The sequence below is a fragment of the Miscanthus floridulus genome, chromosome 9 (genome assembly GCF_019320115.1).
Source record: "Miscanthus floridulus cultivar M001 chromosome 9, ASM1932011v1, whole genome shotgun sequence".
Classification (NCBI taxonomy): domain Eukaryota; kingdom Viridiplantae; phylum Streptophyta; class Magnoliopsida; order Poales; family Poaceae; genus Miscanthus; species Miscanthus floridulus.
In genome coordinates, this window is record NC_089588.1 from 72,102,475 (window position 1) to 72,246,653 (window position 144,179).

At 43.7% G+C, this 144,179-nt stretch overlaps 4 protein-coding genes and 1 pseudogene across 5 annotated transcripts; 2 read left to right on the plus strand and 3 right to left on the minus strand.

The window, feature by feature from the left end:
• Positions 1 to 236: 236 nt before the first annotated feature.
• LOC136482130 (disease resistance protein RGA5-like) lies at positions 237 to 4,256 on the plus strand. Its single transcript, XM_066479373.1, has 4 exons — positions 237 to 1,188; positions 1,584 to 3,572; positions 3,658 to 3,723; positions 3,805 to 4,256. Exons 1-4 carry the CDS (start codon positions 371 to 373, stop codon positions 3,806 to 3,808), a joined length of 2,877 nt encoding a protein of 958 aa, XP_066335470.1. The 5' UTR covers positions 237 to 370; the 3' UTR covers positions 3,809 to 4,256.
• A 35,589-nt stretch (positions 4,257 to 39,845) lies between these two features.
• Positions 39,846 to 42,337, minus strand: LOC136480067 (carotenoid cleavage dioxygenase 8 homolog A, chloroplastic-like). The gene is given in 6 exon segments (XM_066477733.1): positions 39,846 to 40,228; positions 40,302 to 40,594; positions 40,672 to 40,850; positions 40,954 to 41,528; positions 41,531 to 41,644; positions 42,334 to 42,337. Coding segments are annotated over 6 exon segments (1,314 nt in total). The 3' UTR covers positions 39,846 to 40,079.
• A 16,771-nt stretch (positions 42,338 to 59,108) lies between these two features.
• LOC136480068 (disease resistance protein RGA5-like) lies at positions 59,109 to 63,505 on the plus strand. The gene is made up of 4 exons (XM_066477735.1): positions 59,109 to 59,303; positions 59,378 to 59,913; positions 61,521 to 61,614; positions 61,709 to 63,505. The coding sequence occupies exons 1-4, from the start codon at positions 59,109 to 59,111 to the stop codon at positions 63,503 to 63,505; spliced, it is 2,622 nt and encodes an 873-aa protein (XP_066333832.1).
• A 12,177-nt stretch (positions 63,506 to 75,682) lies between these two features.
• LOC136483787 (uncharacterized) lies at positions 75,683 to 82,600 on the minus strand. Of its 2 annotated transcripts, none has more exons than XM_066480951.1 (9): positions 82,188 to 82,600; positions 79,428 to 79,490; positions 79,237 to 79,332; positions 78,836 to 78,883; positions 78,223 to 78,294; positions 77,551 to 77,609; positions 76,609 to 76,699; positions 76,328 to 76,497; positions 75,683 to 75,923 (listed from the first exon to the last, which is right to left on the minus strand). In XM_066480951.1, exons 1-8 carry the CDS (start codon positions 82,518 to 82,520, stop codon positions 76,354 to 76,356), a joined length of 906 nt encoding a protein of 301 aa, XP_066337048.1. In that variant the 5' UTR covers positions 82,521 to 82,600; the 3' UTR covers positions 75,683 to 75,923; positions 76,328 to 76,353. The 2 variants fall into 2 exon arrangements, with proteins under 2 accessions (XP_066337048.1, XP_066337046.1); XM_066480949.1 differs by having other exon boundaries at positions 76,324 to 76,497; positions 82,188 to 82,599.
• A 40,132-nt stretch (positions 82,601 to 122,732) lies between these two features.
• LOC136482131 (uncharacterized) lies at positions 122,733 to 127,451 on the minus strand (annotated as a pseudogene).
• Between the last annotated feature and the right edge of the window lie 16,728 nt (positions 127,452 to 144,179).

Consider the following 144,179-nt stretch of genomic DNA (forward strand, 5'->3'; position numbering starts at 1 on the left):
AAAATACACTGGAACGCCGAAAATAGCGCTAGTTCACATGCTCTGAACTTCTCATATTGGTTTCAGGGCCTGTTTAGTTCGTCTAGTAGCTACTAAATTTAGTAGTTTTTAATTATTTTAGGAATTTTTTAACCAAATACTATGACTAAAATCTAAAAAAAAGTTTTAGTCCTAGCTTCGGAATCGCTAAAAGTGACTAAACCATTTAGTAGCTTCTAGAGCCTTTTAGAAAAGAAGGCCCTCCGATTACCGTAGCCCCATCTCTTCTCCACAACCCACAGGCCACAGCACAGCTGTATGCCATTCTCCAGTCTCCACACAACATCACCATCCACCAATCTAGCTGCTTGCCAAAGAGAGCAAGGCATGCATGGAGCTCGCCGTGGCGGCCCTGGGCAGCCTCCTCCCCAAGCTTGCCACACTCCTCACAGATGAGTACAAGCTGCAGAAGGGAGTCAGGGGGGAGATCAGGTTCCTGAAAGCTGAAATGGAGAGCATGCAGGCTGCTCTCGACAGGGTGTCCAAGCTGCCGCCTCAACAGATCGATGATCTTCACAACATTTGGGTGAGGGACTTGAAGGAGCTGTCCTATGACATTGAGGACAGTGTTGACTCTTTCATGCTCCGAGTCGATGCCCCTAGTTGTGCCAAGCCAAAGAGCTTCAGAAGGTTCTTTGACAGGACCATCGGCCTATTGACAAAAGCCAAGGCTCGGCATCATATCGCCGATGACATCCAAGACATCAGGAGCCGCATCCAAGAGGTTACTGGTAGGCGAGAAAGGTACAGATTTCCAGAAGTTGCAGTGCAGCCAGAGAATACAGAAATGGATCCTCGGTTGCCTGCTCTCTACGAAGATGTAAAGAACCTGGTTGGTATTGAAGGCCCTTCAGAGAAGCTCACTGCTTTGCTAATGCAAGGGGAGGGTGCACAAAAACAGCAGCTAATGGCTGTCTCTATTGTCGGAGTTGGAGGCCTTGGGAAAACAACTCTTGCAAATTCGGTGTATCAAAGAATCAGAGGAGAATTTCAGTCTCAAGCTTTTGTTTCAGTCTCCCTTAAGCCAGATATAAAGAAGATCTTCAGCAGCATACTACGGCAGGTTAGTGGAGGAGAGTACCCCAATGCTGAAGCATGGACTCATACTGAGCTTATAGATACAATCAGACAAATACTTGAGAAAAAGAGGTATGTAGTAATGATTATCAAATTTTCCTTTTCAAACTAGTCACAAATCTGTGTACTATCTCCGTTCCAAATTATAAGTCGCTTTGACTTTTTTTTTTGATACATCTATTTTTCTATGTATCTAGATATAATGTATGTCTAGATGTATAGCAAATTCTATGTATCAAAAAAGTCAAAGTGATTTATAATTTGGAACGGAGGGAGTACTTGAACAGAGTTCCTAAATCATAATCGCCATCCATTCATTTATTGGCTAGCCTGCATAGTTTCTATATTCCCATGGTGTCTAGTCATAAATTCGTGAACTTTAGCAGAGCTTGAAATAAAGAAAAACACTGTAATTAACAAATTCCAATGACACACAATTAATTGTTCTTTTCCTTTAAAAAATGCAGGTACATTATTGTAATTGATGATGTATGGGGAGAGTCTGCATGGACACAGATAAAATGTTCTCTAACTGAAAACAGTCTTGGTAGCAGAGTCATTGTAACAACCCGGAAAACTGATGTGGTAAAATTTTCTTGCTCGTCCATTGATGGTACACTGTGTGAACTAGATCCCCTCTCTTATGAGGACTCAAAAAAGCTGCTGTGTAAAAGGGTACTCAATGAAAATGAGGAAATGCATTCCGAATTAGAGGATGTATCACGGAAAATTTTGGAGAAATGTGGTGGTATACCATTAGCTATCATTACTACAGCTAGTTTGTTGGCTAGTAGGCCAAACAAAACAAAGTATGAATGGTATACTGTATACAATTCAATGGGTTCTGGACTTCAGAAGGACAAGAGCCTTGAGAACATGAGAGGGATTTTGTATCTTAGTTATTCTGATCTGCCCTCCTATCTAAAGCCGTGTTTACTGTATCTAAGCATGTTCCCTGAGGATTTTGAGATTCGAAGTGATGATTTGGTTAGGCTTTGGATAGCAGAAGGTTTCATCGATGAAAAACAGGGGAGTAATTTGTATGATCTTGGAGAGAGGTACTTCATTGAGCTCGTCAACAGAAGCATGATTCAACCACTATATAAAAAGGATGGTAGTCCAAGAGCTTGTCGAGTACATGATATGATACTTGATCTCATTATTTCCCTCTCATCTCAAGAAAATTTTGTCACCATACTAGAAGGTCCGTGCCACATATCTTCAGCATGCAATATTCGACGATTATCTCTGCGAGGCAGCAAGAGCAATAGCAAGGAAGAACAAATGATTTTCCCAGCAACAGTGAACATATCCCATGTCAGGTCAGTCGTTGCTTTTGGTGATGCCGTTGAGTGGGTGCCACCTATGTCAAGGTTTCCAGTTCTCCGTGTTTTGGCTTTCAAAAGTCGGTCCAGAAACAATATCCACCCTAAGGATCTAGGAAGTATGCAGCACTTGAGATACCTTGAACTAGGAGGTGATCTCAAAACAGAGCTTCTAGAAGGAATTGGGAACCTAAAGCTTCTCAGGACATTGGATCTTTGGGGCCCATTCAAAGGAGAATTGCCAGCTAGCATTAGTCAGCTACGACAACTTGAAAATCTGTTAACTGCTAATATGGTGAAATTTCCAGATGGAACTGGGAATCTAATATCCTTACACGAGCTGTTATGTCTATCTCTGGACGAATCACCAAATACTTTGGCTGAACTTGGTAACCTTACTAAACTCCGAGTGCTGACAGTAGGTGGCTTAGATAAAAACCAGAGTTACGTGAAGACATTTCTACAGGCCTTATCCAATCTAGTCAACCTTCGCAGACTAGTTTTTTTTGGAGACGGAACATGCTCCCTAGATTACATGCCAGACCAATGGAGGGGCCCTGCACGTCTCCAAAGCTTTCATGGGGATTTGGTAACCTTTTCCCAGGTGCCCTGGTGGTTTTCCTCCCTCTCTGAACTCTCCAGCTTGTCCATGCGGGTCAATCTACTAAGACAGGAGGATCTCAAACTGCTTGGAGCTTTGCCGGTGCTACGTTTTCTTGATCTAGTAATAGATGCCCATGGCACCACCACCGAAGAACAGTTGGTGGTTGGTGCTGATCACCCCTTCCGCTCTCTAGCAGAGTTTAAGTTTATGCACTACACAAGATGTTGGCTGGAGTTTGCTCGAGGAGTGATGCCAAAGCTTCAAAGGCTTGAGTTAGTCTTGGAAGCACGGAGCAGGGAAGGTGGTGGTTTTGATATTGGCTTGGAGAACCTTGCTTCACTTACACACGTCACCGTCAAGGTTGACTGTGATGGTGCCCGGATGAAGGAGGTGGAGGATGTCGAGTACAAGGTCAGGGATGCACTCGACATGCATCCGAACCATCCAACGCTCAAGCTTTCAAGACATTATGAAGGGCGAATGATAAAGGATGAGGACAAAGATGGTCACGAGGTGTTAGAGGAAAGGTAATAGATAGAATCACTGGGAAATTAATGCTCACCTATAGTTGGTTGTTCCTTTCATCTGACGTATCTGCTTTGCCTTTTGCAGTGATGAAGACTGGGAGTATATGATGAAGGACGAGAACAAAGATGGTCAGGAGGAGTCCGAGGAAAGGTAATAGAATTATTGAGAAATTAATACTCACCTATAGTTGTTTGCTCCTTTCATCTGACGTAGCTACTTTGTCTTTTGCAGTTAAGATTGGGAGTCATCCTTCCACCGCCATCCCCAGTCCCCTATTTCCTTTGCCTGAGCTGAGAATCCACTTCTGCTTGCATGATTCGTCAGCTGGTTGTTCATTTCGACTTCTCCACAACCGTCCATCGCTCATGTTCTGCTTCTAGTCTACACATTTCTTCACTTCTCCTATTTTCTTTCCTAAGTGCTCTGTTTTGTGTCCCCTTGTGCCACCCAATTAATTAATTATTCCTTAGAGCAACTCCAAGAGAGTTGCTATTCCTAGTATGGAATCAGATTTAGACGTTTTGTGCTACAAAATAGACTCCAACAGATGTTGTATCTAGAGTTGTAAAATACCCAGCCGTCTATTCCGTGAATCTAGGTGGCCGAAGAAAGCTAGCGAGCGCCGCTTGCTATCTTGCTTTCCCGTGTGGCTTCGCACACATGCGGCCGGTTGCCGCGCTGTCCTGGCCGTTCCCCGTCGTGAGTCGCCGACTCGCCGGCTGCCCTTTCCGGCACTCCACACGCATGTTCCTCATCACGCTGCCCCACCCCTTCGAGCTCCTCAAAAAATCACTCCGTGGCACTACGCAAGCTTGTCGCATCCACCATCTGCAGGAGCTCTGCCTAGCGTTGTACGTACTCGTTCCCCATCCTTCCTAGTCAGAACGGCGCCAATCCCTTTTCCAACCGGCTACATTCGATTTTTGATAGATTGGGCGACTCCTCCAAGTGCTAGCCAAGGCCGGATGCACGGGCGTCAAATACATAGCATGGCCACTGCTGTAGCTTTTGTGCAATTAGCCAACGAGCCGAGCTACCACCGTGATGGTTGTGTCTAGGTGGCCGGTCACGGAGGAAGCAAAGGCCCGGTGATGTTCCGGCGGCGGACTACTGCACCATGGAGCCTCAAAAAAGATTGATGTGGTGAGCTATTTAGAAAGGCTGTTGCAGTTCACTTTCTTTTTGAGAGGTTTTATATTTTACATAATGGCTAAATCAAAGAATTTGACATCTATTTTTAGCAGATCTCTTGGAGATGCTCTTAGCAAAGAAGCACCCACCTTTGTCGCACTTGGCAAATTGTTCTTCACTTTGTTTCCCGTGAAAAATACACAGAAAATGAATCTGCATTATTATTGCCAAAATATCATATGTTGTTGTTTTTGGAAAATGAATGCCCAAACTCCTTCGCCATCGTTGACAATTTGAGCCCGCCCTTGTTGTCCTTAAATAAAATATTTTTTAAAAAAATATATCTGTCATTCTGCTCCAACATATTCAGCTGATTGCTAAACCCAACTGGGCCATCATGTTGGATGCATTTTCTACCCACTTGACAAGCCTCGGTAGGTTTGCCTCACAATCGAAATTGTTTCAAAAGTTGGTTGCTACCTTTATGAATTATGACCTTTTCCAACATCTGTTGTAAGGCTTGTGTATTGGATGCAGTAGGCAATAGATACTAGAATTTTACAGATTTTCTGTTGCTCAAGTTCTAAATTTAATACTTGTAATTCATCCCTTTTTTGAGAAAGGTGTCTATCCCTTTCCCATTTATATGTTTGCGATTTGTCATGACTATTGGGTTATACTATTACTTTAGGCCTTAGTTAAACCATGTATCACATGCCTTAGGTTAATTAGCACTATATTACTGTATTAACTACCTCCTTATGCTGTTGTTGGAACGAAATTTCATATAAATGTGCATGGATCCTATGTCTACAGGAAAGTATGCTCTCAATAGAGAAAATGCAACCCTTGTATCCTAGTTGTGTAATCAAGTTAAGCTCACAGTAAAACTACATTTTCAGTACCTAGTGCTTGATGTTTTCTTCTATTTAGCACTGAATTTCTTTTATTGAGATTGCAAAACATCTATATTGACAGTTTTCAATAAGAAGTTGCGATTTGGCTCACTAGGTGAAATTTTCCTAGATTTGTCTATGCTTGCATAGTACATGCTAACAAGAATATAAAAAGCACTTTTGGATACAACATGCTAACAATAGAGAAAAAGCTCGAGGCTACCCGGCAAATCTATTACATTTATTTTATAGTACTGGATATATGGTCATGGTGCTACTTAGGCAACAATATTATTATATTGCAATTAATTGATAGTTGATGCTGTTCATAGCTGTCGTGGGTTCATAACCGCGGCAAGCATTGTGGTTGTTAGTCAGAAGTCAGAACTGTGGGTCTCCGGTGGCTTAGGTACTCAAAAACATAAGTGACACAGCGGTTTATCCTAGTTCGGGCTATCGATGCCCTATGTCCAGCAGTGAAGTATTATTCGTGCTCATCAGGAGCACCCAAATCGGGGGTTACAATGGAGGAGAATGAGAGTTTGACAAGGGATCGCTCGGTGCTATCCTATGGTTCGGCAGCGGTGAGGTTCTTCCGAGCAAGAAAGGGACCAGCCCTCTCTCTTGCCAAGTTGTCGGGGGAGGAACTCGCTTGCGTTTCTCTCGCTTGCTCTGTCTAGCCGATGCTTCTACTGTCTAATCGGCCTCTAATGTCTCGGCTCTCCCCTATAGTCTATGGCCTACGTGCGCCGAGTGCAAGAGAGTACTGCCGCGGCGTGGATGGACCTCAACTTCGTCGTGTAGGGGAGTTGTAGGAGCTACTGGTGCCGCCTGATGTCGCTGCTGCCTGACACTTGACCATCAGGGGCTGTCTGCTGCGGTCTGGCCTCCTCGGGGTAAGCCTTCTCGAGGCTTCCTCGGTTGAGCGGCTGACAAGTGGGCCCTAGAGCCCGCTGTCCTTAGAGTTGGTGAAGTTGTTTGTCCCGTTGCGAAACGCTGATTGCGTGACCCTGTCGAGGGAGTGGTGGACAGCGCCTCGCGCCCGTTTAAAGGGTTGCTTGTTGCCCGAGACGTCGGTTCTAGATGCTTAGTTTTTATGTTGAATGCAGAAAAAAAATGGTTTGCCACAGCATTGTCAACACCATAGAGTAATCAACAGCATTGTATGATTGGTGTATTGTGAGATGTGTTGCATGCTAATGCAGTGATGATTTAGCACTAATCTGTGATGTTCTTTTTCGTCACTATAGTTTGCATCTGGGCTTGAATATGGATTGGGTCTAGTGAATGGACAACTAATCCATGACGAACACAAATGTCAATCTATGATGGCCCAATTTGTTCCAGCAAATGTATGATACGAGATACATGACGGTTTTTTCGATCGTCAAGGTAGGTTAACCGTGACGCGTTTTCGACTGTCTGTGACCAAAGTAATCCATCATGTAAAGCCACATTCCTTATAGTGCGAGCACTCGCTCGGGTCAGTGATGGGATGGAGTCAGGCTCTAGCCACCGTCGCTCGACAGCCCAGGGCCCTAGCGAGTCCTGACCAGTGGCCACAGGCATCCTTGGGCTCTACCTAACTCTGTTCAGACGGTGCGTGCAAGCGTACCTGATGGGTATAGCCCCCGAGCCCCGAGCGATCTCATGAAATCGGTCGGGGGTCCGTCGGTCTCCAACCTCTTTCCTGGGGACTTAACATACACCTATGTTTGACTTTCATCAATAGCCTTTTCGTCTACTAATGCAGCAATAGTACACATTATGACCAAGCACTTAGGATTGCAACCTCACAATCCTATTTCTTTTGCCCTAAGTCAGTCTCCCCTCACCGTCTCTATCTCTCTCATGAAGGTGTGGTGGTGGCAGACCGAATGTAGAGTGTGACCGAGTGCGCGTGTCTTAGAGGCGTGGCTGAGGGCGTGGTTGGGGGCACGACCCCATCTTCATAAGGCAGGCACAGGTGAGGATCTCTCGCCCTCCTCCATACAATCTCCATAATCTCAATGGTGGATCCTCACTCACTCTCTCCCTCTCTCTTCCTCAGATTTTGCAGCGCCAGATCTAGATGGTGCCGAGCCCAAGGTAGCACTGGCAAGGGGACTGCCACGACACAAATGGAGCATCAGTGGGCTCCACAGCGAGTAGTGGTGGCCCCCCACTATAGGCAATGGGCAGCGTGGGCTCCGCAACGAGCTTGCACCTTTCTTTGTTTTTCATTAATTTGCACATGCGGGCGTCTTGACCGCCTCACTAAAGATTGATTAACAGTGACCCTCTATTAGAGGTTGTGGCTCCACTCGTCATTGTAAATTCTTTGTGGCCATCTCTAAAAACGTTTTATGTAGTTGTGGTTGTAGCTATCCGTATTCATATCTATAGATGGCCAACGGGCTGGCCCGGCCTGGCACAGCACGGGCCCATGAAAGCACGGCCTGATAGGGGTCGGGCCGACACGGCACGCCGGGACCCCCGGGCCATGCCTCTTAGGGCCATGGGCTTGGCCTGCCGGGACGTTTCTCATGTCGGGCTGGCCCAAAAAGCACGCCACGGCTAACGGGCCGTGCCAGCCCAAGGCCCACTGAGAGAGAGAGGTGTGGAAGGGCAGGCAGGGGCAGCTGCGCCTGCGCGAGCCGCGCGGTGGCGGCCGATGGCGCGCTCGCACCCGACAGGCCGCAACAGGATGAGGTCGCGCGGGGGTTGGGGGCGTGGAGGAGGCGCTCGACGCTGTTGAACTCGAAGCCGGCCGCCGTTGCACTCGAAGCCGGCCGTCGCTGCTTGACGCCGCCATGGAGGATCTGCGGAGGTTCACAACTTTAAGAGCGCGACCGCGAGATCCGAGAGGGAGGAGCTAAGTGCGGCCGCACTGGGGGATAGAGCAGGGCCAGCGGTGCTGGGGCGTGGAGGAGGAGGACAGGAGGCGATGGAGCTGGAGCGGATCGGGAGCCAGCGCCGCGTGGTGTAGCCCCGGTCGATGGAGCTGGAGGAGGGGCAGTAGGGGGCGAGGGGCAGCACGGGAGCGCGGTGGCGCCGTAGAGGAGTGAGTGCGGCGCGGCCACGTGGGGAGGGGACTGCGTGGGGCGGCGGGGAGGGGGAGGGGAAGGGAGTTAGGGTTCGGGGCCGCATGGGGCTGCGTGGGGAGGGGGAGGGGAATCAGGGGTGGCCGGGTGGGAACTGGGAGCGTGGGGCTGCGCGGGGGAGGCGGCTGTGGCCTGCCGGCCTGCGGCAGACGAGCAGGCCGGGCCACCAGCGGGCCTTCGATCTGTAGCGGGCCGTGCCATGCCGGCCCACGTGCCTGGGGTAAGGCCTAGGCACGGCCTGCTCCTCCGGGCCGTGCCAGCTCGGGCCCACTAGCCGCCGGGCCGAGCCGTGCTTGGGCTGGGCCAAAAAACGGGCCTTGGGCTAGGGCTAGGGCATGGCCAACTATGTTAATATCCATATATATCCGAATATATTCGATCCATTTATGCCAATGCTAGCTATCCTCTCAAATGTCGACTCACATCATGTTTTTGTGGCACTCACGGAGTTTGAAACTATAAGGGTTTCTATGGTACTCACTACTTGAATCACAATATTGCATTGAGTTCTCAAACACAAACCTTATCCTCGGTTTCAAACCGGTGTTAAAATCCAATTTTTTTTTTTGAAATGTGCCAGTCACGTCCGTCCCTGCCCAACCGTGCCCTCGCTCAACCCCATGACGTCGTGTCATTGCCTGCCCCACTGCCACGCATATCCACCACTTGCCCAACCATAGATCGACACCCTACGGCCTCCTTTACCAAGCCCCGCCTGCCACTTCAGGTAGTGGGGCCACCATGCGCCGAGGGGTGTGGTAGGCCACGCCCGGAGCCAATGACGGGGAGCAGCAATAGGCACGTGCCTGGGGCTGGCGACCCTACATAGGGGCCGCCTTGCCAAGCAGGGCCCTTATTCAACGAGGGAGGATCCAGGGAGGCGGGAAGGTGGAGAGGCCGGCCGTGCGTCATGGCAGCTTTGTACGCGTCTGACTCGACTTGACGATGTGCGCCGGTGGCGCGTCCTCGCCGGAAAGAGATGCGTACCAGTGTGGCGTACCCGTCGAATATGTGGTGGGAGGAGTGGCCGCCGACGTCCCACAGACCTGGCGCGTTCCTTAGGTACGTGCCGTTCTGTAGAATCACAGTGTCATAATTCAGCTGATCATGACTATAAAAATAGTTATCTTATACTATTATATTACTGACTAATTAACAAAGTATATGGCCCGCACGCATTTACACGGCCGCTATGCCGTTTTGCAGTTATGCAATTTATTGTGCATTGCCTCATCCATTTATACTTCCGGTCTCAAATCATGTCATGAACATTATCATAATTGGCCTTGAGAATTGGCAATGAAGATTTTTCTGTTTGGCAAAAGCAAGTATAACATTGCATATAAATTCATATAGTCACAAAAAATAGATGCAACAAGAGTTTATATATTTTTAGATTAGGTTTCAACTTAAATACATACTGTGCAAGAAAAAGATAAATGCTATAAATTCTAACTAGATGCCTAATGGAGCTTCCATGTTAATCCTCACAAGACTCGATAGAAAAACTATAGATAGATCCTAGAAAATCTTTTTAAAAAATCAGAAACATTTGACCATCAATTTGACATAACCTAATCACCATTGCTAATAATAGCTATTAGATATACTCTATTTTCTAAATAATTACTCATCTATGCTATTATGTAAAATAACATAAAGTAACCAATAACTCTATGTTCAAATTACCCACCCATAACATTAAAAAATATGATCTAAAGTAGACCTAATTTTACATCTAATTACCCATGTCCTCATATTACGATAAATAGCTTGTGTAACCTCATTTTCATCATATTATTAGAACGCAACATCTCAGCCCATTAGTAACCTGTAGTAGTTTTGAAGTTGGCCAATATTGCACGTGGGAGTCTATTGGTAGCTATATTTTCCCAGCCATTTAAGATTACTTCATTATAAGGCTTGAGTATTAAAGTTGCATTGAGGTTAGCACCTACCCTCATCTAAGATCACACTTCAAGCTCTATCACTTATGTTAAGCGACATGGTGCAGGATTCAAATATTTTCGTGTGGTATTGTATAGTATTTAAGAACATACTCTACAAGCTAAAATCCTTATTTTAAAAAGTGTAAAAAAATGAGTTAATTAAATATACAATAAGCACAAAAGCTTTAATGTAGTAGTCAACAAGAATAAAATTTATAAAAAATTAAATTTAGATTCATTGCTTCATATGATATATGGTGGAATAAGAGCCATCATAGTTAATGGCATATTTAAAATATACAAAGGTGGCATGCAAAAGAAATATATATAAATATAAAGAAAATGTATAGATCCGCCACATGCAAAAAAGACTATTAATAAGTTTATGATAAGTAAATATAGACAGCGAGTATTTATTATGTTAAAAAATAAATAAAGAGAAAAACCATATAACTTAATATAAGTAATTCTTTATTAGCTATATGTATTAAACAATAACTAATACTCAATTATATCTCTTAAAGTTGTAGCCTATGTGAGAGCACGGGTCGATGGACGGACTAAAACTAAAGTGAACTGACATTTGAAATGGAGGTGGCATGTACCAGCCAAATTGGCAGGTGTCCTTCCACGGCCAGGTTGCCTTCCCATCTTTCTTGCAAAGAATATACAGCGTGTTTGGTTGTGGAGTGGCATCTGTCATCCGGCATGGAATCACTCCAGCTAGGCTCGGAAGGCGCTTGGCGGACGACGAATTTCGAGGAGTGAGGTGGTGGTGCTTTTACGCCTTGCGGCAGGTGCGACATGATGACGGACGACTCCCGTCCGCTTGGCAAACCAAACGCAACATTCAGATTCAGGCTCGGATACAGGTCCGTATGATTCCGCACCGTATCATGACGCTAACCAAAGACGCTGATAGTGTTTGAACCACCGTAGAGTCAGTCCATCGTTGCACTTGTATTGCGTCCCTCTCCAATAACCCTTCATATGTGTAAAACTACCCCCTCGAGCTTCAAGCGCAGATCGATGGCCTAATCGACTTGGAGCTAGCTTGCTGGTTTCAGTGCCGTATGATTCCGCACCGTATCATGACGCTGACCAAAGACGCTGACAAAATCGATGGACTGGATTTGCCGCCTCGACCAGGCAGCACTAGTACAGAACGACATTTGATCCAGCTCGAAATTTGGCTTTAGTCCCGGTATTTTTCGTGCCCAGAACTAGAGAGACCTTTAGTCCCGGTTTATAGCTCCAACCGGGACTAAAGATCCCTGCCCAACGGCTACTGCGGCAGGCTTTTGCTGTAGGGGACCTTTATCCCGGTTGGAGCTACCAACCGGGACTAAAGGTTAACTTTTACTCCCGGTTGATCCTTCCAACCGGGAGTAAAAGTCTACTCCCGGCTAAGGCTCCGTCCGAGACTAGAAAGGGGCCTTTAGTCCTGGTTTCTGTCTCCAACCAGGACTAAAGGTCCCCTCCTATATAGCCCTTGTTCCTCCTCGAGCCCGAGCCACTTCGAGCTTAGTGTTCTTGCTTCATCGTCGGCCTCTCTTCTTCCTCATCACCGGTGTATCACAAGATTTCTTCCATTCCTCCATCGATTCTTCGGTTCTAAAGGTTATCAACTTTATACTCTCATGTTTCATCAGTACCTTATTTCATTTTATGTACTAGATATATGTGGGTTTTTTATGGTAGATTTTTTTTATTTGTAAGCCATTTAAACTCAAAATCACTTTAAAGTTTGCGTATTTGGATGAAGGAAGGTCAAAGTAGTTAATCAAAACTAGTATTGAATTTTCATTTCTAGCATGCTTAGCACACTTTATGGTTTAGAGATATAGAGAATTTTAGAGTTTTTTTAATTTTATTTGTTTATAAAATGAGAAATTTATATTATATTAAAAATGAGTATAGAGAGTAGATGGCAACTGCTTCCGGGTCCTCGGCCTCTCATCGGGTTTCGAAGCGACTGAGGCCGGACCTTCCTCTCATTGCATGCGGCAAGTGTGAGGAGAAAATTGTGATGGAGTACCGGGTGAGGAAGGAGTGTCCCAACAAGGGCTGTATCTTTTACAAGTGTCCGGATCGCAATGTGAGTTATTTTGTCGCATTTGATGATTATGGTTAATTTATACTTATTTTCATGATGATTGTGATTACAGTTCTAATTTTTTGTTTTAATTTCAGTGGGATGGCACTGGATGTTACCAACCGGGACTAAAGGGTCCTTTAGTCCGGGTTGGTGTTATCAACCGGGACTAAAGGGTCTACCTTTAGTCTGGGTTGGTATTACCAACCGGGACTAAAGGTTGAAGGACTTTTAGTCCCGGTTTAGCCGTTGGGCAGGAACCTTTAGTCTCGGTTGGAGACACCAACCGAGACTAAAGGCCTTTTAGTCACAGGGGCAAAAAAAATGCCGAAGCTAATGTCAAATTGGGACATCGTTCTAAAGTCTGTTCTCTAGTAGTATTATGTCTATTATGTTAAAAAAATAAATAAAAAGAAAAATCATATAACTTAATATAAGTAATTCTTTATTAGCTATATGTATTAAACAATAACTAATACTCAATTATATCTCTTAAAGTTGTAGCCTATGTGAGAGCACGGGTCGATGGACGGACTAAAACCAAAGTGAACTGACATTTGAAATGGAGGTGTCCTTCCACGGTCAGGTTGCCTTCCCATCTTTCTTGCAAAGAATATACAGCGTGTTTGGTTGTGGAGTGGCATCTGTCATCCGGCATGGAATCACTCCAGCTAGGCTCGGAAGGCGCTTGGCGGACGACGAATTTCGAGGAGTGAGGTGGTGGTGCTTTTACGCCTTGCGGCAGGTGCGACATGATGACGGGCGACTCCCGTCCGCTTGGCAAACCAAACGCAACATTCAGATTCAGGCTCGGATACAGGTCCGTATGATTCCGCACCGTATCATGACGCTAACCAAAGACGCTGATAGTGTTTGAACCACCGTAGAGTCAGTCCATCGTTGCACTTGTATTGCGTCCCTCTCCAATAACCCTTCATATGTGTAAAACTACCCCCTCGAGCTTCAAGCGCAGATCGATGGCCTAATCGACTTGGAGCTAGCTTGCTGGTTTCAGTGCCGTATGATTCCGCACCGTATCATGACGCTGACCAAAGACGCTGACAAAATCGATGGACTGGATTTGCCGCCTCGACCAGGCAGCACTAGTACAGAACGACATTTGATCCAGCTCGAAATTTGGCTTTAGTCCCGGTATTTTTCGTACCCAGAACTAGAGAGACCTTTAGTCCCGGTTTATAGCTCCAACCGGGACTAAAGATCCCTGCCCAACGGCTACTGCGGCAGGCTTTTGCTGTAGGGGACCTTTATCCCGGTTGGAGCTACCAACCGGGACTAAAGGTTAACTTTTACTCCCGGTTGATCCTTCCAACCGGGAGTAAAAGTCTACTCCCGGCTAAAGCTCCGTCCGAGACTAGAAAGGGGCCTTTAGTCCTGGTTTCTGTCTCCAACCAGGACTAAAGGTCCCCTCCTATATAGCCCTTGTTCCTCCTCGAGCCCGAGCCACTTCGAGCTTAGTGTTCTTGCTTCATCGTCGGCCTCTCTTCTTCCTCATCACCGGTGTATCACAAGATTTCTTCCATTCCTCCATCGATTCTTCGGTTCTAAAGGTTATCAACTTTATACTCTCATGTTTCATCAGTACCTTATTTCATTTTATGTACTAGATATATGTGGGTTTTTTATGGTAGATTTTTTTTATTTGTAAGCCATTTAAACTCAAAATCACTTTAAAGTTTGCGTATTTGGATGAAGGAAGGTCAAAGTAGTTAATCAAAACTAGTATTGAATTTTCATTTCTAGCATGCTTAGCACACTTTATGGTTTAGAGATATAGAGAATTTTAGAGTTTTTTTAATTTTATTTGTTTATAAAATGAGAAATTTATATTATATTAAAAATGAGTATAGAGAGTAGATGGCAACTGCTTCCGGGTCCTCGGCCTCTCATCGGGTTTCGAAGCGACTGAGGCCGGACCTTCCTCTCATTGCATGCGGCAAGTGTGAGGAGAAAATTGTGATGGAGTACCGGGTGAGGAAGGAGTGTCCCAACAAGGGCTGTATCTTTTACAAGTGTCCGGATCGCAATGTGAGTTATTTTGTCGCATTTGATGATTATGGTTAATTTATACTTATTTTCATGATGATTGTGATTACAGTTCTAATTTTTTGTTTTAATTTCAGTGGGATGGCACTGGATGTTACCAACCGGGACTAAAGGGTCCTTTAGTCCGGGTTGGTGTTATCAACCGGGACTAAAGGGTCTACCTTTAGTCTGGGTTGGTATTACCAACCGGGACTAAAGGTTGAAGGACTTTTAGTCCCGGTTTAGCCGTTGGGCAGGAACCTTTAGTCTCGGTTGGAGACACCAACCGAGACTAAAGGCCTTTTAGTCACAGGGGCAAAAAAAATGCCGAAGCTAATGTCAAATTGGGACATCGTTCTAAAGTCTGTTCTCTAGTAGTATTATGTCTATTATGTTAAAAAAATAAATAAAAAGAAAAATCATATAACTTAATATAAGTAATTCTTTATTAGCTATATGTATTAAACAATAACTAATACTCAATTATATCTCTTAAAGTTGTAGCCTATGTGAGAGCACGGGTCGATGGACGGACTAAAACCAAAGTGAACTGACATTTGAAATGGAGGTGTCCTTCCACGGTCAGGTTGCCTTCCCATCTTTCTTGCAAAGAATATACAGCGTGTTTGGTTGTGGAGTGGCATCTGTCATCCGGCATGGAATCACTCCAGCTAGGCTCGGAAGGCGCTTGGCGGACGACGAATTTCGAGGAGTGAGGTGGTGGTGCTTTTACGCCTTGCGGCAGGTGCGACATGATGACGGGCGACTCCCGTCCGCTTGGCAAACCAAACGCAACATTCAGATTCAGGCTCGGATACAGGTCCGTATGATTCCGCACCGTATCATGACGCTAACCAAAGACGCTGATAGTGTTTGAACCACCGTAGAGTCAGTCCATCGTTGCACTTGTATTGCGTCCCTCTCCAATAACCCTTCATATGTGTAAAACTACCCCCTCGAGCTTCAAGCGCAGATCGATGGCCTAATCGACTTGGAGCTAGCTTGCTGGTTTCAGTGCCGTATGATTCCGCACCGTATCATGACGCTGACCAAAGACGCTGACAAAATCGATGGACTGGATTTGCCGCCTCGACCAGGCAGCACTAGTACAGAACGACATTTGATCCAGCTCGAAATTTGGCTTTAGTCCCGGTATTTTTCGTACCCAGAACTAGAGAGACCTTTAGTCCCGGTTTATAGCTCCAACCGGGACTAAAGATCCCTGCCCAACGGCTACTGCGGCAGGCTTTTGCTGTAGGGGACCTTTATCCCGGTTGGAGCTACCAACCGGGACTAAAGGTTAACTTTTACTCCCGGTTGATCCTTCCAACCGGGAGTAAAAGTCTACTCCCGGCTAAAGCTCCGTCCGAGACTAGAAAGGGGCCTTTAGTCCTGGTTTCTGTCTCCAACCAGGACTAAAGGTCCCCTCCTATATAGCCCTTGTTCCTCCTCGAGCCCGAGCCACTTCGAGCTTAGTGTTCTTGCTTCATCGTCGGCCTCTCTTCTTCCTCATCACCGGTGTATCACAAGATTTCTTCCATTCCTCCATCGATTCTTCGGTTCTAAAGGTTACCAACTTTATACTCTCATGTTTCATCAGTACCTTATTTCATTTTATGTACTAGATATATGTGGGGTTTTTATGGTAGATTTTTTTTATTTGTAAGCCATTTAAACTCAAAATCACTTTAAAGTTTGCGTATTTGGATGAAGTAAGGTTAAAGTAGTTAATCAAAACTAGTATTGAATTTTCATTTCTAGCATGCTTAGCACACTTTATGGTTTAGAGATATAGAGAATTTTAGAGTTTTTTTAATTTTATTTGTTTATAAAATGAGAAATTTATATTATATTAAAAATGAGTATAGAGAGTAGATGGCAACTGCTTCCGGGTCCTCGGCCTCTCATCGGGTTTCGAAGCGACTGAGGCCGGACCTTCCTCTCATTGCATGCGGCAAGTGTGAGGAGAAAATTGTGACGGAGTACCGGGTGAGGAAGGAGTGTCCCAACAAGGGCTGTATCTTTTACAAGTGTCCGGATCGCAATGTGAGTTATTTTGTCGCATTTGATGATTATGGTTAATTTATACTTATTTTCATGATAATTGTGATTACAGTTCTAATTTTTTGTTTTAATTTCAGTGGGATGGCACTGGATGTTACCAACCGGGACTAAAGGGTCCTTTAGTCCGGGTTGGTGTTATCAACCGGGACTAAAGGGTCTACCTTTAGTCTGGGTTGGTATTACCAACCGGGACTAAAGGTTGAAGGACTTTTAGTCCTGGTTTAGCCGTTGGGCAGGAACCTTTAGTCTCGGTTGGAGACACCAACCGAGACTAAAGGCCTTTTAGTCACAGGGGCAAAAAAAATGCCGAAGCTAATGTCAAATTGGGACATCGTTCTAAAGTCTGTTCTCTAGTAGTATTATGTCTATTATGTTAAAAAAATAAATAAAAAGAAAAATCATATAACTTAATATAAGTAATTCTTTATTAGCTATATGTATTAAACAATAACTAATACTCAATTATATCTCTTAAAGTTGTAGCCTATGTGAGAGCACGGGTCGATGGACGGACTAAAACCAAAGTGAACTGACATTTGAAATGGAGGTGTCCTTCCACGGCCAGGTTGCCTTCCCATCTTTCTTGCAAAGAATATACAGCGTGTTTGGTTGTGGAGTGGCATCTGTCATCCGGCATGGAATCACTCCAGCTAGGCTCGGAAGGCGCTTGGCGGACGACGAATTTCGAGGAGTGAGGTGGTGGTGCTTTTACGCCTTGCGGCAGGTGCGACATGATGACAGAGGACTCCCGTCCGCTTGGGCTTGGCAAACCAAACGCAACATTCAGGCTCGGATACAGGTCCGTATGATTCCGCACCGTATCATGACGCTAACCAAAGACGCTGATAGTGTTTGAACCGCCGTAGAGTCAGTCCATCCTATCTCCGTTGCACTTGCATTGCGTCCCTCTCCAATAAGCCTTCATCTACCCCCTCGAGCTTTAAGCGCAGATGGCCTAATCGACTTGGACGACAAATGCCCTGTTCGTTTAGCTGATAAGCCATGGCTAAAAGTATTGTTGATTTATTTTATTGTGAAAAAAAATACTATTCATTAGCTAAAAAAGTACGGCTTATATGCCAGACGAACAGGACGAAAGAGACAGGGTTGTCTATCTTAGGCCGGACTCGTTGAAAAGCATAAACGGGACTGTGTGGTACACCAGTTGTGTCCACATGGCCACTTGCCTCTTGCAGCTTGCTGGTTTCAGTGCTGTTGTTATACTGATTTCGTCACTGTAGCCTCATTTAGTTTTAAAAAGTTTTCCCAAAAAGTGCTACAGTAGCCATCACATCGAGTCTTGCGATACATGCATGGAGCATTAAATGTAGACAAAAAAAAACTAATTGCACAGTTTGGTTAGAAATCACGAGACGAACGTTTTGAGCCTAATTAGTCCATGATTGAATATTAATTGCCAAATAAAAATAAAAGTACTACAGTAGCCAAATTCTCAAATTTCGCCCAACTAAACAAGGCCTGTGCTGTGGAGACTTTAAGGAGGTCGCAATTCTGCACGTTGCAGTCTTTTTTTGTTTTGTTAAGGGGTCATGTACGTTGCAGTTGCGTGCTCCTCTACCAGGCTACCACATATTCTGCCCTTGTTTGAGGGGCAGCTCCAGCTCCGCTAGCGTTTTGTCCTCCTTGGCGTCAGATGTGTGGTCCCCCGTAGTCCACGAGGATCTGTCACTGCGCCGCTGTTACTCAGGGCGTATGTGGTGGCTTGAGCCAGGGAGCCATCTGGACCCCACGCAGACAAAATCGATGGCATGGATTTGCCGCCTCGACCAGGCAGCATTGCCAGAGTCTCAAGCAAACAAGCCCTCAGCCCACTCTCGTCGCCGTTCGCACGTCATTGCTACCCTCAACCGGCCGCATGGCCGCTTCCTTATGTCCTGCCACTGTACTACGGAACATGCCTTCACAACCCGTCTTCTCAACTGGTACACGCATTGGTAGTTACCGTGATGGTACTACCATCACAACTAATCTCCTCGGTCCATGGAGTATTATTACAACAAATATATATTGGTGACAGTAAAAAAAAGTCACTTTGGCTTGGCACATTCAGATTGGTTGCGTGAGTGCATAACCTTATTCGGGTTGGTTAAGCCGTGTTTGGATTCATTATCTGATAATAGTTAGCTGGCTAATACATTATTATTTGATTTGGTCTAGCTAGTGGGATAGTTGTTATTTAAGGATCCAGCTAACAATTAGTTAGTCTATTATCTATATCTGTTTGGATCCTAAAAGCTAATTATTAGTTGATAACTACTATCTGTAGAGATCCAAACAAGGTCTTGGTCGAGTGCATTGTTTATTATTCCGTTTGGTTGGCAAGTTCATTGGCTCACCCTAACTAGCAGGTGGCCAAGTGTGTAGGTCTAATCTCGGGCTAGGCGGCCAAGTGCACAGGCCAACTCAGTTTAGATGGCGGAATGCATTCGGATTAGTTAGTGCTACATCAGACTAGTGCAATGATTGATGATACATCGGTCCACGATACATTTAGCAGCTGCGTCAGTGATGTGAGGCGGTCGACAACAAGCTGATCAGCGTTTAGATCAAGCATGAAGGGACCATGACGCCTAAGATATGGGTAAATTAGATAACTTAAAACTTTTACTATAACTATGGTTTCTAGTCAACCTTAGCAAAATCTATACAAGAAAGTGAGCTATCTTGATATGCACTACAGTTTGCTGAGTGTAAAACTATCTCTATTGCAAAAGAGTATACAACTTAGGTACAGAATGTAAATGTGGAAGCTAATTTGAGGCAGAGATGAAAACTCCTGTCAATTACTCCGGTGTTTTTACCGAGGTACCAATAATCTCATGCTTTTCACTAATCCTTGTCGGAGCCCCTCGCAAGGGCCAAGCTCCTGATCAGGTGACTCCTGAGGTAGCCCCTATCCTTCTCCATGCACATGTGGGTCTCTAAGATGGCCTTTCCTAGATCGTTTCCCGCCGTCTTCACTGTCGAGCTTGCAGCCAAATCACCGAACGGGCCTGGTTCTCTTTGGTACATCATGGCGGCCGCAACACAAATGCGGTTGGTGTGGCCAGCAAGACTACAAGGCCCTTTAATATACAACAATGGTGCACGCAAGCACTATGTGAGCAAGAGGTGTGCAAACTTTACTAAACACTATGCCTAAGCCTATGCAAGCGCCAATATGGTTTATAAGTAGACTAAATACTTTGCAAAGTACTATTGCTAATCAACTAATGAAATCTTTAAGCACTTTATGGTTAGAAGAACTAGAGATGAGCTCACCTAAACCTTCTTTACGCTCCAACTCCTTCCAGATGGCTAGACGGGGTATATATAGCCCAAACACTTGAAACTAGTCATTGGAATAGTACACAACTTTCTGTGTACTCACCGAATACTCCAATGGGGTCATTGTAGATTTTCCGATTAAAAGGTCCTAATGGCTAGAGGGGGGTAAATAGCCTAATAAAAATTTTTACAACAACACTTAATAAAATGGTTAGACAATTATGAGGCGATGCAAGAGTTGCGCTAGCCTACTCAAAATGCAAGCCACCTACCATAATTCTAGTTTAGATAGTATCTATTCACACAAAAGCTATGACACTACCCTATGTTAGTGTGTTCTCAAAGGCTAACTAAAGAGCCACACCAACCAACCAAGCAAGCTCTCACAACTAGCTACACTAAAGAGCTTGACAACTAGTTTGCGGTAATGTAAAGAGAGTGATCAAGAAAGTTATACCGCCGTGTAGATGAAGGAACCAATCAATCACAAGAGCGAATAACAATGAAGACCAATCACCTCGGAATCAAAGGATGAACACAATGATTTTTTACCAAGGTTCACTTCCTTGCCGGCAAGCTACTCCTCGTTGTGGCGATTTACTCACTTGGAGGTTCACGCGCTAATTGGCATCACACGCCAAACCCTCAATAGGGTGCCGCACAACCAACACAAGATGAGGATCACATAAGCCATGAGCAATCCACTAGAGTACCTTTTGGCGCTCCGCCGGGAAAAGGTCAAGAACCCCTCACAATCACCACGATCGGAGCTGGAGACAATCACCACCCTCCGCTCGACGATCCTCGCTGCTCTAAGACATCTAGGTGGTGGCAACCACCAAGAGTAACAAGCGAATCCCGCAGCGAAACACGAACACCAAGTGCCTCTAGATGCAAACACTCAAGCAATGCACTTGGATTCTCTTCCAATCTCACAAAGATGATGAATCAATGATGGAGATGAGCAGGAGGGCTTTGGCTAAGCTCACAAGGTTGCTATGTCAATGAAAATGGCCAAGAGAGTGAGCTTGAGCCGGCCATGGGGCTTAAATAGAAGTCCCCATGAAATAAAGCCGTTGTACCCCTTCACTGGCATAGTGCGGGGTGACCAGACGCTCTGGTCCGATCGATCGGACGCAGGCCCTCAGCGTCCGGTCATGTGATACACTCCACGTATCCCCAGCTTCAAATACTGTTCGTTAGATTTCAATGGTCGTCTATTGACCGGACACAGCGCACAAACTGACCGGACGCTCAGCCTCCAGCGTCCGGTCGTTTCCAGTAAGGTTCCAGAAACGAATTTCTTTGACCGGACGCGTCCGGTCATCCTTGACCGGACACAGCCAGTGTCCGATCACTCGTTGACTTCATTTTGCGCTATTGGTCAACACGACCGGACACTAGACCTCAGCGTCCGGTCAGTCCAAGACCCAGCGTCCGGTCGATGACCGACGCTGGCATCTACGCTGTCACACTTGACCGGACGCACCAGTCCCTCTGAGACCAGCGTCCAGTCACTCAGCGACCAGCAAGACTAACTCCTCTTCACCTCTAACTTCTTCACCCTTGCTCAAATGTACCAACTACCAAGTGTATCACCTTGTGCACAGGTGTTAGCATATTTTCACAAACATTTTCAAGGGTGTTAGCACTCCACTAGATCCTAAATGCATATGCAATGAGTTAGAGCATCTAGTGGCACTTTGATAACCGCATTCCGATATGAGTTACACCCCTCTTAATAGTACGGCTATCAAACCTAAATGTGATCACACTCACTAAGTGTCTTGATCACCAAAACAAAATAGCTCCTACAAAATATACCTTTGCCTTGAGCTTTTTATTTTTCTCTTTCTTCTTTCCAAGTCGAAGCACTTGATCATCACCATCATGCTATGATCTTCATTTGCTTCACCACTTGGAATGTGCTACCTATCTCATGATCACTTGATAAACTAGGTTAGCACATAGGGTTTCATCAATTCACCAAAACCAAACTAGAGCTTTCAATCTCTCCCGTTTTGGTAATTGATGACAACCCTTTCACAAAGATATGAATTGAGATTCTATTGAATCCATGTTGCTTGCCCAAGCATATTTACCATGTGTAAAAGGATATGGACAAGTTTCATGAATCCCATATTGTAGCGATTGCTCCCCCTACATATGTGCTAAGAGTTTGGATTGTAGCTTGCACATATGCTTAGATAGGAAATATAGGAGTCAATGTCTACCAAATGATGCTAAGGTATAAAAGATGGACCTTTGAAGCGTGATACCAATCGGAGTGCACCATTATACCATCCTTAGCACCATGGTTAGCTTGATACCACTTGAAAAATACTTTGAAAAGATACCACTTGAAAACACTTGAAAATGAAATCATTAGATATCCTATGCATGCTAGTTTTTCATTTCATCATTCAAACCTACAACTAGCATACACCAGACAAGCATGGATATTGAAATTTAAAACTTGTGCCATGCAAGCAAACATATGAAATGCACATTCAAATGCACCATACAAGCTCATGAGCTTGCTCCCCCTACTTGTATGCTCAAAATTTTAATTGATTCCTTTCCTTTGTCATATCTCTCCACCTATGTCAAGTTCTCCCTTTATTGTCTTTTCACCATCTTAGTACACTAATATATCTTTATTATTTCTTCCCCTATCACTTATATCTTTGTTTCTCTCCCCCTTTGTTATCAATGACCACAAAGACTTAAATTATAGATAGGTTAGGATTATCAATGTCAATCAATGGGGTGAGGATCATTTTCTCAAATTTGGTCCAATCTAGATCATTTGCCAAAAGATATTTAACTCAGTTTGATCCAAGGACAAGCTTCTTCACACCTCTAAATAAGGGTTATCTTGTACTATGTTGAGTTAAACACTTAGAGCTCATTTTCTAGATTAAACACTAGGTTTACAAGCCGACAAACATGTCATATGCTACCACTAGATCAAAATAAGCATAGAAGCAATAGTGGTACCATACAATCATCAAATTTATTTGTTTTTCATGAATGAGCCTAATAAAATGGAGAGATGACTAGATGCACTAAACATGTCCTTAGCAAGGATGTATGCCATGCCAATCAACTTTTACCTTGGATTGCTCGAAGGAGAGGCATGTCATATAAGTGGGGGGTGCATCAACACATATTTGAGAAATCCAATATGTTCAACTCATTCCTTAGCTTGCAAAACCTTTTCTCATCCAATGGCTTGGTGAATATATCGGCAAGTTGATCTTCGGTGCCTACACTCTCAATGCAAATGTCCCCTTTTTGTTGGTGATCTCTTATGAAATGGTGGCGGACATTAATGTGCTTTGTTCTTGCATGTTGAGCCGGATTGTTGGTGTAACACCCAAACTTTTTCATTCTTTTAAATAAGTAAATTTGATTTATTAAGTTATTAAGTGTGCATTCAATTATAGGAAATTAATAATTTTTGGCGAATTAAAATCAATTATAAGATTTGAAACTTTTGAATGCATACATGCTGCTGCATTATTTACTTATGTGATGATTGTTCTTAAATTAGTGTTCAAATGAGTTCAAAAATAATTTGAAAATGCTTTTGGGAAAATTTGTTGGAAAATAAAAAGGAAAATGAATATCTCCTCCCTTCCTCGGTTTCGGCCTGCATGGTTTTTTTTCCCGCGCGGCCCGTTCACCTTTTTCCCTCCCTTCCCCGCTCAGCCCAGCCCAGCCGCCGCTCTCGGCCCAGCAGCCGCGCGCCTCAGCGTCGCCAGCCCAGCAGCCGCGCCCAGCCCAGTAGCTACGCCTGTGCCCGCACCAGGCAACCGCCGGCCCAGCACCGCGCGCCTGCTTCCCGCGCCCAGCCGCTGACAGCCCGACCCCACCCGTCAGCGCGCCCCCCACCTCTGCCCCGCGCCCTCGGAACCGCCCGGCCATGTCGCGAGGCCGCAACCGCCGCCCCTGGCGTCGTGGGAGCGCCCCCTCGCGCGCCTCGGCCTCTTTTTAAGCGAAGCCGAGCCCCTTCCTCGCGGCTCTCTCTCGCTCCCCGCTCCATTTCTGCCTCGTTCCCGGCCACAACTGTCGCACGGAGGAGCTCCGAGGACTGCCGTCCGCCGTCCGCGTCGCCGTCTTCCCCGAGCCACCGTCGACTCCATCCTTCCCCGCTGTGAGCTTCGCCTTGTTCCCCTCTCTCTCCCCGTGCTGTCTATTTCTTATTTCTTGGCTGCTTGTGGCTGTTTTCCATGCACCCGTGGAGTTTTCGCCGCCGGCCATGGCGCCCGCGCCCCGGCCTTCCCCTCCGGCCGTCTTCTCGACCTGTGCGTGACCCCCTTCTCCCCCCGAGCTCTCGGGTGCCCTCGGTTTCCCGTTTGGCGAACCCTAGCCCCCTAACCAAGCTCGTCGGCGTGTTCTTTGCCGCCGGCCATGGCTAGCCTCGCCGGAGTCACTGTTCCGGCCGGCCATCTCTTCTTCTCTCTCCCCGAATCGATTTCTGGCCGTCCATTTCAAATCCGACGGCTCACGTTAGAAGATACCCCTTCGCGGGTAGATTTGCTAAAGAGCCCTCCTAGTTTCACCAAATTGAACCCGCCGTCCCTAGCGCAATTTACAGAGTACGCTTTCTCGTTTTGAAAACGTAAAGTGCACTGTTTTTGTTCAAAATACGTTTTCAGTAATTACAGAAATGCCATTCGAACTGTTTCGCTTATAGAATTGTCGTTTTAGCTCCGAATTGATCCATTCAAATCGCGTTAGCTTCGTAATTTCACAAGCTACATGTTGGAGCTACTGTTAGTCAAGTTTGGAACTTTTTAATTTCATGATTTGATTTAATTAAATATAGGGCTATAGGAAAACCCGTTTTAATCATAACGTTCGTATTTTAGCTCCGTTTTTCGTGAACTTCGCGTTGACGTGATCGTAGCGAAAAGTAGATTAGTTTTACAAACATTTTATCTTGATTTCAATACTGTTGGTGTACTATTCTAATGATAGGAATGTTTGCTTTGCATGAATGCTTTTGGAATGTTGTATGTTGCCGTGTTGGTCGCGTTCAGACGGTGAGGAAAACGTTGGAGACCAAGAACTCTTCGACAACCAGCAGGACCAGCACGAGTTTGTGAACCAAGGCAAGTATAACATGGGCCTTCCTTGATGTCCTATTTCACTTTAATCAATTACTCATTTGCATGTCTCTAATTTTGATACCCTTAAGGACATCCTAGTGATTGTTATCCTGTTCCTTGTCTCCTATGGGTTAAATGCATATGGGTAGATTGCTAGTGCTCTAACTGAACTTGATATACATATTGATGAATGATACTATGGAACAAAGAGAATAACCTGAATTATAACAACTGTTCCATAGGGCGAAAGTGCAAATGACCTTTGTTCATGTTGCTCCCGGCCCTCCATAAGGACTTATCTGTCGGCAAAAGCTGGGACTGACAGTGCAACCGGGAGAGTCATATGGCTCTGACTTTAGCTCAGTAATAGGACCTTTCCTAGCTGGTTAGAGGTTACCTTTTAGGCACAAATGGGGCTTGCCACTTTGGGTATAGGGCTGCTTCTGTTCCTATGAGTATAGCCGCGATGGATTTGTGCCATAGGAAAGGGGGTCCCTACATCTGCCTGCCAAGGAAACCAAGCGGCCCTAACTTGTTAGGGAAACCTATGAAATAGCTTCATAGTGTACCCTGCCCACTCACCTTGGTAGTGACATGGGAGTAATTAACCCGGGCATATGGGGATCACGACTCACGGTGAATGTGCACCACCTCTGCAGAGGGTAACAAACTGTTATAACAGCCGTGCTCGCGGTTACGAGCGGCCCGAAAAACTCACAGAATAACTGGTTAATTGTTGATGATCATTTAAAGTTGTTCAATGATGATATATGGTACACTTGACCCCGATATATGTTCTTATGGGGATTAAATGGGAGCTTAAGCATAACTTGATAATACTTGAGAATAAAAGTTTGACCTATTAAAAATGCTAACTGTAGTAAAACAGAGTCTATCCTTTCTGAGCTTCATAACCCCATGTTAGCTTGCTAAGTACGGAATGTACTTACACTTGTTTATTTTCTTTACTTGGATAAAAATCCCGGATGGGTAACAGATGACAACGGGTATGAGGATTTCCCGGAGGATTATTAGGCTTGTGGTCAACCAGTTGACCTTCCCTGTGATGACGGCCATGAGAGTTTATTATCTTTTTATTATTCCGCTGTGATGTATAAGACTAAGTTTTATTATAACTCTGATGTATGAGACACTGTGATGATACTATTTGAAATTTGTCAGCTTATGTGTGTGATTGATTCCTGGGCACACACGAGTTTTGTGCATTCAATTTTATCCTTAAAATTGGGTGTGACAAATTGGTATCAAAGCCGTGTTGACTGTAGGACGTAAGCCTAGTTAGAAAACGGTCGTTTTAGCAGCTTTGCTCCTCTGGTTCTTGCTTACTGACTTATCCTTGTTATTTTATTAAAACGTTTATGCTTTTCATACCTTAATCTATTATTTAAAATTGTTGATTCTAATTTCATCTCACTTTAAATCTTTAGATGTCTCATAATCCGAAGACTGCTCGACTCAGCACCGCCGGCTATCGTGCCATGTTCACCCCGCGTGCCCCACCGGCGGAGAGGGAGATTGTGATCATCTCCGACGACGTGGAGATGGCTACACCGACGCCTACACCTACTCCTACACCAGTCGCCGTGCCCGTCTACCCTGTGGTCGCTACACCTGAGGAGTCGACAGCTACTTCCCCTACACCTGCACCCTCCCCAGCTGCCCCCGTGGAGGACAATGAGATTGGCTAGAAGTGCAAGTACTACTTCAAGCCAGCTCCAGAGACAGCCTACTACCACACTCTCCTCACCCACGTGCTGGACGACTACTTCCCCGACTTGCACGCCTCCATCAGCTACCACTGCGCCGAGTACAAGCACCCACTGGAGGCTACCTTCTGGAAGGTAGAGCTGGTGGTCACCGCATGGAATGATATCATCAATGGACATGAGGTGGAGACTGTCCACAGTGCTCCTGCCAGGAGAGCCCATGCTTTGGATGGCATGGAGGATGCAGCACAGAATGCCTACATCCACTACCATGGTCGTCGCTTCGAGGCCATGAGGGAGGATTGCTTCAGGTTCCTTCCTCGAAATGATTATGAGGGTGTTTGGCAGGTATTGGCTCCACCAGAGAATGACCCAACTCTGGAGGCAATGGTGCAGCATGTCCACACTATGCAGGATGATGAGGTCAAAGGAGAACTACGTGCATCTCAGAGGGCGCAGAGACGTCTTCAGAAACAAGTGGATGAACTTCGTGCACAGTTGGGACAGCCTTCCATCTACAAGAAGAAGCGCCGTTCCTTCACCATGATTGACACCACTCCATAGGTGTTAGGTGCCTTGATCTAGATTATCATGTCGTTAGTTCGAGTCCTTATTTAGTCTTGTTGGTCTTGTGAACTTGGTTGATTAGATGTTTGATTTGTGAACTTGGTTGATTTGGTATTTTGCTTGGTTGCTGGAAGTTTGTGGGCATGTCCACAACTTCCTTAGTTTGCAACTTTAAATTTAGAATGAAATTTTAATGCAGAAGTATCATTTTATCTTATCTCTGCTGTGCTGATTTCTGGAGCAGCCTGTGTTCTTTATCTGGTAACTCAAAATCTGGGATGATAAAAATTCTGAAATTTTTGTGGAGATAACTAGACCTCTGTATCTTTCAAGTGTCTTTGGAATCACATCAATAGCTATTCAGGTTTGGGAGATCTAGCTGGTACAAGTTGATGTTCCTGTGCTGTCTGGAACCCTGAACAGTTTCGGTTTAGCTCTATTTTTGACTATGTGCGAGTTCGAATCTGTAAAAGTGGTCTAAATGAAAGTTGTAGCTGATGTCCTAAGCTTTCTAACGAATCTTGGAGCACCTCTGTTGGATCTCTGAAACTCGAGTTATAACAGTTTTACTGAACTACTGAATTTGAATCTTGCCCAGAAAATTTTCAGCATTGTTTCTTATCTCTTGTAAGTTCTCTATAATTGGAAAAATCTCTAAAATTTTGCACATTTGTTGGAAAATAGATGGCCGTAAGAGGAGGAAGAGGCAGAGGCCGTGGTCGTGGGCGTGATGCTCTTATGAATCCACCACCGCCACCTGTGACCATGGAGCAGATATTGGGAATGCAAGCGCAGCTGATGCAAGCTATGATGCAGCGCTTGGACAATGAACCTGCAAGAGGTCCACCGCCTGTCCAGGTTAGAGATAAGCATGGAGAGTTTATGAAATGTCGTCCACCGGTGTTCACACATGCCACAGACCCTATGGAGGCCGATGATTGGTTGCGTGCTGTGGAGAAACAACTGAACATAGCACAATGCAATGACCTGGAGAAGGTGTTGTACGCTTTCGGGCAACTCCAAGGAGCTGCTCAGGATTGGTGGGAATCCTTTCAGTTTGGACGTCCCAACAATGCCCCTGATATCACTTGGCAGGAATTTAAGGACAGTTTCCGATCATACCATATTCCTGATGGACTAGTGGAACTGAAGCAAGAAGAATTCAGATCTCTCAAGCAAGGATCAATGACTATGGCGGAATATCGGGACAAGTTCGCACAACTATCTCGCTACGCTCCTAATGATGTGGCAGATGACAAGGATAAGCAACACCGTTTCCTCAAGGGACTCTATGATGGACTGCAGCTCCAGCTGATGTCTAACACTTATCCTAATTTCCAGTCTTTGGTGAATCGCGCAATCATGATTGATGATAAGCGCAAGGAGATGGAAGCTAAGAAGAGAAGGCTCCAAGGGCAAGCTTCTGGAAGCAACACTCGCCCACGTGCTTATCCCCAGCAAGGTTTCCAGCAGAGGAATCAAGGACCAAATCATCAGGGAAACCGTGGTCAGTGTCCTCAGAGGAACCAGTTCCAACAACGCCCTCAGTATCAGCAACAGTTTGGAAATCAGCGTCCCCCGCAACAGACTAGCAATCCTACAACACACCAGGGAGTGCCTAACAATGCTCCTATGAAGAGTGGTGCACCCAACAATCCCAATGCATGTTACCGGTGTGGAGAAGTAGGTCACTATGCTCATCAGTGTCCTAAGAAGCAGAACCAGCAAGCACCTCAGAACCAGACCAACAATCAGAAGTTCAATGCCCGACCACCTCTCACAGCGAAGGTGAACTATGTGTCATCTGATGCAGCTCAGGAGATGCCTGAGGTCATGTTGGGTATGTTCAGCGTCAACTCTATTTCTGCTACCGTACTTTTTGATTCTGGTGCTTCGCATTCTTTTATCTCCCAAGCTTTTGTTAGAATGCATAGCATACCTTTGTGTGCCATGAAAAATCCTATACTAGTGAATTCCCCGGGAGGTAGTATGCCCGCTTCTTATTGGAGCCCCTCAACTAGCATTTCCTTAAGGGGGGTAGACTTCAAGGTGAAGCCTATTGTGTTGAGAACAGCGGGAATTGACCTTATCCTGGGAATGGATTGGATGAAACAACATCGGACAGTGATTCAGTGTCAGGAGAAATCTGTGGTTGTGACATCACTCAATGGGGATAGAATCTGTGTAGAAGTAGTAGTGCAAGCTTAGCCTACAGCCACAGTGAATCAGCTAGATGGTGAAGTCAATGAACAAGATCGTGTCGTGGAGGAATTCCCAGATGTCTTCCCCGATGACTTGCCAGGTATGCCACCTGACCGAGACATTGAATTCATTATTGAATTATTACCTGGAACTGCACCAATAGCTAAACGTCCATATAGAATGGGAGTTAATGAATTAGAAGAGCTTAAGAAACAACTAAAAGAGTTGCAAGAAAAAGGTTTCATACGCCCCAGTTCTTCCCCATGGGGGGCACCTATGATCTTTGTGGATAGGAAGGATGGTAGTCAACGGATGTGTGTGGATTACCGCTCACTTAATGAGGTTACCATAAAAAATAAATACCCTTTGCCTAGGATAGATGATTTGTTTGATTAGTTGAGAGGAGCTCATGTGTTCTCCAAGATTGATCTCCGATCTGGTTATCATCAGCTTAAGATTCGGAACTCGGATATACCCAAGACAGCATTCACTATGCGGTATGGATTGTATGAGTACACCGTTATGTCTTTTGGATTGACCAATGCACCTGCATACTTCATATATTTGATGAATAAGGTGTTCATGGAGTTTCTGGATAAATTTGTAGTAGTATTCATAGATGACATACTAATATTCTCCAAGACTGAAGAAGAACATGCGGAACACATAAGGATGGTCTTGCAAAAGCTTAGAGAGCATAAGTTGTACGCTAAGTGGAGCAAGTGTGAGTTTTGGTTAAAGGAAGTCTCTTTTCTGGGTCATGTTGTCTCCAATGGTGGGATAGCAGTGGATCCAGGCAAAGTGCAAGATGTACTGAATTGGAAACCACCAACTACTGTAAGTGAGATTCGTAGCTTTTTGGGATTGGCTGGTTATTACCGAAGGTTCATTGAAGGCTTTTCCAAGCTAGCCAAGCCTATGACAGCTTTGCTGGAAAATAATGCTAAGTATGTATGGTCGGATAAATGCCAGGCAAACTTTGAAGAGCTAAAGAAGAGATTGACTACAGCTCCAGTATTAATTTTGCCCGATTTAAACAAGAACTTCTCTATATATTGTGATGCATCCCGTTTGGGTCTTGGATGTGTGCTTATGCAAGAAGGAAGAGTGGTTGCATATGCATCTAGACAACTAAGGAAGCATGAGTTGAATTATCCTACTCATGACTTGGAATTGGCAGTTGTGGTTCATGCTTTGAAGATCTGGAGACATTATCTGATTGGACATAAGAGTGATATCTATACTGATCATAAGAGTTTGAAGTATATCTTCACCCAATCAAATCTGAATCTAAGACAACGTCGTTGGTTGGAATTGATTAAAGACTATGATTTGGAAGTGCATTATCACCCGGGAAAGGCAAATGTTGTAGCTGATGCACTTAGCAGAAAGAGCTATGCCAATGTAATTTAGACAACATCTATGTCAGCAGAGTTGTGTGCTGAAATGGAGTATCTCAACTTGAGCCTGGTCACTAATGCCATGGAATTGGTGATAGAGCCTACATTGGAACAGGAGATACGCAAAGGACAATTGGAGGATGAAAAACTTAAAGAGATAGCAGGGAATGTAGTGTTTGGAAAGGCACCCGGATTCCGAATGGATGAGAATGGAACTCTTTGGTTCGGGAAAAGGATATGTGTACCGGAAGTGAAAGCTATCCGAGATGCAATTCTGCAAGAGGCCCATGAGTCTGCTTATTCTATACATCCCGGAAGTACCAAGATGTACTTAGATCTCAAAGAAAAGTACTGGTGGTATGGTTTGAAGAGAGATGTGGCAGAATATGTGGCTTTGTGTGACACTTGTCAAAGAGTGAAAGCTGAGCATCAAAGACCTGCAGGGTTACTACAACCAATGAAGATCCCTGAATGGAAATGGGAAGAAGTTGGCATGAATTTTATTGTAGGATTACCCCACACTCAAAGAGATTATGATTCAATATGGGTAATAGTGGATCGACTCACCAAGGTCGCTCACTTTTTACCAGTCAAGACTACTTATAATGGTGCAAGATTAGCAGAGTTATACATGGAACGAATAGTGTGCTTACATGGTGTTCCCAAGAAAATTGTGTCGGATAGAGGCACCCAATTTACATCGCAATTCTGGCATAAAGTACATAGATCTTTGGGAACAAAGTTGAATTTCAGTTCTGCTTACCACCCGCAAACTGATGGACAGACTAAAAGGATCAACCAGATTTTGGAAGATATGTTGAGAGCCTGTGCACTTTAGTATGGTGATAGTTGGGATAAGAGTCTGCCTTACGCAGAGTTCTCATACAACAACAGTTATCAAAAGAGCCTCAAGATGGCACCTTTTGAGGCGTTGTATGGACGTAAGTGTAGAACGCCTTTGTTCTGGAATCAGACTGGAGAAACCCAAGTGTTTGGCCCCAATGTCCTTAGAGACGCGGAAGAACAAGTGAGAATGATTAGAGACAATTTGAGAGTAGCTCAGTCTCGACAGAAGAGTTACGCTGATACTCGCAGAAGAGAGCTGACTTTCGAGATTGGTGATTATGTGTACCTGAAAGTGTCACCAATAAGAAGTGTGAGAAGATTCAATATGAAGGGAAAATTGGCACCAAGGTATATAGGACCTTTTAAGATCCTAGAGAGGCGTGGAGAAGTAGCTTATCAGTTGGAATTGCCTGAGAGCTTGTCCGATGTGCACGACGTGTTCCATGTCTCCCAGTTGAAAAAGTGTCTGAAGGTACCAGAAGAACAAATCCCTTTGGAAGAACTTGTTGTCAAGGAAGATCTTACTTATGAAGAGTACCCGATAAAGATCTTGGAAACCGCCGAAAGAGTTACGAGAAGCCGAACAGTAAAGATGTGCAAGGTATAGTGGAATCGTTATACAGAGGATGAGGCTACTTGGGAAAGAGAAGAGGATCTGAGAAAGACTTATCCCCAACTGTTTGAGTAAGCAATCACCCGAATCTCGAGGACAAGATTCATCTTAAGGGGGGTAGAATTGTAACACCCAAACTTTTTCATTCTTTTAAATAAGTAAATTTGATTTATTAAGTTATTAAGTGTCCATTCAATTATAGGAAATTAATAATTTTTGGCGAATTAAAATCAATTATAAGATTTGAAACTTTTGAATGCATACATGCTGCTGCATTATTTACTTATGTGATGATTGTTCTTAAATTAGTGTTCAAACGAGTTCAAAAATAATTTGAAAATGCTTTTGGGAAAATTTGTTGGAAAATAAAAAGGAAAATGAATATCTCCTCCCTTCCTCGGTTTTGGCCTGCATGGTTTTTTTTCCCGCGCGGCCCGTTCACCTTTTTCCCTCCCTTCCCCGCTCAGCCCAGCCCAGCCGCCGCTCTCGGCCCAGCAGCCGCGCGCCTCAGCGTCGCCAGCCCAGCAGCCGCGCCCAGCCCAGCAGCTGCGCCTGTGCCCGCACCAGGCAACCGCCGGCCCAGCACCGCGCGCCTGCTTCCCGCGCCCAGCCGCTGACAGCCCGACCCCGCCCGTCAGCGCGCCCCCCACCTCTGTCCCGCGCCCTCGGAACCGCCCGGCCATGTCGCGAGGCCGCAACCGCCGCCCCTGGCGTCGTGGGAGCGCCCCCTCGCGCGCCTCGGCCTCTTTTTAAGCGAAGCCGAGCCCCTTCCTCGCGGCTCTCTCTCGCTCCCCGCTCCATTTTCGCCTCGTTCCCGGCCGCAACTGCCGCACGGAGGAGCTCCGAGGACTGCCGTCCACCATCCGCGTCGCCGTCTTCCCCGAGCCACCGTCGACTCCATCCTTCCCCGCTGTGAGCTTCGCCTTGTTCCCCTCTCTCTCCCCGTGCTGTCTATTTCTTATTTCTTGGCTGCTTGTGGCTGTTTTCCGTGCACCCGTGGAGTTTTCGCCGCCGGCCATGGCGCCCGCGCCCCGGCCTTCCCCTCCGGCCGTCTTCTCGACCTATGTGCGACCCCCTTCTCCCCCCGAGCTCTCGGGTGCCCTCGGTTTCCCGTTTGGCGAACCCTAGCCCCCTAACCGAGCTCGCCGGCGTGTTCTTTGCCGCCGGCCATGGCTAGCCTCACCGGAGTCACTGTTCCGGCCGGCCATCTCTTCTTCTCTCTCCCCGGATCGATTTCTGGCCGTCCATTTCAAATCCGACGGCTCACGTTAGAAGATACCCCTTCGCGGGTAGATTTGCTAAAGAGCCCTCCTAGTTTCACCAAATTGAACCCGCCGTCCCTAGCGTAATTTACAGAGTACGCTTTCTCGTTTTGAAAACGTAAAGTGCACTGTTTTTGTTCAAAATGCGTTTTCAGTAATTACAGAAATGCCATTCGAACTGTTTTGCTTATAGAATTGTCGTTTTAGCTCCGAATTGATCCATTCAAATCGCGTTAGCTTCGTAATTTCACAAGCTACATGTTGGAGCTACTGTTAGTCAAGTTTGGAACTTTTTAATTTCGTGATTTGATTTAATTAAATATAGGGCTATAGGAAAACCCGTTTTAATCATAACGTTCGTATTTTAGCTCCGTTTTTCGTGAACTTCGCGTTGACGTGATCGTAGCAAAAAGTAGATTAGTTTTACAAACATTTTATCTTGATTTCAATACTGTTGGTGTACTGTTCTAATGATAGAAATATTTGCTTTGCATGAATGCTTTTGGAATGTTGTATGTTGTCGTGTTGGTCGTGTTCAGATGGTGAGGAAAACGTTGGAGACCAAGAACTCTTCGACGACCAGCAGGACCAGCACGAGTTTGTGAACCAAGGCAAGTATAACATGGGCGTTCCTTGATGTCCTATTTCACTTTAATCAATTACTCATTTGCATGTGTCTAATTTTGATACCCTTAAGGACATCCTAGTGATTATTATCCTGTTCCTTGTCTCCTATGGGTTAAATGCATATGGGTAGATTGCTAGTGCTCTAACTGAACTTGATATACATATTGATGAATGATACTATGGAACAAAGAGAATAACCTGAATTATAACAACTGTTCCATAGGGCGAAAGTGCAAATGACCTTTGTTCATGTTGCTCCCGGCCCTCCATAAGGACTTATCTGTCGGCAAAAGCTAGGACTGACAGTGCAACCGGGAGAGTCATATGGCTCTGACTTTAGCTCAATAATAGGACCTTTCCTAGCTGGTTAGAGGTTACCTTTTAGGCGCAAATGGGGCTTGCCACTTTGGGTATAGGGCTGCTTCTGTTCCTATGAGTATAGCCACGATGGATTTGTGCCATAGGAAAGGGGGGTCCCTACATCTGCCTGCCAAGGAAACCAAGCGGCCCTAACTTGTTAGGGAAACCTATGAAATAGCTTCATAGTGTACCCTACCCGCTCACCTTGGTAGTGACATGGGAGTAATTAACCCGGGCATATGGGGATCACGACTCGCGGTGAATGTGCACCACCTCTGCAGAGGATAACAAACTATTATAACAGCCGTGCTCGCGGTTACGAGCGGCCCGGAAAACTCACAGAATAACTGGTTAATTGTTGATGATCATTTAAAGTTGTTCAATGATGATATATGGTACACTTGACCCCGATATATGTTCTTATGGGGATTAAATGGGAGCTTAAGCATAACTTGAGAATACTTGAGAATAAAAGTTTGACCTATTAAAAATGCTAACTGCAGTAAAACAGAGTCTATCCTTTCTGAGCTTCATAACCCCATGTTAGCTTGCTAAGTACGGAATGTACTTACACTTGTTTATTTTCTTTACTTGGATAAAAATCCCGGATGGGTAATAGATGACAATGGGTATGAGGATTTCCCGGAGGATTATTAGGCTTGTGGTCAACTAGTTGACCTTCCCTGTGATGACGGCCATGAGAGTTTATTATCTTTTTATTATTCCGCTGTGATGTATAAGACTAAGTTTTATTATAACTCTGATGTATGAGACACTGTGATGATACTATTTGAGATTTGTCAGTATGTGTGTGTGATTGATTCCTGGGCACACACGAGTTTTGTGCATTCAATTTTATCCTTAAAATTGGGTGTGACAGTTGGTTAACTTGATTGCACTCTCATTGTCACATAGCAATGACACTTTCTTGAACTTGATTCCAAAGTCACTCAAAGTGGCCTTCATCCAAAGTATTTGTGCACAACAACTACCGGCGGATATGTATTTGGCTTCGGCGGTTGATAATGCAACATTATTTTGCTTCTTTGATGACCATGTGTTGGGTTCATAAACCCGGGGTCCCTCGGGGACCGGCTTCCACGCCAGGGCTCAGCCCAAGAAAACAGCATGTAGTTCATGGGACGGCCCAAGAGTCTAAAACGCAACGGGCCAGAAGGACAGTCCGGTCGCCGACTAGAAGGTCTACCCAAAGGAACAAACACCCGCTCGTCGACTTCTTCGGCCCACCTCTCCGACCGGAGCACTCGCTTCGGACGCCAGCCGCCTCCGGGCGGTCTCTCCGATCAAAAGGCCTGGCCCAAAACGCTACTTCCTACTCCGACCCCACGTCTCCGACTGGGGACCCCGTAGGAAGCCTACTTACCGCTCTTCTCCGACTGGCGCGGCCAGGGCCAACTAGGGCCATCCGACCGGGGACGCCCGCTCGGAAGGGACCAGGGGCGAACGGAGAAGGCAGTGCACAAGTCAAACCACAATACCAGGACCATACCCTGTACGCCTGCGGGAACAGTGCTCCACAACCGCCCTGACACACACGCCGACATTTGTGTCTACAGTATTGTAGGCGTCGTTGGACTCCCGTACGGCAAAAAGCCCCCATGCCTCTGGGCATCGATAGTACTATGGGCGCCAGGATACACCATACCTGGTACACGTGGTAGGGCTCCTCACATACCAACAGTATTTTTGCAGGTACCGACATCTACCTTTCCTGAAGAAGACAGCGCAACCTCCCATGTGCACCTGACATTCTACAGTGACATCAACAGTATTGTAGGCGTCTACCATCATCATTGTCCTCATCGGCGTGGGAAACAAGGCTTAGTAACATCCGTACTCTCTCCCTCCCACCTGTAAAGCCATCCCCTTCATCTATAAAAGGGGATGCGCATGCTCCAACGAAAAGGTCGACTTCTTCACTCACAACCCTTCAAGCACACGCTTAAACACCTAGCTCATAGCGGAGTTCCGGTCGCTCTCGGCGCTTCCGATCGGACCCGACCGGGCCTCTCGTACACCCCACCTTTCTCCTTCTTGTTTGTAACCCCACTACAGACTTCGAGCACCTAGGCTCAGGAATAAAGTCACCGACCGACCCAAACTGGACGTAGGGCACGTTGCCTGAACCAGTATAAATCCTATGTCATTGAGTGCTAGGCCACCTCCGATCACAACGTACAACAAAACTACAAATATTCACTAGTTAGTCACTTTTTATACCGACACCATGAAACAAGTGATCTTCCCAACAATTGACATGTGCCCGAGGTGCTCTTCCTTTCAACTTTGCATCCCGCATAATCCGAGTCGGAGTAACCAACTAGCTCAAACTTTGCTCCTTTGGGATACCACAAACCAACATTTGGTGTATGCTTCAAGTACCTCAATATTCTCTTTGTAGCCTTCAAATGACTTTCTCTTGGTGAGGCTTGAAATCTTGCACACATGCATACACTAAACATGTCATCCGGTCTTGATGCGGTCACATAGAGTAGGCTTCCAATCATAGACTGATATAATTTTTGATCCACCATATTTCCACTTGCATCACTATCCAAGTTGCCATTTGTTCCCATTGGTGTGCTAATGGTTTTACTATCATTCATGCCAAACTTCTTGATCATGCCCTTGATATACTTGCCTTGACTCACAAATGTACCATTCTTCAATTGCTTGATTTGAAGACCAAGGAAGTAACTTAACTCTCCAATCATGGACATTTCAAACTCATTAGCCATCATCTTTCCAAATTTATCACAAAAATCTTGATTGGTTGATCCAAATATGATATCATCAACATAGATTTGCAACACAAATAGATTTTTTCCAATCTTCTTGATGAAAAGAGTGGTATCAACCTTGCCCATTGTGAACCCTTTAGAGGGGAGGAAGTCCCTCAATCTCTCATACCATGCTCTAGGTGCTTGTTTTAAACCATACAATGCCTTCTTCAACTTATATACATGGTTGGGCTTCTTATCATCTTCAAAACCGGGAGGCAACATACAACATTCCAAAGGCATTCATGCAAAGCAAACAATCCTATAATTAGAATAGTACACCAACAGTATAGAAAACAAAATAAAAATGTTTATGAAAAGAATCTACGTCTCGCTACGATCACGTCAACGCGAAGTTCACGAAAAACGGAGCCAAAACGCGAAAGTTATGATTTAAACGGGATTTCCTATAGCAATATATTTAATTAAATCTAACCATGAAATTTAAAAGTTGCAAACATGATTAACAGTGGTACTAAGACGTAGATTATGAAATTACGAAACTAACGCAATTTGAACGGGTCGATTCGGAGCTAAAACGACGATTTTATAAGCAAAACAGTGCAATGGCATTTCTGTAAATACTGAAAATGTAATCTGGACTAAAACAGTTTACTTTACGTTTTCAAAAGGAGAAAGCGTACTCAGGAAATGTGCTATGGACGGTGGGTTCTATTTGTCCGAACTCGAGGGACTCTTTAGCAATTATGCCAGGGCGAAAGGGTATCGGCCATCGGTGGCCGTTGATCAAGCAACGGACGGCTTGGATTAGATCTGGGAGAGGAGAGAGAAGGAAGGCCGGTGGGGAACAGTGCAGCCACGGCGGCGCAGCCATGGCCGGCAGCAAGGACTCACCGGCGCGATCGGTACGGCGGCTACGGTCCACGGTTCGATGAACCGAGAGCACCGGGAGAGAGAGGGGAAGCAGGCGATCTCGGCCAGGCCGATACGGCGGCCGGAGGACGCGGCCGAGGCGGTGGTCGCCATGGCCGGCGGCCGGGAGCTATCGGGCGCACGCGAATAGAGCCCTAGAGGCTGTGAAACAAAGAATTAAGGGCATGGGGAGAAAGAGGGGAGCACGGCGAAGCTCACAGCGGGGAAAATCGAAGTCGATGGCGGCTCATGGACGGCGGACCACGTGGAGGGCGGACGGCGGTTCACGGCGCTCCTCCGTGCGGCAGTTGCTGCTTCCTCGTGCACGAGCAAACGCGAAAGGAAGCGGGGGAAGGCAGCAGGGGGAGCGGGGAAGGGCTCGGCTCCCTTTTTGTAGAGGCAGGGGCGCAGGGAACGCTCCCACGACGGCGCGAGACGTGGGCGCGGAGGCGGTTGCGCCTTGACCGAAAGTGGGGCGCGCGGGAGGAGGGGGACGGCGTTGACGTGTGGGCCCGGGCAATCAGCGGCTGGGCTGGCGCGGATGAGAGAAGGAGGAGGGCGCGACAACGGTTGCCTGGCCGAGCTAGGCCGGCCTAGGAAGGGAAGAGGGGAGGGCGAGCGGGCCACGGGGAAGGAAAAAGGCCAACAGGCCGAAACTGAAGAAGGGAGGGGAGAGAAAATGAATTTCCTTTTCTTTTTCGAAATAAATTTTCCAAGCTCCTTTTCAAGTTGAATTTGAATTCAATTCAAATTTTAGTCAAAGCTAATCATTACAAAACAAATGTGCAGCAGCATGAATGCATCAACATGTTTCTATCCTTATATTTACTTTTAATTTCATAAAAAATATTATTTCCTAAATTTGAAATGCACATATAATTGCATAAATAAATCAAATTTAACTATTTTGAAAGAATGCAAATTTTTTGGTGTTACAAAGCGTATGAGAGAGAGGGGGTAGGAGTGGAAGATGGCCCTTGAGGCCAGGCAAGTTAATTGCCTCAATCACAGTTTAGAGGTATATATCCTCTCCTAACAAATCAATCCAGCTCTTGCTTTTATGGAAATAAGGGGAAACAAATAAATGAGATAAAATCCTAGGCATTGCGCCCCCTACTGCGATCGTGGGGCCCCGGCGCTGGTAAGTCACGCCGGTCATAACAGTTTGTTTAGATAATGAAAAGATTTTGGCTTCGAACATCTTCAAGAAACAGGCATTAGTTCATATAATATATTACAATCGTGACTATGCTATGCAAGAAAAATTGTGTTCAACACGAAAGACCAATATATATGAAACCTAAAACACCGCGCACATATCCATCGGAAGCAAAAAAGAAACTGCATAGCTCTTATTTCTATGAGCTGGCATGCCGAATCAACCAATCCTTGTGTAGTATTTCAGCATTTGTATGCGAACACATATCGATATACTGAAGTAATCGATATATATCGAACCAATCCTTGTGTGAGGTTTCAGCATTTGTGTGCGAAACATATCTATGTACTAAAGTAATTCATAGGTCATGCTTCAATTTGAACAGAGGGGCAATACGACATTCTCATATCTTCTCTGGAATCCAGCAGCCGTGGAAGCCGAATGGTAGGCCATATGGGAACCTTACTCGAGCAATTTCTTTGAAAGTCGTCGCATCCAGCAGCAGCGCATACCCGTCACCATCCATGGTGCTTACAATAGATATCACAACCCCTACATACATTCCTATGGTTCAACGAAGCACAAATCATCATCTTAAACACACTTTTTCAGCAATTAAACTTACCGTCATCTTCAGCCGTTCCAACTGGCCTCGCCACAAAGAAGGGCTCTGATGGCACAGAGCCCACCTCGTGCCAGTTCTTGGCACCTTTCTCCAGTAGGTCGATCTTGGTGAGCGAGTTGAAGAAATTGCATGGCCGTTGGGCGCCACATGCGTAAACATAACGATGCTCCTTGCCCTGGTAGGCCGGATTGATGGAAGACAACTCCACTCCCCGACCGTGCACCTCAGGGTCCAGCACAGTTTCCAGCTGGCCTGAGGTGGTTCCATCCAGTGGTATCCTGAACCGGGCCACCCTGCACACAAGACGCATACGGTGGATTAGTACAGTACTTGTCAAAATAATTCCTGTAGCTAGCGGTATATCAAGTACCTAGCATCAGGGAATGCATCCTTGTTAATCCCAGACGATCTTAGTCTATGTAGTGCAAGTGCCTTGATGACAGATGGATCAGCATAGTACTCGCAGCAGTTAGCGATGATCGCATCTCTCTGTTGGTATGCGTTAATGAAGTGTAATGCCATGAAAGGAGGAACCTCCACGCTCGCCACCTACAAGAAGGTACATGTAAATAACATCAAGAAAACATCCACGGAAAGATCAACGTAAATACACCGTACGTAATTAATAATGATGTTAGTTAAGAGTTCTTACGGTCCTTCCGGAGAACTTGCATATGACGTGCATGTAGCTCCCAGACTCCGGTAGCCAGTCGAAGATATACCAAGGTGTCAGCTGAGACTTGAGAACGACAATGTACTTCTCAGTGACGGCGAACGAATGCACCCATCCCGGTGTGTGCCCTCCCCGGCAGTGCACTCTCCCAATCACTTTCCTCTCGTTGCTCCCGGCTGCCATCCTGACGACACGATGGCCACGCCGGAAGTTGTCCGGGAGCAGCGTCAACAACTCGGTCCCTGTCACAACCGGGTGCGTGGTCTGTAACCAGCTCCATAGCCTGTCCGTGTAATGGAACTTGCCGATGGTGTCGAGAGCCTCCGGGTCTATCAGAACGGAGCTCTTGATGGTCTCCGTGAGGCACATTACCCGGCCGTCACCGAGCGGCAGCACGGAGATGTTGGCGTTGTCGGACAGCAAAGTGCCACTTCCGAGGCCGACGACGTTGCGCACGCGGTCGAGGCGGCTCCCGGGCTCGGAGGGACACAGTTGAGAGAACTCCCGGTGGAGAGGCCGGCCGTGTGCCATGGCAGCTTTGTACGCGTCCGACTCACTTGACGATGTGCGCCGGTGGCGCGTCCTCGCCGGAAAGAGATGCGTACCAGTGTGGCGTACCCGTCGAATATGTGGTGGGAGGAGTGGCCGCCGACGTCCCACAGACCCGTTCCTTAGGTACGTGCCGTTCTGTAGAATCACAGTGTCATAATTCAGCTGATCCTGACTGTAAAAATAGTTATCTTATACTATTATATTACTGACTAATTAACAAAGTATATGGCCCGCACGCATTTACACGGCCGCTATGCCGTTTTGCAGTTATGCAATTTATTGTGCATTGCCTCATCGATTTATACTTCCGGTCTCAAATCATGTCATGAACATTATCATAATTGGCCTTGAGAATTGGCAATGAAGATATTTCTGTTTGGCAAAAGCAAGTATAACATTGCATATAAATTCATATAGTCACAAAAAATAGATGCAACAAGAGTTTGTATATTTTTAGATTAGGTTTCAACTTAAATACATACCGTGCAAGAAAAAGGAAAATACTATAAATTCTAACTAGATGCCTAATAGAGCTTCCACGTTAATCCTCACAAGACTCGATAGAAAAACTATAGATAGATCCTAGAAAATCTTTTTAAAAAATCAGAAACATTTGACCATCAATTTGACATAACCTAATCACCATTGCTAATAATAGCTATTGGATATACTCTATTTTCTAAATAATTACTCATATATGCTATTATGTAAAATAACATGAAGTAACCAATAACTCTATGTTCAAATTACCCACCTATGACATTAAAAAATATGATCTAAAGTAGGCCTAATTTTACATCTAATTACCCATGTCCTTGTATTACGATAAATAGCTTGTGTAACCTCATTTTTATCATATTATTAGAACGCAACATCTCGACCCGTTAGTAGCCTGTAGTAGTTGTGAAGTTGGTCAATGTTGCACGTGGGAGTCTATTGGTAGCTATATTTTCCCGGCCATTTAAGATTACTTTAGAGTAAACTATCGGATCATTATAAGGCTTGAGTATTAAAGTTGTATTGAGGTTAGCACCTACCCTCATATAAGATCACACTTCAAGCTCTATCAATTATGTTAAGCGACATGGTGCAGGATTCAGATATTTTCGTGTGGTATTGTATAGTATTTAAGAACATACTCTACAAGCTAAAATCCTTATTTTAAAAAGTGTAAAAAATCAGTTAATTAAATATACAATAAGCACAAAAGCTTTAATGTAGTAGTCAATAAGAATAAAATTTTAAAAAAATAAAATTTAGATTCATGGCTTCATATGATATATGGTGGAATAAGAGCCATCATAGTTAATGGCATATTTAATGCAAAAGAAATATATATAAATATAAAGAAAATGTATAGATCCGCCACATGCAAAAAAGACTATTAATAAGTTTATGATAAGTAAATATAGACTGCGAGTATCTATTATGTTAAAAAATAAATAAAGAGAAAAACCATATAACTTAATATAAGTAATTCTTTATTAGCTATATGTATTAAACAATAACTAATACTCAATTATATCCCTTAAAGTTGTAGCCTATGTGAGAGCATGGGTCGATGGACGGACTAAAACCAAAGTGAACTGACATTTGAAATGGAGGTGGCATGTACCAGCCAAATTGGGAGGTGTCCTTCCACGGCCAGGTTGCCTTCCCATCTTTCTTGCCGGACGTTTGTCCAAGCAGAAAGTACTGTGCTGCAATCTCCGATGGCCTTAACGCAACAACCGTTGCTCCGACTTTGCCGTTGCCATGCTGATACTGCTGGGAACGGTGGTGTGTACAGGGTGTGAGGTGGATAAGAAGAATGGTCTGGGTGCAGCGCATAGCGCGGTGGTGTTGTATGAGCCCATTCTTTTCGGTTGTTATTATCTCGTGCCCTGTTCGCTTGGCTGATAAGCCATGATTGAAAGTACTGTTGGCTGATTTATTGTAAGAGAAAAATACCGTTCATTGACTGAAAAAGTATGGCTTATAAGCCAAACGAACAGGGCCTTGGACGATACCCTCCTGGCTCCTCCTGCAGGCTGCAGGTGGACGCTCGTGACTGGAATGGGCATGGTCGTTGTTTCTATTTATAGGCAGAAATGTTGTTGTGGCATTGCCTCGCAAAGAATATACAGCGTGTTTGGTTGTGGAGTGGCCACGTCCGGCATCTGTCATCCGGCATGGAATCACTCCAGCTAGGCTCGGAAGGCACTTGGCGGACGACGAATTTCGAGGAGTGAGGTGGTGGTGCTTTTACGCCTTGCGGCAGGTGCGACATGATGACGGAGGACTCCCGTCCGCTTGGGCTTGGCAAACCAAACGCAACATTCAGGCTCGGATACAGGTCCGTATGATTCCGCACCGTATCATGACGCTAACCAAAGACGTTGATAGTGTTTGAACCGCCGTAGAGTCAGTCCATCCTATCTCCGTTGCACTTGCATTGCGTCCCTCTCCAATAAGCCTTCATCTACCCCCTCGAGCTTTAAGCGCAGATGGCCTAATCGACTTGGACGACAAATGCCCTGTTCGTTTGGCTGATAAGCCATGGCTAAAAGTATTATTGATTTATTTTATTATGAAAAAAAAACTATTCATTGGCTAAAAAAGTACGGCTTATATGCCAGATGAACAGGACGAAAGAGACAGGGTTGTCTATCTTAGGCCGGACTCGTTGAAAAGCATAAACGGGACTGTGTGGTACACCAGTTGTGTCCACATGGCCACTTGCCTCTTGCAGCTTGCTGGTTTCACTGCTGTTGTTATACTGATTTCGTCACTGTAGCCTCATTTAGTTTTAAAAAGTTTTCCCAAAAAGTGCTACAGTAGCCATCACATTGAGTCTTGCGATACATGCATGGAGCATTACATGTAGACGAAAAAAAACTAATTGCACAGTTTGGTTAGAAATCGCGAGACGAACGTTTTGAGCCTAATTAGTCCATGATTGAATATTAATTGCCAAATAAAAATAAAAGTACTACAGTAGCCAAATTCTCAAATTTCACCCAACTAAACAAGGCTTGTGCTGTGGAGACTTTAAGGAGGTCACAATTCTGCACGTTGCAGTCTTTTTTGTTTTGTTAAGGGGTCATGTACGTTGCAGTTGCGTGCTCCTCTACCAGGCTACCACATATTCTGCCCTTGTTTGAGGGGCAGCTCCAGCTCCGCTAGCGTTTTGTCCTCCTTGGCGTCAGATGTGTGGTCCCCCGTAGTCCACGAGGATCTGTCACTACGCCGCTGTTACTCAGGGCGTATGTGGTGGCTTGAGCCAGGTAGCCATCTGGACCCCACGCAGACAAAATCGATGGCCTGGATTTGCCGCCTCGACCAGGCAGCATTGCCAGAGTCTCAAGCAAACAGGCCCTCAGCCCCCCTCTCGTCGCCGTTCGCACGTCATTGCTACCCTCAACCGGCCGCATGGCCGCTTCCTTATGTCCTGCCACTGTACTACGGAACATGCCTTCACAACCCGTCTTCTCAACTGGTACACGCATTGGTAGTGACCGTGATGGTACTACCATCACAACTAATCTCCTCGGTCCATGGAGTATTATTACAACAAATATATATTGGTGACAGTAAAAAAAAAGTCACTTTGGCTCGGCACATTCAGATTGGTTGCCTGAGTGCATAACCTTATTCGGGTTGGTTAAGCCGTGTTTGGATTCATTATCTGATAATAGTTAGCTGGCTAATACATTATTATTTGATTTGGTCTAGCTAGTGGGATAGTTGTTATTTAAGGATCCAGCTAACAATTAGTTAGTCTATTATCTATATCTGTTTGGATCCTAAAAGCTAATTATTAGTTGATAACTACTATCTGTAGAGATCCAAACAAGGTCTTGGTCGAGTGCATTGTTTATTATTCCGTTTGGTTGGCAAGTTCATTGGCTCACCCTAACTAGCAGGTGGCCAAGTGTGTAGGTCTAATCTCGGGCTAGGCGGCCAAGTGCACAGGCCAACTCAGTTTAGATGGCGGAATGCATTCGGATTAGTTAGTGCTACATCAGACTAGTGCAATGATTGATGATACATCGGTCCACGATACATTTAGCAGCTGCGTCAGTGATGTGAGGCGGTCGACAACAAGCTGATCAGCGTTTAGATCAAGCATGAAGGGACCATGACGCCTAAGATATGGATAAATTAGATAACTTAAAACTTTTACTATAACTATGGTTTCTAGTCAACCTTAGCAAAATCTATACAAGAAAGTGAGCTATCTTGATATGCACTACGGTTTGCTGAGTGTAAAACTATCTCTATTGCAAAAGAGTATACAACTTAGGTACAGAATGTAAATGTGGAAGCTAATTTGAGGCAGAGATGCAAACTCCTGTCAATTACTCCGGTGTTTTTATCGAGGTACCAATAATCTCATGCTTTTCACTAATCCTTGTCGGAGCCCCTCGCAAGGGCCAAGCTCCTGATCAGGTGACTCCTGAGGTAGCCCCTATCCTTCTCCATGCACATGTGGGTCTCTAAGATGGCCTTTCCTAGATCGTTTCCCGCCGTCTTCACTATCGAGCTTCCGGTCAAATCGCTGCATGGGTCTGGTTCCCTTTGGTACATCGTGGCGGCCACAACACAAATGCGGTCGCTGTGGCCCGCAAGACTACAAGCCCCTTTAATATACAACAATGGTGCGTGCAAGCACTATGTGAGCAAGAGGTGTGCAAACTTTACTAAACACTATGCCTAAGCCTATGCAAGCGCCAATATGGTTTATAAGTAGACTAAATACTTTGCAAAGTACTATTGCTAATCACCTAATGAAATCTTTAAGCACTTTATGGTTAGAACAACTAGAGATGAGCTCACCTAAACCTTCTTTACGCTCCAACTCCTTCCAGATGGCTAGATGGGGGTATATGTAGCCCAAACACTTGAAACTAGTCATTGGAATAGTACACAACTTTCTGTGTACTCACCGAATACTCCAATGGGGTCATCGTAGATTTTTCGATGCCTCTGCAAAATCGCCATTAGAATTTGACCATTGCCGACTATTGGGCAATCGTTTCTCCAAGCTAACTTCTCTGGTGCCATCGGACTTTTTCAGTGAGCACTTCCTCTGTTCGTGTTCCTGGCATCGAGCTCAACGGAGATGATGCTTTTTTGTGGCCTGCACCAGAGTTTTCCGGCGCATCATTTCCCTCTCTGGTGGCGACTCTTTCATCCGGTACTGGTCTTCTGTCCACGCCGGAGTTTTCCCATCGATGAAAATTCTCTTTGGTGGACATTGTTTGCACGTAGTCCAGTGCTGGCTTCTAGAATGCATCGGAGTTTTCCAGTGGGGCATAAAACCCTGGTTTCTGCTCTGTTGGCCACATTATTCTCCAGTGGTCTCTGCCTGAAGGCACCAGATAATTACGGTGCCGCATAGCAGCTTCATTTTACTCAGTTTCTTCGCATCTTTTCATCTGGGTCGATTTCATCTTGTGCCTTGGACTGCTTGCAATCTTTTAGTCTCTTTAACACGGCTTCTAATGTCTTTCTCTTGAGGTGTTGATGACTCTGATCTCCATATTGACCAAGTCCAAGTCCACCTTACATCCATTTGAACTTTCTTTGTATACTAGAAAAAATACTAGTCCAAATGGTCATGTTGTTCAGCAAACACCAAAATCAATTTAATGACCCATGTTGGGTGCCATTTTCCTTACAATATCTCCCTTTTGTGATTGATGAAAACACGACCAAAGCAAGGAAATAATAGATACAAATTGTAGAAATGACCAAAACAATCTATCTACATGCTTGGATGCAATGCAAGACCACGATATCAATTGAATGTAACATGACCCATGGTATCAAATTGAAAATCTTACCTTTGCTCTTACCAATTGAATACATGTCCCCTTATATGGTATTATGGATTTAAGCCTCCCCTAACTCCGTAATCCACTTCCTCCCTTTCTATGACAAATTCTCCCCTATTCAAGAAATTTGAATTTGGTTTTTGTATTTATAATGGGTCGAGCTTACTTTTTCTCCCAAAAATTCTCCCTCTTTGGAATCAAACATCAAAAAAGAAGACACTAGTAGCACAAGGGAGGGTCAAGTTTTGTGATCCTTGATATTTGGAGTGGAACTTGACTTTCACATTACATAGACTAAGCTCCCCCTAAGTGTATGCACACATATAGTCAGTGGCAAAGCATATGCATGACCGGCAATATTTAATGCATTAAGGGAGTTTAGTCTATATAATGCATAGGGAAAACATATAAAAGATACCAATTAAAAGACAACAAATTGATACCAATAGTAGAATTTCAATTGAAGTTTATACCACTTTTTAGGATATGAAATGTGATCTCTGTTTTTCTTCAGGGACTCTAATTTTCCTTACAATAAGACTACACACATATATACTATGATATTCACGTAATATACATGTGATATTTGATGATCATTTTTGTTTATTCACACAATATAAATGAGATGTTTCATGGTGTATTTTTAATATACATGTGATATTTAATGATCATTTTTGTTTATTCACAAAATATAAATGAGATGTTTCATGGTTTATTTTGCAATGCTCACATAGTTTAAACGGGATGTTCTAAGATATATTTTGATTATTTACATAGTACCCTTGAGATGTTCTGTGGTTTTATTTTAGGTTGTTTTTTAGAATTACATAGTACAACGCAGACGCTCACAACACGCACGCACATTCACCCCTATGAACACACTTACGCAAACCCTACCCTATGAGCACCTCCGAATGACTGAGCCGGCAGATCTTGAGATTCACGAAGTCACCATGGACACATCGCTGTCGACGGAGACGTCGCCTACCACTGAAAGCATAGCGCCGTTAAATCTTGGAATAAATCCAGAAAAATGCGAGCTCCTGTGCCAAGTCGAGGACTTAATGATCAATGAGAACGTATATTTTAGGTTGTTTGAGTAGTATCTTTGGTATTCTTTTCTACTTTCCATTATATTACGTAACATTTTTATTTTGTCAAATTTTTCCCTTATGTTTTCTTCCATCTTTGATTAATATTATTTTATATTTAAGTGATTCATTTATTTTATTTATTATATATTTCATAGCATTTGTTATTCATTTTTATTACCCTTTTTCTTCTTCATAATTTTACTCTAATTATCTATTTTAGTAATTTAATTTTTGGTTTTTATCATTTTATTTCTAGCACTCATGAGATATATGTGATGTTTGTATAGTATATAGGTGACGTTATATGATTTATTTTGGATGTTTATGATTATCAATGGTATATTCCACGATTGAGTATTCATGATACACCATTAAGGTGTTCTATGGCACCAATCATCATGTTCGACTACTTGGACAGTAGCGTTTTGCCGCCAGCATGTTTGTACGCATCGCAAGCATTTACGGTTCTTCATTGGGCCTTAATTTCTTTGCTGCCCAGAAAATAGCTTGTAAATGAATCATATTCATGCTAGATCATAGTTGTATGTATGCATTAAGGACGTGTTTGGAACGTATGATTAGAAAAGAGAGGAAAAGAAGAAAACATAGGAAAGACATAGGAATGGGGTGACAAAAACAGAGGAATGAGTAAACATAGGTGAGAACAGAAGGTGAGGCTAGAATCTTTCTATTCTATTCATATCTGTCATCCATTATCTGCTCATCTTCTTCGTAATCAAAGTGATGGGCTGTACAGCACGATGGCAGCAGGTTGTCAAAATTAGGATGGCGGCATTAAGCTCAAGCGTGTGATTAGATCAAGTAGGTTACTAGTTACAAGGTACCAAAGTTTGTTGCAGGCTTGCAGCTACCTCGGACTTCGCGTACGAAGAGAAAACAATGGAAAGAAGCAGATTTTTGGATTCCTGTGAAATCGCACCATATCTATAGATTCCAGAGAAACGGAACTACATGTTCCTTCTTTCCAAACGGGCAAATTATAGGCATTTCTTTGGATTGAGATTTCCTGTATTTTTCCTTTACATTTCCATTGATCCAATCATAGCCTAAGGGGCTCTTTGGATGATGCCCTAGCTTGGGAGCTCTCGCCCAGGCAAGATTCCCAAGCCTCCCTAGCTTGGTAGGAAGCTAGATCCACCTGGAATCATTACTTGGGGCCAGACAGGTTTCCTAGTCCTCCAAACAAGCACACACTATGTTTGGTTCTTTAGTTGCTCCTAAAATTCATGTCACATCGAATGTTTAGGTACTAATAAGGAGCATTAGATATAGATTAATTACAAAACCAATTACATAGATGGAGGCTAATTTCCGAGATGAATTTTTTAAGCCTAATTAATCTGTCATTAGCGCATGTTACTGTAGCACCACGTTGTCAAATCATGGACTAATTAGGCTTAAAAGATCCGTCTCGCATTTTAGTCGCAAGTTGTGTAATTAGTTTCGTAATTAGTCTATATTTAATACTCCATGCATGTGTCCAAACATTCGAGGTGACAGGAATTTTAGAAGGCACGGCAGGAACCAAACAGGCCGTAAATAGTACGTAGACTCCGTTGTATATGGTGTCTGTTCAGTTGTCTATACCTAGTAAAATAGTAATAGACGAGCATCCACATCCACATCCACATCCACATAAACTGAATCCAAGAAAAAGTTCACATACAATATATCTACGTAGAGTTTTGTCCCACATTCAGCAAAAGTATTCCATCCAATCCAACCCGATCAGAGATCAGGTCCATCGACGTCTCATCAAAAACAAAAAACAAAAATCAGGTCCATCGAGTTATCCAATTAACCAACAGCAGCAGTGCCAACATTACAATAGCCATTGGCCACCAGCCCCAGCGTGCTTCGAGCTCGAGCGTGAGAGGCTGAGTGACGGCCAGAAGCGAGGCGGCCGGGCGTGCGCACCACTGGTTGTGTTGCTGCCCGTCGAGCTGCTCACGCTCAGCCTTCTTTCGCACGGTCACCGCGGCAGCCGTCAAGAGTCTGCAAGAGGTACCTCGTGGCAAGCGTGGAGAGCAACTCTCAAAAGAGTCTGCTGTTAGGATCAAATGTGTACCTCTGTGTTTAACCATAGATCCGGGGACGACCTCTTCCTTTAGGGTTCCTCTTGTCGCCCTGGGACAGTAGCGTCGTGACCTCGTGGACACCGGTGCCGAGGCAGATCCGGCTCAGTGGCGAGGTACAGTGGTGGCGTCGGAAAACCTGCATGCGACGGCGGTGGTCGGTGGGGCACATCCCGTCGCTGGCAGCACGCTTTAGGATCGGTTTAGGGTTTCTCTGTAGTGGGTGTGGCGGCTCCGGTCAACCTCGTTATCCGAGCCCTCATCCCCACCTTCCTTTTATGTGTGCTGTGCGACAAGGACCCACCAATCAGATTAGGGTTGGGCTCCCCCGATCAGGGAGCCGAGATAAGGGCCCAATAGGCCGTTGGGCCTGTTGGTGGAGATCAACTAACATTCTCCCCCTTGATCTCATTCCATCTTTCACTTTCATATCATTTACTTTTGTTCAATCCATTACAGATTAGCGCATAGAGCATGTCTCATCGTCACGGTCCATTGCCGATAGACTTAACAGCTACAACACACTACTCTGTTCTAAAATAGATACTTATCTTTGGGCCTTCTTTTGTCCAGGAATATTTTAGGCTTTCCCTTAAACCCATGCTAGCTACATGTTCTCTGAACATGTTGGGTGGTAAGCCTTTTGTAAGCGGATCCACGAGCATCCTTTTTGTTCTTATATGCTCAAGACTTATGACTTGATCCCGGACTTTATCTTTCACAACATAATACTCTATGTCAATGTGTTTGGCAGCACCACTTGACTTATGTTGTGAGTATACTGTACTGCCTGATTATTATCGCAGTATCACTTAAGTGGTCTATAGATGTCGTCAACCACCTTCAAACCGGGTATGAACTTCTTTAGTCAGTTCACCTGCCCCATTGCCTCATATCATGCTACAAACTATCATATATTGTGGACGATGTAGTGATGGTTTGCTTTGAGCTTTTCCATGAAATAGCTCCCCTTTGCGAGATGATAGAAAATCCACGTCTGGATATGTATTCACTCTCGCATAATCAGAATCTGAATATCCCACCATATGGAGTGAATCAGATCTTCTATATGTCATCATGAGGCCTTTCGTTCCTTGCAAATAATGCAATACTTTCTTTACTAATTTCAGTGTTCTATTCTAGAATTGCTCTGAAATCTGCCAAGTAAAACCCCGGTAACAAATGCCAAGTCAGGGCGCGTACATACTTGAGCATGTTGCAAGCTTCCGACAGCTGAAGCATATGGAACCACTTTCACTTTATCGATTGAGCTCATATTGGTTCCTAGGGCATTGAAAATCCCCATATCTGTCGCCCTTGACTATAGGAGCAGGTGAGGGACTACATTTGTGCATACTGAATTTCTTTAAGATCTTTTCCATGTATGCCTTTTGTGACAGTCCTTATACCCTTTTCTTCTATCTCGGTGAATCTCGATCCCTAGAACGAACGAGGCTTCATCAAGATCTTTCATATCAAATTTCTTTGTCTCCAGTAGTAGACTGACATCACTACTAGCAAGTAAGATATCATCTACATACAGGACAAGGAAGATAAACTTCCCATTTTTAAACTTTGTATTGACATAATTGTCCTCTACATTCTCTTTACTTTATATAGACACAATTGTCCTTTACATTCTCTTTAAAACCCAAAATTCTTTATTGTCTGATCAAACTTTAAGTACTACTGTCTTAAAGCTTGTTTTAATCCATAAATAAATTTCTTTCGGTGGCATCCCATTCGTTCTTTTCCTTCCATGACAAAACCTTTCGGTTGTGCCATGTAAACATTTTTCTCTAAGTCGCTGTTGAGAAATACCGTCTTTACATCCATATGATGTAATTCTTAATCGTAATGTGCCACTAATGCCATTATGATTCTGAAGAAAACTTTACATGGGACTGGAGAAAATGTCTCATTGTAATCAATCCCTTCTATTTGCACAAAGCCTTTTGCCAAAAGTCGTGCTTTATATCTCTCTATATTCCCTTGAGAGTCAAGTTTTGTCTTGTAGACCCATTCACAGCCTACTGTTTTGACTCCTTTAGGAATTATTTTCAAGTTCCAAACTTTATTGGCATTCAATGATTTCATTTCATCTTCCATGGCCTCAAGCCACTTTGATGACTGATCACTACTCATGGCTTCTTCAAACGAGGCTTTGATAATCCTCCATTTGAAATTCTTTAGTGTTGTACTAACTCTTTGAGACCTTCTAGGGGCCTCCATATTTGGCACATCTTCTGTTTGAGGCTGTTGTTGCTCCCCCTCATGTGTGGCAATTGGTTCTATTGGATCCTGAAGAACAGGTTCCTCATTTTCATTCATTATTGCCATAGGTGGGATAACAACAGGTGCTGGCACCATAGTATCTTGCACTGTTGATGCAGCTACAGCAGATAGTGAGAAAATTGACTCATGAATCATTGGAGTGGGCGCTTACACCCGCTTCACTTCAAGGTCAATTTCTCAAGCAACCATGCTCCCCCTCATCAATTCGTCCTCTAGGAAGACAGCGTGTCTCGTTTCCACAAACTTTGTATGTCTCTCTAGATAGTAGAAACGAAAACCTTTTGACTTTTCTATGTAGCCAATAAAATGGCAACTTACTGTTTTAGGATATAACTTTCCAATGTTTGGGTTAAACACTTTAGCCTCAGCAGGGCTCCCCCACACACACGCAAGTGGTTAAGTGAGGGTGTTCTTTCTGTCCACAACTCATACGGTGTTTTGAGCACCGACTTTCTTGATACTCTATTGAGAATATGAATGGCGGTTTTAACGCCTCCATCCATAGGCTCAACTGTAGGGTGGAGTAACTTATCATACTGTCTTTATCTTTAAATTGCGTTGGATTTCAACTTTTTCCTTAAATATCTATATTTATCCAATGCTTCTATTCTTTCTTTGATTGGATAAATGTAGACATAACGGGAGTAATCATCTGTGAATGTTATGAACGAATCATTACCATCCACACTCTTTACAGGAAAGCTGACCACAGATGTCTGTGTGAATAACCAATAAAATTCCTACGCTTCGTTTGGCATCTTTCTTAATCTTCTTTACATACTTTCCTTTTATGCATTCTCTGCATTGTTCTAAATCTGAGAGCTCTAATGGAGGAAGAATATCATTCTTAACTTGTCTTTCTATTCTTCTCCTCGAAATATGGCCTGAACGATAGTGCCATAATTTCGACAACGCATCGTGAGCTCTCTTATGCCACCATTTCCAGAGTAACACTCTGTCATCAGCTACTTTATCAGCTGAGTAGCATATGTCTTTGAAGTGCTAGTGAATGGACTCTTTGTTCTATCGAGGTACTCGGTGCCCGTGTCATATTCTAGAATTGAGCCCACAATTGCAGGTTCAATCATGTTCTTTATCACAGCCAAACATTTTTTTGTTGGCAGTGACACACTTCCTATGCCTTAAAAGTCATAGGACATCTTTTAGGATTCAGAATCCCTTTCTTTAGTTGCCCAAGTGACATCATTCTCTTTTGTCTCCCTCACCGGTGTCTCAAACTCAGTGGAACGCGGTGAGATGACTACCCAGTCCACCTTAGACAAGATGAAAATCAGGTCAAAACTTTTCTTAACATAAAAATAACATCATTTGCATGTCTTGATTCCAACGTTGGTCAAAATCAAAACATACAATTATTCTTATACACTAATTCTACATCACCGTTGGACAGAAATAGAATTAATGCATAAATCTTTAACTTTCACAACTGTTCTTACACACTAATTCTACATCACCTTTGGGCAGAAGTAGAATTAATACATAAATCTTTAAAATTAACATATGTTCTTATACACTAATCTACATCACCGTTGGGCAGAAGTAGAATTAATGCATAAATTATTAAAATTACGATATTGTTATTAACAACATTGGTCAGAAAACAACAACATCATAATCATATCAAAACTCTTTTTCTCCAATTAAATACCACATTGGTTCAAAATAACTGAAGAAACGATAATTTCTTTAGCAGCGGAAAAACTCTTACTCAATTTCTTGAATTTTACCCACAGGGAAAAATTACCTTTTTCTATTTTTCTTTTGAGCCAATTTGCATTTTCAATTTTCTAAGAAAAAGAAAAAACGAAACTGGGCTCTTGCTCTTTACTGTTTCGGCCTGAAACGGCCCACGGCCCACAGCCTCACGCGCCCTTCCCGCGCGCTCCCCCGCGCCCAGGCCGTAACCTGGGCCTGGGCCGGGAATTCGGCCTGGTGCGCGCACCCGCCTGGGCTGAAAGCCGGCCCGGTGAATCTGCGCCGTTGATTCCAATCGGACGGTCGAGCAGGCGTTTCGGCCGGTCAAAAACCCAGCGCCGCACGGCTCATCGCGACCCTAGCGCCATTCGCCCCTTGCCCTTCTCTCTCTTCGCTCGCCGCTCTCTCCTCTCTCTACCTCAGCGCAGCGACTCGGCTCCCGAGCGAAGCAGTGACCGAGTGTCGGCGACCGAGCAAAGCAGCGAGCGAGGCGGCCATGGCGCCGTCGCTGGCCTGCTCGCCGGCGCGCGTGCTCCCAACGGGTGAGCATGCCGCCGTCGAGCGGCCTGGCTGCGGCGCTTCCTTGGCCGAGCCCGGCGAGCTAGCTCCCCCGGCTCGGCTTCTGCTCCCGCGCCGGCGAAGGGTGATCCCGACGCACGGCATGGTAGGCCTCCTTTTCCCTTCCCTTTCGCTTTCTCCGATTTGGATTGTTTTCTGTTTTCCAAACCGAAGGTAGGGTTAGGGTTTCTTTGATTCCCTTTCTTTCTTTTGATTCGACCGATTCGGTTTTTCCCTTTGGAGTTCGTCCGAATCGAATCGGGATCTAGGGTTAGGGTTCGGTTGAACCCAAAAACCCGATCCGTGTTTTCCTTTTGTGTGATTCGAGATCTAGATGCTAGGGTTCCTTTTCTTTCTTCTTGGATTGAACTGATTAGTGATGGGATTCTTTCTAGGGTTAGGGTTCGTGTGCCGACCCTGTTCTTTTTCTCTTCTTTGGATTTTCTTTCTTTTCTTTGATTTCTTTTCTCTTTTGGAGTTCATCCGAATGGATTTCCCTTTTTTTCTCCATGCGAGTTAGGGTTAGGTTCAGTTGAACCCGGATTCTTTCCCCTTCCCCTTTTTCGTTTGGGATTAACCCGATTTGGAATTGGGGTTAAAATTAGGGTTAGGTCTTAGGGTTCAGCCAAAACGGAACCCATCCTTCTTCATTCCTTAGATCCGAACTTGATCTGTTCGGTCCTTTACTTTTGCCGTGCGCCGTCGAACGGTGCGACTCCTTTCCCCACACGCGGTGGCGGTGATGACCGGTAGACCGTGAGCCGGTCTCTCTTTCTTTTGCTTTTACCCGGTTAGGGTTAGGGATACAGAGGCAACCTTGGCTCTGATACCAATGTTAGGATCAAATGTGTACCTCTGTGTTTAACCGTAGATCCGGGGACGACCTCTTCCTTTAGGGTTCCTCTTGTCGCCCTGGGACAGTAGCGTCGTGACCTCGCGGACACCGGTGCCGAGGCAGATCCGGCTCGGTGGCGAGGTACAGTGGTGGCGTCGGAGAACCTGCAGGCGACGGCGGTGGTCGGTGGGGCACATCCCGTCGCTGGCAGCACGCTTTAGGATCGGTTTAGGGTTTCTCTGTAGTGGGTGTGGCGGCTCCGGTCAACCTCGTTATCCGAGCCCTCATCCCCACCTTCCTTTTATGTGTGCTGTGCGACAGGGGCCCACCAACCGGGTTAGAGTTGGGCTCCCCCGATCAGGGAGCCGAGATAAGGGCCCAATAGGCCGTTGGGCCTATTGGTGGAGATCAACTAACATCTGCAACAGGTCGTGGACATTGCCGTGCTCTCCAACGAGTTGCACGGTAGCCTCACGGCGCAGCAGGGGCGAAGCTACACTACGAGGAGGGGGTGCAAAGGCACCTCCCAAAATTTGTAAAAACAATAAAATTAGTTAAAACTTTACCATATATGCACCTCCTAAAACACATATCTATACACCCACAAAACATATGCACTCCCTCTAGTTTGCCCATAGCTTCGCTGCTGCGTAGCTGCGTGCTCTCGTCAGGCTGCACGAGCACCACTCAGCCAGTCAGACCTGCTAGTGTTATTGTGGCACTGGTGCAGGAGGCCTGGAGGCCCACCGAGGTCGTTGAGATTAACGCACGCCTACCTCGACGGAGTACGCGAACATCCGAACATGGAGAATGGCCAATGGGCCACCATCTGTCCCTGCCCCAACCACGGCGAGATTTTATCACGCAGGAGAGTGTCAGGCCTCTAGCTCAGTCCATGGATATGTTTGGATTTTGGCCTATAGGATATCCATTATATAATTCTTATTTGGATATTTAGATCATCAACTAATAAATCCAGTCCATGTGAAAAGTGTAATGAACTTGCAAAAGGCAAGTTGTTTAATTGGATTTTAGACAATCCATCTGAAAAGTGTTGTGAACTTACAAAGAGCAAGTTGTACGTCCAATTAGACTTTTTTTTTCTCAATCATGCAAATGGTTTGCGCGTCTCTGTATTAAGATAGAGAAAAAGTTTAATACAACACTCCTTAACGGCACCCTAGGGGGTCAGAAGAGTTGTACATGGATGGTTGGATCCTCCCTAGTGTACTCCAATTGGACTTTGAACAATACATGTGCAGAGTGTAATGAACTTACATGGAGCAAGCTAGTTTGTGGGTTCTAAATGTCTTTAACCGTCACTCTCGTGGCAAAAGGGTGGATTGACTCTGGAAGTTTTTTTTATGAGAAACAAACTTTATTAGCAGCAGTGTGCTGCAATGATGGTGAATGAATCACCAATTACAGAGTGTAAGGCCGTCACTGTGGGACAGCTGTTTGCATGAGCAGTATTCGTACAGGTAAGCTGCATTTGAGAATAAGTTGTGCTTAATGAGCTACAAGCTTAGGTAGCTACGACATGAGCCGTGGTGTTGAGCTTTCGATGGACCTTGAAAATATTTGCGTTATTCCTTGACGAATGATTAATAAAGCTCTGTATGAAGCCCTTGATTTCCCAATGCGGTGGATTGGTGTGGTCATTGCCATTGAAGAATGCCACCAGCTGTTGGTTGTCCGATAAAAATATCGGGTAATGGATGCCTAGTGGCTAGTGTGAAGGCAATCTGAGCTGCAAGCGCCAAGACTGCAGCTTCAGCCACGAGTACAGAGGTCAAGGACAAATTAATAACCCAGGCGCTGGACTCTTTCCGTGATAAAGATAATGTAAAACCGCCCAGTGGGAGCCTAGTACGCCCGTTCACCCCAGTCTGAACTTGCCTTGTTTCTGCTATGGACCAAAGGAGGAGGCTTTGATCTCCGTACGTAATGACAACGCAGGGGTTCATGGGGGCGCAACTGCCATCACCAACTCCATGGGCCACGGCAACAGCATCCCATGCCCAGTGTACACCTTGGTAGCCTGAAGCTAGAGAGGGGAAAGCATCAATGGAGAGGTACCGTGACGCCCCGTCCCAAGATGGATAACCTCCTCACCTTGGTGCGTCCTAGTTGGAAATGGTCCTGAGCATTGCAGTTGCAGGCGCCACTGTCACATGGCCTAGGCCCTGCACTGCACCGTACCTTCTTCGAAAATTTGTTAGCCTATGTTTAGTTCCAAAAACTTTTTCCGAAAAGTGCTACAGTAGCCATCACATCGAATCTTGCGATACGTGCATGAAGCATTAAATGTAGACGAAAAAAAACTAATTGCACAGTTTGATTGGAAATCGCGAGACGAACGTTTTGAGCCTAATTGATCCATTATTGAACACTAATTGTCAAATAAAAACGAAAGTACTACAGTAGCTAAATTCCTAAATTTCACCCAACGAAAGTGGAAGAAAGACACAAACTGACAATGGTCGGTGCAAATGCAGCATCTGCTTTCCGTGAAGATGCCTGCTGCAATTGTAAAATGAGGAATACATTTGTTCAAATGAGACCAGCTAGATGCAAGCTGTGAGCTCATACCAGCAAAGATCACCTGCTGCCCAAAGCCCCAGACTAGGCTCCCTTCTCCCCAGTGAAATTCAAGCTGCAGGACAGATCAAGTTTCTGCATGCAGATATGGACTTTGAAAAGCAAGCAGAGGCCCTTTCATTCAGTGTTCGATGTTTTATTTTTTTGTTCACAGAGGTCCCAGGGAACAAAGAGAATCTCATCTCCGTTATTTATTAGATATAACAGTGTAGGAACTTGGTATAAAACAGAACACACCGACTGCTGGGAGAATCACGCCATTTTACTTTCTCGTCATTTTTTTTTTGTAATGACTGACATGGAGGCTCAGATCTCGATGGCCACATTGCAGAAGCCATTCACGTCTCATGGTCATGAGTTAAAATACACTGGAACGCCGATAATAGCGCTAGTTCACATGCTCTGAACTTCGTTTTAGCCTTTTAGGAAAAGAAGGCCCTCCGATTACCGTAGCCCCATCTCTTCTCCACAACCCACAGGCCACAGCACAGCTGTATGCCATTCTCCAGTCTCCACACAACATCACCATCCACCAATCTAGCTGCTTGCCAAAGAGAGCAAGGCATGCATGGAGCTCGCCGTGGCGGCCCTGGGCAGCCTCCTCCCCAAGCTTGCCACACTCCTCGCAGATGAGTACAAGCTGCAGAAGGGAGTCAGGGGGGAGATCAGGTTCCTGAAAGCTGAAATGGAGAGCATGCAGGCTGCTCTCGACAGGTTGTCCAAGCTGCCGCCTCAACAGATCGATGATCTTCACAACATTTGGGTGAGCTGTCCTATGACATTGAGGACAGTGTTGACTCTTTCATGCTCCGAGTCGATGCCCCTGGTTGTGCCAAGCCAAAGAGCTTCAGAACGTTCTTTGACAGGACCATCGTCCTATTGACAAAAGCCAAGCCTCGGCATCATATCGCCGATGACATCCAAGACATCAGGAGCCGCATCCAAGAGGTTGCTGGTAGGCGAGAAAGGTACAGATTTCCAGAAGTTGCAGTGCAGCCAGAGAATACAGAAATGGATCCTCGGTTGCCATCTCTCTACGAAGATGTAAAGAACCTGGTTGGTATTGAAGGCCCTTCAGAGAAGCTCACTGCTTTGCTAATGCAAGGGGAGGGTGCACAAAAACAGCAGCTAATGGTTGTCTCTATTGTCGGAGTTGGAGGCCTTGGGAAAACAACTCTTGCAAATTCGGTGTATCAAAGAATCAGAGGAGAATTTCAGTCTCAAGCTTTTGTTTCAGTCTCCCTTAAGCCAGATATAAAGAAGATCTTCAGCAGCATACTACGGCAGGTTAGTGGAGGAGAGTACCCCAATGCTGAAGCATGGAGTCATACTGAGCTTATAGATACAATCAGACAAATACTTGAGAAAAAGAGGTATGTAGTAATGATTATCAAATTTTCCTTTTCAAACTAGTCACAAATCTGTGTACTCTCTCCATTCCAAATTATAAGTCGCTTTGATTTTTTTTTTTGATTTTTTTTTAGATAAAGGATAGAAACTATCCGGCTTCATCTACCCTTGGGTAGAATCAGACCAAATTATTACAGCATCAAAAATTAAAGAAAGAAGTTGACCGAAGAAAATACATCCCCAACAAGGAGCTCGAGTAGTCCTACGTGACCTCTGACTTCCACCGTGATGTCAATTCCACAGAATAAGATCACCAACGTCAAGACGAAGCCGCCAAACACGTTTGTCAGACCTAATAAAGGTACTAAAAACGTTGGACACCGACCACCATTGAAGACTGGATGCTTCTTCCTTGGCAACAGCACGAAGCACTTGGTGTAAACCACCAAACGCTGAGTTGTTACGCCAACGAATGCCGCCTCCGCCTTGAGCTGAACACCGAACAGGGTAACCACACGGGAAAACTGCCCGGCCTTGGCGATCAAGAACTTCGACGACGCGCCTGCGCCATCGCCGCCAGCCCGGAGAAACCAGGCTAGGTTTTCACCCAGTTATTGAACGCCCGCGGATGCAGCAAGGGACGGACTGACCAACGGCTTCAGCAGCACCTTCAACAAGGTGCGTGGCACAGAAGTTCCACCGCCGCCGGCCCGGCGTAACACGCCAGGCAAGGATTTCGCCCAAGCCGCCGCCACCACCGTCGACACTGCGCCCGGCCAACGTGGAAGACCGCCTTCACCGGAAGGTCACCATCAGAGACGCTCAGAAGACGGGCATCCCCGGCGCTGACCGTAGATCAGATCCAGACCCAGGGGGCCCAATCCTGACCCGCCGCCACCGCCGCCAGACGAACGGCACGCCGGCCGCCGTCGATGATCCACCACCACACAGAGCAGGGTACTGCCGGCAGAGGGACAGCACCAGCCCAGACCGAGGACGCCAGATCCAGGCCCGCAGGGCCCAAATCCGCCCGTCCGCCGCCACGGCGACTGCACACCGATGACGGAGAAGTCCGCCACCGCCGCACCGCCCTGCGCCCGCCGCGCTCGCCCCCCACCTGGCCGCGTCGTCCAGCGCCGCCACACAACCGGCTGAGAGGGCCACGCCGCCGCCATCCCGGCCGGCCGCGCGGCCTTGCCGGCGGACCGCTCCGGTGGCGGCACGACTGGAGATTGGAGGGGAGGGAGAGGGCACGGCGGCTAGGGTTTGGAGGGGAGGGAGAGGGTGTAGAGATTGTATTCTGTTTTGACGTAGATGTTATAATAGAGTATGATACATCTATTTTTCTATGTATCTAGATATAATGTATGTCTAGATACATAGCAAATTGTATGTATCAAAAAAAGTCAAAGTGATTTATAATTTGGAACGGAGGGAGTACTTGAACAGAGTTCCTAAATCATAATCGCCATCCATTCATTTATTGGCACGCCTGTATAGTTTCTATATTCCCATGGTGTCTAGTCATAAATTCGTGAACTTTAGCAGAGCTTGAAATAAAGAAAAACACTGTAATTAACAAATTCCAATGACACACAATTAATTGTTCTTTTCCTTTAAAAAAATGCAGGTACATTATTGTAATTGATGATTTATGGGGAGAGTCTGCATGGACACAGATAAAATGTGCTCTAACTGAAAACAGTCTTGGTAGCAGAGTCATTGTAAGTTGTAACAACCCGGAAAACTGATGTGGCAAAATTTTCTTGCTCGTCCATTGATGGTACACTGTGTGAACTAGATCCCCTCTCTTATGAGGACTCAAAAAAGCTGCTGTGTAAAAGGGTACTCAATGAAAATGAGAAAATGCATTCTGAATTAGAGGATGTATCACGGAAAATTTTGGAGAAATGTGGTGGTATACCCTTAGCTATCATTACTACAGCTAGTTTGTTGGCTAGTAGGCCAAACAAAACAAAGTATGAATGGTATACTGTATACAATTCAATGGGTTCTGGACTTCATAAGGACAAGAGCCTTGAGAACATGAGAGGGATCTTGTATCTTAGTTATTCTGATCTGCCCTCCTATCTAAAGCCGTGTTTACTGTATCTAAACATGTTCCCTGAGGATTATGAGATTCCAAGTGAACGTTTGGTTAGGCTTTGGATAGCAGAAGGTTTCATCGATGAAAAACAGGGGAGTAATTTGTATGATCTTGGAGAGAGGTACTTCATTGAGCTCGTCAACAGAAGCATGATTCAACCACTATATAAAAAGGATGGTAGTCCAGGAGCTTGTCGAGTACATGATATGATACTTGATCTCATTATTTCCCTCTCATCTCAAGAAAATTTTGTCACCATACTAGAAGGTCCGTGCCACATATCTTCAGCATGCAATATTCGACGATTATCTCTGCGAGGCAGCAAGAGCAATAGCAAGGAAGAACAAATGATTTTCCCAGCAACAGTGAACATATCCCATGTCAGGTCAGTCGTTGCTTTTGGTGATGCCGTTGAGTGGGTGCCACCTATGTCAAGGTTTCCAGTTCTCCGTGTTTTGGCTTTCAGAAGTCAGTCCAGAAACAATATCCACCCTAAGGATCTAGGAAGTCTGCAGCACTTGAGATACCTTGAACTAGGAGGTGATCTCAAAACAGAGCTTCTAGAAGAAATTGGGAACCTAAAGCTTCTCAGGACATTGGATCTTTGGGGCGGATTCAAAGGAGAATTGCCAGCTAGCATTAGTCAGCTACGACAACTTGAAAATCTGTTAACTGGTACTAATAAGGTGAAATTTCCAGATGGAACTGGGAATCTAATATCCTTACACGAGCTGTCATGTCTATTTCTGGACGAATCACCAAATACTTTGGCTGAACTTGGTAACCTTACTAAACTCCGAGTGCTGACAATATATTGGTGGCAGAGTTACGTGAAGACATTTCTACAGGCCTTATCCAATCTAGTCAACCTTCGCAGACTAGCTTTTATTGGTGGCAGAACAACATGCTCCCTAGATTACATGCCAGACCAATGGACGGGCCCTGCACGTCTCCAAAGGTTTCATGGGAGTTTTGTAACCTTTTCCCAGGTGCCCTGGTGGTTTTCCTCCCTCTCTGAACTCTCCAGCTTGTCCATGCGGGTCAATCTACTAAGACAGGAGGATCTCAAACTGCTTGGAACTTTGCCGGTGCTACGTTTTCTTGATCTAAAAGTAGATGCCTATGGCACCACCACCGAAGAACAGTTGGTGGTTGGTGCTGATCACCCCTTCCGCTCTCTAGTAGAGTTTAGGTTTACGCACTACACAAGATGTTGGCTGGAGTTTGCTCGAGGAGTGATGCCAAAGCTTCAAAGGCTTGAGTTATACTTTGAAGCACGGAGGAGGGAAGGTGGTGGTTTTGATATTGGCTTGGAGAACCTTGCTTCACTTACACACGTCACCGTCAAGTTTGACCGTGACGGTGTCCGGATGAAGGTGGTGGAGGATGTCGAGTACAAGGTCAGGGATGCACTCGACATGCATCCGAACCATCCAACGCTCGAGCTTTCAATATTTTGGGAAGAGGAAATGATAAAGGATGAGGACAAGATTGGTCACGAGGTGTAAGAGGAAAGGTAATAGATAGAATCACTGGGAAATTAATGCTCACCTATAGTTGCTTGTTCCTTTCATCTGACGTATCTGCTTTGCCTTTTGCAGTGATGAAGACTGGGAGAATATATGATAAAGGACGAGAACAAAGATGGTCGGGAGGAGTCCGAGGAAAGGTAATAGAATTATTGAGAAATTAATACTCACCTATAGTTGTTTGCTCCTTTCATCTGACGTAGCTACTTTGTCTTTTGCAGTTAAGATTGGGAGTCATCCTTCCACGGCCATCCCCAGTCCCCTATTTCCTTTGCCTGAGCTGAGGATCCACTTCTGCTTGCATGATTCGTCAGCTGGTTGTTCATTTCGACTTCACCACCGTTGCCCTCTTTTTTACTCCGAGTCATTCCGTCCATCGCTCATGTTCTGCTTCTAGTCTACACATTTCTTCACTTCTCCTATTTTCTTTCCTAAGTGCTCTGTTTTGTGTCCCCTTGTGCCACCCAATTAATTAATTATTCCTTAGCAAAGAAGCACCCCACCTTTGTCGCACTTGGCAAATTGTTCTTCACTCTGTTTCCCGTGAAAAATGCACAGAAAATGAATCTGCATTATTATTGCCAAAATATCATCTGTTGTTGTTTTTGGAAAATGAATGCCCAAACTCCTTCGCCATCGTTGACAATTTGAGCCCGCCCTTGTTGTCCTTAAATAAAATATTTTTTTAAAAAAAATATCTGTCATTCTGCTCCAACATATTCAGCGGATTGCTAAACCCAACTGGGCCATCATGTTGGATGCATTTTCTACCCACTTGACAAGCCTCGGTAGGTTTGCCTCACATTGAAATTGTTTCAAAAGTTGGTTGCTACCTTTATGAATTATGACCTTTCCAACATCTGTTGTAAGGCTTGTGTATTGGATGCAGTAGGCAATAGATACTAGAATTTTACAGATTTTCTGTTGCTCAAGTTCTAAATTTAATACTTGTAATTCATCCCTTTTTTGAGAAAGGTGTCTATCCCTTTCCCATTTATGTTTGCGATTTGTCATGACTATTGGGTTATACTATTACTTTAGGCCTTAGTTAAACCATGTATCACATGCCTTAGGTTAATTAGCACTATATTACTGTATTAACTACCTCCTTATGCTGTTGTTGGAACGAAATTTCATATAAATGTGCATGGATCCTATGTCTACAGGAAAGTATGATCTCAATAGAGAAAATGCAACCCATGTATCCTAGTTGTGTAATCAAGTTAAGCTCACAGTAAAACTACATTTTCAGCACCTAGTGCTTGATGTTTTCTTCTATTTAGCACTGAATTTCTTTTATTGAGATTGCAAAACATCTATACTGACAGTTTTCAATAATAAGTTGCGATTTGGCTCACTAGGTGAAATTTTCCTAGATTTGTCTATGCTTGCATAGTACATGCTAACAAGAATATAAAAAGCACTTTTGGATACAACAGGCATGGTCCCATGTAAAATTTTGAGTATATATTACACAGATCATGTAAGATGGCTACATATCAATACCATGGGACTAGGATTAATATAACAACCATCCATGCTGATGAATGTAGATGTTTTGGCCTACCATTGTTATGAATTGGTGATTTGAATTCCATGATTTGTGGTTTTGCATAACTATGGGTGTATGTTTAAAACCAAATTGTTTTAAGGTTGTAACACCCAAAAATTTGGATCATTTTAAAATATGTGAATTTGATTTAATTGTGAATTTTTGTGACCATTTAAACTTAGAAAAGTAATAATTTTCGTTCAATTAAAATCAATTATAGGATCTAACTACATGTTTATGCATTCATGCTGCTGCATAATATTTTTGTATTGCGTGGTTGGAAACCAAAATTTAAAAAAAAAGAATTCAAAATTTATTTGAAAATTTGCTTTGGAGATTGGAAAAGAAAAAGAAAAGGAATTCTCTTCCCTCTCTTCACCCTCCCTGGCTTTTGGCCCGAAGGCCCGTTTCCTCCTTTCCTTCTCGGGCCACCCCGTTTCACTCCATAGGCCCACTGTCTTCCCGCGGCCCAGCTGCAGGCAGCAGCCCAAGCCGCAGCACCCGTCCTCCCTGGTTCCGCTAACACCTCGGGCCCGTTTGTCAGGGCCTTCTCCCACCTCGAGTCGGCGTCGTCCCGGACTCCGTCTGCGCAAGGAGTCCACCTCCGCTCCATGTCCGCTTGGTTGGCTCGCGCCCCCACGCCGCACCGCCCCCTTAAATAGCAGCCGCGTCCGCCGCCATCCCCGTCAACCCTAGAAGCAAGCCACAGGCCTTGCTCGAGCTCGGACCGCGCTGCCGCCACCCTAGCTCGCTACTGCCGCCATCAATTCGCCGCTCCTCCGCCTTCGTGACCGTGTTCCCGAGGTTCGCTTGGAGGTAAGCAAGCTTCAGCTGCCTCGCATGCTCTCCCTCTCGCTTTCTATTTCTCTCTCTGCCTCGTCCGAGTCTTGCCGTTGAGCCAATCCGCCAAACCGTGTGTGAGCTCGCCACCGTGCCGTTGTAGGGCCCTCCGATCTCTCCAACGTGTTCGCCGCGCCTCCCTCTTGCTTCCCGATCTTTTCCCGAGCCAAACGGTGGTCGGAATTGCCTAAACCGATCATGCCGACGAGTTCCCCTACTCCTCCGGCGAGAACGCCGCCGGCTGGGCTCGCCGCCGGCCGGCCACCTCTCTTCCCCCTCCCCATCTTCTAATCTGAGCCGCTCACTTGAGATCCAACGATTCAAACCACCCCATACCCCTTCGGCTGGAATTTATGCATAAGAGACCCCCTCCTTTCCCCTAATCTAACCCGTAGTCCAAAGCGCGTTTACAAATACGTCTTTTTTATTTTAAAGCGTATTTTCTTTTAGTTTAGATTCAAAATACGTTTTTATCTATTTACAGTTTTGCCACTATCTCCATCAGGCCATAACTTTCATGTTTTTAACTCCGATTTGACCCGTTCAAGTTGCATTACATTCGTAACGACATAATCTACGCATTAGTATCAATGTTTTCCTTGTCAAGAGCTCAGTAATTTCATGGTTTAAATCCTAACTTGAATAATGATTATGCAATTGGATTTTGATAATTAAAAGTAACTTAGGGTTTTTCACCTCTATCTTTTGTAAATAAAATAAGATTAATCTTATGTTGGTTTTCTAATGCAAATATAATTTGGCTTAAAACAATTTAGAAATTCTTATACATGTTTTATAATTAAAATAAATAAAGCCTATAGTTTCTTTTCGAAGTAAATCTATCGGTAGAGGTATCTTTTTCACCGTAGCTCCGATTAGCGTGCTTTTTGCGTCTGTGTGTTCGTAGCAACGTGTAGAACATCTTTAAAACCTTTTTACTTGCTGTTTATTATGGTTTGTGTACTGTTCTAATTTAGATCTATTATTTGCTTCGTGTATGATTGTATGGATACTTGTGTGGTGCTTTATGATCATGTCCAGTCGGTGAGCTTTGTGTTGGTGACATAGAATAAGTTGGTGATCCAGAAGAAGTCCTTTGGATGTTACAATTCAATAGAAGAATGATCTATGTTTTAAGGCAAGTATAGCATGAGATCTTCCTTGTTGTCCTATTTACGTTAATATCATTTTAATCATATGTATGTGTCTACCTTGGCAACCGTAGTAATTTTCCTAAGTATTTGATATCCTGGATTCCTTGATTCCTACGGTTTTATGCATTGGGTAGTATGATGCTAGTGCTCAACTAAAGCCATGATCTTGTAACTTGACTAATGATATATGCAATAAACATTAAAAGATGCTTTTTAGCAACATGGAACAAGGGGGCTAGAGCATTGGGCTATTTTTATGGTGCTCTAAATTTCTCTCCCTAAGGACTTATCTGTAAGTGATCATCCAGGACTTACAGTATAGCTGTGAGGGCTACATGGTTCTGGGTTTAGCTCAGTATGAGGATCTTTTCTAGCTTGTTAGTGGTTACCTTTATTGGCATAAGAATAGCTTGCCGAATCGGGTATAGCGCGGCCTCTGTCCCCTTGTGTATAGGCTGCACGTCATTGTGCCATAGGGAAGGGGGGCTCTACATCTGTTTGCCGAGTGAATCTAATAGCCCTAACTTGTTAGACGAATATTTGTAAGGCTTCATAGTGAACCCTGCTGACCTTCCTTGGAAGTGGGTCAAGAGATTAGCTACCTCGGACGAAAAGATAAATCACGACTCACAGTGAAAGTGTACAACCTCTGCAGAGTGTAAAACTGGTATATCAGCCGTGCTCATGGTCACGAGCGGCCTTGGAACATTTACGGAATAGATGAAGAACACGGATGATACCGATGATGAAGATGCACACTAATGATTACTATTTATGTTGTTCATTATTCATGTTTACCTGATCATGTGTTTATATGGGCTTGTGATATACTTGTTGCTACTCCTATGCCAAAATTGTGACAATTAAAAGCTAATCGCAGTTAAACCAGTGTCAGCCTTTTGAGCCTCATGAACCCCATGTTATATTTGTTAAGTACGACGTGTACTTACGCTTGCTTTACTTTTTAAATCTTTGAAAAAATCCCGGATGGGTCCCAGATTACTAAAGTTTGGAGGAATTAGGCTTGTAATCAACTAGTCAGTTGTCCATGTGGAATTGGAGTCTTCACCCGAAGATTGGAGTTGTCTTTCCGCTGTTTGTTGTCTAAGGTTATATCCTTTATACTAAGTATGCTATATATTAAGCATTGTCTATTGATATTACCTTTATTTGTAGCTATATGTGAGATTTGACTTTCTGAGCTCACATATGGTGTGTATCTGGTTTTGTTTTTAAAACCGGGTGCTACAAAGTGGTATCAAAGCAATGCTAACTGTAGGACATGAGCCTAGATAGAACTAGACGTTTTAGCATGCTTTCATCTCTGCTTAGCTCTTGCTTTCTCTCCAACCTTGTTATTTGCTAAAAGTTATGCTCACTTTGGCCTCTGTTCTGTTATGAAAACCTTGTCTCTATTCTAAATCCTCTATCTTTGTCAAAATAGATGGGTCGTAATGAGGAGACCACCAGCATCAAAAGTCAGGATGACCAGGCTGCATTGTCCTTGATTGCATTTGACAAGGAGAAGCTTTTAGTTATGCAAAACAAGTACTAGAAAGAATGACTCAACATGGGAGTTCTCAATAGTGCTTGCCACAGGGTCAAACCAACACACCAAAGAGACCAGTGAAGAGACAAGTGGCTGAAGCTTGGAAAAAATGAGGTCCAATGAAGATGTTGGTAGTAAGACACTTGGTAGTCAGGACCAATGTCAATGCTGCAAGCATTATGGTTTTCCCTGTCTTCAAAATAAGTCTAATAAGAGGAAAGTTAAGGTGAACCCGAGTTGTGAAGCTAATGTGGATAAGAAGAGGAAGGCGGTCTCACTAGAGCCAGAATTGGGAAGTAATCAGCATTCGAGTTCTACTACATTGTCACATCCAGCTCCAATCCCTGGTTGGGTAAATTCAGACTTTAAAGAGTAAGAAGTTTATCAAGCTAAGATTACTCCACCCTTTCCATATGAGGTATGCATAGATGGGTGGACGATCACCTATAAGGAGTTTCAACCCTGAAGGATCAAGCAAACTAGAAAGCGGTCCAGTCAAACAAAGATGAACCTTTAGAGTCGACAAGCTGACAACACAATTCGGTGGAGTATGACATCACAAAAGATCCAGCTAAGATCATGTGTTATCGTTGCCAACAAGAAGGATATTATGCTAAATTTTGCCCATGGAAGAATCAACAATTACACCATGGAAGTGGCCAGAGTCAGATCACTACAAGGTTGCTACCAGAAAGTGAGTGATACCCAACCTGAAAGAAGCATTTGATGAGAATGGCGAATGAAGAAGGCATGCCGGATTACTCAAGATCAACGAAGTGAAAGATGCGTTGCCCTCACGGACATGCAAGAGATGCTACCCTAGATGCCCTCGTAGCCACACCTTAGTTAAAGAATAGGAGTTTGTGCCCTTTATGTAATAAAACGATAGTATCGCAAGTGGAGTCAATGATTGAGTTGTGCACCTTTATTGCTTTGTTGAATTGTCATTATGCTTATGATTGTTTTGCATCTTTGTAATGATTGCAATGATCTTGTTGGGTGTTCTCATAATTTCATTTAGCTTATAGGCCTAAGGTATAAGGATTAATGAAATAAATAGTTGGGTTATGATTTTCTTCTGTTTTCCCTATCCTGCCTTTCAGAGCAGTCTATCCTCTACGGCTTATATCTCTGATTTTGGACGATCAGAAATCATGAGAAAATTCTAGACCATAGTAGACTTTGATATCTTTCTGTGACTACAAGAATCACCTGATAGCTATTTTGGTTATGGAGTTATGAAAATCACAAGACGATGCAACCGCGCTGTCTAAAATCTGAAGTAGTTTCTATTGTGCACTATTTTCGACCACCTAAACTGCGAAATTTGGAAAAGTATCCTATAAGGAAGTTGTGGAGGATTTGATAAACTTTCCAACAATATAAGCTACAACTTCATTGGATTAATAGAATGAGAGTTACAGCTATTTTACTACACTGCTATTTTCCTGCTCGTGAGGAATTTTAGATTTCTTGTTCTTGCCCATACACAAGAGTATCACTGGGAGGTCAGAACGTCTTGATACTAGTTAGCTCATCTAGAAGGAGGTGCAAGCTACCCTTTTTGCGTCCCCTACTTTACCTTTTCTTAAGGGGTAGCCCAAGTAAAGGTGGTTTTGAAGATTCTAGCTCTCACTTGGAAGAATCGGTTAATCTGATAAGAAAGGTGATACCCAAAGGATGTATATCACTTAAGGGCTTCATCATCCAGAGTAGGTATCCTTTGCTCGGTTGATAAGTTATTGGATCATCTACGAGGAATGGATGCATTTGACAATATGGCTCTGCAATTCGAGCTATCCTCAGCTGGGAGTCCAATCTTCAGCATACCCAAGACAAGTAGGCGTTGATGACATAGGAATGAGATATCTAATAACTACATATGGTTCTCAGGAAATTCCAATGATATACTAAGCATGACAAGAAGATTTGGGATTGAAGAAAGTTAATGATGTGATTGGAATCCACTCGAAGATGTGAGCGGAATTCAGAGTTTTAATAATGAGGTTTGGTTAGAGATTTAAGGGAAGTTTATTCAAGACCATCAAGATATTGATAGTGTTACTGGATAAGGTTTTAAGTTCGTTTGGATCAAGAGACCTCAGCTAAGTATTTGAAGGAGTAAAAAAAGGGTTGGAGTAAAACCTATGTATTAGCTTTGTCAAATCAGGACAAGAGCTTTATATCTACAATGATGCATTTTGTAAAGGTGTGGGATGTGTCCTTATGCAAGAAGAAAAGTAGAAGTTTATGCAGGAAGGCATGAGATGGAACATCTGACGAATGATCTAGAGTTATCCATTATGGAGCATGGAAGTACTATCTTTTTGGAAGTAAAAGTAACGTCTAGGAGGATCACAAGAATCTACAGGACATCTTCCCTAAGTTGGTCTTGAGCTTGTGTTATCCTCGTTGGAATGAAATTGATTATGACTTGGAAAAGTGCTATTACTTCAAGGAGCAGAGTCATGGACGATGCCCTTAGCAACGGAGAATTGTGCTAAGAGGGTTCGAGTGACACCAAGGACTAAAGAACTGTATTCCAAGCAACTTAACCAGAATCATTAATGTTTTGAAGATTGGTGGTAGAATCTCTTTCTGACCAAGAAAGTGAAAAGGCTCTGTTGGAAGATGAATATTTTAAGAAAGAGAATTGATAGTATGTACTAAAAAGGAAAGGTGGCCTAGTGATTGGAGTTACCTTAGTATTGTTTAGAGTACCTGTTAGAATCTTGGAATCAGTTTGGCAAGTTACTTCGAGTAAGGTCAACAGGTATGCAAAATAAAGTGGGATCAAGAAGATGGAACTACTCAATGAAGTAAAGAAGAATCCAATGATGGAGTATCCCTATCCCCTAGTCGACATCTTCCGAATCTTGGGGACGAGATTCATCTTAAGGGGGGTAGAATTGTAACACCCAAAAATTTGGATCATTTTAAAATAGGTGAATTTGATTTAATTGTGAATTTTTGTGACCATTTAAACTTAGAAAAGTAATAATTTTCGTTCAATTAAAATCAATTATAGGATCTACCTACATGTTTATGCATTCATGTTGCTGCATAATATTTTTGTATTGTGTGGTTTGAAACCAAAACTTAAAAAAAGAATTCAAAATTTATTTGAAAATTTGTTTTGGAGATTGGAAAAGAAAAAGAAAAGGAATTCTCTTACCTCTCTTCACCCTCCCTGGCTTTTGGCCTGAAGGCCCGTTTCCTCCTTTCCTTCTCGGGCCACCCCGTTTCACTCTGTAGGCCCGCTGTCTTCCCACGGCCTAGCTGCAGGCAGCAGACCAAGCCGCAGCACCCGTCCTCCCTGGTTCCGCTAACACCTCGGGCCCATTTGTCAGGGCCTTCTCCCACCTCGAGTCGTCGTCATCCTGGACTCCGTCTGCGCAAGGAGTCCGCCTCCGCCCCGTGTCCGCTTGGTTGACGTGCGCCCCACGCCGCACTGCCCCCATAAATAGCAGCCGCATCCGCCTCCTTCCCCGTCAACCCTAGAATCAAGTCGCAGGCCTTGCTTGAGCTCGGACAGCGCTGCCGCCGCCATTGATTCACCGCTCCTCCGCCTTCGTGACCGCGTCCCTGAGGTTCGCTTGGAGGTAAGCAATCTTCAGCTGCCTCGCATGCTCTCCCTCTTGCATTCTATTTCTCTCTCTGCCTCACCGGAGTCTTGCCGTTGAGCCAATCCACCAAACCGTGTGTGAGCTCGCCATCGTGCCGTTGTAGGGCCCTTAGATCCCTCCAACGTGTTCCTCGTGCCTCCCTCTTGCTTCCCGATCTTTTCCCGAGCCAAACGGTGGTCTGAATCGCCTAAACCGATCATGCCGACGAGTTCCCCTACTCCTCCGACGAGAACGCCTCCGCCTGGGCTCGCCGCCGGCCAGCCACCTCTCTTCCCCCTCCCCCATCTTCTAATCTGAGCCGCTCACTTGAGATCCAACGATCCAAACCACCCCATACCCCTTCGGCTGGAATTTATGCATAAGAGACCCCCTCCTTTCCCCTAATCTAACCCGTAGTCCAAAGCACGTTTACAAATACATCTTCTTTATTTTAAAGCGTATTTTCTTTTAGTTTAGATTCAAAATACGTTTTCATCTATTTACAGTTTTACCACTATCTCCATCAGGCCATAACTTTCATGTTTTTTACTCCGATTTGACCCGTTCAAGTTGCATTAGATTCGTAACGACATAATCTACGCATTAGTATCAATGTTTTCCTTGTCAAGAGCACGGGAATTTCATGGTTTAAATCCTAACTTGAACAATGATTATGCAATTGGATTTTGATAATTAAAAGTAACTTAGGGTTTTTCACCTCTGTCTTTTGTAAATAAAATAAGATTAATCTTATGTTGGTTTTCTAATACAAATATAATTTGGCTTAAAACAATTTAGATATTCTTATACATGTTTTATAATTAAAATAAATAAAGCCTTTAGTTTCTTTTCGAAGTAAATCTATCGGTAGAGGTATCTTTTTCACCGTAGCTCCGATTAGCGTGCTTTTCGCATCTGTGTGTTCATAGCAACGTGTAGAATATCTTTAAAACCTTTTTACTTGTTGTTTATTATGGTTTGTGTACTATTCTAATTTAGATCTTTTGTTTGCTTCGTGTATGATTACATGGATGCTTGTGTGGTGCTTTATGATCATGTCCAGTCGGTGAGCTTTGTGTTGGTGATATAGAAGAAGTTGGTGATCCAAAAGAAGTCCTTTGGAGGTTACAATTCAATAGAAGAAGGATGTGAGTTTTAAGGCAAGTATAGCATGGGATCTTTCTTCTTGTCCTATTTATGTTAATATCATTTTAATCATATGCATGTGTCTACCTTGACAACCGTAGTAATTTTTCTAGCTATTTGATATCCTGGATTCCTTGACTCCTATGGGTTTATGCATTAGGTAGTATGATGCTAGTGCTCAACTAAAGCCATGATCTTGTAACTTGACTAATGGTATATGCAATAAACATTAAAAGATGCTTTTTAGCAACATGGAACAAGAGGGTTAGAGCATTGGGCTATTTTTATGGTGCTCTAAATTCCTCTCCCTTAGGACTTATCTATAAGTGATCATCCGAGACTTATAGTACAGCTGTGAGGGCTACATGGCTCTGGGTTTAGCTCAGTATGAGGATCTTTTCTAGCTTGTTATTGGTTACCTTTATTGGCGTAAGAATAGCTTGCCGAATCGGGTATAGCGCGGCCTCTGTCCCCTTGTGTATAGGCTGCGCGTCATTGTGCCATAGGGAAGGGGGGCTCTATATCTGTTTGTCGAGTGAATCTAATGGCCATAACTTGTTAGACGAACATTTGTAAGGCTTCATATTGAACCCTGCCGACCTTCCTTGGAAGTAGGTCAAGAGATTAGCTACCTCGGGCGAAAAGGTAAATCACGACTCACAGTGAAAATGTACAACCTCTGCAGAGTGTAAAACTGGTATATTAGCCGTGCTCATGGCCACGAGCGGCCTTGGAACATTTACGGAATAGATGAAGAACACGGATGATACCGATGATGAAGATGCACACTAATGATTACTATTTATGCTGTTCATTATTCATGTTTACCTGATCATGTGTTTATATGGGCTTGTGATATACTTGTTGCTACTCCTATGCCAAAATTGTGACAATTAAAAGCTAATCGCAGTTAAACCAGTATCAGCCTTTTGAGCCTCATGAACCCCATGTTGTATTTGTTGAGTACGACATGTACTTACGCTTGCTTTACTTTTTAAATCTTTGGAAAAATCCCGGATGGGTACCAGATTGCTAAAGTTTGAAGGAATTAGGCTTGTAATCAATCAGTCTGTTGTTCTTGTGGAATTGGAGTCTTCACCCGAAGATCGGAGTTATCTTTCCGTTGTTTGCTGTCTAAGGTTATATCCTTTATACTAAGTATGTTATATATTAAGCATTGTCTATTGATATTACCTTTATTTGTAGCTATATGTGAGATTTGACTTCCCGAGCCCACATATGGTGTGTATCTGGTTTTGTTCTTAAAACCGGGTGCTACAAATGTTATGGACTCGAGAAATAGTGATCCTACTCATACTTTGGCATATTTGAATATTGTCAGGAAAAAGACACATACTATCGTATTCTTTCATCTCATCTTTCCATGTGTATTTATCTATTTAGACATGTAGTGACATGGGCTCAATCCTCGCTGTCATTTATTTTGCAGGAATGAAACAGTTTGTTCATCTATCCAATACCAACTATTCATGGTGGCCAATATTTGTAGCACCTTTCATGATTTTAATTATTGTGTTGGAACAGAGTTTGTTATCACTTTATCTTTTGAATATTGACCTGAACTATTATTATGGAAGTTGTAATGGCGATGATATTGTTGGTCAACTGTCATTAACTATGAAAGTTTTCATTGTGGTTTGTCCTTGTTGAGAAATCGTCTTAATTTGATGATTGCTCAGCATGTATATGTATTGGTGCTAATTAGAAGCCATAGTGAGAAAGGAGTTGGCATCAATGCTAAAAAAATGGAACCATGGGTGAATGGGTGCTGAACCTAGTAATATGAAATTAAATATTTTAAATCATCTTATCTTCTTAAATCCCGTACAAGTGAAACCCCTCCATCCCCTCAGTGACAGTGAGAGGAACATCCGAACAAAGCCTTATACTCCTACCTGGCATCTAAATTAAGGGGTAATGGATATAAAATATAACCCCCAAAGGTGAACCAATCCAGTGCCTTGCGTATATTCATAAATCAACCATGAATTGCACATCCAAAACCTCTTGAAGTTTTTCGTCTTGGCCTACTACTGAAGTAACTGTTTGGAAGGCACCTGTGTGGTGAAAGCTTTAAGGGCCTTTTGGCATGACTGCTGAGTAGCTTCAGCATCTCACACAGCTCGAGCTAAAACCCTACCAAACAACTTCGCGAGAAACAGCTGAATCTAGTTTTTACCTGTGCAAGTAAAGCCACTCTGATGTCCGTCTTTAGCAGCTTTTGTGTTTTCGAGCAACATGAATATTGGCCACAGAAACAACTAACGTTATTACAAAATAACGGTGATCTAACAATGCATCCAGCATTCAAATTTCATATATCAAACTACTTGATATCAAAACATACAATTCGAACTGTGTTAAAGATTGATTGCAGTTTCTCAACAACAAATGTGTTTAACCACACCATTGAAGGTGATTGTGCTACAAACAGAGCAGCTCAATACAGCCGGGGAAAAGAAAGAAAGCCCCATCAGCGCACTATTGTCTGAGTCGTGTAAGTACAGCTCCAGTTGTTCTGCCCATGAATCTGAAAGTCACAAGGCTTCAAATTAGATAGAAGCTAGAAGCAAGCACATCATTCCAAGAACTAATAATTTATTTACTAAAACAAAGAACAAATTCTCAGCATGAACAAGGAACGAAAGCATGAATTATCAGCAGAAAATTCAACAGCTGAAATTAAAAAATGTTTTTGCTACAGCATCAAGTATGAAGTCATCACTGCAAATGATGTGTGGACAGGCTTGAGGTCCTAGAGTTCATGGTCTCCAAAAATGGCTATAGATGTATAGGAACCACATCAATACATATTGGATACGCTTCGTGTTTCAACACAAGCATAAGATGGCATCATCATGCAGTACCACAGATGATGCAGTCAAGTTAATATTGACACAATGTGAAGATAGTTAAACGAATGATAATACCTACGGTATGGAAAAACATAGAGGTAGCCATCATCTCCTCCTCCCAGCAGCAGCAGCAGCAGCAGGTGCCCGTTGTGCTCCAGGTTGGCCCTGGCCTGCAGCTTCCTCTGGTATGTTGGCAGCTGCCGTAACAGCATTCATGACAATAAGACCAAGCGGAATGATGTACATCCACTGCAAAACAAACAAGTCAGACTAAAGGAAAACGTAGAAACATACACACACACACACACAAACACGAAGATATTGAACTGAGTACAGAAGATAATTAGTGCAGTTACTCACATATTTAGCCCAGAAAGATTTCTCAGGTGGTTTCATTACTTCGCCAAGACCATTGTCAGCTTCTATTAACTGATCTGCAAATGATGGGGTTCTGCAAGCACAAAAATTTGTAAGAATTTGGAAACTTCTTTGAGATTGTTCCAGTATGGATAGATCTGTTAGGTCATGCACATGGATCCTCCCAATTTTTGCCATTGTGGAACTCGGTGGATGTTCTCGCAAAAGAATAGTAGCATGACGATGTGTTTGACGCCCAGACCAAGCCATACACAGGAACAATTAGTGAGGTGCTCCTACTGTGATTAGTGCTGGAAGTTTAGCATTTCAACTATGATTAGCACTGAGGCATGTGGGAGCTTATATAGACTTGTCTTGTCCAGTGTTCTTAAGGTGGTAAAGGCGATGCAAGGTGACCCACCCCGCCAAAGTGATTATAAGGCGAGCCAAGTGGTGGAAGACAAAAAGAGGAAAGAATAAGGTGGGAGGAAGGATGGTGCATGACTACATGCAGTGGCTGCTTGTCCTTGATGGTTGATCTCCCTCTGGTTCTTCCTATCTTTTCCCTCCTTCAATCCATCCTGCCCGCTTATTTTGGCATGGCAACAGGGACACCGAGGATCTGTTATTAGGGGAGGCCATGAAAACATTGGTCTTGTCTAAGCACAAATAAAATTGTTTTTCCCATTGGATGCGCAGATTCTTGTAGTGGTGCTTCATCATTATCTCTCTTTATTTAAGCATCTATTGCCTTGTGCATGCCCTTAAATTAGATGCTGAGATTCCAGTAATGTGTTTCATCATTATCCCTCTTTAAGCATCTATTGTGCATGCCCTTAAAGAGACTTCTTAATTCAAACTATTTCTATTATTAAAACAAATTACCAGCTTTATAATAATCTAGTTATTTAATATTTTTGTAATCTCAAGAAAGTAGTAATTTACCTTGGTGCCTGTTCAGCAGTCTTTAGGATAGTGTAAGAGCTGAATGTCCATTTTGATGGCTGCAACAAAAATTTAAACATGCCAATATGTCACCATAAACTTGAAAACTGTTAATCACCAATGAATGCACCAGAGTAGATCAAAAAAAGTGCTACAGTAGAGGTGCTAGTTGTAATATAGCACAGTTTGGTGAAAGATTGAACAACTCTCAACAGTGAGAAATTTGTTAGCACATTAATAGTTGTACAACCCATAAGCATTTCAACGTGCTTCAATCAAAATTAACTAATCAATGTCAACTTAAATTAACCCATTTCCAGCAATATAATATGCAGAGCCAAACCAAATCACAGTTGACATTCATTCAAAATTGAATTATTTCATCAAAGTAATTTCGAAACAATCATTTAAACCAGCCCTACTAATTAACAAAGCAAATACCTCTATCAATAACAAATAACCAGTGCAGATAACATGTTTCTTAACGTTTTTTTTTTTTTTTTGCCATGAGGGAGAAATATGGGATTGCAGGGCAATCTATAATGTGAACATTACTAATTTCAGGATATTTAAATGTCAAAAGGCTACAAGTTATCAGGATCCATCCTTCTACCAATCATTAATTACATTGAACACTCATAAATCATAATATAAATCCTGATAGAAACTAACCAATTTCATTGGCCTAGGGTATTGGCATCCACCAACAGAGCCATAATTGACTGCCAAAATATTTACACCATCCTGCAAATAAGGCAATAGCAAAGTATAATGTGAATTGCAACACCAAGGAAACTTCTATCGGTATTCTACAAAGCTAATGGAATGCAATTCTCCAAAATGGCTGCCGTATGAAAAAATAACATTTTTTCCATGAAGCTACTTGGAATCGATGACAAGGATAGAGAAAATGTTTAGAAGCTTCATGTAATCGACATACTATGTTATCAAAATGGCTGCAGTATGAAAAAAATAACATTTTTTCCAAGTAGCTGCTTGGAAAAGATGACAAGGATAGACAAAATGTATAGAAACTCCATGTAATCAACATGCTATGTTATCAGTACAGGTGCTAGAAAAAATGAGCGCAACGTGCACCTTCTGCTCTATCAATACTGGAGATTTGGGCGGTGCTAATGTAAAACAAAATACAGTTGGCTAAATGCATCAACTGATGTTATTACATACAGAAAGTTTCTGGGCTATCCCAAAATTTTCCATCATTATAAACAACTCTTTAAAGAGGAAGATATATGAATAGAAATAATGAAATGGAGAAAGTTACCATGTGGATAACAATGTGTTCATCCAAACTGTCACGTGGAATGCATCTCTAAGAAACATAAGAAAGTCAAGACAGTTAAGGAACTGAAAAGGATAACTCTAGAATCAGACAAATAAATCAATAGTTCTAATAATAAGATAACATCACAGTTTTTGCAATACATCAAGCAGTGGTTTTTTCTTATAACTCATTTAATTGCTTTATTTATTGATCGTTCCACAAAAAATGTACACGCTAGGTGCTAAACAAAAGGACAGTGCTTTGGGGACACTTTTTAAACATACCTTATTTTACAGGTTTCAGTTGCTACAATGATTTGAAGAACAGATAATTGGAGTATTGAGCTTATTTTATGATCATAGTAAAGAGAAACACACTGATGAACTCTGTAGTCAACTTACAGCTTTGATTGAAGAAACAACATTATGTTTCTTTGTGGTGTCCAACACATTAGATGGCAACCTAATTGTATAAAAGCCATCTTCCTGAAGCAGTTTCTTCAGTGACAAACAAATGCATAAGCACCAAATTAGTTGAAAAAAATAAGTCGTCAAGGAAATCAGGGTAAAAACTGTGGTGAACAAGAAGTTACTTTGAATGCCACTTTATCATCCTCAGTTAAATCATTCCTTGTAAAGCGAAGCTTAGTGAGGGTCTGATCCATAAGAATAGTACAGTTAGGGAAATAGTTTTCCTCGCTTGCATTTACAGCATTTACTGTTGAAGTGAGAAACTAGATATCTAACAAATCCATGAACATAAGTCAAATAAGAAATTTAGCTCTCTTAGCTCAAATCTACAGTGAGCATAGGTGGTTGATTATTCACCAACGAAAGTGATCAAATTGGAACACTAGCTAACATAACCAAAAGTACATAGAGATCAAAGATGCACTAAGTGAAGTATCACGATTGAAAGTAAGTATAAATTGGAAGCACATAATTCACAATATAAATTGGAAGCACATAATTCACAATAAATCTTATCATATATGGTGAATAAAGTACACAAAAAAAACAATCTACAGCAAAATGATGTACAGAATGTAGGATCGCCGAAGTTTCAAGCCTAATAAATGCACGTTGCATTTTGCAAAGGCAGGTTATGGCTTGCTCCTAAACTTTGTGAAATCATATTGCCAACGCCCAGTTAGGAATACACATTCTATTTTACATTTTGACTTTTGTGCAATACAGTTCAATTTAAATAAACCACTGTTGAAAGCTTCTAGATAAGCTGCTGTGATTTTGGGCCATTTGAAAATTGGGGCAGACATCAAAGTACAAAATAATGAAGCACAAAAAGTAGTGTAATAATAGGCCTTGTGCAAATATGAGCTAAAACGAGAAGGAATGATTCCACGAAGGTTTTGGACAGATCAGATTTTAATTGTATTCGGTTCATAACAGCTTGCAATCCCGTGTACTATCCCCCTCTAAAGTACTACAACTACAAGGCATAGAGTATACACGTACCCAGTGCAGAGAGCTCCCGCTCTGTGCGGGGTCTGGGGAAGGGTGTCAGTGGCAAGCCTTACCCTCGCCTGTGCAATGCGAGGAGACCGCGACTCGAACCCGGGACCTTCCGGTCACAGGCGGTAAGACTCTACCGCTTGCACCAGGCCCGCCCTTCGCATAGAGTATACATTATTGTAACAAAATGATAAACAACTAGAAGATATTTAAAATTGGATATCATGTGCTTAACAGGAACAGACATGGAAGTTAATGCGTATGAAATATTTTTCATACATGCAAAAGGTTGTGATGTGCTAGGACCATGATTAAATACAAGGTATCATCAGGATAATTCTGTTCCGAGTTTATTTCTGACATATATAAAATTAAGTATATATGTAGGCAGAAGCTGCTGCTGTAATTTGATGAGTTACAGGGTAAAAATGCAGACTTAGTTAATGGTGATTCAACAGCCCACACCAAAAATCTGTTGTATGCCCAGCCCCCGTGTCCATTGTAATTGTTATTCTTGTAGATCTTGAAACATATGATTCAAAAAGGGGATGATGTTTTCAATGTTCCCACCTAATAAATTCCGCAATATGTAAGATAAACAAAGACATTGAACATAGTTTTGAAAATAAGTACAGAAAAGAGAAGTCAGGTGACAGCCTAATGTTTCAAGACTTTATTTCCTTATTAACACGCCAATTTACTGTCTTTAATTTAATGTCAAATATTTCTGCCCCTGGGATACTCTCCTTATAACGAAAAACCAACTCAGTTATCCACATATAAAGCAGCTTCCTAATGGTAGGGAAATGTCATTTGTCTAAATGAGAGAATGCTAAGTAATTTCCAAGCTAAACAACCTCAGGCCCATGCTCCTAGTTATTAACCACAAATTTTGTATGCTTCACGGGATATACTTGTGATTTATGATTTGGAGGCAGCATGATATACGATATTAGCGCTCTTTAATTATTGTCTTTTTTTAATAGTCAGAAATATCTTGGTTGCTCTTCAAGGCAATGGATATATGTTAGGTATTTGTAAATGTAAGGTCATGCAGCCTGAAAGGCCACATAAGAAGCAAGTGACCATCCAAATGCAGAACAATCAGGAGAATACTGCGATTTCACAATTTTAGTCCATAAGTGAATAAAACAAGCATGAAACGGGTAGTACCCTCAACAGCAGCCCTGCACTAACACTTAATAACTGGTGTACAGTTTAAATGGTTGTTTATACTATATACTATAACACACCAAGCCCAAAAAGTCAGTCTTGGTCTTTTTCTTACCAACAGAACAACAGAAGTACTCCAGTACCGGGAAAGGTCTAACTAACAGTGTGTTTGGTTTGCAGATTTGGCTCATGCGGCATGAGTTTAATCAGAATGGGTCGGTCCAGTGTTTTTTGCAGAATGAACTCACATCCTGCGAAATCACTATCACAGGAGTACTACAAGGTGACAGACGACATGAACCCATGACGCAAACCAAACAGCTCAAGGAGTTTCGGTTTCTAGATCAGATAATTCTAGATGGAGACATTCCACTGACCAAACACGATGTAAGCAGCCGAGAGTACTGCTAGGAAACAACATCCAGTTATAATTCAGTAGGACACATACACCATCATAAAATCCAATTCTCGACTCAAACTTCTCATAAAAATCCAAAGCAAATGATTCACTACCTCTCCCGACAAACAGCTCCACCAAGCTAACAGGAGCAGAACATCTACATAATTATAAGGCCGCTGAAATCACGATCCAGAACTAGCTAAGAGCTAGCCATCCCAGATCCATTGATCAGAGCGTAAGCAGGCCAACCATATAGGCGAACCAACCAAACAACCGAGATAGCAACCAAAGAGAGACCGGGACCCACCTGCGTGCCGTGGGCGAGGGTCTTGAGGCGGGCCGAGAAGGTTCCAGCTGGGACGAAGCCCTTGCCGCCGCCAAGGTCGTGCTCGAGCGTGAACTGCACCGCGTTGGACTCGCCTGCCCCGGGCAACGGCGCGTCCGCGGATCTGCGGCGGGAGGAGGAGACCGCCGGGGCCGCCGGCGGGGAGGGTGCGGAGGGGCGGGCGCCGACGCCCTCGAACTCGTCGTCGTCGTTGAGGAGGAGCTCCTCGGACTGGAAGGCGGCGGCGGCGGCAAGGGAGAGGGAGAGGAAGAGGAGAGCGGCGAGGAGGAGCTGAGCGCGGCGCGGCGGCGCCATCGCGAGAAGGCGGAGGAAAAGGCTTGGAGTGGACTCGGGAGAGAGATCGGTCGAGGTTTTCAAGCCAAAAACTCCGTTTAACCTCGCAACTGTTCAATTTACCTCCCTTCTATTATATTATATACATATACATATATACATACACACCTAAAAAACAAGTAGAATAAGGCGGTCACGAGAATAACACAACAAAATCTTTATTACTAGCAGGGAGACCCGCGCTTTGCGCGGGAGGGGTGAAAAAAGGTTTATACTGTGTTTGGAAAAAAATATATACAGGGTGGTACTGTTCGTAACGGTGTAGTATTGTTCGAAAACCCGTTACTGTTCGCCGACACCCGTTATTGTTTGCGGACCACGTACTGTTCACCGGATCCGTACTGTTACCGGTGTAGTATTGTTCGAACACGTTACTGTTCGCCGACACCCGTTATTGTTTGCGGAACACGTACTGTTCACCGGATCCGTACTGTTTATAAAACCCCATTACTGTTCATCAAACGTTGACTGTTACCGTGCCAGTGCTCTGTGAGAGCGGTCGGAGGTTTCAGATTGCACGCTCTGTCATCGTCATATCACCCCGCCAATCCCAATCCGAATCAAATGTGCATTGTTAATATACTAGTATCGTTGCGCGCGTACTCACACGTCCGTGGTGAAGTAATAGTAGACATGCGAGAATAAACATATGTTATTGCTGGTACTAGTCTTAGGTTCATTGGTCCATTAGTATAAGGGGTGCGCCTATTCTGGAAAGCGTGAAAGCATGTGGACTATGTTGTCAAGTAGCTAAATAACATGGTTTTGCACTTGGTATTTTTTTGACTATTTGATAAATGGAATAATCTCGATATCCATATGACAAAGAATAGATGTGACTCGAAGACATAATATTTGTTGGTGGCACATTATAATGATACATAATAGATTGACATAAACACATGTTACATCAGAGAAAACAGAACATACATAAGCTGCTCAGAGCATGGCTATATTCTTTTTCGACTTCGAACAAATTCTACATCTTGTGCATGACTACAATAACCTTTAGTTTACAGTCTTCAAAGGGCCGGAAGAGGTAGAACTTTCATTTATTTCATCTATTTCATTTATATAGAGATAGGATTATTGTCCAAAAAAACCAGCATAGTCCAAGCATACTGTTACAGGAAGTTCTCACTGAACTAAAGCTTCTCTTGGCCATCATAAGTGCTTCAACAGGTGTGGAAGTGCATTGAGCTGGGTAACTGGACAGAACTGCTATGAGCAATATAAAATAATATCCTAGAATGGAAAAAATAGCAACATCGGTTGAATAAAATTAAGAGACGAGCTTAAAAAAATGAAACAACATATACAAAAAAACGAGCAGATAAATGTCTTAAGCAGAACAATGAAGGAAAAATGGTATACCATTTGTTCATGTAGTACACAGGTAGCATGTATGGAAGTACTGACTGACCTCCTAAAAGAAGTGGTAATCGCAGAGGTTAACAAAGGTTTTCCCATCGCTGCCCTATTTCATTAATTTTCTCACAATCGTTGAGGCCATGAAAAGACCCTGAAGTGACTTGAGCAAAATAATTGTCTCATCCATGTCCCATATGTAACTTTGATGACATCCATTTTGCTCGTATTAAAAGACCAGACAGCTGTAATCCAAAATTGCAGGCAACTACCTAAAATCACATGAATTTTATTTAGCATATAATGAAAACAAGGCCCCTCAGGATCATAAAGAATACTATTTTTGGCAACATATTATTGGCTGAGCATGATAGAGCTGCTAATACCTTCCTTTCCCCACTATTTGCATAGGACTGCTACATGCAGGTGCTGGTGTCTAACCACCTACCATAACCATGGTTTCTAACAACTAAAAGCAGTCTCGCACTAAGCAAGGACCAATTTGCAGTAAATACTAAGGGACAGGTAACTACATGAATATATGTAATCTATATGATCACGATGATATTAAGATGAATGACAAAAACGAAGTACAATTAATTTTAGGAGTGCCTGGTGGAAGAGACACCTTCCAACATAGCTCAGTTTCATATTGGATACAATTTACTTACATAGGGTGCTGTCATACTATAATTATCTTGGTGGATAACTTGCATGAAACTGAATAATGATGAATAACTATGTAGGCAACCTCCTTTCGTAAAAATTCCTTCCAACAACCAACCAATGCAAGATGAGTCCAAATTGTTTCTACATGCAATATTTTCTAAAAGGGCGCCCAAGTACTATAACAATGTATTTTTCTCACAAATTGCTCATAAATCAATACACTTAGCACAAAGCATGAAAAGTAATGTGGGACAAGCAAAGGTAAAATGCATAAATAATAGTAGACAAAGGAAACCTACGAAAACAACACATGCCGCAACCTACCATGAACTATATAACAGATTGAAATTAACCAAGGTGGCAAGTGGACATCGCCAACACCGAGGGATCGCCAACACCGCTGGTCATCCCAGCTATTTCCCCGAGGGGGTCCTATCAAGCTACGACGGGCCGAGAAAGAAATGTTATTTTGTAAGAAGGCCAAGTGCTGATAGCAGTATCTGACACATTGTCCATGTCTCCATCCCTAAGAGATATACTCCTAGACTGTGGAGTGTAGAAATAATTTATTCAATGCAGCTCAAAGTAGAAGTATTATCCCAAACTTTCTTCTTTGAACGACAACAACTATTTGGCAGCTCGCTTCCCAATGCCAAGATCATGGTGATAGAATCGGCAACATTCAGTAGACACACCTATGCTACTGCTGCTGGGGAAGCAGCTGCCTAAATCAGTAGAGAAGAAATGCTGATCAGACTGAACGCTTGGAATGAAAAAGATGGTAGATGCACTAAAGAGAAACTGTAGGGTCAGAAGCATATTACTGAGGGATACGTTGGCTTAGAATATAAGGAGAACTTTCTTGGTTGCCATCTAAACTTGGGAAAACTACCATAATTCCAGTCAGGAAAAGATAGTTCCTCTCAAACTGCTGAGAACTTGAGATTGCTAGGTAGCACATACTAAATTACTCAAATCGACAACAACAGATAATAATAGAAATCTGTAAAACCTATGCAATACAGCATGTCAGGGATCTTCAAAGATAATTTAAAATTCAATAGAGAAACTGATACTGAGGGTGTCAATGTACAAATGCAATGCATTTGGAATTATAAGTTCATCAAGGAAGCGAACAGGGCAGCAATGGTGTAGTACCTTGTAAGCATTATTTTTAGCCTCAAAGATAGCGCACCGAAAATAGACCAGGTAGGTAACCAAGGTTGACGTTGGAGCTCAGGCAAATCTATAGAGAGGAAGGTAGCTCCACTTATCAAGATCATATCCTGCATAGCAATAGGGAAATGAGAAGTACAGTTAGGGAAAACCGACATTGAATAGCGCAGATCCAAATTAATTTGTGATCAAGCACTCTAGAAAGCTCTTTTTCATCTCTCATGCTTTTCAAGTGAGAACACAGTGTGAAAGCATTAGTAAATCTGAGTAAAGAATGCACCATGTTTAGGCCAAGCCAAAAGTATGTCAAAAAGCTGATTCAGTAGAGACAGGCTGAGGCGGTTCCATGTGGAGCAGCTGACTTACCTGAAAACCAAGTTGGCTAAGCTTTTAAATGGAAATATACTTGTACCACAAGAATGACCGGTGCTTTTTCACAAAAGCGCAGCTTGCAAAATAGTAAGTAACACCCCAAAATTATCAAGGGAACATGAAAAGATGGAAGACCGGGAGTAACCCGGACATCCAATTATTAACTGTAAATGTGTGCTCACTAAATATTTGTCAGTTGAAACAACCAATTAGCAGGTAAAGGTGGCATGAGGATATAGACATAGAGTCTTCTTCCCAGAAAAATATATATTTTTTATAGTTTTTGATATCTGATAGAGCAGAAGGAATGGAATAAGCTATGTAGACCCACTTTAAGTTACTATAATATAGCATGGGGCATGAATTAGGAACCCTAGAGCCATCAACATGAATTTAGGAGCACAAGATGGAAGCGGCAAACAATATAGTAGTAATGATAACAAATTAATCTCCACAACATACCTTGCAATGTGCTGCTCAGCTGAGTCACAAGAAGTTTGGGGGTTAAGATGTTTACCTGCAATGCAGAGAGGAAACCTACATTATGCCAAGCAATGAGGTAACTACAGTAAAGCCAAGCAGCTAACAGAAAAGGGAATCGCCCATCAAAATGGAAACTAAAAAGCGTGAACCATGGCCTCTTTTTTTTTCTTACAGAAACATAGAATATTATCACAGTCCATGAAACATCTATTCAAATGTAATTTTGCAGTAACAATATTATTTGTTCACAGAAACAAAAGGTGTGTTGGCTTATTTATTCAAATGTAATTTTCCAAGATATCAGGGAAAAACATCTATGGAAGAGATGAATTTGGAATTAAAATAGAAGGAAACCCGAGTCTGCAAGACATGGTCAGACTGGAATCTGAGAATTTAGCTGGGATATATGGAGCTAAACTTATAATTTGGAATTAAAATAAAAGGAAACGCAATTCCGCAATACAGGGTCAGACTGGAATCTAAGAATTTACGTGGGATATATGGAACTAAACTTACATATGATCTGTAACGGACTGCTATAAGACTACCCAACCCAAAATTCCTTTCTGTACACACATCTGAACCTTCTAGAGATAACTGCACGCTGACCTGAATAGTCACCAAACTACATGCAAACTGTAAGCTATCTCAGTTAATGCACTTCCCACTGGTTTCTGTAAATATTTAAGAATCTAAACCAGTTTGATGTCTAATTAGACACCAATACGACTATGGCTTCTCACACACTGTTCTTCTAATCCCTCTTTAATACAAATTACCATAGCAGAAAAATGCTCGCAACAACATAAACACTAATAATAAAGAATGAGACAGATGGCTTGTTAATTTAGTTTATCTGCAAACACACTTCAAAGTAAAATATAGACGAGACAAATGCACTTAACTACAAGAATAGAGATATGTATATCAGGTAGGGTGATCACAAGATCAGGCACAAACCTTGAAACATTATGAAAAATTCAGGTTTCAATTTTTGAGATCCAATAGCTATTCAGAGCAAATTGAGCAAGGAAGACATTTCATCATGAGGGACGGTAGTCTGAGCCCATCATTCTCTGCAGTTAGCAATAATTTGGGACATTTTAGATTGGAACCCATGACTATGGAAAATCATGAAAGGGTTAATTCAAAATTTCCAACAAAGCCTATATATCTATTGCAAAAGATGAGGAGGGCCTCAAAATCATTAACAGATGCTGCTGCTTGTATACCTTTACCTACGCATAAGCTGTCGCTGCTGTAAGTAGGTATTCCTGCTCCTTCTTTGCAGCCTTTGTTTTGACCAACGCAGGACCAAGATTTGTGCCCCATGGGGTTCCCAGCTGCTGTTATGAAATTCATCAATTACTCTCAGCAGTTTCACATCCACTTGTAATCATGCTTGTTCCAACCTGAATGGAAAAATGGCAGGTCCATTCTAATTAATAGATATCCTCATGGCCAACCAATCAGGCTAGAAACACATACTATAGGTTTTCATTCTTCATACGAAATTGTTCGCTGCTATAGAGTACACTGGAAAATTTGGTGGCAAACAAATTGTTTACCGACTTCTTTTGGAAGCTGTCAAAATTAAACAGGAACATAATACTTGGAGCTATGTGAACCGTGGTGTGCATTTTATCAAACACGCAAGCAACTATTGTCCCATTCTTACGCTACAAACAACAAAATAGGCAGAACCATGATCTCAAAGAACCAGCCCATAGCATAGTGCTTCATTGAATCATCAAAAACATAAATGGCTCACATCTATACTGCAGATGAAATCTGAATATTTGAGAAAAAAGAGCTCGAATTGGTTAGTACCTGGAGAGATAAGGCCATTGAAGAGTCGCTGAGCATGTATGACGCAATTTGTGCGCTAAGCTGCCTTATCCAAAAAGATGAGGAGGGCCTCAAAATCATTAACAGATGCTGCTGCTTGTATACCTTTACCTACGCATAAGCTGTCGCTGCTGTAAGTAGGTATTCCTGCTCCTTCTTTGCAGCCTTTGTTTTGACCAACGCAGGACCAAGATTTGTGCCCCATGGGGTTCCCAGCTGCTGTTACGAAATTCATCAATTACTCTCAGCAGTTTCGCATCCACTTGTAATCATGCTTGTTCCAACCTGAATGGAAAAATGGTAGGTCCATTCTAATTAATAGATATCCTCATGGCCAACCAATCAGGCTAGAAACACATGCTATAGGTTTTCATTCTTCATACGAAATTGTTCGCTGCTATAGAGTACACTGAAAAAATTTGGTGGCAGATAAATTGTTTACCGACTTCTTTTGGAAGCTGTCAAAATTAAACAGGAACATAATACTTGGAGCTATGTGAACCGTGGTGTGCATTTTATCAAACACGCAAGCAACTATTGACCCATTCTTACGCTACAAACAACAAAATATGTAGAACCATGATCTCAAAGAACCAGCCCATAGCATAGTGCTTCATTGAATCATCAAAAACATAAATGGCTCACATCTATACTGCAGATGAACTCTGAATATTTGTGAAAAAGAGCTCGAATTGGTTAGTACCTGGAGAGATAAGGCCATTGAAGAGTCGCTGAGCATGTATGACACATTTTGTGCGCTAAGCTGCCTTATCCAAAAAGATGAGGAGGGCCTCAAAATCATTAACAGATGCTGCTGCTTGTATACCTTTACCTACGCATAAGCTGTCGCTGCTGTAAGTAGGTATTCCTGCTCCTTCTTTGCAGCCTTTGTTTTGACCAACGCAGGACCAAGTTTTGTGCCCCATGGGGTTCCCAGCTGCTGTTACGAAATTCATCAATTACTCTCAGCAGTTTCGCATCCACTTGTAATCATGCTTGTTCCAACCTGAATGGAAAAATGGTAGGTCCATTCTAATTAATAGATATCCTCATGGCCAACCAATCAGGCTAGAAACACATGCTATAGGTTTTCATTCTTCATACGAAATTGTTCGCTGCTATAGAGTACACTAGAAAATTTGGTGGCAGACAAATTGTTTACCGACTTCTTTTGGAAGCTGTCAAAATTAAACAGGAACATAATACTTGGAGCTATGTGAACTGTGGTGTGCATTTTATCAAACACGCAAGCAACTATTGACCCATTCTTACGCTACAAACAACAAAATATGCAGAACCATGATCTCAAAGAACCAGCCCATAGCATAGTGCTTCATTGAATCATCAAAAACATAAATGGCTCACATCTATACTGCAGATGAACTCTGAATATTTGTGAAAAAGAGCTCGAATTGGTTAGTACCTGGAGAGATAAGGCCATTGAAGAGTCGCTGAGCATGTATGACACATTTTGTGCGCTAAGCTGCCTTATCCAAAAAGATGAGGAGGGCCTCAAAATCATTAACAGATGCTGCTGCTTGTATACCTTTACCTATGCATAAGCTGTCGCTGCTGTAAGTAGGTATTCCTGCTCCTTCTTTGCAGCCTTTGTTTTGACCAACGCAGGACCAAGATTTGTGCCCCATGGGGTTCCCAGCTGCTGTTACGAAATTCATTAATTACTCTCAGCAGTTTCGCATCCACTTGTAATCATGCTCGTTCCAACCTAAATGGAAAAATGGCAGGTCCATTCTAATTAATAGATATCCTCATGGCCAACCAATCAGGCTAGAAACACATGCTATAGGTTTTCATTCTTCATACGAAATTGTTCGCTGCTATAGAGTACACTGGAAAATTTGGTGGCAGACAAATTGTTTACCGACTTCTTTTGGAAGCTGTCAAAATTAAACAGGAACATAATACTTGGAGCTATGTGAACCGTGGTGTGCATTTTATCAAACACGCAAGCAACTATTGTCCCATTCTTACGCTACAAATAACAAAATATGCAGAACCATGATCTCAAAGAACCAGCCCATAGCATAGTGCTTCATTGAATCATCAAAAACATAAATGGCTCACATCTATACTGCAGATGAACTATGAATATTTGTGAAAAAAGAGCTCAAATTGGTTAGTACCTGGAGAGATAAGGCCATTGAAGAGTCGCTGAGCATGTATGACGCAATTTGTGCGTTAAGCTGCCTTATCCAAAAAGATGAGGAGGGCCTCAAAATCATTAACAGATGCTGCTGCTTCTATACCTTTACCTACGCATAAGCTATCGCTGTTGTAAGTAGGTATTCCTGCTCCTTCTTTGTAGCCTTTGTTTTGACCAACGCAGGACCAAGATTTGTGCCCCATGGGCTTCCTAGCTGCTGTTACGAAATTCATCAATTACTCTCAGCAGTTTCGCATCCACTTGTAATCATGCTTGTTCCAACCTGAATGGAAAAATGGTAGGTTCATTCTAATTAATAGATATCCTCATGGCCAACCAATCAGGCTAGAAACACATGCTATAGGTTTTCATTCTTCATACGAAATTGTTCGCTGCTATAGAGTACACTAGAAAATTTGGTGGCAGACAAATTGTTTACCGACTTCTTTTGGAAGCTGTCAAAATTAAACAGGAACATAATACTTGGAGCTATGTGAACCGTGGTGTGCATTTTATCAAACACACAAGCAACTATTGTCCCATTCTTACGCTACAAACAACAAAATATGCAGAACCATGATCTCAAAGAACCAGCCCATAGCATAGTGCTTCATTGAATCATCAAAAACATAAATGGCTCACATCTATACTACAGATGAACTCTGAATATTTGTGAAAAAAGAGCTCAAATTGGTTAGTACCTGGAGAGATAAGGCCATTGAAGAGTCGCTGAGCATGTATGACGCAATTTGTGCGCTAAGCTGCCTTATCCAAAAAGATGAGGAGGGCCTCAAAATCATTAACAGATGCTGCTGCTTGTATACCTTTACCTACGCATAAGCTGTCGCTGCTGTAAGTAGGTATTCCTGCTCCTTCTTTGCAGCCTTTGTTTTGACCAACGCAGGACCAAGATTTGTGCCCCATGGGGTTCCCAGCTGCTGTTACGAAATTCATCAATTACTCTCTGCAGTTTTGCATCCACTTGTAATCATGCTTGTTCCAACCTGAATGGAAAAATGGCAGGTCCATTCTAATTAATAGATATCCTCATGGCCAACCAATCAGGCTAGAAACACATGCTATAGGTTTTCATTCTTCATACGAAATTGTTCGCTGCTATAGAGTACACTGGAAAATTTGGTGGCAGACAAATTATTTACCGACTTCTTTTGGAAGCTGTCAAAATTAAACAGGAACATAATACTTGGAGCTATGTGAACCGTGGTGTGTATTTTATCAAACACGCAAGCAGCTATTGTCCCATTCTTATGCTACAAACAACAAAATATGCAGAACCATGATCTCAAAGAACCAGCCCATAGCATAGTGCTTCATTGAATCATCAAAAACAGGCTCACATCTATACTACAGATGAACTCTGAATATTTGTGAAAAAAGAGCTCGAATTGGTTAGTACCTGGAGAGATAAGGCCATTGAAGAGTCGCTAAGCATGTATGATGCAATTTGTGCGCTAAGCTGCCTTATCCAAAAAGTGGAGGAGGGCCTCAAAATCATTAACAGATGCTGCTGCTTGTATACCTTTACCTATGCATAAGCTGTCGCTACTGTAAGTAGGTATTCCTGCTCCTTCTTTGTAGCCTTTGTTTTGACCAACGCAGGACCAAGATTTGTGCCCCATGGGGTTCCCAGCTGCTGTTACGAAATTCATCAATTACTCTCAGCAGTTTCGCATCCACTTGTAATCATGCTTGTTCCAACCTGAATGGAAAAATGGCAGGTCCATTCTAATTAATAGATATCCTCATGGCCAACCAATCAGGCTAGAAACACATGCTATAGGTTTTCATTCATCATACGAAATTGTTCGCTGCTATAGAGTACACTAGAAAATTTGGTGGCAGACAAATTGTTTACTGACTTCTTTTGGAAGCTGTCAAAATTAAATAGGAACATAATACTTGGAGCTATGTGAACCGTGGTGTGCATTTTATCAAACACGCAAGCAACTATTGTCCCATTCTTACGCTACAAACAACAAAATATGCAGAACCATGATCTCAAAGAACCAGCCCATAACATAGTGCTTCATTGAATCATCAAAAACATAAATGGCTCACATCTATATTGCAAATGAACTCTGAATATTTGTGAAAAAAGAGCTCGAATTGGTTAGTACCTGGAGAGATAAGGCCATTGAAGAGTCGCTGAGCATGTATGACACAATTTGTGTGCTAAGCTGCCTTATCCAAAAAGATGAGGAGGGCCTCAAAATCATTAACAGATGCTGCTGCTTGTATACCTTTACCTACGCATAAGCTGTCGCTGTTGTAAGTAGGTATTCCTGCTCCTTCTTTGCAGCCTTTGTTTTGACCAACGTAGGACCAAGATTTGTGCCCCATGGGGTTCCCAGCTGTGGTTACGAAATTCATCAATTACTCTCAGCAGTTTCGCGTCCACTTGTAATCATGCTTGTTCCAACCTGAATGGAAAAATGGCAGGTCCATTCTAATTAATAGATATCCTCATGGCCAACCAATCAGGCTAGAAACACATGCTATAGGTTTTCATTCTTCATACGAAATTGTTCGCTTGTATAGAGTACACTGGAAAATTTGGTGGCAGACAAATTGTTTACCGACTTCTTTTGGAAGCTGTCAAAATTAAACAGGAACATAATACTTGGAGCTATGTGAACCGTGGTGTGCATTTTATCAAACACGCAAGCAACTATTGTCCCATTCTTACGCTACAAACAACAAAATATGCAGAACCATGATCTCAAAGAACCAGCCCATAGCATAGTGCTTCATTGAATCATCAAAAACATAAATGGCTCACATCTATACTGCAGATGAACTCTGAATATTTGTGAAAAAAGAGCTCGAATTGGTTAGTACCTAGAGAGATAAGGCCATTGAAGAGTCGCTGAGCATGTATGACGCATTTTGTGCACTAAGCTGCCTTATCCAAAAAGATGAGGAGGGCCTCAAAATCATTAACAGATGCTACTGCTTGTATACCTTTACCTACGCATAAGCTGTCGCTGCTGTAAGTAGGTATTCCTGCTCCTTCTTTGCAGCCTTTGTTTTGACCAACGTAGGACCAAGATTTGTGCCCCATGGGCTTCCTAGCTGCTGTTACGAAATTCTTCAATTACTCTCAGCAGTTTCGCATCCACTTGTAATCATGCTTGTTCCAACCTGAATGGAAAAATGCAGGTCCATTCTAATTTATAGATATCCTCATGGCCAACCAATCAGGCTAGAAACACATGCTATAGGTTTTCATTCTTCATATGAAATTGTTTGCTGCTATAGTGTACACTGGAAAATTTGGTGGCAGACAAATTGTTTACCGACTTCTTTTAGAAGCTGTCAAAATTAAACAGGAACATAATACTTGGAGCTATGTGAACCGTGGTGTGCATTTTATCAAACACGCAAGCAACTATTGTCCCATTCTTACGCTACAAACAACAAAATATGCAGAACCATGATCTCAAAGAACCAGCCCATAGCATAGTGCTTCATTGAATCACCAAAAACATAAATGGCTCACATCTATACTGCAGATGAACTCTGAATATTTGTGAAAAAAGAGCTCGAATTGGTTAGTACCTGGAGAGATAAGGCCATTGAAGAGTCGCTGAGCATGTATGACGCAATTTGTGCGCTAAGCTGCCTTGTCCAAAAAGATGAGGAGGGCCTCAAAATCATTAACAGATGCTGCTGCTTGTATACCTTTACCTACGCATAAGCTATCACTGCTGTAAGTAGGTATTCCTGCTCCTTCTTTGCAGCCTTTGTTTTGACCAACGCAGGACCAAGATTTGTGCCCCATGGGGTTCCCAGCTGCTGTTACGAAATTCATCAATTACTCTCAGTAGTTTCGCATCCACTTGTAATCATGCTTGTTCCAACCTAAATGGAAAAATGGCAGGTCCATTCTAATTAATAGATATCCTCATGGCCAACCAATCAGGCTAGAAACACATGATATAGGTTTTCATTCTTCATATGAAATCTAGCACACATACACACACTAAACATGATGTCAGGCCTAGATGCGGTTAAATATAATAAGCTACCAATCATAGAACGGTAGAGAGTTTGATCAACCGGGTTACCTCCCTCATCTAGGTCAAGATATCCATTTGTAGGCATTGGTGTCTTGATTGGCTTACATTCATCCATCTTGAATCTCTTAAGAAGATCTTTTGTATATTTCTCTTGAGAGATAAAGATGCCTTCTTTCATTTGCTTGACTTGAAAACCAAGAAAGAATGTAAGCTCACCAATCATTGACATCTCGAACTCCTTCGACATCAATTCATCAAATTCTTTGCATGAGTCTTCATTTGATGATCCAAAGATGATATCATCAACATATACTTGACAAATGATGTGAAATCAGTGCATTGTATTGCAAATTGATCTACACAATTTGGAATTGAAACAAGGGGCTAGCCTTACCGAGAGGAGATGGGGCTAGGGCACACGGCACTTCACGGTGAAGAGAGGGCCGGTCGCACGGTGGCGCGCGGGGAGGCACGGCGGCGCTGCAAGTTGTGCTGGCACGGTGGCGCTGGCGCGGGTGAGCAGTGGCGGCAAGGGAGGCTCGGTGGCTGTGACGGGCCGGCGCAGGGTTGCGGTGGCGCGGCGAGGCAGTAGCACGGCGGCGCGTGGCTAGCGAGCAGTGGAGGCGCAGGAGGCGGCGGCGCTGGCCAGGGCAAAGGCGGCATGACTTGGCGGCGGCTCGGCGAGGCTATGGTGGCGCGACTTGGCGGCGGCTCGGGCTAGGGCACGGTGGGTGAGGGCGAACAAGGGTACGGCTTGCGGTTAAATAGTTCCCCACATGCGACAGAAAAGGAATCGGAGAAAGGAGTCCTGAAGCCGCGCGAGATCCACTGACCGGACGCTCCGGTGGTAGCGACCGGACGCTACCACCCAGCGTCCGGTCGATTCCAGAGAGGTCCAAAACCTCTGGAATCGGGACCAGACGCGTCCGGTGGTCCATGACCGGACGCAGGCAGGGTCCGGTCAGTACAACTTGGTCTTCCTTCGATCGACCAGACGCTGAACCCTTCTTGACTGGACGCACAGACGTAGCATCCGGTCACTCCTTCACCAGTAGTTCACCTCCTGTGAACTGACTGGACGCTGGACAACATCGTCCGGTGCACCTTTTCCAGCAAATCTTCAATCTTCCTTCTCGCTGCCTATTCCCAATCAAGTCCCAACTTGAATAAGATCCAAATAAACACCAATTGGGACTAATGTGAGTGACCTCTCTCAAACCCTCAAAATTTTCAAAATATTTTGCCTTAGGCTATAATTCTTTTTAAGAAAATAGGCAATAAGAGGGCAAATGGAACAAAACGACAAAACAACATTCAAGCATATGCAATACTTGTAAGTAAATCTAGTTGCTTGTCAAGTTTGATCCAAGGTTAAGCTTCTTCACATGCTTTTCGGCGGTTATCTTAACCATGTTAGACAAGCCCTATATGCATTGCGACAAATTAAGCATGTTGTATATTACAATGAATACAAGGGACAACACAAGCTCAATTTTTTGTGAAGTTACTAAAATCAAGTACATTGAGCTCATTTCGCAATCTATAAAATGTAGCCTCATCTAGCGGTTTAGTGAAGATATCCGCTAATTGATCTTCGGATCTTACACCTTCTAGTGATATATCATTTTTAGCCACATGATCTCTTAGAAAGTGATGGCGGATATCTATATGCTTGGTGCGAGAGTGTTGGACCGGATTATTTGCAAGTTTTACCGTACTTTCATTGTCGCACAAAAGAGGTACTTTCTCTAGAACTACTCCATAGTCTAGCAAAGTTTGTTTCATGTATAATATTTGTGCACAACAAGCACCCGCAGCAATGTATTCTGCTTCGGCGGTGGACAAAGCCACACTATTTTGTTTCTTGGAGGATCAAGATACAAGTGATCTACCAAGCAAATGGCACCCTCCGGATGTGCTCTTTCTATCAACTTTGCATCCGGCGTAATCTGAATCGGAATAGCCAATTAATTCAAATAAAGCTCCTTTGGGATGCCGAAGGCCAATGCTTGGTGTGTGCTTAAGATACATAAGGATTCTTTTTACGGCAATTAAATGTGTTTCCTTAGGACTAGCTTGAAATCTAGCACACATACACACACTAAACATGATGTCAGGCCTAGATGCGGTTAAATATAACAAGCTACCAATCATAGAACGGTAGAGAGTTTGATCAACCGGGTTACCTCCCTCATCTAGGTCGAGATGTCCATTTGTAGGCATTGGTGTCTTGATTGGCTTACATTCATCCATCTTGAATCTCTTGAGAAGATCTTTTGTATATTTCTCTTGAGAGATAAAAGATGCCTTCTTTCATTTGCTTGACTTGAAAACCAAGAAAGAATGTAAGCTCACCAATCATTGACATCTCGAACTCCTTCGACATCAATTCACCAAATTCTTTGCATGAGTCTTCATTTGATGATCCAAAGATGATATCATCAACATATACTTGACAAATAAAGATATGCCCATCAAGCTTCTTGGTGAATAGTGTGGTGTCGACCTTCCCAATGGCGAAGCCCTTCTCAATGAGGAAGTCCCAAAGGCGCTCATACCAAGCTCTTGGGGCTTGCTTAAGCCCATATAGTGCCTTGGACAACCTATAAACATGATTAGGATATCTAGGGTCTTCAAACCCGGGAGGTTGATCAACATAGACTAGTTCATTAATAAAACCATTTAAAAATGCACTTTTCACATCCATTTGATATAGTTTCATTTCATGATATGATGCATATGCAAGAAGGATACGGATGGCTTCTAATCTTGCAACTGGTGCAAAGGTCTCTCCAAAATCCAAACCTTCAACTTGAGAGAACCCCTTTGCAACTAGTCTTGCCTTGTTCCTCACAACAACACTTTGATCATCTTGCTTGTTGCGGAACACCCACTTCGTTCCAATGACTCTTGCACCTTTTGGTCGCTCTTCAAGAGTCCAAACCTCATTGCGAGTGAAGTTGTTCAACTCTTCATGCATGGCATTGATCCAATCCGGATCTTTAAGAGCTTCTTCTACCTTGGTAGGCTCATAGCAAGAGACAAAAGAGTGATGAGCAATAAATGAAGTAAGTTTTTGAGATCGAGTCATCACACCCTTTGTTGGATTCCCTATGATGAGATCTTGTGGATGATCTTGTAGGAGAGGTGTATTTCTTCTATTGACCACTTGAGGAGGAGGTTGTGGAGCATCAACATCTTGTGCTTGTACCACCATTTGCTCATGGGAGATATGAGTATCTTTATTTTCCACTCTCCCATCTTTTTCACCATCTTGTGGTACATTTGATGAAGAAGGTTGGTTAATGACTTGTACATCATCTTCATCATCTTTTGGCTTGATGTCTCCCACCAGAATATTCTTCATAGCCTCCCTCAATGGTTCATCACCTACATCATCAAGATTCTCATGTGCTCCTTGGGAGCCGTTAGATTCATCAAATTCCACATCATATGTTTCTTCAACCAAGCCAGTGGCATGATTAAATACTCTATATGCTTTGGACTTCAATGAGTAACCAACAAGAAAACCTATATCACAACGTCTTTGAAACTTCCCTAGGTGTTGCCGCTTCTTGTAGATATAGCACTTGCAACCAAACACCCTAAAGGAGACGTCTGGCTTCTTCCCATTGAGCAACTCATACGGTGTCTTGACAAGGAACTTTTGAAGAAATAGGCGGTTGGATGCATAACATGCGGTGTTGATTGCTTCTGCCCATAGAGCTTTGGGGGTGTTGTACTCATCAAGCATTGTCCTTGCAAGAGTGATCAAAGTCCGGTTCTTCCTGTCAACTACACCATTTTGTTGAGGAGTATAGGTCGTGGAGACTTCATGTTTGATTCCAACTTCATCACAATAGGATTCAATATTTGTGTTGTCAAACTCTTTACCATTGTCACTTCTTATCTTCTTGAGCTTCACTTCAAATTCATTTTGAGCTCTCTTGGCAAACTTCTTGAAACAAGATGAAACTTCGGATTTGTCATGAAGGAAGAACACCCATGTATACCTTGAATAGTCATCCACAATCACAAGACAATAGAGATTTCCTCCCAAACTCTTGTATGTTGTTGGTCCAAATAAATCCATGTGTAGGAGTTCTAACACTCTTGTGGTTGACATGAAAGCTTTGGTTGGATGAGTGTTTGCAACTTGCTTGCCGGCTTGACATGCACTACAAAGCTTGTCCTTCTCAAACTTCACATCCTTCAACCCTCTCACCAAATCATTCTTCATAAGCTTCTTGAGTGAGCTCATCCCAACATGAGCAAGTCTTCTATGCCATAGCCACCCAAGTGTTGTTTTGGTGAATAGGCAAGTCTTCAAGTTTGCATCTTCGGAGGTGAAGTCAACTAGATATAGGTTGTTGTATCTAAATCCATTGAATATCACTTGATTGTCATCTACCTTGGATACAACAACCTCCTTCTCGGTGAATAAGCATTGGAAGCCAAGATCACACAATTGTCCAATGGATAGCAAGTTGAAGCTCAATGAAGCAACATAGAGCACATTTGAGATGGAATGATAATTTGATATTGCCACTTTGCCCAATCCTTTAACCTTGCCCTTTGAATTATCTCCAAATGTTATTTTCTCTTGTCCATCTACCTCTTCATCTAGTGAGGTGAACATACGAGGATCACCGGTCATATGTTGAGTGCAACCACTATCAATAACCCAATGACTTCCACCGGTCTTGTAGTTCACCTACACACATGAGATTCAAACTTTAGGAATCCAAACTTATTGAGGACCCTTCACCTTCTCAACAAGTGACTTAGCCACCCAAATCTTCTTAGGCCTACTCTTATTGGGGGGTCCTAAGAACATGACTTTCATCTTTCCACTAGAATCTTGTCTAAGCATGTAGTGAGCATTGAAAGCAAAGGGTCTAGCATGCTTGGGCAAGGGTTGTGGTGGTGGAGTTTGACACTCATGAGCAAAGTGGCCTTCTTGTCCACACTCAAAACATCTCTTTGGCTTTGGCTTTAGCTTTGATTATTGGTGTTGAGCTTGAGCCTTCTTCTTCTCTATACTTGCTATGTATCCAATGCCACTTCTATCCATCTTTATGACGGTATTCATGAGTAGCTCACTTTGGAGATGCTTGCCTCTAGCAAACTTGCTCAATCCCACCTTAAGATGCTCTTTCTCCATCTTGAGCTTCTTGTTCTCTTCCTTGAGAATATCATTGTTCTTCTCTTCCTTGAGTTTCTTGTTTTCTTCTTTGAGCTTCTCATTCTCAAGGATCAACTCTTTGTCATGATCAAGAGTTTCTAGCACAATGGTGTTGTGACTTTTCATCTCTTCAAGATCTTTCATGAGCTTCTCATTGTCACTCTTGAGCTTGACATACTCATCATAGTCATTGCACTCAACCACTTGCTTGCCTTTGCTACTAGATCCATGCTCAATGCTTTCATCAATTAAATCATCACATGAGGTAGCTATATTAATCTTAACAACATGGTTAGTAGCATCATGTGGCTCATTTGGTAAGAATTCTTGTGCAATAATAAGGGTATCATAATTGATCTTTAGAGTTGTATATTCATCTTTTAGCTTGTTGTGACTAGTGATAAGCTCATTGTGCACCCACTCAAGTTTATCATTTTTATCTTTAAGCTCTTTCTTAGAAGATTTGAGCTCCTTGAGTTTGGATGATATAGAATCATTTGTTTCTTTGAGCTCATCATTAGCCTTTTCTAATGTATCACACTTAGCTAAGAGTGAATCATTTTTAGCATCAAGTTTTTCATTTGTAGCTCTACTCTTTCTAATGATCTTAGTATATTTTCTTAGTATTTTGACAAGATCATCATATGTAGGTGAGTCATCATCATCGCTATTGCTATCATCATCACTAGCATGTTCATCATCACTACTATCATCACTCTTAGTTACCTTGCGTTCACCTTTGGCCATAAGGCATAGGTGTGTAGAGGATGATGGCGATGATGGCGGTGAAGATGCAAGATCAATAGAAATGGCGGCCACCTTTTCATCGTCACTATCATCATCGGATGATCCACTTGATGAATCAATGTCCGTGAGCCAATCACCGACAATATAGGCCTTGCCACTCTTCTTCTTCTTGTAGAAGTCCCTCTTTTTGCCATCTCTCTTCTTGTATGGCTTGTTCTTTTTCTTTTCATCTTCATCACTTGAATCATCTTTCTTGCCCTTGTTCTTGAACTTGTCTTTCTTGGGCTTTGTGCATTGATGAGCTAGGTGGCCAAGTTCGCCACAATTGTAGCAATCCATCTCGGAGATTGGCTTTCTTCTTGAGCTTATGAAGAACTTCTTCTTCTTGCCGTCAAACTTGATGCCACTCTTGTTTAGCCTTTTTAGCATCTTGGTGGTCTTCTTCACCATGAGAGCAATGCTTTCTTCATCATCTTCATCACTTGAGCTCTCATACTCAAGTTTTGCTTTGCCCTTATCTTGGCTAGCTTTGAATGCTATGTCCTTCTCTTTCTTCTTTGTAGAGGATGAGCCATCTTGTGGCGTGATGTGCATGTACATCTCATGAGCATTGATCTTTCCCAAGATTTGTGTCGGTGTAGCGGCGGAAAGATCACCTTGATGTAGTACGGTCACAATGTGCCCATATTTGTCAATGGGGAGGACACTCAAGATTTTTCTCACAACGTCGGATGGTGACATTTGAGTAAGTCCAAGCCCATTGACTTCCTCTACAAGAACATTTAAACGAGAATACATCTCATTAGCACTTTCTTTGGGAAACATCTCAAAAGAATTTAGCTTTTTAATTACAAGATGATAGCGTTCCTCACGCTCACTCTTGGTTCCCTCATGGAGCGCACAAACGTCCGACCATAGTGCATGGGCGTCTTTGTGGTTCCTTACACGATTGAACACATCTTTGCAAAGGCCTCTAAAGATGGTGTTGCGAGCCTTTGCATTCCATTTTTCATAATTCACTTCATCGCCTTGAAGTTGTGCGGCATTCTTAGGTGTTGGGAACCCTTGAGAGGCGGCTCTAAGAATTCCATAGTCTAGAGCTTCTAAGTACGCCTCTATGTGGATTTTCCAATATGGAAAATCATCTCCCTCAAAGATAGGAGGAGGTCCATCCCTGTGAGACATCTTGCTCTAAGCGATTAAGCTTAAAAACATGAGCACGAGGCTCTGATACCAATTGAAAGGATCAAGATGCCCAAGAGGGGGAGGGTGAATTGGGCTAATTCTAAATTCTCTTGCAATAATCAAATCCTACGGATAGCCCAATTAACCCCTTGTGCCTAGAAAAGTGTTTCTATCAAACTAATGCACAACGAACTAGCAACCTATGTTCCAAACTTACTCTAGCAAGCAATTCTATGATTGTAAAACAAGTATTGAATTGCTCAAAGTAAATACTCAAAGTAAGTGCTCAAAGTAAATAGAGAGAGAAAGGAACGCGGCGATGTTTTGCCGAGGTATCGGAGAGTCGCCACTCCCCACTAGTCCTCGTTGGAGCACCCGCGCAAGGGTGTAGCTCCCCCTTGATCCGTGCAAGGATCAAGTGCTCTCTACGGGTTGATTCTTCGACACTCCGTCGCGGCGAATCACCCAAAGCCGCTCACAACTTGAGTTGGGTCACCCACAAGCTCCGCCGGGTGATCACCAAACTTCCAATCACCACCAAGCCGTCTAGGTGATGGCGATCACCAAGAGTAACAAGCACGAACTCTCACTTGACCACGCGAAGCCTAATGAGAAGATGGATGCACACTTTGCTACTCTTGATTTGCTAGTGAGGCTACTCTCTTGGATTCTCAAATCACAAACACCTCACTAGGACCTTGCTCTTCTTGGCACTCACAAACGTGTTTCTCAGCTGTTGGAATGAGCAAAAGTCCCTCCACTCAAGAGTGGAGCTTCTATTTATAAGGCAGCCTAAAAAACGAACCGTTATGAGCTTCTGCGGGACGACCGGACGCTCTGATCGTTTTGACCGGACGCTCCGGTCAGTTCAACCCGCGCAACAGTTTTCATGTGATGACCGGACGCTGTCAGGGTCCGGTCAGCAATGACTAGACGTGTCCGGTCGCTCTTGGATGCTTACTGTACTCGACCGGACGCTGGATACATAGGGTCCGGTCAGTATCGACCGGACGCATCTGGTCGCACTTTCTCAAGTCTGGACCCTTACTGGAGTCGACCGGACGCTGGCCCTCAGCGTCCGGTCACTTGACCTTCCAGCGTCCGATCACACCAGACTTGATCTCCTCGGTCAAATGAACTGACCAGACCCTGCGGCCAGCGTCCGGTCGCACTGGAGCCAGCGTCCGGTCAGTCTTTGACCCTCCATTCACTTCTAACTCTCGAACATATGTGAATGAAGTTTGCTCCAAAGGATCTTAGGCATTCATAGGAGCTATCTAGAGCTAGTTTTAACAAGTGTGCACCACACCTAACTCACTAGACTCAACTAGGTCAAGCTACCCGTCCATACCCCCCTTAATAGTACGACCAAAGGAAAAACAAAGTCCTAAACTACTCTAAGTGTCTCTCCAACTTCAATTGGCACTTAGAACTAGTTATCCTTAACCTTGTCGTCCATCCTTTGAAAACCGAAACGATTTCCATCGTAGGGGCATGACAACCTCGATTGCCCAATCGATCTCCATTACCATGACCTAACTTAATTGCCTCTGCAAAACACATGTTAGTCATAGTAATCTTGTATTGACATTAATCACCGAAATCCAACTAGGGGCCTAGATGCTTTCATATGTGAACTGTGGTGTGCATTTTATCAAACACGCAAGCAACTATTGTCTCATTCTTACGCTACAAACAACAAAATATGCAGAACCATGATCTCATAGAACCAGCCCATAGCATAGTGCTTCATTGAATCATCAAAAACATAAATGGCTCACATCTATACTGTAGATGAACTCTGAATATTTGTGAAAAAAGAGCTCAAATTGGTTAGTACCTGGAGAGATAAGGCCATTGAAGAGTCGCTGAGCATGTATGGCGCAATTTGTGCGCTAAGCTGCCTTATCCAAAAAGATGAGGAGGGCCTCAAAATCATTAACAGATGCTGCTGCTTGTATACCTTTACCTACGCATAAGTTGTCGCTGCTGTAAGTAGGTATTCCTGCTCCTTCTTTGCAGCCTTTGTTTTGACCAATGTAGGACCAAGATTTGTGCCCCATGGGCTTCCCAGTTGCTGTTACGAAATTCATCAATTACTCTCAACAGTTTCGCATCCACTTGTAATCATGCTTGTTCCAACCTGAATGGAAAAATGGTAGGTCCATTCTAATTAATAGATATCCTCATGGCCACCCAATCAGGCTAGAAACACATGCTATAGGTTTTCATTCTTCATACGAAATTGTTCGCTGCTATAGAGTACACTGGAAAATTTGGTGGCAGACAAATTGTTTACCGACTTCTTTTGGAAGCTGTCAAAATTAAACAGGAACATAATACTTGGAGCTATGTGAACCGTGGTGTGCATTTTATCAAACACGCAAGCAACTATTGTCCCATTCTTACGCTACAAACAACAAAATATGCAGAACCATGATCTCAAAGAACCAGCCCATAGCATAGTGCTTCATTGAATCATCAAAAACATAAATGGCTCACATCTATACTGCAGATGAACTCTGAATATTTGTGAAAAAAGAGCTTGAATTGGTTAGTACCTGGAGAGATAAGGCCATTGAAGAGTCGCTGAGCATGTATGATGCAATTTGTGCGCTAAGCTGCCTTATCCAAAAATTAGAGAAGTTCAAGGTTTGGGTGCTCGGTTTCGCGCAGCAGGAAGGGAAGCGAAGGGGCCGGCGTACCTAGATACTCGTCGTCGGCGAAGAGCATGATGAAGAACAGGACGCCGATTAGGTTGCGCGGCGCCTGAACGCCGTCTGGCCATACAGACAAACCCTAGTTTTTTTGGGCACAGGAGAGCGCACGGAACCCATCTGAGGGGTCATTGAGGAGTCCTCGCGGAGGATGGGGGGAGGAAGGGAGCCGCTGGGCTCCAACCGCGCCAGCACGCCGCCTGCAGGCAACCACCAGCGTCACGCGCCTGCCACCGTCTCGGGAGGGAAGGGGAGAGGGGAGGAGGAGACGGATGAGGAGGAGGAGGAGGGAGGGAGGGAGGCTGCGGCGCGGCGCTGGCGCCCGGCGCCGTCGTCGTCGCCCCTATGGGCGTCGGAGAATGAGGGAGAAGAGAGGGAGGAGTTTTTTTCCCTTTTTTTACGGATGGACCGGTAGACATTGGAAGAGAAGGGAAGCTGAGCATATATTCGTTTGCCCAGATTCTGACAAGAAGCAAGAGTAGGTTGATTCTTGCGGAAGAGAGAGCGGGTAGAAGCTGTACAGTAAAAGCAGAAGCTGATTCGGTAGAATCTCATGGGAGCAACCTAAGCCATCGGATTGCAAGATCCAACGATCAAAAAAATTACGGCGACGTGGACGGCGCTTCTGTCGGAGGAGCAGGGCGGCCTTGTTTAGGTAAAAATCTCTCCGCCTCGTTCTTTCGCCCTGGTGGTTTCGGCTCGCTCCTCCAAATCTGTGACGCTCCACACCCTCGCGCTGCGTAGCTCCAAGACTTGGCCATCGTCCCACTCGAAGTGGGCCATGTCTCTCATAAACCACATTACGTCACGTCGAAGTGACACCTACCAGCAAATGGAATCATCTGCGCGCCTCGATGTCTCGCTCACACAGAGTCCGTCGCCCCGCTCCTGTGGAGTCCATGCAAGCAGAGTCTGCATCGGGGCTGTGCTCCCGCACGCCTTGGGGCCATGCTCGCCGTTGGCCCCTGGGACGACCGTCGTGGGTAGGGTTCCTGGCGGACCATGCGTCGCATGACACGCTACGCCTGGTGTACCTAGACTCGCTGGCGGCTCACGGCCATGTACGCGCACATCACATCGGGGCGCCGCCCACGTACGTGGTGCGCGCCTGCCTCGGCATGCCGCCGCATCAGTTGCCCCTGGCCGTCGACACCAGCAACGATGCTGCGTGGATCCCCTGCGCGGGCTGCCCCATCTTGTCCGCACCCTTCGACCCGGTGGTGTCCGTCTCGTACCGCCCCGTGCCCTGGGACTCGCCACTGTGCACGCAGGAGCCCAACACGGCGTGCCCGCTCGGTCCAGGCGATAATAGAAAACAGAGCAAAAACCACATACGAGATCGACTCGCATGCAAGTTAGGTTGATGACGCACATGCTTTCTTTACACGAGATCATCTCACGCACTGAGCGAGCGAGATCAGGTAGTCCACTGATGCCAGCCATGAAAGCCACAAGCCTACAATATGGCTTGCAAAATAGCGGTCTGCATGGCGAACCATCGTTGTCTGAACCTTCTTCTTCTCGAGGTCCAAGCGTCTAGCACGTACGGTTGTAACACCTCGGGTGTTTAAATACTAAAATATGCCATGTCATCATATGCATAGCACATCATTCATGTGGTAGTGAAAATTTTGATATGCATACACTAAAACAAGTTTACCTTTATGTGATATGTGTTGAATTGTATTGTTTGAATCAAGTTCAATGTTTGTTTGGATTTTGAATTTTTAAGAAAACCCTGATTTTTAGTATTTGAATCCTACCCTGAAAACCCATTTCAAAATCTAAGCACATTTTGGGGTTGAGCCTAAAAGAAAAAGTGTAGAGCTTGTCAAGTTATACAAAGTTTGTTTTTGGAGTTTTCAAAGTTGTTATGAAAAATTTGAAGTAATTTGAAAAGGCGTAATTCCTTAAATGTCCCCTATTTGAATTCAAAAGTTCATTTCAAAATGTAGACCAAATTATGGGGTGGTTATAAAAGCAAAGTTGTAGAACTTTGGATTTTGAGCAACTTTTATTTTTGGAGATTTTTGAGTTGTTATACAAATTTGGGAGTAATTTGAATTTTAAAACGGATGGCAATTCTGTAATTATGTGGAACAGTGTCACGACCACCGCCCCACCACCGGCGTCCTTCTCTGGTCTTCTAGACGTGCCTGTGGCCGCTCTTGGCTTCGCGCTGGCGCGGAAAAGGCCACTGCGTGTCGCCTCCTTGCTCTCTTGGCCGCTCTATAAAGCTCAGACGCCGTCGCCGTTCTTCCTTTTGTTGCTCTGTTTTTCCCGTCGCCCTTGCTCAACTCCGGCGAGCCCTCGTCGTCGAACCAGCGTCTGTGCCGTTTTTTCCCGTCGCCCTTGCTCAACTCCAACAAGCCCTCGTCGTTGAACCAGCGTCTGTGCCGTCGTAGCCAAGCGCTCAGTAGCTTCGCCTACTCCTTGCGCGCCTAGCCATCCAACTGTGGTCGCCTGATTTCGTCGGGGACCCGCGGTGCGAACCCTTCTTCCTCGCGGCCGGCAATCTCTTTGTCGTGCTTGCGCCGTCGTGTCCAGCGCTCTCCGGTGAGCCTTTGATCTTTCTCAGTGCACCTCTAGCTCCGCCTTGTTCCCTAGATGCTCTATGATCGGTTGATTTCTCATTTTGTCCATCACAATCGCCTGAGCACCGCCGTCGCCGAAGTTTGCTCCACCGTGGCCGCTGTGAACGTTGACCCGCATCACCATTACTTCTCTGGTCTCGCTCTTTGCTCCAACGTGTTCATGGTGAGCTGCTGAACCTTCCCGTGCCTTTTGTTTACACTCTACCGGCCTTGTTTCGCCGGTGTGGCGTCGCCGAGCCGCGTCCGCCATGGCCGACGTCAAGCTCGTAACTCGCTATAATTGCTCAAGCTAGTGCCTTCAAGCGGTGCGGGGTAGTGTGGGGAGTGTTTTGGTACTTTGGTCGTCGCCGTTGGTCTCACCGTCAGTGAGTTTTTGTCGGTCAGTGCCGTCGCCGTCGTGGTCAAAGTTGGAGGTCGGGGATGACATGTGGGGTCACCCTGTCAGCGACTGTGTAGTTGAAAAATGAATTTTCTCCTTTTCTGAAATGTTTGAATAGTGTTGTAATTTGTTATTTTTGTGTAGATTTATTTAGAGTTCCAAAAATTATGAAAATTTTTGTGTGACCTCTCTATGATGTATATTATTTAAGAAAAATATGAAATATTGTTTTTCAGTAATTTTTGAATGTGATGAAAATTGCTCAATTAATTACTAAATGAGTTTCCATGATTTTTCTAGGCTTAATTAATTATCCAAAAATTATAAAATTTGTTTTGCCACTTACTTATCATGTAATGAACATTTACAAAAATTTTGAGCTCAATTAGAATAAGTTGATTTATTTCCTAATTTTCAATTAAATAATTAATTCATAAAAGCAAATAGTAATATTTAATGATTTCGGTTTTGTTTGAAATTTTGGATTGAGTGATGACCTTGGGTCATTAGTTGATAATGATCTTTGGCAATTGATGTATGTGTTACAAAAAAGATTTAGTTCGTTTGACTTACAACTATACCGCGAAGGAAAGTTGTATTCGAATTGTTAATTTTGCATCCATCATCACGCATCATGTTTCGTATCCCGCATCATGTTAAACATGGCATTGTTACTACGTGTAGTGAATGAAGGTGAACACGTGGTAGTTAATCAAGTTGCGGAGGAGGTTAATCCGTCTATTGAGGTCGGATTTGATACTTGTGGAACGTCGCAGGAACCTAACTTTTCCGTCAACAAAGGCAAGCCCCGGATGCATTTAACCCTACCTTGTGTTTTACAAATTTTATCGCTTTTGCTTTTCTATACTGCATTAAGTGATTAGGAGTCAAGTGGAAACCTAATTGGTCATTACCAACCTTGTTTTTCTATATCCACCTTGTTACCAGTTGAATTCGTAAATGCCTAGTTATGCTTAGTCATGCTTAGCCAGGTGATTACCTGTCACCTGCGAGTTTTAAATGGACCTTTGGTTATGTTTGGTTACTTATGTTCTCATGAAATATGAGCATGTGGAGTAATAAATCTATACCGGGCAGACTCGGTGTGTGAGAGCCACAAGACATGGAGGTCTTGTGAGTGGCTTCTTTCCGCCAGTGTCAATTGAGGTCCGTCCGTTGTTGAACTGTGTGAGATGAGACTTTGTAGTACTAACCACATACTCCGGTAAGCCTTAGCTTGGCTATTCTATTATGAGAATGGCAACTTGCGCACTGGGAGTGGAGAGATGGCGGGAATAGCGTGTACCCACGTTGCCAAGAGCTAGAATGGTGGAGTACTGTATTCTCGGGTGGTGCGGACCCGTTCTTGTTTTAGAAGATCCGAGGGTAGTTTGATATATGTAAGTCGGGGACCTACATATGTCGTGTGGTTTGGAATCCCTAGCTGAGTTTATAATCAGTTCGAATTATCGTTGCTCCTCGGTTATGGAGACTCAACTCTCTGTTCATCATCGTAGTTTAATAACTGGAACTTGATTAAGGTTTGAGAAAGAGATTGATATGAAGTTCATGATCTCATTACGGATCATGGCAGATTCATATGTGGTACTTATAAAGTTTTACATGTTGAGATAAAGAATTTTGTTAAAGTGCTTTTACGCAAAAGAACTTTGATTATTGCTAAAGCCATACCTTGAATCCCTGAGCCTACATTCCTGAGTCTTCTCAGTTTTATTTCGGTTAAGTCTTGTTGAGTACTTTTGTACTCAGGGTTCGTTGACCCTTGTTGTAGGTGAGCCTCATGAGCAGGTCTGTTTTGGACCTTGCTGCATGACTGTTGTTCAGGTCGATGACGATAAGTGAATGTGTGATCCTTGGGCAGGATGCTTATTTTGTGTGTTATGTTTATGTTAATTATGCCACTCCACTACTACTATGGTTTGTAATAATTATCGAACTTAGTTTGTAAGGTTTGAAACAACTGGTTTGTAAACTAAGTTATCGTAAGACTTCCGCTATTTTACTCTGATGTATATATTTGAATAAATGTTATAATACTGCAATGACTCTGTAATGTGATCCTGCTCAGAAATCGTGGATGATTCGGGGTTCCCCAAGGACACCCGATAGACTTCTTAAGTTACTAGGAACATATGCATAGTCGTCAAAGGTCGTTGGACAGTGACAAGTGCATGTGGGTCCTATAATTTAGGAGGTTCTGCCACAGAATGGTATCAGAGAGATCGTTACAAAGTCTTTGTTGTATTGTTTTACAAAAACTTCAAAATGATTTGGGACAAATAAATATAACTTGTTAATTTGGTCCAAATTGCTTCTGGCTTATCTTATTTCATTCTCACCATTCCTTAATTGATTAAAAAGGCTTTGTGTGGTGGAGTAGCAATCTTATTATGCCATATATAAAAATAACTGATGTTATGTACCTTATAGCTTTGATGTTTTTGTTCGTAAGAACGATTCATGCATCATGATTAATTCACTTGTTACTTCCTTCACCCTGAGTCTAGGTTGGGTAGTGAGTTTGGGTTGAGTTATGTAATCCATCCTGGCTACTCTTTAGATTTTGATCAGATTGTCTTAATTGGATTAATCTTGCTTCCTACAGTATGGCTCGCACCAAGGTAATGCCCCATAAGTCTGTTGGGCCTAAAGGAGTTCCTCATCACCAGCTTGCCCCTAGAAATGACGGTGCTAGCAGTAGCAGCTCTAGGCCTGATCCCCAGGCAGAGATATAGAGGCTTTCAATAGAGTTAGCACAGGCTACTAGGGATAGGGCCTTGGATGCCATCCGTGTGGGCAAGTTAAAAGATCAATTGAAGTGTCGCACCACCGCTCATAAGAACTACGAGCGTATGTTAGTTCGTATGGTGGAAGGTAGAAATGAGGCTTGGCATAGGGAAGATGTAGCTAGAGCTAGAATGCATGAGCTAGAATTTTATGTAGAAGATTTAGAAGAACATAATACTACTTTGCATAAAGAAGTCCATAGGCTGAGCAACCTCCTGGATCCAAATCATGAACCTCAAGCTGATGCAATGGACCCTGGTGTCATCATTGCTGATGATGATGAACTTGAAGAGGAGGAAGAAGAAGAAGATCCAGAAGAATTAGTGATGGTTGATGAAAGTGGTAATGAAGGCAGAAATGTTTCTGAAATGGATACCGATCACGAAGTTTGACGTGGTCGAGGAGAAGAGTAGAATTGTAAATAGTGAGATCTGGTTAAGTGTAGTAGTCTTGTGTAGGTGTGGACTTGTACTTAAATAAGTAAACTAGTGTAATGTGTTGTAGTAAGCTTGTTATCTTTTAATAAAAGCTTATGAGTAAAGTTTGGTTTGTTATGAACAGATGCCTCGTACTCGTGCTTTGGATGTTCCTGGCTCTTCACAGGAAGAGGGTGGTGTTCCTGAGCCACCACCAGTTCCACCGACTTTAGCTGATGCTATAGTAGCACTGGTCCATGTGACTGTTGAAAATGCTCGATTGCTTCGAGAAATAGCTCAGAGTAATCAGAATATGGTGCATAATCAGAATATGGTGCAAGGAAACCATGGCCACAATCATAACAGGCAGGAGGCTACGCATGTTGATTTTACAGATACAAGACTACTAGTGTTCACTAAGGCAGATGAACCACTAGAGGCTGATGATTGGCTTCAGACCATGGAGCAGAAATTTGATCTTATACCATGCACAGAGATGCAGAAACCTATGTTTGCTGCCCAGCAACTTAGAGGTGCAGCAGGTGCCTGGTGATCAAATCTAGTGGCTATGCAGCCAGCTGGCATTCCAATAACTTGGGCTGAGTTCCGTACTACCTTCAGAGCTCATTATATTCCAGAAGGGGTGATGGCCATGAAGTTGGATGAGTTCCTTGCTTTGAGGCAAGGGGATCAAACGGTTATGCAATATGTGGGTAGATTCAATCACCTGTCATAGTATGCATCTGAACATGTCAATACAGATGCCAAGAAAAAGAAATGATTCATGAGAGGACTGAATACCAAATTATAGACAATGATGACTGCATGTGCCAATGTTACTTATCATGAGGCAGTGAATATTGCAATTGCTTCTGAGGAAAAGTATCGGTAGCATAAGGAGATCAAGAAAAAGAAGAGTGTGCCATCTGGATCTTTTGGTGAAAATCAAAAGAGGCAAAAGATAATCTATCATCCAGTCAACCATTATCGTCCTCCTTATTGTCCACCGCAATTCCAAGCCAGGCAACAGTCAAATGTCCGTCCTGCTATAACCTACCCAAATTCACAACAGACCAATGCTCCTGGTGGCAATGCTCCAACATCCTAGGGTCACAATTATCCATGTTACAATTGTGGAAGGACCGGTCATTTCTCTAGGGAATGTCCGTATCCCAAGCAGGTTAATCAAAATTATCAAAAGGCCCCTGTCAATCAACAACAAGGTCAAGCACAGAACAAGAACCACAATCAGAATGCTCAGAAGGGCAAAGATGAAAGGAAGACATGACGGGTGTTCTATATTCAAGCTGGAGAAATTTCGAAAGGGGAGCCAATGATGATGGGTATGTTTCCTATCACCGATCACCCTGCTATTATGCTTTTTGATTCTGGTGCATCTCATTCATTCATCAATAGAACCTTTGTCGTAAAGCATGCAATTCCAATTAGGGAAACAAAGGAAAATTTCTTTATACAGTCGCTCGGGGGACGTCTGTGTACTAAGGAAATGGTATACCAGGTACCCATAAACCTGGGTGGGCATATTTTTTCCACTACCATGATTATTCTCAAGGATCAAGATATAGATGTGATCTTGGGAATGAATTGGATGTATCAGCATAAGGCTGTTATAGATGCTTTGAATAGGACATTAAGGGTGAGTTTGCCTGATAGTAATTCTCAGCTTCTTATCCAACTTCCAACCTTAAGGAGATCAGTGGAAAGAAGTTTGTGCAACTTTTGTCAAGGAGATTAGGGATATCCTCGGTAGTTTGTGAATTCCCTGATGTTTTTCCTGAGGATTTACCCGGTCTACCACCAGATAGGATGTTCAGTTTAACATAGAGTTAAAGCCTAGAATAGCTCCGATCTCTCGGAGAGCTTATAGGATGCCTCCCAAGGAATTAGTCAGAGTTGAAGACTCAGTTGCAAGGGTTGATTGAGAAAGGATTTATTCAACCTAGTTCATCACCTTGGGGATGCCCTGCAATTTTTGTGAAAAAGAAAGATGAGACCCTGAGGTTATGTGTTGACTATCGACCGTTGAATGAAGTGACCATTAAGAATAAGTATCCCTTACCTCGAATAGACTTGCTTTTTGATCAACTGGCCGGAGCCAAAGTTTTCTCCAAGATTGATTTAAGGTCAGGCTATCACCAAATCAAGATTAAGCCTGAAGATATTCCCAAAACGGCATTTACCACAAGATATGGATTATATGAATACTTGGTAATGTCTTTTGGTTTAACAAATGCCCCAGCTCATTTCATGTATCTGATGAATTCAGTGTTCATGCCTGAGCTAGACAAGTTTGTGGTGGTGTTTATTGATGATATCCTAGTTTATTCCAAGAACAAGAAGGAACACGCGGAACATCTCAGAATTGTCCTGACCCGCTTAAGAGAACATCAACTATATGCCAAGTTCAGTAAGTGTGACTTCTGGCTTAAGCAAGTACAGTTTCTTGGACATGTCTTATCAGCTGAAGGAGTTGCTATAGACCCGAGCAAAGTTAAGGATGTGCTTGATTGGAAATCGCCAACCACTGTTCATCAAGTTCGGAGTTTTCTGGGAATGGCGGGGTATTACCGTCGTTTTATTCCAGATTTCTCTAGAGTATCCAAGTCCATAACGAGGTTGTTGAAGAACCAAGTCAAGTTTGTCTGGTCATCTGAGTGTGAAGAAGCTTTCCAGACTTTGAAGAGACTGTTAACCACTGCACCAGTATTAGCACAACCTGATATCGAGAAGTCATTTGACATTTATTGTGATGCTTCTGGTATTGGTATTGGATGTGTATTGATGCAAGAAGGCCGAGTTATTGCCTATGCTTCCAGACAACTTAAGCAACATGAAGAGCACTATCCCACTCATGATCTAGAGTTAGCAGCAGTTGTCCATGCTCTAAAGATTTGGCGGCATTACCTGCTTGGTAATACGTGCCATATTTATACAGATCATAAGAGTTTAAAGTATATCTTTACTCAATCGGATTTGAACATGCGACAGAGAAGGTGGTTAGAATTGATTAAAGATTATGACTTGGAAGTACATTACCATCCTGGTAAAGCAAATGTAGTTGCAGATGCCCTCAGTCGAAAGAGTCATTGCAATTGTCTGACAGTAAGAACAATGGGTTTGACTTTATGCCAAGAGATGGAAAAGTTGAGTATAGGGGTAATTCAAGAAGGTAGTTTGACCAATATAACTGTTGAAGCCACTATTCGAGACCAGATTATTGCTGCTCAGAAAGAAAACAAGGGTATAGCCCATATCAAAGAAAGAATCAAGAATGGGAAAGCGGAATGCTTCAAAGTAGATGATGAAGGTGTGTTATGGTTCAAGAATCGCTTAGTGGTACCCAAAGGTTCCTGAGTTGCGACAGTCAATTCTTGAAGAGGCACATGCTACTAGGTTATCTATTCATTCGGGAAGTAATAAGATGTACCATGACTTGAAACAAAGATTTTGGTGGACCAAAATGAAGATAGAAATTGCCCGGTATATAGCCAAGTGTGATACCTTGTCAAAAGGTGAAAGCTATACATTTGAGGTCTGCTGGAGAGTTACAGCCATTACCTATTCCAGCTTGGAAGTGGGAGGATATTAGTATGGACTTTATTATTGGTCTACCCAAGACATCAAAAGGTTCTGATTCAATATGGGTTATTGTAGATCGACTAACCTAAGTCAGCACATTTTCTTCTGGTCAGAGTACATATCCCACTATCCGATATGCTAAGATGTATCTAGACAGAATTGTGAGTTTACATGGGGTACCAAAGACCATAGTGTCAGATCGGGGTACACAGTTTGTCTCCATCTTTTGGAAACACTTGCATGCTTCGTTAGGTACCAAACTCCTGTATAGTACAGCTTATCATCCCCAGACTGATGGTCAGACTAAAAGGGTCAATCAAGTACTTGAAGATATGTTAAGATATTGTGTTCTTAACTATTCCAAGAAGTGGGATGAATATTTGCCTTTGGCTGAGTTTCTCATACAATAATAGTTATCAGGAGAGCATTAGAATGGCTCCATTTGAAGCACTCTATGGTCGTAGATGCAGAACATCACTGAGTTGGTCTGAGCCCGGGGAAAGAAGATTCTTTGGAGTTGATCTTATGAAAGAAACAGAAGACAAGGTTAGGCAAATACAAAGTAATTTGAAGATAGCTCAGTCCCGACAAAAGAGTTATGCAGATAAACGACGTAGACCATTAGGTGTTTAACAAGGGAGATTTTGTATATCTGAAGGTATCACCAATGAAGGGAGTTACCCGTTTTGGTGTAAAAGGCAAGTTGGCACCTCGATATATTGGACCATTTCAAATTTTAGAGAGGTATGGAAAAGTGGCGTATCGCTTGAAAGTTACCAGAACATCTTTCAGCTGTGCATGATGTGTTCCATGTTTCTCAATTGAAGAAGTGTCTTCGAGTGCCTGAGCAGAATGTTGAGGTTGAAGGAGTGGAACTTGAACCTGATTTGACCTATTCTGAATATCCTATCCGAGTTCTGGATCAGAAAGATCGTGTCACACGAAGAAGGACAATCAAGTTTCTACAAGATACAATGGAATCAACATTCCGAAGAAGAAGCTACTTGGGAATCCGAAGATTACTTGCTAGAAAAATTTCCAGAGTTTCTTGCGTCAATATAGAGTAATGTTAGTTGAGCTCGGTTGTTACAAGTTGTGTTTGTAAAGAGACCTCGGCTGTTTTATGGACAGATTTTGTATGTGTTCTCATGACATATTTCCTTTTCTATTATTTACCCTATGGCTTTGAATCTCGGGGTGAGATTTCTTTTAGGGGGAAGGATTGTAACACCTTGGGTGTTTAAATACTAAAATATGCCATGTCATCATATGCATAGCACATCATTCATGTGGTAGTGAAAATTTTAATATGCATACACTAAAACAAGTTTACCTTTATGTGATATGTGTTGAATTGTATTGTTTGAATCAAGTTCAAAGTTTGTTTGGATTTTGAATTTTTAAGAAAACACTGATTTTTAGTATTTGAATCCGACCCTAAAAACCCATTACAAAATCTAAGCACATTTTGGGGTTGAGCCTAAAAGCAAAAGTGTAGAGCTTGTCAAGTTATACAAAATTTGTTTTTGGAGTTTTCAAAGTTGTTATGAAAAATTTGAAGTAATTTGAAAAGGCGTAATTCCTTAAATGTCCCCTATTTGAATTCAAAAGTTCATTTCAAAATGTAGACCGAATTAGGGGGTGGTTATAAAAGCAAAGTTGTAGAACTTTGGATTTTGAGCAACTTTTATTTTTGGAGATTTTTGAGTTGTTATACAAATTTGGGAGTAATTTGAATTTTAAAACGGATGGCAATTCTGTAATTATGTGGAACAGTGTCACGACCACCGCCCCACCACCGGCATCCTTCTCCGGTCTTCCAGACACGCCTGTGGCTGCTCTTGGCTTCGCGCTGGCGCGGAAAAGGCCACTGTGTGTCGCCTCCTTGCTCTCTTGGCCGCTCTATAAAGCTCAGACGCCGTCGTCGTTCTTCCTTTCGTTGCTCTGTTTTTTCCGTCGCCCTTGCTCAACTCCGGCGAGCCCTCGTCGTCGAACCAGCGTCTGCACCGTCACAGCCAAGCACTCAATAGCTTCGCCTACTCCTTGCGCGCCTAGCCATCCAACTGTGGTCGCCTGATTTCGCCGAGAACCCACGGTGCGAACCCTTCTTCCTCGCGGCCAGCAATCTCTCCATCGTGCTTGCGTCGTCGTGGCCAGCGCTCTCCGGTGAGCCTTTGATCTTGCTCAGTGCACCTCTAGCTCCGCCTTGTTCCCTAGATGCTCTATGACCGGTTGATTTCTCATTTTGTCCATCACAGTCGCCTGAGCACCGCCGTCGCCGAAGTTTGCTCCACCGTGGCCGCTGTGAACGTCGACCCGCGTCACCGTTGCTTCTCCGGTCTCGCTCTTTGCTCCAACGTGTTCGTGGTGAGCTGCTGAACCTTTCCGTGGCTTTTGTTTACACTCTACCGGCCTTGTTTTGCCGGTGTGGCGTCGCCGAGCCGCCGCGTCCGCCATGGCCGACGTCAACTCGTAACTCGCTATAATTGCTCAAGCTAGTGCCTTCAAGCGGTGCGGGGTAGTGTGGGTAGTGTTTTGGTACTTTGGTCGTCGCTGTTGGTCTCACCGTCGGCGAGTTTTCATCGGTCAGCGCCGTCGCCGTCGTGGTCAAAGCTGGAGGTCGGGGATGACATGTGGGGTCACCCTGTCAGCGACTGTGTAGTTGAAAAATGAATTTTCTCCTTTTCTAAAATGTTTGAATAGTGTTGTAATTTGTTATTTTTGTGTAGATTTATTTAGAGTTCCAAAAATTATGAAAATTTTTGTGTGACCTCTCTGTGATGTATATTATTTAAGAAAAATATGAAATATTGTTTTTCAGTACTTTTTGAATGTGATAAAAATTTCTCAATTAATTACTAAATGAGTTTCCATGATTTTTCTAGGCTTAATTAATTATCCAAAAATTATGAAATTTGTTTTGCCACTTACTTATCATGTAATGAACATTTACAAAAATTTTGAGCTCAATTAGAATAAGTTGATTTATTTCCTAATTTTCAATTAAATAATTAATTCATAAAAGCAAATAGTAATCTTTAATAATTTAGGTTTTGTTTGAAATTTTGGATTGAGTGATGACCTTGGGTCATTAGTTGATAACCATCTTTGCCAATTGATGTATGTGTTACGAAAAAGATTTAGTTCGTTTGACTTACAACTGTACCGCGAAGGAAAGTTGTATTCGAATTGTTAATTTTGCATCCATCATCACGCATCATGTTTCGTATCCCGCATCATGTTAAACATGGCATTGTTACTACGTGTAGTGAATGAAGGTGAACACGTGGTAGTTAATCAAGTTGCGGAGGAGGTTAATCCGTCTGTTGAGGTCGGATTTGATACTTGTGGAATGTCGCAGGAACCTAACTTTTCCGTCAACGAAGGTAAGCCCCGGATGCATTTAACCATACCTTGTGTTTTACAAATTTTATCGCTTTTGCTTTTCTATACTGCATTAAGTGATTAGGAGTCAAGTGGAAACCTAATTGGTGCATTACCAACCTTGTTTTTTTCCATATCCACCTTGTTACTAGTTGAATTCGTAAATGCCTAGTTATGCTTAGTCATGCTTAGCCAGGTGATTACCTGTCACCTGCGAGTTTTAAATGGACTTTTGGTTACGTTTGGTTACTTATGTTCTCATGAAATATGAGCACGTGGAAGTAATAAATCTAGACCGGGTGGACTCGGTGTGTGAGAGCCACAAGACATGGAGGTCTTGTGAGCGGCTTCTTTCCGCTTGTGTCAATTAAGGTCCCGTCCGTTGTTGAACTGTGTGAGATGAGACTTTGTAGTACTAACCACATACTTCGGTAAGCCTTAACTCGGCTATTCTATTATAAGAATGGCTACTCGCGCACTGGGAGTGGAGAGATGGCGGGAATAGCGTGTACCCACGTGGCCAAGGGCTGGAATGGTGGAGTACTGTATTCTCGGGTGGCGCGGACCCGTTCTTGTTTTAGAAGATCCGAGGGTAGGTTGATATATGTAAGTCGGGGACCTGCATATGTCGTGTGGTCTGGAATCCCCAGCTGGGTTTATAATCGGTTCGAATCGTCGTTGCTCCTCAGTTATGGAGACTCAACTCTCTGTTCATCATTGTAGTTTAATAACTGGAACTTGATTAAGGTTTGAGAAAGAGATTGATATGAAGTTCATGATCTCATTACGGATCATGGCAGATTCATATGTGGTACTTATAAAGTTTTACATGTTGAGATAAAGAATTTTGTTAAAGAGCTTTTACGCAAAAGAACTTTGATTATTGCTAAAGCCATACCTTGAATCCCTGAGCCTGCATTCCTGAGTCTTCTCAGTTTTATTTTGGTTAAGTCTTGTTGAGTACTTTTGTACTCAGGGTTCGTTGACCCTGGTTGCAGGTGAGCCTCATGAGCAGGTCTGTTTTGGACCTTGCTGCATTACTGTTCTTCAGGTCGATGACGATAAGTGAATGTGTGATCCTTGGGCAGGATGCTTATTTTGTGTGTTATGTTTATGTTAATTATGCCACTCTACTACTACTATGGTTTGTAATAATTATCGAACTTAGTTTGTAAGGTTTGAAACAACTGGTTTGTAAACTAAGTTATCGTAAGACTTCCGCTATTTTACTCTGATATATATATTTGAATAAATGTTGTAATACTGCAATAACTCTGTAATGTGATCCTGCTCGGAAATCGTGGATGATTCGGGGTTCCCCGAGGACACCCGACAGACTTCTTAAGTTACCAAGAACATATGCATAGTCGTCAAAGGTCGTTGGACAGTGACAAATGCATGTGGATCCTATAATTTAGGAGATTCTGCCACAACGGTGCCACCTGCTGTTGCTGGCCAGCGCCATCCATCGTCGCAAAGAAGGCTTGGCGTCGCTGGCCACCTGTTGAAGGCGCCTCTCTTGCAGACGGTGGTGAACTGCACCTCGCGTGGTTTTCCACCTTGCTGGCATGTGCATCTAGGTAATGTGTTCGATGAAATCTCCCTAAGCTAACGTACTCATGCAACTAAATCCGAGATTGTGAAATGTTTCATTTGACACTTTAGAATCCCACCAAGTATGAATTAAGACAACATAAGCATACGTACAAAAACATGGCATGCAACTATAGGTGTCGAAAAGATTCGTCACCCGGTGCAACACACGAGTAATTAATGACTCCCGTGCAACGCACGGGCATATATCTAGTTTAATTATAAAAATCATATTTTAGCATTTTCAATTTTAAAACTGTTTGATTTATTCTTTTAAGACGTTTTAATAAGATTTTAATTGACGTAATACCACATGGACCGTCTTACATAGCGTCATATATCACATACAAGAAAGATAAACTGAACATTCACGACAGAAAGGTGGAATAAACTTCAAAAAAAAGTTAAAGAATATAATCTTTAAAAAAAAATCTATTTTTTTTTAAAAAAACATGCATTTAAAAAACTAAAATTTAATTTAACTTTTCAAAAATTATAGATAATTTATTTTAACTCAAAAAATATGGTACCAGTTTTATATTATTCTCTAAAGTTATGACTCTATTTATTTCTTAGAATTATTTTAATTTTATATGTTCTTCTAAAATCTAAAACTAGACTTAATATTATACAGAAGGTGCAGGCTAAGACAAATTCTTGCAGACCAAAGCGTGAATCAATGTTGCAAGTTTCAGTCTTTCATCGAGTAAAAAGCAGGAAGAGGGACCCTCATTGGTAGGACTTGAGTATATCAAAAACATTGAAAGCTTCTGGCTATAAAGTGGCTTCAGCTGCATTTAGGCTCTGTTTGGAACACATGAATTTCATAGGAATTACGCAGAAATTTCATAGGAATCAGTTTATTTTCACAGAAAAAATAGGAAAAAAAAATTCACATTCCAAACAGGGCATTAATGAGAAAGGACGGTGGTAGAGAAGTTGAAGGCTATATCCCCACAAGTGGATCAAGTGGCCTGGGCACTATCCGCAGGGGAACAATTCAGCGTTCTTTTTGTTGCCGACGGTATATGAATTTGAATTTTTTAATATAGTATGGATATTAAATATCTTGATTCGGATATGATTTTATAAATCAAATGGTCGGTAACAAAAATATCAATACCATTTACACCTTTACATATGGCAGTGTGTAGAACGATGATGCGAGGCGTGATGGCAGTTGTGCACGCGCGTGAGGCCGATGTGGTGGCTGAGAGCAGGATTCCCTCCAATCCGCACGATGGCGAGAGCGGGGATGAGGAATTTCTCTAAACCTGAAAAGCAATTATTTACTTTGGCAATTTTTAATGTGGAGTTTCATGACATTATTTTTAAGAATACAAAATGCATGAAGTATGGATCAATCACTCTCGATATATACTTTTTTTCTTTTATTTCATAGATATTTAATTTTGACTCATCTAGAAACCGAACCAAGAGAGCTACGCCTATATGAAACCCATTGCTTCTCTTTTTTAAAAAAGAGAAAAATTCATCACCGATCCTCAAACGGGGTGTCATCTAGGTCGTCGTATTCTCAAAATGCTATTTTTAGTCCTTATAAACTTTGTTCGGGTCTCATCTAGGTTTAACTTACTCATTATGCTAATGTGGCGTAGCGTGCGCTCGCTCGGCCGCCGCCGGTGCCGGACCTGGCGTCGCTGGTGGCGCCGGCGGTGCGCACCCGCTGCAGTGCCGCGCCCTCGAGCTCTGCCTCTCCGTTGCCCTCGACAGGCAGCCGGCAGCGGCGCATGCGGCGGGGCCATCCGGTGTCGAACGCGCTCATGCGCGCCTTTCATCTCCGAGAACCTCAAGTTGCTCGCGCCCTTCGTCGCCGACACCGTGCATCGGATTCTAGAGGAGAGCGTGCTGCTGCCGTCGTTGTCGTCGGGCGAGGTGGAGGTGGATGTCGCGGAGGCGGAGTGGTACCAGCGGCTGTCGAAGGAGGCCATCGCCGTCGCCACGTTCGGCCGCAACTACGACGAGGGCAGCGCCGTGTTCCAGATGTTGGCCGAGCACGCCAGCTACGCCACCGAGCGGCCATCCAGGTTCTTCTCCTCAACAGCAGCTGCGCGGGTATGGCGTGCGGGTCGTCCAGCGCGGCCACCGCGGAGACGCTGCCTGCCCGCCTCCTCGCGCGGCCGGCTCCCTGTCCGGCTGTCCCTGTTGACCTCGTGCGTGCTCCGCCTTCGTCCCTGCTTCTCACGTCTCTGCCTTTTGTCGTCTCCATTTGTTTAGTTGGACAATGGATGCTGATTGATATGCATACGCACATGATCCAAAGCCTAGCCGCAACGGAAAACGTACTGCCTCTCATCTTCTTCTCAGCAGCTGCGACGACGACATAGGTGGAGAAGTTTCACTTGGCCTTGACGACTTCTACATGTTGATGCAGGTGCCGTCGTTGCCGCCGCCGTTGATCGACACCGGCTGCTTTTTGGCATCGCGGATCGCGCCCTCGCTGGCCGGGGCCGCGCCCACCGGTGGCCGCTGCGCCCGCACCCTCGCCGACCGGGGCCGGGGCCGGGGCCGCGCCGGTGCCCTCGCCGGCCGGGGCCGCGCGCGCCCGCCCAACCGCGAGCTCCGGCGTTTCCTGCGCACGCGAGCCGGACGAAGAAGAAAAACGTGTTTGTTATTCCCCTGACGCATGGATCCCACATGTTAGATGCACACTCAGCATGCCAGGTCAGCGTGCAGAGCGGGTTAGGACCCGTTTGGACTTGGTTGATACCTGAAGCCAAATTCATGGAGTCAAAAATAACATTTTAATAGTAGAGGGACCTAAGTAACACCTCGTGCCAAGTTAAGGGACCGGCCATGAATTTTTCTCTTATAAAAACATTGTCATTGTCATAAGAATGTTTATGCGTGGCAAGTGGCAACTTATTAAATATAGATAAAACTCTAATGAAATTTGTAGAGATACTAGGCTTAGCATAGCACATGTACGGTTCTGCCGCTGTGGGAAGCATAATACGAAGTCTAACAAACTCCTGCTCAAAATAGATCCTTGGCATAATGAATAGAATATCTGCGCGACAGGTCATCGATGGACCTATAGATCCTTTTACTGTTAAAAATGTAGATCAAATTGTGCAGCAGCTATGTTTCAATGCTTTTGCAATTACTGATTGATGTTGTAAAGATCAAATTGTGCAGCAGCTATGTTTCAATGCTTTTGCAATTACTGATTGATGTTCATACTTCATATACAGAAACCAATTGGTTTTCCTATACCACCAACACAATGGCTGGATTCTCCAGACCATCTGAGACAACAAAACCAAACCAAACATCTGAGCGACAATGGAGCACCGGCGGTGGACGATCTCTTCCGGATCGGTCTCTACCGCCGGCAGTATATATCCTTAACTCTCCCTCCTTTCTGCAAATGACAAAGAACACAGCAAAAAGAATCGGATGTCAGCTTTGTCGGGTCGTCAGCTTATGGCCCGACCCTGATCCGCACTTTCTTGGCGTGCATCTCGGCGAACTCCGCCTCCGAGATCTCCGAGTTGGTCGACGACGTCAGGTGCCGCACGGACAGGCGGTCGTCGCCGGGGTGGCGCCCGTTGGTCGCCACGAGCACGAGCAGAATCAGCAGCACCATGGACGCGGACAGCGCGGCGAGCGCGGCCCACGCCGCGCGCGCCGCGCCGCAGCGGGGCGCACTGGTTGCCCACGATGTCCGCGAAGCCGGCCTTCACCAGCTCACAGCTCACCAGGCTTTCCGTGCCCGGGAAGATGTCCAGCACGTTCTGGATGGAGCTCGTGTACGACTGCACCTTGTCGTAGTCGATCGCCGACGAGAGGTCGGCCGGGCGGCAGTTGGCGCCGCCGCCGAAGTCTGAGCACGTCAGCCTCTTCAGGATCTTTACAACAGGAGGCAACGCCATGTCAAGATCAACAGCAATTGACCATACATACACATTTGTTCTGGAATCTGAAACTGTAGCTACGGTTGTGTTCACCTGCGGGATGTCACCGATGGTGGCGGCGCCGGAGGGGCAGTTCTCCGGCCTGTACTGGTACTGCGGCGGTCCCGTGAAGGGGTTGCAGATGTAGTCCAGCTGCTTCACCGGGTACTCTGATTTGATCGTGTAAATGTTTGAATTCACCTGGTCAATGATGTCATGGATGCCTGCACCGACGTCGTGCAGGATCACGTCAGCGGAGAGCTTCTCGCTGCAGGGTATGATGGTGCCCAGCGTGCTCTTCTGAGGGTTCAGCTGGTACTCGTCCAGGGCAACACACGTGTCGCCGGCAAACTTGTCGAAGAAGTAGTACAGGCCGAAGTACATCCAGAATAGGGCTGTCAGTATCCAGCAGAAGACCATGCACCTGATGCACAAGGATCCAAGTAATCAGAACGACGTACGGGCTGAAAGGACACAGGTTTCAGTTTGTATGTTCAGCCCTCATTTAGTTCCACCCTAACTTCCAAAAAGTTGCTACAGTACTTGTCACATCGAATGTTTGCGGCCCGTGCATGGAGCATTAAATGTAGACGAAAAGAAAAACTAATTGCACAGTTTGGTGGGAAATTGCGAGACGAACGTTTTGAGCCTAATTAGTCCATGTTTGAACACTATTTGCCAAATAAAAACAAACGTACTACAGTAGCCCCAAAATCCAAATTCCTACAACTAAACAAGGGCTCAGATGGGTTTTTCTGATGTCTGAAGGTTAGATACTCACAAGCAACACAGCTTTTGCAGCCTTAGAGGCTTCCCTACTGCAATATTCAGAGAAGCAATTGTGTTAGATTCAGCTATACTAGCAAGACTGCAAGGTACATGTTGCATACTGAAAATTATTGCATCATGTTCACTTACCCAGCAACACCAGTAATGCGACAAGATTCAGTGTCACACATAAAATTGTCACAAGTTCCCTGAAATCATTGGATGTCTTAGTTCCAGTGCAGATTAAGAAGCACCATAAGGAGCATTACTCTACTGATCTAGCTCATGATGTGAAAAGCTCTTACAGAGTCCTGATTCCCTTGCTAACCAAGCGCATGTTCTTCTCCGCCTTTGCCTGAATCTCCACGGCCTCAGAGTTGAGCGCCTAAACTGTGGCATTCAGATGTGTTCTGCATCTTCTCAATGGCACCTGTTATGTTGTAAATTGTCGCTGTCGCCTCGAGTGCAGTCGTCCCAATTATCTCTTTCACAGATTCTGCTCTTGAGTGGAATTGTACCGTGCCGCGAAGCGCAACTGCTGAAGAAACTCTGCGAATAAAATGCCAGAGTAGATTACTAACTGCATTGCTTCATATGTTTGCAGAATAGAAACAGATACAGTTGAAATTTAGATTATCCTTGGTGTAACACCGCAGCTTACATGACAAAAACTGTAAGGAGGATACAGAGTATCACAGTCAAAATTTGATATCTCTCAAGGAAATAGTCCAAGTCAGTGTATCTTTCTTTCCTTTTTGAGAAGAAAATCTTCGAGACGAGAAGAACTACAACGAAAATGATGCCACCAATAATCCATAATCCTGACATCACATATCCAGATCTACCTGTAAATATGGCCGACTGGAAAAGTAAACAAGACAATGATCAGTTTTAATCCTGGCATGGATTTAATGTTATGTCGATCAATATACAAAGTGACTTTTGCACATTGAAGAAAAGTACTATGATTATGTTTTTAATACATATTTCGTATTATAATACGCTCAGTATCTAAAAGGCTGCATAGTATGTTCAGAGTTCAGAGAAAATGGTATGTTCAGAGTTTAGAGAAGCACAGAGAGCTTACACTCCAGTAGTGCGTGTCAGTGATGTTGTACCCTCCCTCATATTTCCTCAGTCCTTCAAGAGGATCAACTCTCCTCGTTCTTGAGAGCACACTCTCTGATCTGTTTCCAAACTCTGACAAATTCCTACCCACTGATCACCCAAGCAACAAAGATAAGGTAACCATATTCACATATACTTCCGACAAGAAAAATGTCAAATAGAACTGTACAAACAACATGAAAGAATAATGCAGTACAGATAAGCACAATGTTAACTAGTAGAACAGTTAACCAGGACAACTTTGCTATCCTGGCATGCTACTTTACCTCTTGAAAGATTTTTATTCTATGTAAACCTATCTTGCATGTTACCGCTTGCGATAGATTTTGCAAGGTTTATCTATGATATGATACAAATGAGGAGTTAGTTGCCTGCTCCAGTGTGAGTTGAGCTTTTGGTGTGTTGCAGAGTTGTTTGGGCCTGAGCTTGTGCGTGTAGCCTGCATGTGATTGCCGCAATGCAGTAGAGCAGGAACACTAACCGCTCTAACCTCCTCGGTTCCATGCTAGCAAGCTGCCATCAGAAAAGCTCCAAGAATTACACTCCGATCTCGATTCAGATATATGAAGACTGAGAGGAAAAACCAAAAGACACGATGCAATAGATCTGCAAAGAAGTAAGCTTTTCGCATGTGCGAAGGCGTAAGCTCTATTTGCAGTTACTGGCACACTGATACAGATAAACCATGGCACTGTACAGTTTCAATTTGGTTAGGCCGAGCATACATGGCTGCTCCTCCAGTCCTGCCTAAGTGGTCAGAACGTAATAAATTCTAATTTCTAATGTGGCGTCGTTGGACACAGATTTCAGACTGACTTGTTGGAAGATGACCTGACTTCCTGTCACGTTGTGGGCTGCTGAATTTGCTTCCGTGCCTAACTTTAACAGGTGCGAGTCAAACAACAGTCATGGCGGGAATGTTACTCCGTTGAATACGGTGAGATTGGCAGTGCTATTTTCACACCAAGAAGACTGAAGGAATTTCAAGGAAAAACTGAATTCCAGACATATGGATGACTACTGACATGTGAAAGTTTGAAATTCAGAATGGCATTACAGATATTTAGACACCAGCAGCAAACTATCAATATCTAGCTTTTGCTTTAACACTAGGAAAAAAATGGGAACAAAGTGCAGTGTCAACACGCACTGGATTTATCAAATTTCCTCTCGTAGTCAATCGTAAAATTAAAATCCCCCTTCAGAGAAGTAGGAAGCCATGAATGAAAAATTGAAAACAGAGCGAGAGAAGATGCACGGTCTCGAAATGTGAAATGATCACAGACAGGGCAATTCAGTTCTTATCACTTCAGAAACGGAAAATAAGCTTTCTTTGGCCGGGTCGCAACTACTCAAATCAACAGAAAACCCCGAAATTTCTACTAGCAAGCAAGACGGACAAGGAAAACGTATTCTCCAAATACACGCTTCACAAAAAAAAAACATGAATTCTAAATGCGAAGCCTGAGTTTGAATACATGGAATCGCAAGCTCTGAAACTCACCTGGTGCAGAATTCTCGCCTGCTCCCATGCAAACGCAGCTCCTCTGCTCTTGTAGCCGTCGCAGAAGACTGAGAATTGCTGCAGAGAACCCAGAGGCCGCCGCGCGCTGTCTCCCAGGCTCCCAGCTACCACCTTCCTCCTCCTGCTCAAGTCCCTCTCACCATTTACTCCAAACTCCCAAACGTGGCCTCCCTTTCCTAGTCACGCATCATACAGTTGAGAACACCTCCGATCCTTCTATTCTCTAGAACGAAGTCCAACAAGGCCACCTCTCCGTCTCTCGCCGTGTCAAACGCGGGCACCTGAGATGGCTTCCGTTTCCAAGGCACTAACACCACGCATGCCGTGTGTGTGCGCTTATATACTCGATGATGACGATGAGTGAGCAGCAAAAGGAGGAGGAGGCGGTGGACGTGGACACGGACGGAAGCAAGCAAGGGAGTCTGTCTAAAATCTAATAAAGCGGCATGCTTTCCTTGTCCATGGAGGAACTGGTACGATGCGATGCGCTGCGCTGCGCTGCACCCGGCCGGCACCGGCAGGCTGCCGCTGTCTGCAGGCATGCACGCACGCTCGCTGCTGCTGCTGCTGCTGGCTCGCACCAAATCCCCCCAGGCCAAAGAACGAATGTTAAAGCAGGCAGGCGATCGACAACGACGGAGAGAAAGAATAGAAAAGGGTTTGAACTGGATTGGAGTCTGTGGAACAACTATTGTCGGTCCAAATCCCATGGATTTGTTTGTTTCATTCAGTTTCTGCTCTTGTTTAGGATTTTTTTTTTCAGTTACCATCTTTCTCTCCTTCCTTTCTGCTGCTGCAGCTTCCTTCCTTCAAAGCCGCGTTTGTGTGTGTGTGGAATGGAAGTCGGCAGGACAGGAGGAGCCGGGGGCACCGGGGCAGGGATAGCGGACAAAGCTGTAGGCTGGGGCAGTTTTGCAGATTTGACCTCAGGGTGTTTGGGATTCCCACGACGATGCATAAAATTTCTGAAGAACACGCTACAGAATCGCATGCATAGAAATGGTTCAACGATGGCACACTGAAATGAAAATCTGTTCAAAGTAGTACGCGGTTTCTGAAAAGACAGAGACTGCATGCGTACCTTGCTCAATATGGCCTAAATCCAACGGCAGAATTTTCTAATAACGCTGTATAATTTCAGTACCATCCATGCAATTTCTGAAAAGACAGAGGGGTTGCGTATCAAAGAGAGAGGGGCAAAACCGATTCTGCCGTGTTGCTTTCGGCTTCACCTTTTGCATCTTTCCTCCTTGCGTTCACAGTGGCGTAGGAAGCTGAATTTTTTTTGACCTTGGAGAAAAAAAATCTGCCGCCTTGGAACTAACAAACACAATTATCAGTCTTAGAGTAAGTATAATAGCAGGCTGTAAGCCGACTAAATGCTGATGTGGAGGAGAGAGGGGAGGAGAGAGAGGAGAAGTGGGCTGTAAGCTTACAGCCGGCTTGGGCACAAAAAACCAAGAAAGTCTGTGAGAGAGACAAGTGAGCCATGTATTAACTGTAAAGAGCTCACTACTATATGAGTGGGCTGAGAGAAGACTGCAAGGAACCTTACAGCCAGCAAGCCGGCTGTATTATTAGCCTTGCTCTTAGTGCTAGTGGGAATGCTGATTAGGTTAACTAGACAACAGAGGTCAAACTTAAAAGCCTCCTATTTGAAGGAAGAGCTGAATAGGATGACCAAAGAAAGAAACTCCGTGGGGCCCACACAGGAGGTCAGTTGGATTCTGTGTGGATCAGGAATAACTGAACTGACTAGTTTTAGGAGTATATGTTTACTAGGTTACCTTGAACAAACAAAATTTTTAGTAGCATTTGATGTCCCAATAAATATAGACCAGTTGTAGTTTTACAGTTTTTATTTCTAAGCCAATAAGTAGCCGACTTAGCATGCAAAGGAAGCCTTTAATATTGCAATTGAAATAATTTCTGGATTATGTAAAAGTCTACAAGTTCAAGTACATATTAAAGAGCTTTAATTTTATCTATACTTGTGAGATATTCCCTCCGTTCCGAAATAAATCAATTCCTAAAGTTATCTTAAGTCAATCTTTTTTAATGTTTAACCAATTTATTGAAAAAAAAACAAAAATATTTGTGATACCAAATGAACACATTATGAAAATATAGTTTATAGTATATCTAATGATACCAATTTGGTATCATAAATTTTGACGCTCTTTTCTATAAATTCGATCAAACTTAAAAAAAGTTTGACTTAAGACAACGCAAAGAAGTACCAAACTTTATAAGCATTAATGTACATACCTCTAATCCAATCAACCCACATCCATTTTATATAAGGATTTGCCGAAATCAACACAAAGTGGCCTGGTATTGGTACATCTGTGTTCCTTGGCAAGGGCCCCAAAGAGAACCTGTTAGCTCTACTCTGGCTCACTCTTGACATGTGTGATCTTTTATTTTCTTGTGTCTTGATTTGTCAAAAATCCAACAAATATTAAACATGGCATACAGATCAAACCATATATATTCTAGGATGTGAAGATTATTGTGCATAATCAATAGTGATGACTCTTTGTACATAACCTCACTTTTTCCTTACTTAAGCAGAAGGCATAGCTCGTGCCATTTGCGTTAAAAGAAAATAGTGAACTCCCATTTCATACAAATATTAAGAGAATATGAGATATAAAATGTGTTCACAGTGACGAATAACAACCATAGTTCATCATTACATCAAACTAGTCTAGATCGAGATCGAAGTGTGTAGATTTCGTTGGTGAGCCCTTGTAGAGGACAAACAGCAGGCATAGCAAAGTGGCTGAACGTGGGTGGCACTAGTGAGCTCAATCTTGCCATAGTCGACACCCTCCTGGCCCTAAGGCTTTTGACTCCTCCAACGGTGTCAAACTAATTCCTAGTAAGTAACATATACTCTACCGATCATGACTCGTGATTTGTTGCCTCTCATATTTTAGATTGGCAATTGGTGTCTCCAATCCATGCAACTTGGTGGTCAAATGAGATAGCATGAGGGTGGCCAAACGAGCTAGAGTTAGGTTGATGAGGTATTATCGGGTATTGATGAGCTATCAAGCCAGGTGAGAAAGTTTTCCTAGGGAGTTTACTTTCCCTATTGTTATTTGACCTTTCCCTAGGAGTTTAAAACTTATGTAAATCGGGGAATTCGAGTAGTGAAAGGGTTTGGGGCTTAGTTGGGGTTTTGGTGGGCTACTCTCTGCCTTTATCCACTCCATTTCTATCCCTAGAATTGATCATATCCATTTCCATGAAAACATATAACTAAATTAAGATTTCAATTAAACACATGCTAAACATATATGGAGGTACGATGCAAAGGAGAAAACTATGAATATGGATTGAAAATGTATAGAGTAAGTAAATGATAACTAAAGTTCATACAACCTGGTGAAAAATAACAAAGTATGTTTATACATAATACTCCCCCATTCTAAATTGGAAGATGTTTTGACTTTTGTAGATACATTGCTTTTATTATGTATTTAGAACACAGTGTATATCTAAGTGCATAGCAGAAACTATGTACCTAGAAAAGCTACAAACGTCATCCAATTTAGAATGGTAAGAGTGTGTTATAATATGAACAAATTAGAGAGAGGAACCGGCCACAAGTTTGCCCATAATTTTCTCACACTTATCTATCTGAATATATTAATATATAGCCAACTACATTGGTCTCAAAATAAATAAGGGAGTACGTTGATTACAGCAGATTTGCTAAGGATATACAAACATAGCACGTTATAATGCATCAACAGTAAACTAACATGTCATCATCACTCCATTCTACGTATCTTTTACATGCATGGCACAAATTAAATGCGTGCTATTTTCTAAAATGGGAAAAAATATCGCCGATAGTGATAGAGACTATAAATCATGTATAGTTGCCAGAGGACAATTTAGTTTCTTTTAGCAAAAATTAAATTTTTAATATTTGTTGGACGGTAAATCATGTTTAAACAGCAAATATACACGAATTTGTAGTGGCACTGACATCGACCAAAGATTAGTTTTTTAAATGTCTTTGAGCAATTGCAGTGTATTTTCAATCTACACAAGTGTAGTAGTTTATATGTAGACGTGTTATAGGATGCGCGCACACGTCACCCTAGCTAGCTAGGAGTCAAAAACCGGAAGAGTGCAGTCCGATTTCGAGTGTTCTATATATTTATTGGCTGAGCTGAAGGCCGAATTTGCCATTTTTTTAGGGGCGTTTGGCTACGTACTACTCCGGAGTACTACATACAGAATACATACAAAGTGGGTCGCCCCACAAGATCCCGGTAGTTCCGATCGAACTCCCGCGACGACGGCTCCTTTTGTCCCGTAGATGACGACGCGCACGGCGGCGGGCAGCAGACGAACTCGGACCGGTGGTCGGTCGACCGGCCTGGCTGCCGATAGTGTCATCAGGCCAGTCCAACAAAAAAAAATGAGTAGTTTCTATAACATAGGATATCGTAAAAAAAAAATACTGTATTTTAACTCATGGTTTCTCTCCAATGACGATTTCATGGTTTCTTGGTGCATTGGGTCAAGAGACGACCTGATTTCTTCATTAAGAAACCATTTGTAAGATTTTTGCTCTCTTTCTTCATTAATTACGTTGCCATGTCAACATTTTACCTACGTGGCAAGTCATTTAATGTGGATAGAAACCATCAATACACCATTGGGACTGCCCTCACGTCGCCATCGTCGACGACGCCGCATCGGATCGTCGTCGCTTTCCGACTTATCGTTAGATTTTGCCGGTCCGCTCACCGTCACATAAATTCCACGATCGACCCGGCGGCTGGAGAGGTTGGAAGGCAGCCGAGTCTGTTAATAAGCTCAACCGCGTCAGACTTGCCGACTTGACTGTTCGTGCTAACTTTCGATCGATCGGTCGCGGACGGCTAAAACCGCCGTCTCCGGCGAGTCGTCGTTCAAACTTTCAACCAGTACCGGCGTGCAACTGTGAATACCCGCTTGGTTTGAGCAGTGTTTCTATTTAGGCCATGTTCGGTTACGAGGGAATGAGTGCCCGGAAAGAGTCCAGCTCGAACTTAAGCTTAATTTGTAGTATAAACAATTAGTTCCTGAGCCTGGAATAGGCTAACCAAATGAGTCCTTAGGATGGTAACAATAAGTTAGGGATCTCTCCTCAAACAGCTAATTACCATCTAAATTGAATTATAGGTTTCTCTTGACTTTGTGGAGGGTCTTCCTGCTTAGGATGGTAAAAATTGTTTGTTGGTTATTTTTTTTTCCGATCACGCAAAAGGTTTATGTGTATGTTTTTATATTAAGGTAGGAAAAATGTTAACACGTCTTAGCTGCGCTCTAGACAGTGGAGGATCTAGGATTTTAGTTTAGGGTACTCCGACTAAAAGAAAAAAATCATATACACCTCGATAAAACTATTTAACAAATCGGTAACAATTGTAAAATTTATAAAGTAATTTGATATACATGTACTAATAGTGTATGATAACTATTAAATTCAAAGGTTAAATTGAAAGCATCAATAAATTATAATATAATAAATAGTTGAAATGAGATACTGGCAGTTTAAATATAGGTATAATGGGAAGGATTTGTAGTAGCAGTAGTAGTAGCTGCCGTCGTCTTCTTTGTTGTATGCTTCTCAAAAAGATATGCAATGTCTTTGCTTCTCTTTATACCTAGGAAATACAATGCCAAACAATTAAATAAGGTGCACTTGCACGGATTAAATCATCAGTCCTCACGTGTGATTACACAGATACTCACCTAGGCAATCTCGGTCGTACGTCTTTGACGTTAGACGAATCCCCCTGATCTCGCTGCTGGTGGAATGACTCAATAATATTAGCAATGAAATTTTAAATTAGATAGGATTTTCTACAAGGAAAAAAGAAGAGGAAAGACCGGAGATTGAATCTCACCTCAGTGACCGGCAGATTCGGGATCTTGGCGTGCTCGCGCACACAGAACTAGCAAGCAGTCAGCAGCGGATCCTCTGATACCACCTCGTGTACTCGTAGCTATGGATGAAAATGGTACGGAAATATTGGGTACCGAACCGTATCGTTTTCAACATTTGATTTGTTCGAATTCGTAATTTCGGATAGATTCGAATTCAGTTCGAAATACGGAACACCAATTTCGAAATCCGAACGAAAACAGTTTAGACATTTTCCGACTGTTTTCTGCTTTTCTTCTTTTAATTTATAATATCCTGAATTCGAAATTTGGTTTAAACCGAATTTAGCCCATTAGAAGTCCAGCCTTAGAAATTTTTTATTTTTTTAAACGATCTCGGATGAAGATGATTTTTATATAAAAATTATAGCTCTCGACTAGATCTACAACTTTCTAGTTTCTAATTTTTTTAATATGAGATTGTTAAGATACTCAAAAAAATTAAACAAAGTTTCAACACACTACTACATGAATCAATTTGTGCAACGTGGCCAAAATGGGCTCCGTGGCGGGCACCTCTTTTGCTCGCCACGGTTAACCGGTGGCCGGCCACCGAGGCCGGCCACCGAGGCTCCCGCTGCGGGAAAATGGTTTACCGCGGCGGGCCACCTTACTTGCCCGCCGCAGGAAATCGTTATTTACCGCGGCGGGCGGTATGAATCGCCCGCCGCGGTTAATACGATTTACCGTGGCGGGCTCTTTAAACTGACCGCCGCGGTAAAGAGTTGATTTACCGAGGTGGGCGCTTTATCTTGCCCGCCGCGGTAAAGCCTGTACAAATACACAGCACCACCCCTTCATCTTCTCCACGGGTCTTCCTCTCTCAAACTCATGGGGGGAGGCTTTGCCCTAAAATTTAAGGAAACTTTTGATTTGAGTTGAAGGGCTTGGATTTAAGGGAGGAGGACATCATAAGAGGTTCATAAAGGCTCTCCCTCTCTCCTTCCATCCTATCTCTCTATTTCCATCACCTAGAGTTCTCTCTAGATCTAGATCTAGATCTAGATCAATTTTAATGGAAAAAATGATGTCATGTATTTCTTTAACTTTAGATTCATCATAGATGCATGCTTCATCTTTCACATCGTCATTTCCTCTCTTTTTCATGATTTTGGACGTAAAAATCATCAATTTCTCCTAATTCTTTTTTATTTAATGTTGATTGTGACGGATAATGTTCGCAGGTATGATGGATAGGTCGGAATGGATGTACCGGATCGATAGAGTGAATCATCCGCGGTACCTCTTTGAATTAAGGAAGTTTATTGCTGCTGGTAAAGCTCACCATGAGAGACTGAAGCGGATGACAACCATATGTCCATGTTCTCGTTGCAAGAACCTGAAAGCCCACCGAGACAGCGAGGTGCAAACTCATTTGATCATGTATGGTTTCGTCGAGGGCTACACAGTCTAGACATTTCACGGCGAAAGAGTTGGTGCGAGTGGCGGTGCATCTGGAGTGAGCTCTTCGACGCCGCCGACGACAGCACCACCGGTGAATAAAGATCCTTTAGGAGCACCCGGCTCCTCATCATCTTCAGCAGCAGCTGCGCCAGCCGACAGTGACAACAGTTGTCGTGATTACATCACGGTGGATGATCTAATGCAAGACATGGCCGATGAAGCCGACGACGATGGGGATGGTCAGGATACTGTGAGCCAACCCGAGGATGTGCAGCTTGTTGAAGATCTAGTCAAACACTTCGATGAAGACGACGTTGTGTTGGGTTGCCCAAAGTGGTTGGAGAATTTCATAGAGTTGAAGCAGGCGGCAATTGATCCTCTCTATAAGGACGGCGGCGATTGTCCGAAGGAGTGCACGACACTCCGTTTTAACCTCCATATGTTGATGTTGAACGCTTATCATGGTTGGTCTGACACATGCACCTAGAGAAAAATGTCTTCGAAAGCACGATCGGTGTCCTGCTGGACATCAAGGGCAAGACAAAGGATGGTATCAAGTCATGAACGGATCTTGTCAATCTGGGCATCAGGCTGGACCTTCACCCGGGACCGCCTCAAAACGGTAAAGTCGATATCCCGGGTGCGGCCTGCAACCTAACGCAAGACGAGAGGACGGCTTTTCTTAAGTTGCTTAGGGGTATCAAGGTGCCGACCGGTTTCTCTTCCAACATCAAGAGCCTGGTCTCCATGAAAGACCTCATAATGACCGGCTACAACTCATACGACTGCCACGTCATGCTGACGGTGTTCCTACCAATTGCGATTAGGGCTATTCGTCCAGAGTACGTGAAGATGGTCATCACACGGATGCCATACTTCTTTAACCGCATCACCCAGAAGGTCATTGATAAGGCTGAGCTACCTGCCCTGAAGGAGTTCATCGCGGAGACCCTTTGCCAGCTCGAGATGTGCTTTCCACCATCTTACTTTGATATTATGCCACAACTAATGATGCATATGGTCGATCAGATCCATCAACTAGGCCCCATGTACCTACACCAGATGTGGACGTACGAGCGGTTCATGTCCACCCTCAACAGATACGTCCATAACCGCGCTTACCTGGAGGGCTCTATGATCGAGGCATACACAATGGAGGAGGCCGTGAACTGGTGTATGAGGTACATAAAAGATGGGAGGGTGATTGGGCTGCCTATCCATCACCACGAAGGCAAAACCTCAGGGATGGGGTGCACATGCCGAAAAGTACGCACCGATGTGGCAAACCGAACGGTGCAAGAAGCTCATTACAGCATCCTTCATCAGTTAGTGAGCATGGAGAAATACATTGAAAAGCACCTGGAAGAGATCCGCGCCGCTAATGACGGACAGCGCACGGAGGCATGGGTCTAGAACCATCACAAGAGCAATTTCATAGAGTGGCTCAAAGAGCAACACATACCCCTTGAAGGATGCCCTGATGAAGATACGGAGACCGTTAAGAGGCTTGTGTTAGGCCCATCCAGCCAAATCACCATGTGGCAAGGGTATGATGTCCAGGGCTACAGGTTCCACACGAAAGACAAGGACAAGAAGAGCTCAGCACAGAACTGCGGTGTTCGATACGAGGGCGAAGAAGAGTCCACGGGCCAGAGGAGGCAATACTATGGGCAAGTCGAAGAAATATGGGAACTTGACTACGGCCAAAACCTATGCATAACCGTCTTCCGTTGCCAGTGGGTCAAACCGAATGCGGTTGCAGTGGACAGTTATGGTCTAACCACCGTGGACCTCAAAAGTATTGGCTACAAAGATGACCCGTGGGTACTAGCAACCAATGTCGCGCAAGTGGCCTACTATATATATGTAGAGGACCCAAAAAGGCATGTGGTTGTGTCCGGAAAGTAGCGGATTGTGGGAGCTGATGGGGTGCAGAGTCCCGAACAATACAACAACTACGCAGAGCTCGAGCTTTTTACCGATCATCCAAAGAAGATCAAGGCCGTCGAGGACCGATTCAACAAGTCCAGGATGATGCCGTGGGCCCACCTCGACGATGAGAAGAGGACGGTGAAAGCACCTGCACCAAAATGATATATGTATCCCAGAGACATATATGTAATAATATAGCTCGATCTATTAAAGACAAGTTTTGTAACTTATTATTAATATCATGGAACCATACTACTCTACTAGTACTACTGAATCTACTACTACTACTACTATACAATACTACTCTACTAGTACTACTCAACCTACTGCTACTATCTATTGTACTAATACTACTCTCTACTACTCACATGTACTCTACTATTACACAACACTACTCTACTACTACTACTACTACACAGCAAATGCAAAATGCAAAAATAAGTTTTAGATTGATAATAAATATCAGTGTTAGATTGAATGAGGAAATGCAAAAATATTAACCATGGTGGGCACGTAACAGAGCCCGCCGCGGTTAATATATTAACTGTGGCGGGCATGTAACAGCGCCCGCCGCGGTTAATAGATTAATCACGGCGGACAGTGTAAGGTGCCCACTGCAGTAAACATTTACCGTGGTGGGCGGCTTATATTGCCCGCCGCGGTTAATCAGTGGCTATATATGTGACCCCCGCCCCCGTCCTCCTCCCCCATGCCCGTGCCCGTGCCCTGCCCCCGTCCTCCTCTCCCCAGAACCCTTGCTCCGGCCGTCGAGCTCCTCCGCGCTAGGCCCCATCCCCGAAACCCTAGCGCCGGCCACCGAGCTCCTCCGCGGCCACCGCACGCGCCCCCCGCCCCCATCCTCCTCCCCTGTGCCCATGCCCCGCCCCCGTCCTCCTCTCCTCGAAACCCTTGCTCCGGCCACCAAGCTCCTTCGCGCTGGGACCCATCCCCGGAACCCTAGCGCCGGCCACCGAGCTCCTCCGCGGTCACCGTCCACACACCGGGCCCCGTCCTCCTCCCCGGTCACCATCCCCGTCCTCCTCCCCGGTCACCGTCCACACGCCGGGCCCCATCCTCGGAGCACAAATGGGCTCTAGCCGCTACCTCCTCACTTGGAACCTGTTGCGCCCAGGTCGAGGTAAGAACTACGTAGTACCTTGGTTCTGTAATTACAATGCTGTTGAAATTTTATTCATTTGGGCCCCTCTGTCTCCAAAGCTCAAATTTTATTCTTGTAGTAACTGCTATGTTTTCCCCATCTAAAATGTAATTAGAGATTCACATTTGGGCTATCCTAGCTTTCTCTAGGTTCCACTACATTGTTCTGTCTACTGTGAAAATGCAAAACTATCTTTCCTTCAGGTATGATGAGGAGTCTTCTAATTCTGCTGTTAACTTAGTGTTTAAGGCAGTTTTCAGTTAGGGTCTATTTCATAGAGCTCTTAGAGCTATTTCCAGGCTTAATTACAAATTATATGCTCATTATGCCAAGCAACTTTGAATATGTAGTCACATAATTCGTGGATAGGAATTTTCAAAATCGCGCATATTTAGCCATGAAACCTGGCTGTCTTTTTAACAATCCCCTTTACAGGCTTATCTCCAACAGGGTTGAGCTGTTTCCATATTTAGCTGGAATTTGTGACCTATTTATACAGGGTTGTCTCCAACAGCATCGAATCTCAACAGCATTGTCTACAAGAATAAAATTTGTAATTACATGCTGCCTATGATGCCAAAGAAATTTGTGACAAAATTCTGAGCATATGCCACTGCCTATGATGCACCTTGCCTTTAAATTGATCACATGCCAAATTTGTGAGAATTTTGAGATGAATTGGTCACTCTGCTGCAATTTCTAGTAGTATACTACTACTACTGCCTACTACTTTCTCTACTTAATCTATTCCTATACTGTCTGCTACTACTGTCCTCCTATACTACTCCTATACTACTGCTATACTACTGTTGTATACTACTACTAGCATACTACTTTCTAGTAGTATACTACTACTACTGCCTACTACTTTCTAGTAGTATACTACTACTAGTATACTACTACTACTGCCTACTACTACTCCCTCCTCCTCTACTCCCTCCTCCTCTACTGCCTACTCCTCTACTCCCTCCTCCTCTACTCCCTCCTCCTCTACTGCCTACTCCTCTACTCCCTCCTCCTCTACTGCTGACTCCTCTACTATGCTCTTGCTGACTAAATTAAGCAGTTCCTCTACTACTCTTACTCTTACTGACTAAATTTGATTGAGCTGTGATGGGGGTTTATTGCTGCCTATGTTACCAAACAAACTTTTGAGCTGTACAGCTCTTACTCTACTCCTCTTACTCCACTCCACTCTACTCTCACCTCCTCTAGTCTTCTACTCTATCTTGATGGCCGAAGGACTTAGCCCTTTGGGGCCGAATTTTGAAACTATCTTGATGGCTTTTGTTTGGTATTTGCAATGATGATTCTTTTCACACTTCTAAGCTGAGGCAGTGGCATATGCAATGATGTGAACCCTTTTATGCTGAGGCAGCGGCGATGATGATCGAGTGCCCCCGCTAAACTAGGATGGCTTGTATACCAGATACAAGCAACCAGTTTAAAAGCGATGTGATGACAATGGGGCAAATCTGAGCCAACTACTACTACTTTACTACTCTAGTACTACTCTACTTTACTACTCTATAACTGTGTCTATACAACTGAAATATGTATTCATTGTAGCTTTCCAATGGTGGAGGAACCGATAAGCAAATGGCGCGACCCTACCCCTAGTGCATCATCATCAACTAGCCTCGAGAGCCAAATGTCCGTGACCCCGAGGCCAACAAAGAAACGTCGTACAGAGGATGAAGATGATCCGACCTACCAACCGAGGGATGACGAAGTTGAAAGTACGCGGTCTCCAAACCTTGAACAGATGCCAGTGTTGCCTCGAGAATTGAATTTCGAGGAGGAACAAGTCAGGGACAAAGAACCCCCTGCTCCATCTCCAACCACTTCAGGCAAGTCTAGGGGTCAGAGGACAAAGCTGAGAAGGGGGGAACATGGGAGGCACCGGAGGGAAACCCACGACGAAGTCATGTGATCCATGAGGTGGGACCAGAAGGAAACCCGTTGTCGCCACCCACGGTCCTTGCCAAGTTCAGCAACCAGGTGGCATGTATAGTCAAGGACAAGGTGGAGATCACTTGGGAGGAGTGGAACAATGTCCCGGTCGACTACAAGACACATATCTGGGGTGAGGTGACGAGGAGCTTCCATTATCCCAAGGACGCCGATCTGAACAAGTGCAGGGAGTGGGTCATGCACGTGGCAGGAAGAGCCTTTAGAAACTTCAAGTCCATGCTGACCAGGTACTACCTGAAGCTAGGCAAGTCACCCTGTGTCAAATACACTATGGTGAAGGAACATCACTGGAAAGAGTTCTGCAAACAAAGAACAACAAAAGAAGCAAAGGCAAAGAGCGACAAGTTCAGTGCACTCGTGAAGAAGAACCTGCACCCCCACCACTTGGGCATGACTGGGTTTGCTGGTAAGAGGCCCCAGTGGCGGGAGGAAGAAAGGGCTAGAGCTACCGCCGGGCTTCCCGATCCGTACGACGGTGTAGACTTGAGGGCTAAGGACTTCATCTATGCCCGCAAGCCGAAGAAGCTCAAGGAGGGCGCGAGCAAGTTCAATGAGCCCAAGTTCGAGGAGGTGGAGAGGGCTGTCATCGAGGCCGCTAAATCTAAGGATAGCTTCGAGGTTCACAGGTGCCAGGACTTGCTGACCCTAGCGCTGGGAACCCCCGAGCACCGTGGCCGCGTCCGTGGCATGTCGTCAAAGGTGAGCTAGAACTCAGTGGAGTCATGGCAATCCGACGCTGCCACATACCGGTCAAGGCAGAGGTACAAGGAGGGCATCTTTCAGAAGGGCTATGATCAAGGCGTGGCCGAAATGATCAGCCGGTCCATAAAAGAAGCCTTCACGAGCAATGACCCAGATATGGTGTTGATGAGGTCACAGATGCTTCGCCAGGCTGGCGTGGCCGTGCCTCAAGTTCCACAAGGGCAGACACAAGGGCAGCCACTGCCGATGATCGAGGATCGCCCAAGGCACCCTATCGACGACATCCGGGAACCCATGCGCATCCACCTCATGATCCCGTTCGGCATGGCGAAAAAGTTGACCGTGGGTGAGGGTTACATGCACCCCAAAGAAGATATCAAAGATTTCAACCAAGACCAGATCCTTGCCAACTATGCTGTCGTGATACTTACATGGTATGCGACCGAATACGAAGAATTTGAAATGGAATATCCAACTGCAGAAGGGGTAATGATCCTTGGAGCTGCCTTGGGTTTCGAAGTCCTGTGGAACAAGGACGACATAGAGATCATTCTCTCGACGCTGACTTCTACACTGACGACGACACCAGCATCACAACCATCCGTTGCCGGATCTTGTCCCCCCAATGATCCGGATCACGGCGATGGCGATGACGAAGGCAATGGTGGGGATGATAAGGGAAGGAACTCACCCCAAGGCACAAGCCCTCACCCTTGTTCTCCTCCTCCAACAACAAGTCCACCTCCACCTCCCGACAGTCCATCTAAGGGCACGAGCAAAGGACCGGGAGGCACAAGCCCTCACCCTTGTTCTCCTCCTCCAACAACAAGTCCACCTCCACCTCCCGGCAGTCCATCTAAGGGCACGAGCAAAGGACCAGGAGGCATGGAGGAACCGGGGGCAAAGACACCACCTGCTGCCATTGCGAGCACAAGCCACTGTCCTCCACCGCCGGCGAAGACTAAAGGCGACCAAGGGCAGCTCACATACTCACTTGAGTTCGAAAGGTATGGTAGCGGCGAGCATAATTTGCTAATAACTTTTCTTTGCCATAATATGGTACTAACATTTCTATCCCAGGCCGAGATCACCTTTCCATCTATTTCCTAAATTGGATGACTGCCCCGGCCATTACGAGCATGGGGAGTTCATGATAACCAAGGCCCAACTCGTCGACGAGGAAAGGTGGGAGACAAGGAGGTTTCATCTCTGGTAGATGGAAGCGACAAAAGCTGGCCTACATGGTTTTGTAGTCAAGGTTGTGGCGGAGTACTTCCACTTGCTCGACAATGATGTAGAACTCCCCGTGGACTTCCATGACATGTACAGACTACTGCGGGAACAAGACCTTGACATCGCCCAAGTCACCTTGTTCTCTATGTAAGTGATGAATTGCGAGTTTCACATATCACCTGCCTTTGAATTGGTCAAGACTACTTATATATGCCACGGTGGCTTGTCCTTGCAGGTTGATGGCCTATATATCCAAGGAACTAAAACTTGATGTTATCTATCTATCTCCAATGCATATTGCTCAAAGAATCATCATTGGTTACCACCTAGATGACAATCATCCAACCATGAAAGACTTGACCAAGCGACAGAGAGAGGCGCACAGGAAGAAACTAATGGACAATGAGAAGTTGAACATTTCAAGATACATACTAGGAGCAATGAAGAAGATCAGGGGAAATGGGTGTATCCTAGCTGCCTACCACTTTGGGTAAGTCGAAGACATGCCTGTAGATATAAGTGGGTAGCTAGCTAGTATTATTATTTCTTGTCATAACCTGTATTTTGTTTCAATGGCGCAGCCAAGGCCTCAAGGGTCACTGGGTTGCATTTATCATCTACCCTCAGGATGGCAGGGCTTGCGTATTTGATTCGTTGACAGTGCCAAACTTAAAAGGGTACAAGGCCTTTGAAGATTGCCTCAGAGTGTAAGTGACTGAACTGTCTTCTCATATGCGTTCTAATGCCCTGCCTAATACTAGTACATTTCGTATAGTGCTTATGAGGAGTACGTGAAGGATCCTGAATGCTATGATCGAAGAACAGAGAAATTTAAGGCTAAGCATAAGAACCGCATCAAAATCAGACGCAACTTTCTGGTAAGTATTTGAAAGGTTTAATTGTGCTGTCCGTTCATATGCGTTCTAATACCTGTGTTGTAATGCTTGTGTATCGATCATGCAGTGTGCCAAACAACCGGTAGGATCATGAACCTATGGCTTCTACGCCTGTGAGTTCCTGAGGGTGTGCAAGCAGTACAACAGCAGTTGGAGGGTGCTTAAGAATGGATTGAACTGGTCGAGAGACATGCAGAGCACCCAACACAGCTTCAAGCAGACAAAGACGGACATATGTAAGTTTGTCTTAGACAAATGCGTGCTTGAAGGGGGCACGTTCTTCAATGAGAATAGCCCGCTAGCGATTTTACCGGAGTACGAGAGGCTGAGGAAATGGCCCACGATGATGCGTCCGCAGGATTACACCTTAGCGCATGTATAACGACTTTAATATGTAAATGTAATGAATTAATGATGACAAGAACGACTAAGTGAATGTATATATATGTATATTATCTTATGTGTAATGCCTGCATACTTTTTAAGTTTAATCTGTGAAATCTGGATGTGATTTGAATTTGAATTTATATGCCTGCTGTATTTTATTTGAATTTATATGCCTACTGTATTTTTTTAATTCAGGAAATAATTTACCGAGGCGGGCAAATAATAAAGCCCGCCACGGCTAATCAACATAACCGCGGTGGGCCACAAAAGGTGTCTACCGCGGTAAAATAATTTACCGTGGCGGGCGGTGTAACGTGCCCGCCGTGGTAAAAGTATATTTACCACAGCGGGCACGTTACACCGCCCGCCGTGGTAAATCGGTTAACCGCGGCGGGCAAAGCCGCCCGCCGCGGTTAAGCCACGATTTACCGTGGTCTCTAGGCCACGGCGGACGGCTTTGCCCGCCGCGGAAAACCGAAAACGCCCGCCTCCAGTAAAGTTTGTGTAGTAGTGACAGTATATTAATCGCATACAAGCGCTTATTGACTTAGAAAAATCATATCTTTTTCTTATATAATGTCAAATGGAGATACTTCTTATATAAAAATTGTACGACTTGTTAATTGTTATGCACTTTGTCTCATGCATTTGTTAATTATTACACACTTGGTCCTGCGGGCCAATATTTCATATTGATTTTTCGTATACTGACCGTGTTCGACATAATTCCGCTCAAGTTAGTTCGTTTTCGAAATTTGTAATATTCCATAAGTTTGTCTTCGTTTCATTCCTGGTTTTACCACTTTCGTTTTCATTTTTGTATTCAAATGTAAAAGTAGAAAATAGTTTCAGGGTTTTCCGACCGTCATCCCTACTCCTAGCCTGGCCTGGGAGCCTGAGCGGTTTCATCGATTCGAGGAGGGGGACGAGACTATCGCTCCAACAAGGTCATGATGGCTCTGTTTTGTACAACTTAGCTGGGAGTAAAAGCGACGGTCAAAATAAGCTGGTCTGATCCAGTTTCTGCTTTTTAGTATAAATGGGAGCTGTGGGAATAAGCGTGGCTAGAATAAGCTGCTGAAAAACGTAACGTTTGGCTGTTGATTTCAGCTTATTTTGACCCTAAGCAGCTTATAAGCTGTACCAAACAGGACTCATGGCTCGACGGTGGGTGCCTCTACCCCGTCGTACAGCCGCGTGCCCGCATCACCGCGAGAGCCTGCAAAGGCATACATGCGGCCACATGCCCGTGTCACTACGTGGGTCTGGAAGGTCGTCACTAGCTTCTTTACAAATATATATACACATTATATACATGTAGTCTACCTACTGGGCATGCAAGGTATGCCAGGGCATTCATGGCCGTACCCGGTGGCTCCGCCAATGACTCTAGAGATCAACAAAGTTATACATGGATGTTTAGACCCCTAGTGTACTATGAGCTAGGCTGTTACAAAGATTAACCTTAATTTGCGGCCCTGACTTGAAGACCTATGCCCAGGCTGTTGAGCGGCGGCGCTGCTTGCATGCCACCTCACCGTCCGCTGTGCTGCGAACAACTCATGCAGCGGCTGCGTATGACAGGATCACCGTTGAATACTTCTTCGTACGCCTTCTTGGCTGACGTCGATGGAGATGGCCTCCTGCTGGTTAATCCTAGGGGCTTCATGACAAGGTACTCACCTCGCTTGGATCTCGGGATATGAGATATGCTCTGTGCCGCTATCCGTTTATTTTGAGTGGGAGCGAGGGCGGTGCACGCCCTCCATGGGCCGTATCATATCTCCGGGCAACTATAGGAGTGATGGTTGCTTCCTCTTTGAGATTCGCTCGGTGATGTAGTGCGGTTGACGACATTTGTCGCAGCCACGATCGTCGTGTCTCCTAAGGTAGTTGCTCCAACGTTGGTCGA

Excerpts from the sequence above, each read along its gene's own strand:
- LOC136482130 (XM_066479373.1), top strand. The coding sequence starts at position 371 with ATGGAGCTCGCCGTGGCGGCCCTGGGCAGCCTCCTCCCCAAGCTTGCC. Across the intron at positions 1,189-1,583 it reads CAAATACTTGAGAAAAAGAG|GTACATTATTGTAATTGATG; the intron begins GTATGTAGTAAT and ends TAAAAAATGCAG. Across the intron at positions 3,573-3,657 it reads CACGAGGTGTTAGAGGAAAG|TGATGAAGACTGGGAGTATA; the intron begins GTAATAGATAGA and ends TGCCTTTTGCAG.
- LOC136480068 (XM_066477735.1), top strand. The coding sequence starts at position 59,109 with ATGGAGCTCGCCGTGGCGGCCCTGGGCAGCCTCCTCCCCAAGCTTGCC. Across the intron at positions 59,304-59,377 it reads ATGATCTTCACAACATTTGG|CCAAAGAGCTTCAGAACGTT; the intron begins GTGAGCTGTCCT and ends GGTTGTGCCAAG. Across the intron at positions 59,914-61,520 it reads CAAATACTTGAGAAAAAGAG|GTACATTATTGTAATTGATG; the intron begins GTATGTAGTAAT and ends AAAAAAATGCAG.
- LOC136483787 (XM_066480951.1), bottom strand. The coding sequence starts at position 82,520 with ATGGCGCCGCCGCGCCGCGCTCAGCTCCTCCTCGCCGCTCTCCTCTTC. Across the intron at positions 79,491-82,187 it reads CCCTCGCCCACGGCACGCAG|ACCCTCACTAAGCTTCGCTT; the intron begins GTGGGTCCCGGT and ends CTTATGGATCAG. Across the intron at positions 76,498-76,608 it reads AATCTTTCTGGGCTAAATAT|TGGATGTACATCATTCCGCT; the intron begins GTGAGTAACTGC and ends TTTGTTTTGCAG.